At 35.2% G+C, this 144,179-nt stretch overlaps 2 protein-coding genes across 6 annotated transcripts; one reads left to right on the top strand and one right to left on the bottom strand.

Annotated features, from left to right (window-relative positions):
- The first annotated feature begins 34,616 nt into the window (after positions 1-34,616).
- LOC132276762 (protein SABRE) lies at positions 34,617-109,564 on the top strand. 2 transcript variants are annotated; one of them, XM_059778355.1, is made up of 23 exons: positions 34,629-35,091; positions 46,221-46,332; positions 47,476-47,736; positions 48,378-48,643; positions 54,382-54,604; positions 56,198-56,368; positions 56,469-56,546; positions 62,779-63,030; positions 78,390-80,498; positions 81,418-83,272; positions 83,490-83,590; positions 96,559-96,915; positions 97,100-97,218; positions 97,451-97,700; positions 99,073-99,297; positions 99,757-99,896; positions 102,695-102,767; positions 106,433-106,534; positions 106,620-106,787; positions 107,032-107,373; positions 107,467-107,634; positions 108,224-108,605; positions 109,019-109,564. In XM_059778355.1, exons 1-23 carry the CDS (start codon positions 35,021-35,023, stop codon positions 109,120-109,122), a joined length of 7,929 nt encoding a protein of 2,642 aa, XP_059634338.1. In that variant the 5' UTR covers positions 34,629-35,020; the 3' UTR covers positions 109,123-109,564. The 2 variants fall into 2 exon arrangements, with proteins under 2 accessions (XP_059634339.1, XP_059634338.1); XM_059778356.1 differs by lacking the exons at positions 106,433-106,534; positions 106,620-106,787; positions 107,032-107,373; ... (1 more) ...; positions 108,224-108,605; positions 109,019-109,564 and adding an exon at positions 106,114-106,426 and having other exon boundaries at positions 34,617-35,091.
- A 689-nt stretch (positions 109,565-110,253) lies between these two features.
- LOC132276285 (GATA transcription factor 24-like) lies at positions 110,254-120,175 on the bottom strand. Of its 4 annotated transcripts, none has more exons than XM_059777638.1 (11): positions 119,569-120,175; positions 117,949-118,155; positions 117,731-117,864; positions 116,347-116,460; positions 116,098-116,212; positions 114,605-114,664; positions 114,328-114,396; positions 114,171-114,239; positions 110,773-110,897; positions 110,610-110,674; positions 110,254-110,529 (listed from the first exon to the last, which is right to left on the bottom strand). In XM_059777638.1, the coding sequence occupies exons 1-11, from the start codon at positions 119,827-119,829 to the stop codon at positions 110,495-110,497; spliced, it is 1,254 nt and encodes a 417-aa protein (XP_059633621.1). In that variant the 5' UTR covers positions 119,830-120,175; the 3' UTR covers positions 110,254-110,494. The 4 variants fall into 4 exon arrangements, with proteins under 4 accessions (XP_059633621.1, XP_059633623.1, XP_059633622.1 ...); XM_059777640.1 differs by having other exon boundaries at positions 117,949-118,035; positions 119,569-120,173; XM_059777639.1 differs by having other exon boundaries at positions 110,817-110,897; positions 119,569-120,173.
- Between the last annotated feature and the right edge of the window lie 24,004 nt (positions 120,176-144,179).

Below are 144,179 nucleotides of genomic sequence, written 5' to 3' on the forward strand. Positions count from 1 at the left end.
CCACATCATAGAATGTACTTAACCAAATTGGAACATCCAATACCAAATACTCCAAGCTACATTTGCATCAAAGTGTTAACTTGGAAATGAAATACGAAATCATACAAAATTTGTCAAGTTTGGAACATCTAAACCAAAAACCCCAAGCTACAAGAACATAAGATTGTCAACTTGGAAACGAAATATGAAGTCACATAATAGGAATATCTTGGACACAAACATTTGGTTATGAACATCACAACCAAGACAAAATTAGCTATTTTCGAGCTACTAACCCCGTACGGATCAACCCAAGTGGCCACTTATTAGGGAGAACTCATACCTCCCTCACTAGAGCCTAACTCTAGCTATCAAAGTAACAATGCCTAAGTATTTTCCAAAATCAACAATAGTGTCTACAACATAAGTATATGTATACAATACACAAAATTCACCTTCCATGCACACATAAGATGGAAAGATCACACATTCCATGTCCTAAGTCCTCAAAACTAAATATGACATGATATTAACAAGTCATCAATGTGTATATGCTTACAATAGCATAATGATATCAACATAAAATACGCATTAGTCATCAATGTGTATATGCTTACATTAAATCTTGCTAGCATTATAAGCGTTAAACCTTTAAACACACAAATACGCAATTACTATGTAAGCTTTTAGTAATTTAAATGGCAAGAAGAATATAAGGATACAACAATTATATTTCAATGAAATTAATAATAATATAACCTTTTACCAATTAAATAACAAACTTCACAAGATAACAATTGTACACATGTTTTAAATAATATGAAAGCCTAAGGCAAGAAATACAATCTCATATATATATATATATAACTCACATAATATGTATACAACATATGATAAACCCCAAAATACAAGGAAAATCTAAGATTATAAATATACTACACCCCTTACCTCACTAGAGAAAACCTCTATAGAATCCAAGGAAAAGATGTGCAAATGATAAATCCAAATGAAGAGCTTTATAGTCCAAGGTGCAATGAAGCTTTTACCCATCAATGGTGAAGCCAAAAGATTAGTGGAAGGAAGGCTAATCTAAGCTTTAAGGTTTCACAACAATGGAGGGTAGAGAGAGGAAATGAGAGGAAGAAGATGAAGTTACAACAAAATCCACTCACAAGTGCAATACATATCACTTAAACATGACTAGCACTACCTCTTACACACACACATTGATAAGCGCCGAATATTGCATATTCAAGCGCCTTTAATTGCATTATTTAGTCTATTTAGCGTGTTAATAAAGTATGTTTTATACAGTTTTATGTTTAATGGTCATTTTCAGGGCTTATCTCGAAAACGGTGTAAAAAGGGGAAATTAATGACTTTTTATGGATAAAAGAATTGGCGAGCTACGGAACCCGAAAAATTAGACTAAGAGCCTAAAGATTGTACTCACCTCAGAAAGAAGCTAACCCGGGAAACTAAGCAAAAAAGAAAAGTCAAGACTCAGAGAATTTGGCCTTGTATCCAGACGCACCTCATAATTCGAGACATCATTTTTAAAAAGTTGAGAAATTGAAATTCCAATAGCTTCAGAAATTTGCATCCAGACAACATCCTTGCGTCCGAACGCCCAATGCCACAAGCCTACGAAGCCAACGCCCTGCCCGCGTACCAAGGAAGCCTCGGACACTCTACATCTGGACGCACTTTTTTGCGTCCGGACACAAATCCCCATATTTGAATTTCAAAAGAAATTTCAGTTACTTTTTTCTCTCATCCTCACTTGAATGCACGAATTTATGGGGATTTTGAACAGAATTCTGGCAGAAGGGGGGTTACATACCTATCATATCTCTTGTATCATATATCTCATGTACATATCTTGCAATATCATATATCATTTTTAGAGAGAGAATTAGAGGATTCTAGTGAGAGAAAGTGAGAAATTGCTAGGATTTTTTAGTGTTCTTGGTATTGGGCTACTATGGAGTCGAATATGGAGTCTTCCTCTTCAACCATCGGAATCCCTACTACCACCAGGATGATCTAAATCCCCTTCTAGGGGATTGAGAAAGCCTTGATTGAGTAGTTATGTAGACTTGTAAATTTATTTTGGAAAAAACTCTTGCGTGTGATGAATTTCATGAATCGAGATATGATGTATTATTCAATTTGTATTTTATTTACATTTAAATTGATTTACAATCTGGGCATAATATTTCTAGATAAGTATATGTTTCATGTAACTCTTTCTTAGAAGCACAATTATATATTTATACACTTGTCATTTTCATATGTGATAATAAAGATGCATATTCATGAAATTGTTTATAGGCATGTTTTACATGAGTTTAGATAGACTATGCCAAGGGTAGATAGACCATACTACGCCCTAGTTTGGGTAGGTAGATGGTTCATGCCAACCAAAGATAGTTTATACTAGATGAATGATTTCATGTGTTAAAACTTGTGATGTTAAAGGTTTTGATAAGCCATGTCTAGGGAAGATGGCTCATGCTAGAATCTAGTTTAGGTGGATGAGCCATGCCAACCGCAGATGGGTTATGCTTAGTCTTAAACTCACATGATTTTCTGAAAATTGTTATGGTTGTTTTATATACTTCTACACTTTAAATATCACACATAATGGTATCCCCAAGTTAATTACAGGCATGCATGATTACAAGGTCTTGGTGACTCAATTCCCTAGCCTCCCGCTAATTGATATTTCATTATTTAAATTAAATTTAGTTATCTTAATTTTTATGCAAACATCAAATCAAACAAATCAATTATCTCTTATGACAATAACAAACCCGAAATTAATCTTTGGAACTTGATTGCCATAAGTTCAGCAATCCCTGTGGATCGATACCCTACTCAACCGCTTTCTTATGAATTTGTGCTCTTGTGTAGTGGTTTTTTTATTGATAGCTCCCAAGTACACATCAATTTTTCGCGCCGTTGCTGAGGATTGCAATCGGATTTGTGATAAAAAATTTCAAAGATTAAATTCTGTTTGTTCGTAAATACAATTTTGTATATATATATATTTCTGTTTTTAATTTGTTTGCCAAGTGTTTTAAGTGCACATTGACACGAAGGGGCTGCTTTTGAGTCGCTTTTTAAGTGCTGAAAATTTCTGAAAAAATTCTTAAAAATTCGCGAATTCGCAACCCTTTGTAAGCATTTCAAAGTTGTTAATTGCTGCACTTAATTATTTGGTATTTATTTGGTTTTAAATGGATGCATGTTAGTTGATATTGGGTCGTAGATCATTGTCATTATCAATTATTGAACCCCAAGTTGATATTGTTTCATTGGAAAGGACTTTTAGACAAGAAAGAAGGAATCTTAGGGATTCTGAAAATTTAAGAGAACTTGAAAATGATATTGATAACATGGCTAATAATGTGAAAAATGGTGGAAACAATGTTAGAACTAAAATTCCTAGAGTTAACAATGGGAAGTTGCTAATGAAAATGTAACATCTAAGACCCTTAGAGATCATTTTATTCCATCAACATATACATCTCCATCATGCATTGTCACACCCAATGTCGATGCACCTCACTATGAAATCAAATCCAGCACAATTCAAATGCTTGCATCCTATCATGGATTTGATAATGAGGACCCATATAGGCATCTTGATGAGTTCTTAGAAATCTGCTCTACCATCAAGATAAGGGATTTTCCCAAAAATGTTCTTCATATGCGTCTCTTTCCATTCTCTTTAAAAGATAAGGTAAAATATTAGTTAAACTCACTTGTTGCAAATTCCATCACCACATGGGCCCAATTGCAACAATAATTCCTCAAAAAGTACTATCCAGTGGGTAAAACCAATCAAATGCGTCGTTCAATTTTGAGTTTATCTCAAATCAATGGAGAACAATTTTTTGAGACGTGAGAAAGATTCCAAGATCTTTTAAGAAAGTGTCCGCACCACCAAATTCCAAAATGGTAATTGGTGCGAGCCTTCTATGATGGTTTAACCAAACCACATAGACAATTGATTGATTCTTCTTGTGGGGACATATTTATGTCCAAAAATGCAGATGAAGTATGGATTTTGCTTGAGAACATGAGTGACAATTCTATGCAACGTAGTTCTTGTAGAGCTCCTCCTTCTAGTGTTGATAAACCCTCAAATCCATGCCAACCATAGACTTTAAGGGAAGAATCGTCTCAAGTAAATACCATAGCAAATAAAGTTTTTCAGCTAGTGGCACAACATTTATCATCTTCGCAAAACTCTTTATCTAGTGCTATGTGTGCATCTTGCACAAGCACTTTTCATAATAAAGAAGATTGCCCCACACCGGAGCAATTTTCTGGAGGTACGCAAGAGCAAGCCAATGTTATGTTCTCTCGTACTGGCTACAATCCTTACTCCAATACATATAATCCGGGTTAGAGAGATCACCCGAATTTTTCGTGGAAGCAACCAGTTCCACAAAATTTGGCCTTTTAAGGTTATGGGCAATCAAGTCAATCTAATACTCAACCCATGAATCGGCAATTCCAAGCTTCTACAAGCTATCGTCCTCCTTCATTCAATCAAAGCTCTTCAAATCAAAATTCTGCTTATCCTAGTCAATCCCAATGGGATGAGATGTTGAACTCCCATAAGCAAGTCATAGTTACCCTCAATGACATGCAATTAACTGTGCAGTTGGTCAACACTCATTCCAAAGCAATAGCTAACATTGAAACCCAATTGGGACAAATGGCTAATTTTAATGGCCAATTTTCTGAATCAACTTCATCAAAGAGATTTGGGTAAGCTTCCGGCTCAAATAGTGGTAAACCCAAAAGGACAATTTGTGATTGATGAACTCCCTCCTCTGAGTGGATTACATCATGAACAAGTTAATGCAATCACCATACTTCGGAGTGGAAGAGTTGTAGATAACAATGCTGAAGAAGAAACTGAAATTCTTGCTACCAATGATTCAAGTTCCTTTAAAGAACCTCAAATCAGTCCAAAAAATCCAAATAAGCCAATTCCAAGTGTTAAGACATCTTATGAGCCCAAGGCTCTTTATCCTTAACGTCTTAAAGAGTCTACTCACTTTGGAAACAAGGGCAACAAAATTCAGGATATGTTGGAAGTCTTTAGGCAAGTAAAGATCAACATTCCTCTTTTTGATGCCTTAAAGTAAATTCTACCTTATACAAAATTTCTGAAGGATTTGTGCACACAGAAACGCACTTCTTGAAACAACATTCGTAAAAATGTGAGGTTAACTGAACAAGTGAGTGCAATAATTCAGCACAATACACCTCCAAAATTGAAGGATCCGAGTGCTCCAACAATCTTGTGTGTCATTGGAAACAACGAGATTGAAAAGGCCCTCATTGATTTAGGAGCAAATGTAAACTTGATTCCTTATTCAGTTTACTTACAACTTGGTTTGGGCAAGCTTAAACCCACTTCGGTTGTCTTGCAACTTGTAGATAGATCCATCAAGCAACCTCATGGTATCATTGAAGATGTAATCATCAAAGTGGATAAGTTCTACTTCCAAGTAGACTTCTTGGTTTTGGACACCGAACCAGTCCATAATCCTAAGAGACACATTCTTGTGATTCTTGGTCGACCTTTCTTAGCCACGGCTAATGCGTCAATCAATTGTCGAACCGGGGTAATGGATATCTCTTTTGGGAATATGAAGGTCAAACTCAGCATCTTCAATGCTTCTCAACATCCTCAGGATGAAAATGATTGTTTCTCTTTTGACATAACAAATGAAATGGTCGAAGAATCCCTCCCATTCATTCCAAGTCAAAATGTCTTTGAAAATCAAAAAATTCATAATAAGTCTGAAGAGACTGTTATCCATGACCTAAGTTAGAAGGACAATTCATAAATAAAATATACTCCAACTTTTGAGTCTGCTCGGTGGGAACCATTAAAGGAATCTCTATTTTGGAAAAATGAATCCCATCTCATTCCTTAATTTGAGTCTCTAAGTCTTGAACTAAAACCACCGGATATATGTGAACAAGATTCAAACCTTTTTAAGAATATTCAAGGGCTGAATTTTAAGGGAATTTCGTCGACCCCTCAAAAACAATCGGACATTTCAAAGTTGAAAACAGATATTCTAAGGTTGTGGGCTGTGTTTGATTCTCTTAGGACCAAACTTGCTTATCTCATCTCTTCACAGGGCATTGATCCGAGTTTGCAAACCTATGAGGGAAATTAACCATGTAATGGAAATGTGGAGACCGTCCTTTTGACAAATCTGATTTATGAAGATTAATGGGATTCCCATACCGTTGAGTTATCGACGTTAAATTTAGCCATCTGTAGGAGCACCGTGCTACCTAAATTCTTTCACCTTCCTTCCTTCTAAATAAAAAATAAAAAATACGATTTTCGCCTAAGTATGAGCATCAGAATTAGCACTTTTTCAAATGTGTTTCAAATCCAATTTTTTTTGTCATACTAGGTGTCAAGGGTGTTGATTAGGCTCTGTTGAAGAAATCGAATTTTTTTGATATTGTCTTGGGTTCCGAAATCAAAAAAATAAAAAATAGATTCTGGCCTAATTTGCGTCCGGACATACTTCCTGACGTCCAGACGCAAGTCCACCTGGGAGAAAAAATGTTCCAAAAACACAAAAAAAGTTCGGGTTTTTTTAGGAAATGTCCAAAATTCAATTCCGATTGTTCCGTGAGGTGTCCCAGTATTTATACATCACCCCCAAAAAGTTTTGTAAATTATGGATCCCGTTTCAGCCTCCAAAAGGCCAAAAGGAAAAACCAGCAAGCTACTAAAAATGCGTCTGGACGCCAGTTGCCATCATATGAGCAACGGCTTGGTCACGGTGCGCATGCCTTGGATTTTGGCATCGCACGTCCGGACGCACTTCCTTGCGTCCGGACCCACTTGCCCAGAAAGTAGTAGAGGCCCATTCACTTCTTTATATATGCTACTCCACATCATTCCATTCTCTTCCACCCCTGATATTTCGACCCTACCTCCATCTCAAACATATTTTCATTCTCTCTACCCCACTAGTACATCATCCATTCATTCTCGTCTTACTTCCACATCACAAAGAAGGGAATCAAAGGTATTAATCATTCAAGCTCAAAGTCTTCTTCTTCACTAAGGTAATCTTCTCTCTTCTCTTATCTATTCCAATTCTTTCATTCTTTCATTAAGCTTTGAGGAGGAAGGGAAATTAAGAAGTGAATTCTTAGGTTGTGTTAGGATTAGCATTCTCTATTGGATTGTTGTGCTAATTTGTGGATTTCTTAACACAATTACATATTTTTCCTCTAGTTTATTACTTATTGTACACCAAGTGTTTGTCAAAATCCCCCAACCAAATTCTTCACTTCCAATGGCACCTAAGGTTGGCGAAAAGCGTTCCAAATTATCCAAGGCACCATTTGTGTCCAATTAGAATGAATGGCCCATTGGACAAGAGACACAATTTGAAGTTGACTTCGACTTCAAAAAGTACGCACAAACGGCATGGGCGGTTCAGCAATCTTGGGTTTCTCTTTAAACTTTATTACCAGGTGGCATACCCACGATTGGTTAGGCAATTCTATCAAAATTTTGCTTATGATTGTGAGAACCCAGCGTTGTTTACTTCCACCATTGATGGTGAAACTTTAACTTTCACATTGGAGGATATTTCTATTATTAGCGGCTACCCTATTGAATCTCTAGTCGACAACAATGGGCGACCCATCTTTGGTTCTTTCCCGGAACTCATAGACCAAGAGGACATTATCAGGCAAATGTATCATAACATATACACAAACACAGGGAACACTTCTACAAGTAAGTCCTCTATGCCACCTTGAATTTGGTTTATTAAATCCATTCTTGCTAAAAATGTCTTCGCCTTTGGCCATCATGCGGAGAGAAGGGGCAAATTCTTGAAAGCTCTTTATTCAGCTCATACCGGCTCTTAGTTCTATGTTCCTGAGCTCATTTGGGACCAAATAATGAAAGTTCACACAAATCTTATTGTCAAGCATACTACAAAATCTTTGACTTGGCAATTCCCCTTCCTAAACCTTATCTAAAAAATGATAAAAAAAAATTAAAAAATAAATAAATAAATAAAAAAACAGGGTATACCCATCCATCGTAGGGAGATCAAAAAGAAAGGAAAAGGGAAGTATACTATCAAAGAATGGAGGAAGAGCATAGGCCAGCTGAAGAAGGCAAGACAGGTAAAGATGGATTTTGGTGATGTTGAAGGTTTGGAAATTGAAGAGCCAGCAGAAGAAGAGGAGAAGGCACCTTCAGTTGGACCACCTCCACCCGCGATGGGGTGGGACGATTATGATTCTTTGAGTACTTGCTTGGACATACTCCAATTGCGGGTTGATACGCTTGGAGGCACAATTGACACATATCACCAACAAACCATGGAGGAGCAACACATGTTGCGTGCTATGCTTCAATCCCTTATTGATCGTGGTGGTGCAGGTCCGGGACCGTTTTCATCGACTATGATGGAGAATTGAGCACTATGTTGCTCTTTTGCTATTTATTCATGTTTTTTCTTTCTGTTTTAGTGTGTTTTGGATATTTTGTTGCTTTGGGCCATGTTTGGCATAGCACTTGTGGGTGCACCTTCTGATGTGCACAGATTTTGGTTTTCTTCCCAGTTTTATAATAAACATGAATCGTTTTATTTATATAAATATCTATACTTTATTCTTGGTACCCAGTTTATTTTGATAGATTATTAGGTACAAGTTTGGGGGAGAAAACTTATCAGCCTCTATGAGATTGGATGCATGGATTAAATATTTTAGCACTCGGTAATATTCTTCGTTTTACATTTCTATGCATGCTTAGCTTCTATACTTGTCTTCATACATTGAGGACAATGTATCATTTAAGTTTGGGGGAGTTGGGATGTTACCATCTACATGTGTATTGTACATACTTTTATTTGCCAAATGTGTATGCTAATATATATATATATATATATATATATATATATATATATATATATGTATGCTAGGCAGATGATTTCTGTTTTGTTGGAACTAAGTTTAGGGGAGGGAATTATGTAACTAATACAACTTGTATGATTATATATAATATTAAAGAATGATTGAAAGTTGCTAACATGATTGTTTAAATGAAAAAAGGTCCATTATATGATTTAAATGTCTTATTTTGGAGTCTTTCATCTCTATGTAACTTCACAATGCACATTGAACACACCGGATTTTGCATCTCCTTCCTTGTGGTCTTATGAAATTGGCTCCCTGAATTGATAACTCAGATGAAAGAAATTATCTTGGCATTGAAATATATATATATGAATAAAACTACAATATTTCAACTTGTCAACTGATTAAAAAAGAAAACAAGGAAAGAATGTAAGATGTAGGACTAGTTTGAATTCGTAGCCTAGTCATCTCGAGTCATTATGCCTTTAGGAGTGTCTCTACACTTAACACCTCAAGACCATCTGATTTGGGAGTCGTTGGCTCAAAGCTTGTTACATGGGGTGATTAGAAAACTTAAGGAACTTAGACATTGCACACAGTCAGGCATAAGAAAAAAAAATAAAAAAGAAGAAAAAAACCACAAAATGTGTTCAAATAAATTCATACCTTAGATTACTATTTCAAAAGATGAGTTAAGGATGTGGAAGACTTTGTGTGAACCATAAAAGGGTTAAAAGTGCATTATAAAATAAAATAAAAATTCCATTTCACTTTTAATGAACTTGAGATGAAATTTTATTATAAATGAGATATTATGATTGTGTATGTGGACTATTTTATTGATGCATGAATGTTGTGAATTGAATATTGTTTTAAGATATCATTGCATGCATACTTGTTATAGTCTTCATGATAGAGTCTTTTTCCAAGGTCATATGTTTCAACTTAGCAAGAATGAGCCTTGTTGCTTAATGTTTGTGGGTATCATTTCTGGTAAACTCTCACGAGACTTCACTCGTCCTCTAGGGATACCTAGGGGTTTAAAAGGCTTGTTGCATATGTTAAATCCAATCGTCACTCTCATGAAAGAGGGGATGTCTTGTGGTGTATTTGCTGAGGGACTAGCAAATGGTAAGTTTGGGGGTGTGATAAGCGCCGAATATTGCATATTCGAGCACCTTTAATTGCATTATTTAGTCTATTTAGCGTGTTAATAAAGTATGTTTTTATACAGTTTTATGTTTAATGGTCATTTTCAGGGCTTATCTCGAAAACAGTGCAAAAGGGGGAAATTAATAGCTTTTTATGGACAGGGGAATTGGCGAGTTACCGGGAAACTAAGCAAGAAAGAAAAGTCAAGACTCGGATGATTTGGCCTTGCGTCCAAACGCACTTTCCTAGTGTGAATCTCGCGTCCAGATGCACCTCACAATTCGAGACAACAATTTAAAGAAGTTGAGAAATTAAAATTCCAGTAGCTTGAGAAATTTGTGTCCGGACGTACATCCTTGTGTCCGGACGCCCAATAACACAAGCCTGTGAAGCCAACGCCCTGCGGGCGTACCAAGGAAGCCTCAGACACTCTATGTCCGGACACAATTCCTTGCGTCCGGATGCAAATCCCCATATTTGAATTTCAAAAGAAATTTCAGTTACTTTTCTCTCTCATCCTTACTTAAATGCACGAATTTATGAGGATTTTGAACAGAATTATGGCAGAAGGGGGGTTATATACTTATCCTATCTCTTGTATCATATATCTCATGTACATATCTTGGAATATCATATATCATTTTTAGAGAGAGAATTAGAGGATCCTAGAGAGAGAAAGTAAGAAATTGTTGGGATTCTTGAGTGTTCTTGGTATTGGGTTGCTATGGAGTCGAAGATGGAGTCTTCCTCTTCAACCATCAGAGTCCCTACCACCACCAGGATGAGCTAAATCCCCTTTTAGGGGATTGAGGTAGCCTTGATTGAGTGGTTATGTAGACTTGTAAATTTATTTTGGGAAAAACTCTTGCGTGTGATGAATTTCATGAATAAAGATATGATATTGTATTATTCAATTTGTATTTTATTTGCATTTAAATTGATTTACAATTTGGGCATAATATTTATATATAAGTATATGTTTCATGTAACTCTTTCTTAGAAGCACAATTATATATTTATACACTTGTCATTTTCATACGTGATAATGAAGACACATATTTATGAAATGGTTTTATAGGCATATTTTACATGAGTTTAGATAGATTATACCAAGGGAAGATGGACCATACTACGCCCTAGTTTAGGTAGATGGTCCATGCCAACCAAAGATAGTCTATACCAAATGAATGATTTTATGTGCTAAAACTTGTGATGTTAAAAGTTTTGATAAACCATGCCTAGGGAAGATGGCTCATGCCATACCCTAGTTTAGGTGGATGAGCCATGCCAACCGCAGATGGGTTATGCTTAGTCTTAAACTCACATGATTTTCTGGAAATTGTTATGATTGTTTTATATACTTCTACACTTTAAATATCACACATAATGGTATCCCCAAGTTAATTACAAGCATGCATGATTACAAGGTCTTAGTGAACTCAATTCCCTAGCCTCTCTCTAATTGATATTTCATTATTTAAATTAAATATAGTTATCTTAATTTTTATGCAAACGATAAATCAAATAAATCAATCATCTCTTGTGACAATAACAAATCCAAAATTAATCTTTGGAACTTGATTGCCATAAGTTCAGCAATCCGTGTGGATCGATACTCTACTCAGCTGCTTTCTTAAGAATTTGTGCTCTTGTGTAGTGGTTTTATTATTGATAGCTCCCGAGCACACATCACACATCCATCCAAGCCCTCCACTTGTCACAATCACAAGCCCCCACACAAAACACTAAATCAACCCTACACTTAGCGTCATCCAAGCCCTCCACATGTCACCAACCAAGTGCCAACACATGGCCTAATGAAAAAGAGACACTTGTCTCAACTTTTTCCAAATTGCAAAAAGATCCCTCTACTAAATATCTTCCAAAAATATTTGCACAAAGGTTGTAATACCCCCTAGTTTTAAAAAGGATATAATTGGAATCTTATTTTTTTATTTTATTGTTTTAGTTATTTATTTTATTGATTTTAGGTGCTTACGTGGCTATGTGTTTTGATGGTTTCCTGTTTTATGTGTAATTGAAATAAGTGTTGTGTGAAATTATTTGTTAATTGATTTTGATGAGGTGTGTGTTTAATTGTAAGTTTTATTTGCTAGATTAAATATGTATTTTTATTTTAGTTTAAAAGGATGGATTGGAATAGGAGTAATGGACCGACCTAAAAGGGGTCTCATGGACTATCCGAATGAAGTTAATACTAATAATGGTAGTTTAGGTTAGTAAATGATATATACATGTATAATTATAAACTATGTATATATTTATTTATCACGACATCGTAGTATTATGTATTATATTTTTTATATTTCTTTCTGGATTTAGTTTTCAATTAAGACTAGGGTTGGTGTCTGTTTAAACTATAAATGTATAGGATGGTTTGCAATAGGGTTTGAAAAACCCTTATAGGAGCAGTAAGGGACGGGAGGATGCAGAGAGTTTTTAGAGAGAAACTAAGAGAGAAAAAGCTAGGGTTTTGGCCAAGGATTGTAAGCCGGACCAAGGAGGAAGGTTGAGGGTTGTTTGAGGGTTAGAATCGGAGCAGAGGAGTCCTTGATGGCAGTCATGATCGCCGGAAAAACTTAGGAAGACGGCGACGAGGTTTTTATTGAAAAACCACAGAGGCAAGTTCTATTCTGTCTCTCTCCCGTTGGCCTGTGTTCTGTGCATACCTAGATGATCTCTAGGATCTTAATCGGATATTAACTGATTCTTACATGATTAATAAATGTTAATTTAATCGTCTGTATGTGCCTGCAAATGTTTTTGCAAGTTGGAATTTATTGTCTGATATTAAAACATAATTGAATTGGTAATTGTTTTTGTTGTTCTTTTTAATGCAAACTGGTTGCAATGAATAACTGGGATGATACTAGATGCATATTAGACTTTTAAGGTCAATATAAATAAAGAACAGAGGGGTTGGAAACGGCCGGAAACGAAGCAGACAAAGCAAGGAGGAACGGTGCTCTCAGAGAGGGAGAGAGAGCCGGCTCCAGGAGTTTGGGAGCCGGCTCCCCTCTTCACAGAGCTGGCTCCAAGGTCAAGGGAGCCGGCTCTGAGGTGGTTGGAGCCTGCTCCATTGTTTTGTGAGCAGGCTCTGTGGTTTTGAAGTTTATCAGAGGTGTTTTGCGCACTGTTTGGTTCAAATTTGGTTATTCTGAACTGTGTTGGGTTAAGGTGATGATTTTAAGTATTAATTCATGGAGTATTAAAGCTCTAGGATGCAACAATTTATTTATATGCTAATGTTTTTTAAACAGTATGAAAATTTAAAACAAGTCGCATGTTATTCACGGATATAACGAATAGAAATGATTTAATTGCTCAAAATGTGTTTGGCAATTAAATGGATTGTAGCATGGATTCCAAACATTATATTATGCTGTATTAGATCCCACATTGAATAATTAATGTCGTTGTGCTCATGGATTTAACCGTAGGAAAGTTTAACCGATTTTGCATACTGTTAACGAATAGACAGGATTAAATTATTTAGTTTTATTTTAACAATTTAATGGACTGTAGTATGACTTATAAATCATGTTCTGGATGCATAATAGGGTCATTTAATTATCGGACTTGGTTCATGCTTACTTGGATTACAATTGCTGAGATATTAAACTTTAAATTGCAATTACATAGATTATGGTTTTGGAATTTTAATTGCTAGGATATTAAACTTTAATCTGTAATTACATGGATTACGGTTTTGGAATTTTGATTGTTGAAATATTAAAACTCTGTTTTGCAATTACGTGGATTAAGTGCTTTGGATTCTCATTGCTAAACTATTAAATAATGTGCTAGCAATTACAGGGATGTTATTTTGGATTTTGGTTGATGAACTATTTAAATTCTGTTTTATCAGCTATATGGATTATGTGGATTGTATTTGATGTACTGTATGAGGTGTTGCATCATTTACGGATCATTTGCATTATATGCACCGGTATGGGACGGTGGCATATGGAGAGACGGATTAGATCAAAACGCTAACTCCTACCCATTCATACATACGGAATGGATTAACTAAAACAGTTAAATCCTACATGGTTTCATTTTCTAACAACTAAAACAGTTGAACGACATATTGGATGGTTGTTTATATTTCTGAATTAGGAAGGATAGGGATTTAATTAAAACATTTAAATCCTAATTATATGTCGTGTATTGGTAACGAACAGTTGAGTGGCACTTCATTGGTTTTGGATGGGAATTTATATATATAATTTATGGTATCGCAATATGAGTTTGAATTTCAGAGTCGACGGTTAGGGAGCGTATATACAGTAGGATACGTAGCTGGTTATGGTGGTTGAGGTATACCCTGTTAGGCTTAGGTAGTCATGCCCACTCAGGTGCGTTTTGCATGTTGTCTTCTATTCAGGTTGAGACCCTCATCATAATCCAGTGAGAGTCCTGTAGTATGGATATATATATATATATATATATATATATATATATATATATATATTTACGGACTATATAGATATGGTTAAGACATCTAGGATGTATCTACGTATCGGGTCTCTGTTTGGATTGTAGTTAGAATAGAACTTGTTCGTGGGCCTAAACCCACTATTATTTTTCAGGTAACGGACGGTTCCAGGTTTTAGAGCTTGATCGTGTTGAGCAGAGACGGCTACTCATTCTTCCGACTGCGTAGGACTGCTATTTGTATTTAGCTTTGGATTTCCTTTTTAATTTAATTTGTCTTCAGTTAGATTTTCTAGATGTCCACACAGTATGGATTCCAGAGTTGTATTTTGGAGGATCAGTTGTTATCAGAAGAATTTATTAATTAATGGAAATTTATTCTGAGGTTTTCATTATTGGATTATCACTTTAGTTTCCTTTCAGCAATTTTCATTTATTCCTATTTATCTTAATTGTATTCTGTGTTCGTTTATTGCTAATTGATTTGAAATATATCCTCGGGTGATCGGGCGTGGGCCTGGCTAACCCGCATCCGGAAATCCGGGGGTATCACAAAGGTCCCTAAACAAAAATATCTCTAAAAGGTAATCGCACAAATACCCCAAAAAATGAAAATGTCCCTAAAGAATGACTGTACATATACCCCTACGGAAACATAATAAAATAAGCATGTTTTGCTACATAATTAAATTATACATTAAGGATAAAATAAACTAAATTAAAGGCATGAAGTGTTGGAAATCAATCATGGACATTAAACCCTACCTCGGGTCCCCAAAAACCCTCAGGTAATAAGAAACGAAATAAAAATAAAATAAAATAAAAAATATCTCGAAAAAAAAAATGACATGGTCATCACAATATATATTCTATACATGTTATTAAAAGTACAAAGTATTTCAAATCGTTTAAATCTATTATTATTTTTGTTAGACTAAGAAGGGGTGAATTGGTCAAAATAAACTTCTTTCAAGTTCACTACAGGCTCAACAAATACACATAAGGCACAAAACACAAGATGTACAAGGAACCCTTTCAATAGGAAAAAAACATTGATTGTTGGCCTTAACCAATGTAAAGTTCCACTAGCTGTATGCAAGAAGATACATACTTAGTTGTCTCATACTTTGCACACAACCTTGTACAAGTTGGAACACTAGTTTTCACAGCCTCTACGCACACACTAGCTCAACATAGTGCACACTGCATTCCCCCTGTCCTAAGCACCCTTGATTGGACCCTGCAAGCTCTCGCAGCTCACTAAATACATAGAAAAGAATGAACAACAACTATATTCAAGCTTACACAAATGATAAGAGTGGTTATGTAGCTCAAAACATCAATATGTGGCCTCTAGAACCCGTTCTGCAAAAATTAGGGTTTGAGGGGTAAAATGGGAAATTCGTGTCCCAAAAATTCTAAGATCAATACCACAACCTTATATATCACTATTACACATAAGGCCTTGATAACAACTGTTTAATGAGGAACTAAGGTTTTGGTAAGTCAAAACCAAAGCCAACAAAAGTTCTGTCCAAAATCCAACTTCAACAACTTTGATTCATCAATATCAACTTGCTAGTAAATAAATCAAACATGGTATAGCAAGATATAAACAATCTCTACATGAATCACAGGGCTAAACCAGAAAATAGGCCAAATCACAGGTCTGAGAGTAAGAATTCATTTGCAGCTATATGTAGTTCAAAAACGAGTATTCTGCAAATGTAAATAAATCAAATATACCTGAATTTACCTTCACTTGGCACCATAACAACCTCAAGCTCAATATCACCCTTCAAACCATCCCTTGCACCAGCAACTTTGACGGCAACACATTCTCTATTGTAAGTATAGCAACAAAGCTTGATTGAGTGAAGATTTTTGGCTTGGATCATCATAAAAAACCTCAGAAAACTTTGCTCATTTGAAGCTCTCGAGTGTATAGCAATGCAGGTCATTTTTTAGGGTTTTCAATTAAGGCCTAAACCCTAAAACTTCTTGTGAGGACCTGACCCTCTTTTATTTTTCGGTATCGGGTCTGGTTGGACCGAATTGATTCAAGTGCTCAAGAATAGCTCCCGACACTTCTTTTATTTCATACTTGTATGTTTGACCATCGTGTCAAATTAGATTTGTGTTGTATTTGTTTATACTTTACCTTTTGGTGCTTAAGGGTATTTGTGCGATTTCTTTATGTTGACATTTTCATTTTTGGGGGTCTTTCGGCGAATATTTTTTGGAAATATTTTTATTTTAGGGTTTTAATGCAATTATATTTTGTAGATATTTTTATTTTGGAGTTTTAGTGCGATTATCTTTTAGATATATTTTATTCTGGGGCAATAGTACGATTATTTTTTGAGATATTTCAATAAGGGGACCTTTGTGCAATTAATGAAAGTTAAGGCAAAGTGTCTCATTTTGGGTTAGGATTCTTCTACGGGATTCCTTTTAGCAATTCGTCGAGCCATGGGCTCTTAGAAATGTATTTCGGACATTTTCCCCCATTTTAAGGTTTTCGACCCCAAGAGTCGCCATGTGGGTACGGGACGGATTTTTCTGCTCGAGACTTATTTTTCGACGCCGTTCTTTTGTTGTTCATTATTTTTTATATCGGTGTTTTTACATTCACGATTTTATTCCCTTTGAGCCCGTTTCGATGACTTTCACTTTTTGGGATCGCGTGTGGCCCATTCAGGAGATATTTTTAAAAAGTATAAAAGTGAGAGGAGAGAGAGAGAAATCATAGGCAAATAAAGAGAAATTTATAGAGAGAAAAAAAGAGGCCGAGAATTAGAGAGAGAAAGGTGGAGTCACACCAAGGAAGTTGAAGTCCGAACCAAGAATGAAGAGGCTAGGGCTATGCGTGGGGTTAGGACTAGACCTGCAAATGAGGACGACGACAACAGAGGCTGCCGGTGTTGAGGTTTTGGTTAGAGAATAAGTAGTTTCAAGGTTTTCAATCCAAAACCTTAAAGGATTTGGCTTCGTGTTTAGTACATAGCTAGGTCAATTATAGGATAATTATATAGTAAAAACGATCATACTTACATGCTTAATCAGATTTAAAACAGTGTGTATGTTTATATATATATTACTTGATCTTGAAGTTTGATGAATGAAAACTTGTTTTAAATCGTTCTAATGATGCATAAAGACTTTAAATAATTAATTTGGATCGTTTGGGACTTAGTACAGACGTTTAGGACCTTAACGGATGAGGTTAAAAGTGGTCGAAGTCGAAGAAAATCAAGGCAGCAGGTCGAGAGCCGGCTCCCTTTTATTTTTACCGGTTCTCAGGAAGAGAGCCGACTAATTTTTCGAAGGAGTTGGCTCCCTTCCTGGAAAAATTGCAGAATGGGTTATTTTTGTGTTTATTTTATTTTCTGGGGGTTCCAAAGCTACTTAGCTTGTATTTGATGATTTAAATGGACCTAATTAGTTCCCATAATGCATAATATACAATAATATGCAATAACATAGAGGTTTATGTAATTTAATTGAGATATAAGTTAATTACTTATTTTGTAAGTTAATTACTTGCTACTTAGAATTGTTGTATATTGCTTAATTAAATGTAATGGATATTTGTATGATCATTATCATGTTTATTATTGGATTATTTGATGTACATGCATGTTTGCATCATTTATTAAATTGAGAACTATTGCCAATATATGGTTTCGGATTTATGCACCATTGTCAGGATACGGGGGTATACTATGGATGAGCTGGCTAATAAGTCTAGTCTCATACTTCGTGTCAGGTTACAGATTCATATGTGGATGACATGCCATTGAAAGATTATGGCGGATAGTTTATTTTATGTTTTGAATAGGATATGAATTTATATATATGGATATGTGTTACGATATGAGCTTGAGCTCTCAGGATCAGTGGTTAGGGAGCGTATATTGTCTTGAGGATGCATAGCTGGATATAGTAGATTGTTGTGTGCCCTGGTAGATAATGGTACTCATGCCCACCTTATGTGTATTTTGCATGTTGCCTACTAACCAGTTGAGTTCGGTCTATAATCTAGTAAAAGTCCTTTAGTGTGTATCTATATATATATATATATATATATATATATATATATATATATACGGACTACACAGCTATTGTATTAGTTGACTAGGATGTATTCATGCATCGGTCTCTGTTTGGGATGTTATAGAAAAGGCTTGTTCGTGGGCTTAACCCACTATTATTTTTCAGGTGTTAGTATCAGGCTTAGAGATTGTTCGTGCAGAGTAGAGACCAGTCTTCATCACTCTTCCGATTATCTACGCATAATTTTATTTTATGTTTTAGTATTTGGTTCAAACATTTATTCTTGTTACTTATTTTCAGCTAGGATTTATTAGGGGTCCACATGGAATGGATTCCCGAGTTGTATTATAGAGGATTATTGGTATCAGAAATAGTTATCGTTTAATGGATTTTATTATGGGAGGATTTAATTAATTAATTATTATTTTAGTTTTCCTTTTAGTTTTATTTATTTATTCTTTATTATCCATTTGTATTATGTCATTTATTACCTTAATTGTTTTGATATCCCCTTGTTTTAGACATGGACTAGATCAACCCATGGCTCTGAAACTAGGAGGTATCACACGAAAAATGTTGAAATAATCAATACGCCTCTTGTAAGACAGAAAATTGGGGTTTTGAGGTCATAAATGATGGAATTTAGCCAAAAAAAAAATAGTGTATATCATGATAATACAATAATGATTGACCATTTGCCAGTTTTTAATAACATATGGATATTTTAGAGATGAAACCGCCTCAAAAATTGTGTTAACATGCACTTTGGCCCTTTAGGGGTCCAAATGGACCATGTAGGCGTCGCCAATCAATTCTACATCAAAGCAACACACCGTTTTTATCATTACATGTTAAACTCTCAATCCACTACTCAGGGAGATAAATAATGTATTTTATCTAACATATACAACTTGATATTAGCCATAATAACCTAAACACCTCACGTGATTGTTAATATATTTTGGTCCCTCATAGTTTTGTAGTGCAGTAACTAACTTAACTTTTGTTAATGATGCCTAGTAACAAATGATTGATTGCATGTTAATGCTTAGCAAAGGAAAACTATAAAAAGTTTGAATTCGATCTATCCGCCACTAAAAAAGCCTTTAGTAGGCTTCACTTGTCGTATTGAGAGTTCAGGTCTTTGTAAGAGGTTTTAGAGAGCTTGAATTTAGAATCTCTATCATAAATAATAATAAGAAAATTGACAAAGACCTTAGATCTTATATAGCCAAGTTGCAATACTTGGGTTTTGATATACTCTTTCAAGGCACTCTTGATGGAGGTTGCAATTTGACAACAAACTTTGTAATAGAAAAACATAGGCTCAGGCCTTCTGTTACATAGAATAATCTTAACATTGAGTTTTGATATGTTAACTCAACTTTTGGAACACATGTCATTTGAAAACAAATATAAAAATTGGTTTTATAAAGCATTTGAAAAAGAATCCCTAAAGAATCAAATAGTACCTAAGTTCAAATTTCATTTTATGCTAGTGTATTAGATACTCATAAAAATTAAAAAATTACGAAATGAGGTTCTTTTATTTATTTATTTTTTTCCAAATAATTCCCACAATGTTATAAGAAAGAATTGGACACTCTACTTTTCTTTTTGAAAGGAGATGAGAAACCATAAAACCACTTGATGTTAAACATGAATACTAATTTCATTCATAATATCATAGTGTTTTAAACATTCATTTGATTTATTTAGATGCAGAAAATGCTCATAGTAATAAACGTTTTTTGATGAATCTTTACAACTACTTGGAACACAAAGTGAGGTTAATATTATGAGAAGTGATAGGTCTTCCGACCTCAATTGTCGACTCTCCCTCCGAATAGAACATGATTAGGAATGAGTCAAAAAGAAAGAGATGTTTACGGGATTTTTTTTGAAGAGTTCCAACGTGATCCAACCATGTTGTATTCGAAAGAGAAGTCGGCAATTGAGGTCGGAAGACCTATCATTTCTCTAATATTTTATATATATATATATATTTTATTTTTTTCCTTCATAATTAATTATTTTAGATTGTTACATAATTATCCAAATGCACCATGGTCAGTGACCTTATTTAGTTGGAATGTAGCAGAGGAGTTTTATATTTCTTGATTCAAATAGAATGTACAAGTAACTAAAAATATTTTGAAAAAAATTGAGGTACATTTTGATTGAAGATAATGGAAGGAAAGGAAAATAAAATAATGTAAATCCTTATGTTGCGTTTGGTGTAATACCCTAATTTTAAAAGGATAGTTTTGGGATTTATTTATTTATTTTGTTCCATTTTAATTGATTATTTGATTACGTGGCTAATTGTTTATGTGTTTTAACTGAATTATTTGTTTAAATTGATGGTCTACTTAAATGTTTTTAAATTAAATTGTTAATTGACTTACTTGCTTAATTGATGTGTATTTAATTGTTAGGATTAAATGATTTTATTTTTATTTTATTTTAAATGAGTTGGATTTGGATAGTAGTAATGAACCAATCTAATGGGTAACATGGATTACTTGGATAGGAGTCTTGATGGGTATGGATAATTACCCATGAATAATTGTATTTAATATATATATGGGTGTGTGTGTGTGTGTGTGTGTGTGTGTGTGTGTGTGTGTGTATGGATAGTATTATTATTATTATTAAAAGTATTGTTTTATTATTAGTAACAATACAAAGGAATGGTTAGTCACTTATATATATAATTATTAATGTTATAATAATGTGTGTATATATATATACATATTTCTCTTTTATCTTATTTCCTTTTTTCTTTTTCTTTTTTTCCCCTAAGGCAAAGGATTGGAATGGGATTAAGATTAGCAGTAAGGTTTAATATATAGAATAAAGTAGTGCTATTGCGAGCGATAATAATATTATTATTATTAAAAGTATTGTTTTATAATTAGTGATAATACAAAGGAATGGTTAGTCAGTTATATATATAATTATTAATGTTGTAATAATGTGTGTGTGTGTATATATATATATATATATTTCCTTTTTTCTTTTTCTTTTTCTTTTTTTCCCCTAAGGCAGAGGAATGGGATTAAGATTAGGAGTAGGGTTTTATATATAGAATCAAGTAGTGCTATTGTGAGCGCACGCTCGCAATAACACTCACGTGCACCCCAATTTCAGCCATAGGATGAGTTTTTTTTATAGAGATCTAAGACATTACTGACAACTAAGGAAAATAGAAGAACTTTTTTCTCTTTCTTCTAACCAAGTTTTGTCTCTTTAACCCAATTTTCTCTCTCCTAGTTAACTCTCATATCACTTTTCTCTCTTTTTCTTAGTCTCTCTTTGACTCTTCTGTTTTTTTATTTATTTTTTCCCCGAAAATTTTGCCTTTGTTTGTTAGTGGGCTATTTACTTTTTATTCAATATTTTATCTTCCTTATTGCATAGGAAAAAATTGTCTTTATTGTATTCAAAATTAGTGTAACTGCAGTGGTGATTTGTTTATCAGTCTCTTAAGAATCACAATGGTCCTATTTCCTCATTTGTATTTAATTTTCCCCTTTTTTCGGTAAGTAAGTATGTAATGGTAATTGTGAAAAAATAGTATGCAATGCTAATTATTTGTACCTGGAGCAAAAATTACTATATTTTTTTTTCCTTTTTCACATTAATTTTAAAACATTTATAGATCCTTGAAGAAGATGGAAAAAAATAGCTATTAAAGGAACACAACAACTAACTAAAAGTAATACAAAAATAGGAACTCCAGCAACTTAACATAAACATTACTGAATTTGTGATGAAGCAAAAATTACCATGTATTTTTCTCTTTTTCACATTAATTCTAAAAAATTTATAGTAGCTTATCCTTGGAGAATGTGGAGAAAAAAAATAGCTGCTAAAGGAACACAACAGGTAAAAGTAATAAAAAAAAATAAGAACTTTAACAACCTAACACAAACATTACTGGATTTATGCTGAAGCAAAAATTACCATATATTTTCCCCTTTTTTCACATTAATTCGCAAAAATTTATAGTAGTTGATCTTTGAAGAAGATGGGGAAAAAATAACTGCTAAAGGAACAAAAAAACATTGCTTGGAATTTTCTAAAACTGGATTTCAACTCCACCATCACTCCAATGCAAACGAATTCAAAATCCTGCAAGAGATTGGGGGAGAGAGATATTTTAGCATCTTAATAAATTATTTAAACAAATTAAATAAAAACACGACACTCTGAAGTTTAATATGTAGTTACCTCATGTAATTTATTAAGATCAAAACCAACATCACTGGAGTTGAGATTCAATGAACCAAATTGTGTGTTTCCTTATAAGTCATAAAATACGTGGTAAGTAAAATGTAACTAAAACTTTTTTTTAAAAAAAATCAGTACATGGTGATACTAACTATACCAATTAAAATAGAATAAAATAAAAGTATCATGCAGGAAAATAAATTATGTTTACCAACCTGACTCGTGGTAGGTATAAACGAGTCACTTATATGTGCCAGAGTAATTTGTTCACTATTAGTTGTTAACCTTGAACCATGCTTTTTTTTCTCTACATGGAGGATTAAATAAAATAGTAAAATTTGAAATTCATGTAAATGATTGTACATAAAGCAATCTTACTTACTAGTAGCCTTACTGTTGTTCTTTGGCCTTGAATCTAAAAATGATTTCATTCTTCCTGGATGCCTTTTATGCCTCATAATCAAGGGATCAAGTAACTTACTCCGATTCTCAAAATTATTAGAAACTACACAACTATTTACTGTGATCATTTCAGCAGGCTTTATTGCTAGTTCTTTTTTTTGTAGCATCAATTTCATTTAACAACTTCCGCTAACCATTCATAGCCAAGTTGTATACTTCCTCATGCATTGCACTTTTTTTACCAATGCTTGAGGTCTCACGACAAATATTGCTATACCGAAGCGTCTCTTTTTTGACAATCAACCTGCATTTGTTCACCTATCTCATCCATTACCAGGCCAAACTTTGCATCTCTTGTAAACCTTTTTAAAAAGTATTGAGATAGAACATTTCGAATATTTATGACTATAAACACCTTTAGGATATACCGGCATAAGTATCCTGCAAATTCAAAAAGTTGACATGTACATTTTACATCAATAGATGTAGCAAAGCTACAAAAAGTAACAATATGCCCCCCCATCTTTTTGGTTTCCTCTCCACACAATAAAATTTGCTTTTTCCATTTTCCCAGTCATTTCATGATTGTAGTTAAGATCTAATAATAACTCTTCTCGGAACATTTTAAAGATTGCACTTGTATAAATTTCAGAAGCATTTTATTCAATGTCCATTCCAATCTTAAAAAAATGTTTCTTATAAAGCGTCTCAAAATCTTCATCATTGTCCATTTCCCTTTCATGTATGACAGCTTTTTCATATTGCTTTACAAATTCACATAGTGGCATATCTTTCTTCAAGTACCCATCAAAGTAGGCATTTATGCTTTCAATACGTTGTGTTGTGTACATAGATGCACAAAAAACATCACGTGTATAAACAGCTGCCCATTTTTCCCTTTTCCCATATAAGTCCATCAACCATTTATTATCTCTCAAGCTATACTTTTCTAACATTGTTTCCCAACTAAGCTGGAAATCTTCTATGGATTCACATCCGTACAAACAATTATTGAAATAATTTTTAAATCCATTATGTGCATTGTATATACTTCCCAACTTTTTGGTAGCATTTCTTGTGATATGTCAAAGACAAAATCGATGTCGAGTGCCTGGTAATGCATGTGATACTGCCTCAGCAATTGTAGACTCTTGATCAGTAAGAATCACTTTAGGTTGTTTTCCATGCATCGCTTTCATTCATGTTGAAATTACCTAAAAGAAAGACTCCTCCGTTTCATCAAAAAGAAGTGCACCACCAAACAACATTATTTAATAATGATGATTTACCCCTACAATAGGAACAAATGGCATACAATACTTATTCGTCCCATATATTGGATCAAAACAAACAACATCCCCAAAATAGCGATAGTCCTTTCTTGATCTAGAATCTACCCAAAAAAAATTTGTCATCCTACCATCTGAATCAACTTGAATTGAATAATAGAATAACCGATTATTGGTTTGTTGGCTTTTAAGAAAATTAAGAACAGTTTGCACATCTCCATTTTGAATCTCTATTCTTCTTTTAAAACCCAAAAAGTTTCTTGCATCTTCTGAAGTAAAATCAATATTAAAATATCCACTAGCTTCAAGTGCTAAAAAAAACTCATCATCAAAATTGCCTTTACGCCAGATTGACGCATATTTGATAATATTTTACCATGATAACTTATGGTTTTTACTTGGAGTTATAAGAGAATGATTATATTCTTCAACAACTTTAGAGATAGCCCATCTATCTTCTCTCTTAATAACTGATATCTTTGATTTAAAACCTACTCCTGTTTTAGCAAATTGCCTTTTTTCCCATTCATTTACCTTGAATCTTGGTTCTTTAAAACCTTGAAGTGAACAACAAAATTGACGGCCAATTACATCTCCCGTTTTCTTAGATATTTGAGAAGAACTTTTTCGAACACTAAATCCCTTGTTATAAACATATCCATTATAAAATTCAAATACCTCATCTAATGATTTAAATTCCAACCCAACATATGGAACAAAATCCCCTTTTTCATCACAATGAATAATATCATTTGTTTGAACAACCTCCACATCATCCTCAACAAAATTAGAGCAAGTGTAATCTTGATTTCTATGTTGCAAAACATCTTCATCCAATTCTTGAATTACAACATCCATTTTAATCTACGCAAAAGATAATTATGTAAAATAAATTCACTAATTAAGAAAAGGTAACAACAAATTCACTTTAACATGTAAGGAACTCCAAAATAATTATATAAAAAATATTATGACCAACGGAAATCATAATGCATTTATGTTTAGAAAAACCAGACTATTGTAAAGGACATCCAAAATGGTCTTATTCCCAATCATGATTTGATAACTAATTGTGTCCAATACACATATCTGATCAATTGAAATGAATGATTGCCACAATTACATGTAAAAAGACAAATAAGAACATCACACTACAAGGACATGCTATAAATATGTTCACAAATAAGAATATGATGGGATGAGATTTTGATGATGAATTAATCAAAATTTTGTATTTTTGCCTTTCATCAACTTGGCCTAAATTCAGGATATAATTCTAAATAAAAATATTATCAAATTCTCACCTCACATTAAGAAGAAGACCAGTTGAATCGAGATTGGAGACCATAACTACAGGGTTTGTTTATAATCAGGCAAAAATTTCACTCTTGGCCAAACATGAGATAGAGCCCAAGAAGCGATAAAGACAGAAGTTGTAAACTTTGCTGAAGAAAAAAAGACGACTGGCAAAAGAGATAGAGAGAGAAAAGTGATATGAAAGTTAACCAGGAGAGAGAAAGTTAGGTTAAAGTTGGGTTAAAGAGACAAAATGCGGTGAGAATAAAGAGAAAATGAGGCTTCTATTTTCCTTAGTTGTTAGTAGTGTGCCGAATCTCTAGAAGAACTCAACCAAGAGCAACAAAAGGCTGTGAAGGCAACCCAAGGGTTGCCGAAATTTGAGAAGAAAGCAGATAAGGGAATTGAGTTTTCTAATCTAAAAACCTTAAGGCAAGTTATTCTTCTAACTTTTTTCCTTTGATCACGTGTTCTATACATGCTTAGGAAAACTCTAGGAAGATTACAGATAATTTATAAACCTCTGTGCATGTATAATCATATTTACAGTGTAGGATTATATGTTAATGGGTTTGTATAGTTTTTTGCATGATTTGATGATTTGATGCTTGGGTTGTAATTTAAATTGATGTAATGATGTTTAATGACCTTAAAATCCATGTTGGGACACTCTGGGACATAGAATTGATGTTTATGACCTTTATCAATGGAGGTTGGAAGGAGCAGAGTTTGTCGAAGACGAAAAAGATGATCTGCCGCATGAACCAGTTGACCGATTTGGAGTTTCGGTCGACAGAAGTGGCTCAAACGGACGACCGGTTGTTATTTCGGTCGACCGGTTTGGATTTGTGAATGAAGTTTTGGGGTTTTTCATACTAGATGTTGTTTGAGTCTATTTTAAATGTTTTTAAATGGCTAAAATAGATTCATTAATGAATGATATGCATAATATATTTTAATATGCTAAGAATTGGGTTTAATATAGAGTTTTAAATAGCTTCTAAGCTATTTAATGAATGAGTTTATTTATTAAATTGTTTTAACAATTGAAATACTTTTTAAATGATTTTAATCATGTGTATGGATGATTAAATAATTTAATTGAGATGTAGGTTAATTTCCTATGTTATAAATTAACTATATTCTATTTAAATGGATAATATTGCTTATATAAATGCAATAGATATTATATGATTTATATCATAATTAATTCTGGAATATTTGATGCATTTATATACTTGCATCATTATGTGGACTGGAAACCTTTGTTTGGTGATGATATGGATTAATGCACCATTCTTAGGATATGGGGGCATATTTTGGATGGACTAGTTAATAAGCTAAGTCACATCTATTCGTGTTAGGTCACGGAACAATGTAAATGACATGCCATTGAAAGACTATGGCGGATAGTTTATTTTTATGTTTTGGATATAATGAATTTATATATATATATATATATATATATATATATATATATATATATATGTGTGCCATGATACGAGCTTGAGTCTCAAGATCAGTAGTTAGGGAACATATATTGCCTAGGATGCATAGCTGGATATAGTGGATAATTGTGTGCCTTGGTAGATCATGGTACTCGTGCCCACTATATGTGTGTTTTATTTGTTACCTATTATTCAGGTTGAGGCTGCTTTATAGTCCAGTGATAGTCCCTTAGTATGTGTGTGTATATATATATACAGACTATATAGTTATTGTTGAGTTGACTATGATGTATATGTGTATCAAGTCTCTGTCTGTGATGTAGTAGAGTAGAACTTATTTATGGGCCTAACCCATTATTATTTTTTAGATGTTCATCAGTTCCAGATTTAGAGATTATTCGTGCTGAGCAGAGATAGTCTTCATCACTTTTATACATAGGATTCTTCTTCATGTTCAGTCTTTGGTTTTCTTTATTTCAATTATTTCTATTGGGATTTTATTAGGGGTCCACATGATGGATTCCTGAGTTATAATCTAGATGGTTACTGGTATTAGAGGATTCAGATTATTAATGGAGGATTTATATTATTGGATTATTTAATGGAGGATTTATTATTTAGTTTTTTCAGCTTTTTGATTTATTCTTATTTATCTTTTGTATTCCGTGTTCATTTAATACCCAATTGTTTTGATATTTTCCTCGATTTTGTGCACGGACTTGATAGACCTGTGTTCCAAAATCGAGGAGTATCACATTTGGTGTGTAGGAATGGAATGAAATGGAATGCAACTTAAAATGAGAACTTTAACCACTGCCCATTGCCTTCCACCACTTCCACATTTGACCACCGCCACCTCCACTTCCACCTCCATTGCCTTCCACCGCCGTCTTTGTCACCGCCACCATCACCATTATTGTTGCCACTAGCAGCGTCACCATCTGTAATACCCCTAATTTTAAAAGGATAGTCTTGGTCGTTTGTTTTATGGTTTTATTGTAATTTTTGCATTTTTATGTGTTTGTTTGGCTATTTGCTTATTTGTTTTAATTATTATTAATTAATAGAATTAATTGTAGTATTTGTTTTATTTAATAGAATTATTTAATTGAGTATTTGTTTTAATTATTTTTTTTTTCTTTAATATGTGTTTACATCAAAATTTGATTTAATTATTTTATTGGTTTCTTATTCATTATTATTTTAGGGTTTTAATTTCTTCATGGCTAGCCGACTTAGTCTCTTCTTAAGATTGGAATTATGTTTTCCTAAAGCCTGTATAAAGTTATCATTAGACGTCGGCTTAGGGTTTAGAAATAATTTAAAAAAAAAACCCTATTCGCATATACAGATAAACGGAGAGAAACAGAGTACTTTGGTTAGGGTTTAGTTAGGACTAAGGTTGAACTAAGGAGGGATTAAAGGGGTGTTGTTCGAGGGTTGAACCAAGGAGAAGACAGAGAGAGAAAACAGCACGTTCGCCGGAAACCTTAGGAAGACGACGCTGAGATTTTGAACCAAATCTCAAAGGCAAGTTCTATTTCTAACTCTCTCCCATTGACTAGTGTTCTTTACATCTCTATTACAATTCCAGGAGTAAATAAATGTTAAATTAATCTGGTTTGCATGTTTAGGTTCGTCTGTGACTATATGTGTTTACATATTTAGTGTTTGCTTGTTTTAATTCTTCCTTGCATATTTCTTGTTCTAATTGAAGTTGATTAATGATTAATGATTAATGATTTTTAAAATCTTTGGAACACATTGGGACTTAGTATCAACCAGTAAGAACATTAACCATTGAGGACAGAAGGAATGGAAGTCGCCGGAGGTGAAACGGGTGAGGGAAACAAGCAGTAGGGGTTTCTGTGAGTAGAGGCCGCTCCCCACAAGGGTGGAGCCGGCTCCAAGGCAGGTAGAGGCGGCTACACATGGTGTGGAGCCAGCTCCACTCAAGGGGGAGGCGGCTCCCCATGTGGGGGAGGCGGCTCCACCCCATTTTGATGCGTTTTTGGCATATTTTGCTTCTGGGTTTGGTTTTTGATCTTTCTAGAGTATTCAGGGATTGTACATGGGAACCTAGATGAGTTCTGAGGTTGTATTAAAGCTCCAGAGGGCGTAAGAATGAATAATAAACCACTTAGGGTTTATAGGTTGAACAGTAAATAGTTCTTAGCAAGTTATGCAAACTATTAGTGGATGCAAGTGGTTTAAATTGCTTATGTTGTTCTAACAATTTCCTATGAATAATTATCAAATTCTAATCATGTATTAGTGGTATAAAATAAGCATGTTAAAATCTATATATGTTTACTATGCTTGTTAAGAAATAATTGATGTTTAAATTTCAGCATTTATCGTATCAATGGTTGGACTGGTAATATGAGCATGATAATTGGCCAATGTTTATTATGCTTGCTATGAAATTAATTGATGTAGACATTTATTTATGTTCTCTCAATTGTACGAATTTTGGGGATAAATTGATATTTACATATACTGTTGTATTGTCAATTGCTGAATTTTTTGTTGTGTAGTGTAAAATCAGCATATTAAAATACATAACTTTGATATGCTTATTATGGAAAAATTGATGTTTAAATTTAATATTTTTATTCTCAATTGTTGGATTTATGGATTAGTTGATATTTACATACATGGACTGTATTATCAACTGCTGGATGGATGGATTGTATGTACCGGTATGGGATGGTGGCATACTAGGGACGGATTAGTTTAAAAATACTAAATCCTACCTATACGGAATAAGGGAATGAATTATAAAACAAATCCTACTTATATTTAAGTCAAAGAAGCTGCACAAGCTGAATGACTAGCTGGATTGCTTTTGGATTGATAAGATAGGACTTTAAGTATATATTTTTGGTATCGTGATATGAGCTTGAGTCTTAGGATCGACGGTTAGGGAGCGTATATGCAGTAGGATGCGTAGCTAGCTATGTTGGTTGAGGTATACCATGTTTAGGCTTAGGTACTCATGCACACTCAGGTGCGTTTTGCATGTTGCCTCCTGTTCAGGTTGAGACCCTCTTCATAGTCCAATGAGAGTTCCGTAATGTGGATATATATATGTACAGACTACATAGCTATTGTTGAGTTGTTTAGGATATACATGCGTATCGAGTCTCTGTTCGGATTGTAATAGGATAGAACTTATTCGTGAGTCTGACTCACTTCTATTTTTCAGGTATTCGACAGTTCCAGTCGTAGGCTTGATCGTGCTGAGTAGAGACTATCACTCACTCTTCCGACGATATAGGACTTCTCTCCGTGGTTTAGCTTTGGATGTTATTTCAGTTATTTACATTTCAGTTTGGATTTTTATTAGGGGTCCATTAGAGATGGATTCCCGAGTTGTTTAAACTGTTGGAGGTTTTGGAAGGATTTGGATTTTATTAATCTTTAATATTTGAGGATTTTATATTTAGAGATCTTTCAGCTTTTAATATTTATTCTTAATTCATTTTGCAATCTGTGTTCATTTTAAATATTAATTGTTTGATATTCCATCGGGTTTGGGTTTGGGACTGATCAACCCATGTCTCGGATCCAAGGGGTATCACACCACCACTCCCGCTACCACCACCACCTATACCACTGTGATAAGTGTACAAAACTTGTTAATCAAAAATAAATGTGTAATTAATCTTTTTTATTAAATAAATGTTCTTATCCATATTTTTTATGTTTTATAGGGGGCTGATTTCAAAATGAGAAGAAAATAATCAAAAATGGCAAAAATTATGGATGCAAAAGGATAAAAGTTTATTATTATTGAAGAAGAACACCATAAGCCTTGTAGGAGAGATGGTCCAATGCACAACCAACTTTTAAGAGGTCTCAACTTCAACACTTGAGTGAAACACAATTGCTCGATTTTTTATACACGACCAGTCGAATTCAAATTCAAAATTGGTACTCCATCAAATCAACAAATATCAATTCAAATTGGAAAGCAACAAGATTTTAGGAAGATTTTATGTACTTCTTTTGATTTTTTTTTGATTTTTTTATTTCCCCCCTCTATTTTAGTTTTCAAATTATTTTCTTTTTCCTTCCTAAATCCCTCTTTCTAAACTCTATAAATAAGGACATGTGTAGGGAAGTAGCGATGTACAGAGTTAGTGAGAGAAAACAATAAAGTGTTAGGGATTTTTATTGTCTTGCATTTTCTTTTCTTGTAATTTATTTTTCTCATCGATGAAAAATTATTCTATTTCTATGTTTTATTTTCTGATTGACATGCTAGCTTAAACACTCATCTCGAGTGAAAGATAAAACCACCATAGCTGACATGTAATTGAATTTCTTTAATGTCTTTTTTGTTTTTCCTCTTTAGAATATGTCTGTTATTCTTCTATTCTAAGTTTTAGATTGAAATAAAATTAGAGGAATGATTCTTCGTATTTGCCAAATAATAATAATTCGAATAATGCCTACTTCTATATACCAAAGATATACCAGATTAAATAAAATACTAAATGTTATAATGTATATAAGCAAGCGTTGTTTAACGCTACATTTTCCTTCATCTGTTCAAGTTGTAATTGGATTGATGAAGTGATTTGCTTATAGGAGGAAAATTGACAAAAACAAAATAAATTTGTTTATATGGACTGTAGTGGTGGATTCTCCTTCCTTGAGAATTTTCTTATTACTTGGTCAAAAGTTATTTACTTTTATTTGTTTTTTATTTTTAGTTTCATAATTCAAAATAAAAAATTTTTAATTTTTTTTTTTCCATCCCATAAATTCAAGTTTTGACTTAGAGTTCACGAAATCGCATCTTGAATGTGTGGTTCGACCCTACTTCTTTTATACAATTTTTAGTTTAGTTTTTGCAGGTTTTTCTTTATTTTTGTACAAAGTGTAGAGAATCAACGATAAATTCTAGAGATATACAATCGTCACGCTGCCGTTTTTCACCACTGCTACCACCGTCACTATCGTTGCCTTCTAACACCACCACACCGTCGTCGCCTCCACTGCCTTCCACTACAACCGCCACTACCACCGACTTCCATCATCGCCATTGGCTTCCACCACTTGCATCCGCTGCCACCGCCACCACCATCACCGTCACCTCCATTGCCTTCCACCACCATCTTTACACCACTGACACCTTCCACCATTACTACCAACATCACTGCTGCATCCTACAACCACAGCCATCACCGCTACCTTCCACCTCCACCATCTACACTAGTACCACCTTCCACCTCCACTTGTATTGTCACTGCCTTCCACCACTGCAAGCATTTCTTTAAAAAAAATTAATAGAAGAAAGTTATTTTGTTAATTTAATTCATTTGTCATTAAAAAGGGTATTTTAGAAAATTCGATTTAAAATTCATTTCATTCTAAATTTTAAAATTGTATAACAAAACATTATAATGATAATTATCATTTCATTTCTTCGTATTTCATATTTGCAACCAAATAATCGAATGAGAATGTTCATTTCATTCCCATTATAATTCCATTCCCATTTCCATTTCCATTTCATTCAATTCTATCATACCAAAAGCAACATTAGGGTCCGTTTAGTTAGATGTGAATTAATAGCGAAAAGTGAAAGTAAGTATAGTGAATGAAAGAAAATATTTTTTTCCATTACTATGATTGGGAAAAGGAGTGGTAGCTCCTTTTTTTTTTTTTTTTTTTTTTTTTTTTCCTAGTTGGGAAACACACATATACTGCCTTCACTAAGGTTCGAACCCCTAACCTCCTTTTAGGAAGTAGGAGCCTTGTACTGCTAGATCACAGGTCTATTGGTTAGCATAATTTATTAGCATAATTTATTACTCAAGAAAATTGTAGAAAATTACCATAATATTTTAGTTAGGTTTTGATAGAAGATAATGTAATGAAATGAAAAGAAAAGGAAGTAAACTTGTAGGCTGGTTTGGTTAGATGAAAACTAATAGTGAAAAGTGAAAGTAAAAGAAAATGAAGTTAATGAAAGGAAAATTAAATTTCCATCGTGTAGCATATATATTTTTGGGAAAATTCCTAATAAGTCTTACTTCTACAAAGACAAATAAGTCTTATGAAATATTTCTAAAGACAAAGAAGTTATACTTTCAAAAATTATTTACAAATAAGTCCAGATTCTATGAGTAATGAATATTTTTTTAAGATTGCCCTTTATTGCTAAGTTACTATTACTGTTTTTTTTTTTTTTTTTTTAGCAAAATACAAATTTTCTCTCTACTTTCAATAGTTTGTAACTAATAATTTTTATAAAAAGTATTTATTTGTTGCCAAAATAAATAATTCTAAAAAAATTAATAAAGTATGTCAAATACACTTTTCGTAAACACTCATATGTTAAAATATGAAGTAGAAAATTAAAAGATAATGGAAATAATTCGAAATGTATTTAATGAAAAGTTTTTCATTGTATTTTAACATGTCAGTAAAAGTGTATTTGAAATACTTTATTATTTTTTTTAGGATTATTTATTTTGGTAGCAAATAAATTTTTTTATTTTATAAAAGTTATTAGTTACAAAATATTGAAAGTAGAGAGAAAATTTGTGTTTTGGTAAAAAAAAAAAAATAACAATAATAGTGGGCAATTTTGGAAAAATATTCATTATTCATAGAATTTGGACTTATTTAAAAATATTTTTCAAAAGTAGGACTTATTTGTTTTGGAAGATTTCATAGGACTTATTTGTCTTTAGAGCTTAAATGTAAGACTTATTATGAATTTTTCCTATTTTTTATTAAATTATAAAAAATTACCATTTTATAATTTAAATAACATGAAACTTACTATAAAAGAAAATGCATAATTGAAAGTCCATCAACTTTCTTAAGCATATTTTTTTATTTGTAAAATTTTTATACGAGAAAGTTAGGTTCTTATGGCAAGTAATTTTTTCTCAAAATTTTATTTTTCCTACTAATCAAACTTTTAAATTATGCTATATATCTAACCAAAAGGTGAATCACTGTATTTGTTTAAAATTTGAGGATAAAAATAAAAGAAAATGGTGAGAAAAGAAAAAAATAAGCTTAACAGCTCATACAATATATTTTTATATCAGTCATAAAAATAAGAAAAAAAAGAAAAGGAATTTTTTTGCCACGTTTATGATTACCAAGTTTTGTTAAATTTTTGTTGGTGTCGATTATTTTCTTTTCCACAACCGTAACCGACCTTATTCAATTGGAAAGTAATACTTCTGGAAAAAAAAAAAAAAATGGAAATTAACACAAAGATTATGATTCGTTTCACACATATTCGGACCCACGTATATTATGCACGTTCCCCAAAAAGAACCAACCAAAACACACGTATCTTATACTTCCGTACACCCAACCGCACCAGATCCAAAAGACACCCCCATTGATCAAAAAGAGTCGTTTTCGCTGCTCTCTTTCTCTCTCTAGAAAACACGCACTCTCTCTCTACAAAACACACACCCTCTTGATCTCCGAGCATATCCCGGATCGGGTACTCTCACCCCCCACTCTCTCTCCTGTAACCACTCCCTTCGATATACGCGCCTCGAAGACCATTTCATTTTTCGCAATTCGACTCCACAGAAACAACCGATCTTCAAGAACATTGAGAGAATCGAACGAACCAACCAACGAACCAATTCTAGGGCTTTCCTTGACATGAAGTTATGTGCAGCGAATGCATTTCACTTGAATTTCCGCTCTTGAACAACGGTTCTGTTGCAGAACACGAATTCAAAGAGATCGAAGCAATCTCTGCAGGAAATGGCGGCTTCCCCTGCCAAATTCTTGTTTGGGTTCCTGCTCGTCTCAATTATACTCTGGCTAATATTCATGTAAGTTGCCAAGTCAACTTTCTCGTGATTCATACATATATAATTTAGACAGAATATACATATATGCATATATAAAGATGAATAATTGGTCTTTGTATTCATTCATACATATATAATTTAGACAGAATATACATGTATGCATATGTAAAGATGAATAATTGGTCTTGTATTAATTGGTTCAATGACGTTATTAATTTTTTGGTTGTTTAGGTGTTTTAGGGTCACATTGAGCTCACTTGTTCTAAAAAAGTGTTATCTTCTTTCTTATCGGTTTTGTAACTGGTTTGACTGGTGTGGGATGCTTTTGATGTTTGAATCTAGAAAGTGGCAACATTTAACAGCCATGTTAAATTGGGAGTATTCATGCCAGTGCTTGGAAAACTTGCTTGCGAGATAGAACACACTGAGGCTTATGGAAAGACAATTTTTTTAACTGTGTTGTGGGCTTGTAGGTCTTGTAACTGGTTTGATTGGTGTGGGATGCTTTTGATGTTTGAATCTATAAAGGGGCAACATTTAACAGCTATGTTGAATTGGGAGTATTCATGCTAGTGCTTGGAAAAACTTGCATGTGATATAGAACACACTGACTCTTATGGGAAAAGACAATTTTTTTAACTGTGTTGTGGGCTTGTAGGAAAATGTGGGATTAGATATTTGATGTGCTCATGTTGTGAATACTTCAACCTTCAGGTTAGCATCATAACGTGAAGAGTCTTATACTGATTGCTAAGTGCATTAAACATGAAGTGACCCTCTCACCACATCTCCCTTTAATGCAACCCTAACGGCTTTTTTGACATGGGACTCACAGATAAACAGGATGGTAGCAGAAATGTGATTAAGTCTATCTTGAGGGTGCTTATCATGAGCTTGCATCATTTGCCATTAGATGGAGGGGATAAACTCATCATCCTCTTTCACATGGTATAATTTTTGAAAGTTGAGAACTACTAGTTGAAGCATCTGTGCAGATGATCTTTCTAAAATACTTTAATGATTTATGTAAATGCTCTTTTGAAAATTCTGTAATGATTTATAGTTCATTATCTTCATTGGAAATAATATCGAGCATTCTTATTTAGAATTCTCAACTAATTATTTTATTTACAAGAGTCCCCCATTCATCATTTGACCAGCTATCATTGAAGCAAATGGGATCAATAATGGTGATCCACACGTATCTCTCAACTTTAAATTGTACATGATTCCACTTGACAAAAACTCATTCATTCGTCTGGTGCAAGCAATTCCTTTGTTCTGAGTGCACCTAAATGAATGATCAATAGTATAAAAATAGTTTTAGGTACTTATAATTATTCAATCTTAGATCTCATGAAGTAAACAAACAGAGTTATAGGTTTGCACACACATCATGTTTGTGAACAAGCTCAGTGAAGGTTTGTGATCATAGCTCGTTTTTAGAGCTCGCTTGGATTTATAACCAATTTTTCTTTTTTTTTCTTTCTTCTTATCAATATTGATCTCAAGCTCAATTAAAGTTTGAAAAGGAGCTCGAGTCTAAGCTCAAAAATTGCTAAACGAATGAGCCTATTGTGAGCTTGATAAGCATGTTCAAGCCAAACACTCATAACAGGGCTCATTTAGTCTTGAGCTTGAGCAACTATTTGCTTTGTCAAGCTGATCTTGAGCGGTGAGAAGCGTATCTCAGCTTGGCTTCATTCCTAGGCATACCAACCCATATCAAAAGTACCCTTTCAAGTCTCTTAACTATTACAGTGTCTAAGAGAAATTATTTTGAAGATACCTAAAAAAGATTTCTCATGCGGTGATGTGGGGGATGATTTTAAATACCACTTGATTTAGCGTGATGCATCTTGATATGAGAAATTGTTGCTCTGCTGTGTAGGAGGGATTAGGGATTTGAAAATTGGATGGAAGGGAAGAAGGGATGGAAAAGGCATTTGTAAGGAAGATCTTTCCTGTTTTTGGTTCAGTGGAAGGCGAGGAAGGGGATTATATTTTATTTTTCCATTGTACGCTTAAATATATAAATCATATGCACTAAAATGAGGGCAATAATGCCTTTTCAGTTTACCCAACAGATATTATTTTTCGTCTCTTCTCATGCTCCTAAATTTGGATGGAAACAAAATGGTGGGCGGAGTGATGCCTCATCCATCATCCCATCCTTCCCCTCTTCGTCTTCTTTTTACTAAACAATTGAAGTTTGCTCCACCCCTCATCTCTTCCCTCCGTTGTCCATTATTTCCTCCTGCCAAATATATGATGGGTGACTACTTCTCATAGATTGGAGGAAATGACTTGTTGGCCAGATTATAGTCCTTTTTCAAAAGGAAAAGTTAAGCTTAATTTTTATCATTGTGCTTTGAGAAGCTAACGTTGTTTTTGATAAGTGAGAAGCTAAAGTCAATTAGGGATAGGTTCATTATCATAGACCATTATTACAATACAATCCTTTCTTATCCTAAGTAGACAGGAATTGACTTGCTATAAAAGTAGAGATCCTAGCTCTACTCTCCACAGTTTCTTATGGGTAAAGGTTAATTTTCTGTAATTCTCTTTGTTTTTGTGGTGGTTTAGGTATCAAAAATTGAATTTTTAATGAGAGTATAGTGGAAACTGGTTGTGTAGATATGCTTTGGAGTAAGCTTATGGAGGATGATGGTAATGGGAGCCGGGACGTTGTTGTGCTGATATATGTTGGAGAACGTAAGGCTATTGATACAGCTGCGAATAAACTGAGCTATTCATGAATGGTTTTGGTTCAACTCCTTAAAGGCTTAGCTCTTGTTTGTTCATTAAGTAAACTAGCTAAGCTTGATTGTGAAGTAGAAGCTTTTGTACTTTAAAAGAGGGGAGCTTGGACAATGGTAGATTTGGCTTGTGTTGGCTTGCGGACACGTGCTCAAAATTATTATTTCTCCATAAATTTTGAAGTGTTTTTTTTTTTTTTAAAAAAAAAAAAAAATTATAGGGGGAGGGTCCACAACAGTAGCTTGCTACTTGGGCCTTCAAGCGTCGCCTTGGCATTGTACTGTTGCCTTGGCCTAGCGCACCCCCACACGATTTTTTTTTTAAGGTTCATGTCCATTTATTCGTGAATAAAATAATCGAATATAATAAAGTATAACAAAAATTAAAACAACATTTCTCATGAGTTATTGAATCACGTCTGCTTACAAATACAACTGAGCCAAGCTAGGGCTTAGGATTTTAAGCCTGTCAAGGAATTGCGAATGTTGAGATGGATGTGCTGTAAGACTAGAAAGGTTAGAATTAGAAATGATCAAATTCGGGAGATGGTTGGAGTAGCGACAATTGGAGATAAAATAAGAGAAAATAGGTTAAGATGGTTTGGACATGTGCAAAAAAGACGTTTAAGTGCGCTGGTTATGAAAAATTGACATAGTCCACATGGAAGGTAATACCAGGGGAAGAGGAAGACCAAAGCTAACCTGGGTAGAGTTAGTAAAGAAAGATATGATAGTCCTGCTATATGTAGTCCTTCGTGTTATGGTTGCTCCCGATATCTATAGAGTGTTTCTTGAAATTTTGTTTAGTTTCTAAGGTCATATTGTGATGATATAATTTGTATACTAAGTTATGGTCCCTGGGTGCTCCTTGGGTACATGGGTTTTCTTAGCTTTATGCTTCAAGATGAGCCGTGATTTGAATGTCATATGTTTTGTCTTGCAACCTAAAGAACAGTACACATGGTCGTCCCCCCCCTCCTCCTCTTCCTCTCAATAAGTAAGATTTCATAAAAGAGCGCAAAATGGGGAGCATGCCCAAATACAACTGCACAAAAAGCCAACAAAATACTAGACTTTCAAGCTATCCATATATCTACAAAGTCGTCCATAGATTTACAATGCACTCTTTGATCCAACAAATAGAGAACTCGGGATGGAGTATTTTAACTCCGAAGTAGGAGCTTCCTCCCTATCAAAGGATCTATTATTCTTCTTCGTCAACAAACTCCACCAACACCATTGGGTTATGCCTAGTTCCTCTAGGGTTTTTTTTTTGATCAGATAAGTAGGTCCTCTAGGGGTTTGATTGAGGCTTGGAGAGACTATACAGTGGATGCCCAAGCCCGCAACTTTTGGAGGGTAATGCCTTTGTGTGTGTGGTGGTGCTTATGGACAGATTTGGATAGGAGATCCTTTGATGGCAAGGAGACTCCTATTGGAGCGTTTAAGTTCTCTATTCTTTTTTCTCCTTTTTGTTGGGTATTGGGGAGAAATGTAAAATCCATGGGGAGGTGCTTATGGACAGATTTGAATAGGAGATCCTTTGATGCAAGTAGACTCCTATTGGAGCGTTTAAGTTCTCTATTCTTTGTTCTCTTTTTTGTTGGGTATTGGGGAGAAATGTAAAATCCATGGGGAGGTGCTTATGGACAGATTTGAATAGGAGATCCTTTGATGCAAGTAGACTCCTATTGGAGCGTTTAAGTTCTCTATTTTTTGTTCTCTTTTTTGTTGGGTATTGGGGAGAAATGTAAAATCCATGGGGAGGTAGTTGATTGTTTGGACTCTTTGCTAGTTTTGTAGCTTTTTGGGCCTTGTGTTGTTTCATGGGATGTGTTCCCTGTTTGAACGCTTTCTAATACAATCTTACTTGTCCAAAAAAAAAAAAAAAAAAAAAAAAACACTCCACCACAAACAAAGAGGGGTCACCCTCCAAGCATCTTAGACTTGACTGCTATCCATTTTTTTGATAAGTAAGATTGTAGACTTGACTGCCAACATCTACACTACCTCTCCAAGCCTCAAGCATGATCCTCGTGGAATCCAGCAAAACCCAATGAACACCAAAAATACTAGGAATTTCCCCCCCTGATTATTTTATTTTATTTTTTAACATTAAATACTAGGAATTTTTCCATATTACAATTATATACCTATGAAATTCTAGTGTTGCCCCCCCTGAAATTATAAAAAAAATTCACTCCCCCCCAAACCCAAATTCCTGGGTCTGTCCCTGCCTGATGTGCTTTTGGTTTAAAAACTCACTTTTAACTATGTGGTGTCATTAAAAAAAAAAAAACCCTTTTTGTGGTAGAGATTTTTGGTGTAGCAGAGCCTTTTTGGTGCTTATATTTGGTGTTTTTTAGATTACGTTTGCAAGCGAATGTGTTTAGTCCGTTTATCTATAACTAAAGCATAAAACTGGGGCTCTGTACTAATCCCAGGCACATGCTTACATTGATAGAAAACTTACTTTTATCTCACTATAGCAACAACTACATCACATTTGACTTTTATCATGTCATTTATTATTTTTTTTTGACATTTCTATTCTAGCGATTCACCATATTATTTGTATAGGATCTTATTGTTGGCTTTTCTATATCTATATAAATGCATCTTTTCACTAGTCACCTTAAAAAATAGATACATTCTACTATTGATCTGCCGGCATGAATTCAATTTAAATTTACACTTACTAGTTGGTCAGTCAGTCTCTAGCACAGTTTCATAATTTCTTTAGGCAAGACGCACTATCATACACTAAACACTTTCAAGTCTCAATAGAATGTCACGTGGTTCTATACCTTGCAGTTTTAATATTATCTGGTGCACTATGTTCTTCACATGTTGATTGTGCCAAAAGATTTGTTTACTTTTATCTCCTTAAGGTTGTGACATTCTTTGAACGTTATTTTCATATATATTTCATTTTAAAGTAACTAGTTTTAATATATTTTTCTTTTTGTCATTCTTCACTAAGACACTAGACCTTACTATTTATCTAATTAACATGGTTAGTATCTCTTTTTCTTCTATTTTAATGTTAACATGTTTCTATTCATTCGTCTCCCTATCTTGCATCTAATTCAGAATAAAAATTGCACAAATCCTCTTTGGTTATCGTCTTTCATCACTTTTTTTTTTTTTTTTTTTTTTTTTTTTTCTTCTTTTAGATAATTTTTTTTTTTTTTTTTTTTTTTTTCTTCTTTTAGATAAGTAATTGTAATAGAAAGCGTTCAAACCGGGAATGCAGCCCGCAAAAACGAATAAGGACCAAACAGGGCCCCTAGCCTCTCAATAATTTCTTTTGATAAGTGAATATTGTATTAAGACCGTTCAAAAGGGATTGCATCCCTCAAAAGCTACACAAGGCCATATTGGGCCTCTAAACCCTCAATGAACCCAAAAGATCTACAAACCAAAAAAAGAGGGTGCTAGTAATGGAGAACTTCAAACACCCAATAGGATTCTCTTTTCCTTCGAAAGATCTGCTATTTCTCTCAAGCCATACACACCACCAAACACATAGGGATGTAATCCTCCAGAAATTGCGGACTTGAACCCCCCCTATAGAACCTCTCCAAGCCTCAGTCAAGCCACAGGAAGACCTGGGCATAATCCACTGATACCCGAACGAACCCAGCAGCAAAATCCAGCAATCCCGCGCCACTGAGCAATGCAAAAGAAGGTGATCAACCATTTCCTTATCATTCTTGCACATATAGCACCAATTAACCACAATCTGTCTCCTCCTAAGATTAACTCGGGTCAAAATCTTCCCCAAGATGGATTACCATGCAAAAAAGTCACTTTGAGAGGAGCCTTTGAACGCCAAATGGCCCTCCACGGAAAGTGGGGCCCCGGTGTATCCGAAAGACACCTATAAAGCCTCTTAATATGTCCAAAAAATCAACTCTCTCCCCCATGGATTTACAATTTCTCCCACAAACAGAACAAAAAAGAGAACTAATGATATAGAATTTCAGTTCCCCAATAGGAGTCTCTTCCCCATTGAAGGATCTCCTATTTCGTTCCCTCCATGGGCACCACCGAACGCACAAGGGTGGCACCCTCCAAAAGTCTTCGGCTTGGGGACCCACTATACAACCTCCTCAAGCCTCAATCATGGCTATTGAAGACCAGGGCATAACCCACTGAACTCCAAACAAAAGCCAAAAAGCAAGCCCCAGCTGTCCCTAGCCACAGTGCAAGCAACAGGGGATGATCTACTGACTCTTCATTCCTCTTACACATGCAGCACCAATTCACTATAATCTGTCTCCTCCTCCTTAGGCTGTCTAGGGTCAGAATCCTCTCCAGAACAGCCGTCCAAGTAAAGAAAACCACCTTAAGGGGGGGGCCTTTGAGCACCAAACGGATTTCCACGGGAAAGCATGCCTCGGGGCATCCAAGAGGGCTCTATAAAACGAATGCACATCGAACTTCCCCTGAAAAGAGAGCACCCACACTCGGTAGCCAGCTACTCCACCATCCACCTCTTGGCAGTGCAGCATCTCCTACAACCCAGTAACATCTTCCAACTCCTAGTTTTGGAAATGTCTTGAAAAGCACACATCCCAGGTCGTCCTCCCCGCTATCATGTTATTGCTGAAAAGCAAAACCGAATGACTCTATTTGATGTCGATTTATCCACACTTCCATTCCTTGTAGAGGAAGTCTAACTGCTTGCTGACTGGGAGCTGTATGAGTGGTAACATCCACGTACGGCTCCGTGAGAAGGGCGGTGGACAGAAATGGCCTTGTTGTACCTCACTCCCATCTTCAATGGGGTCAAGCCGATACGAGTCGGCGACCAAGGCATGCTTTCTATAGCAATCCGGAAAAGTCTACTACAATAATCTCTTAATTCATATGTTAGAGAACGACTCTTTTCCTTTCAAATCTTCAATAATCTCTTTTCCTATTCTTTAAACAAATTCTATTATCCCATTTTACATTACATTTGCTTATCCTCTTAATTCCATGTTGCTTATTTTAATGTTTCTCGATTCAATCACCTTTTCTTGGATTTCCAATCTCTTTTCTCTTTCTTGATTATTCTTTAATATATAAATCTAAAATTGTTAATGTATCTTGCAAGGTCAAGGTCTCTTCTTTAATAACTTGAAGCAAACAGAAAAGAACACAAGTCTTCTTCCAACAGTAAGAAAGACTTGGGTTACTCCAATCACCGCCGGAGCCTAAATTTCTAAAGGGGAATCTGGGAAAAGCCTGAAGTAACTGTTTATAACTGATAATAACTCAAATTGTATTGATTATGACTTGGTTACAGCAAATATAGAGGTGTTTCCTTTTTATAATACTACTATTAGTGACGCTTAACATTTCCTAGAAAGACTTTTAGAATTCCCTCACAGCATTAATGGTACTTTACCACTTTCCTAAGAAAACAGAAAAAACACTCTCTTTCTCACAGTAGTAAGGAAGACTAGAAATACTCCAATCACCGTTGGAGCCTAGATTCCTAAAGGGAAATCTGGGAAAAGCCTGAAGAGAAGTGTAAAATCTGATAATATATCAAAATTATATTGATTTAAACTTGAATACAACAAATATAGAGGTCTGTCCTTTTTATAATAAGACTATTAATGAGTCTTCAATTCTCTAGACTGACTTTTGGACTATCTAGACTGACTTCTGGACTACCCACAGAACATTTATAACAAGTTCTATTCCCAGGACATATTCAGCTTTCCACACCATAATTACTATTGAATAGACTTTGACTAAACACTCTTCAAGGCACCATTGACTGCCTCAATCTTGACCAAGATACCATTAATGATTTGCATCATAACCTCATGATCTTTAATGCTTCGTTTGGTAGGATGGAAGGCGTTTGGTAGGGTGGAAGGATGAGGGAAGAGAGGAGGGATTGAATGAGTCTCCATTTTTGGTAGGAGGGAGATTTGGATAGAAGGGAGGAGGTAGGGACGAGCCATCCTCCTAGCCCATCATTTCGCTTCGATCCAAAAATGGGAGGAAGAGGAGAGAAAAATACAAATATGTTAGATAAATTCAAAAAGGCAACCTTCCCCTCATTTTAATGAATGAATTTATATATCTGAGGGTATATTAGTGAAACAATAATAGGCTTAATAGCACCTATTTCCTTCTCTTCCATCCAACCAAACAAAAGGAGGGATGAAGATCATCCATTCCTTAGGGATGCCTCCACCATCTCTCCCTCTCTCCCTTCCACTATTTTACCATCCCTCCTTTCAAATGGAGCATAAAGGTTTTTATGTATTCGCCATCATAAAATACACCATTGCAAATTATAAGGCTACTTCCCCAATGTAATTTATGTATGCAAACCCATGTCTGCCATACATCATCTCATATCATCCACACTCTTTTCCTACATGTCAATTCAAGCCTTCTCTTATGAATATTTTTTCACCTCTTATTATACCTTGAATAGTTCCTTCTTGTATTTTCAAAATTGTGCTTTAATGTATTTGTCTTTCCTACTTGAGTGCCAATTATATTAATTATATCTTCTTCCAATACACATTTTATTTATATTACCCTATTTCCTTTTCTCGCAACAGATACAATTATTATTATTATTATTATTTTTGATACGTAAAGATTGTATAAAAATCGTTCAAAAGGGGAACGCATCCCTCAAAACCTACACAAGGCCAAATAGGGCCTTTATATCCTCAAAGAGTCCAAAAAATCAACAAGCTCGTCCAAAGATTTACAATTTCTCCCTAAAACCCAACAAAAAAGAGTACTATAATGGAGAACTTTAACGCCCCAATAGGATTCTCCTTTCCTTCGAAGGATCTCCTATTTCTTTCAAGCCATAAACACCACTAGACGCATAAAGGTGTAACCCTCCAGAAATCACGAACTTAGGCCCCCACTATACAACCTCTCCGAGCCTCTAGAGGACCTGGGCATAACCCACTGAATGCCAAACAAACCCAACATCAAAATCCAACAATCCCAAGCCATAAGACAATGAAAAGGAGGTGATCAACCATTTCCTTGTCATTACACATGCAACACCAATTGACCACAATCTGTTTCCTCCGCTTCAGGTTATCCTGGACGTCCATGCAAAAAAAACCACTTTTAGAGGGTCTTTCGAACGCCAAATAGCCCTCCATGGGAAAGTAATACCCGGAGCATCTGAAAGACATCCCTACTCATTACTACTATCTTTTCCTGTGTAATTGCGTTTATCTCCAATAAATTTCCCCAACTCATTTATTTTTTATTTTTTTTGTTGTGTATTCATCCTATATCTTATATCGTATCAAACTGGTCCCCCTCTTGTACCAGCGAGTTTTCCTATTTTTCAAGTCTCTAATATACATTTATTATCTTAAATGGTTTTCTAATTCATGCTCCTTTTGAATAATGGGAAATTTTTGACTACTTTTCACCACACATGGCCTATTGCAATTTTCTAGAAGTACCCAGGAAATATATGTAACACAGCACTTATGAGAACATCCTAGGATATGCAAGTAGGTGACATTACAATGATATTGTATTAGATTTAACTTCCAAAATTTGTTTGATATTACTTATCAAAAAGAAAAAAAAAAAAATGTTTGATATAAAATAAATTAGCACAGAGTTTATTATCATAAACTAGCTCCATTTTACATGCTTGTTCAAACAGAGCGGTAACTCTTGGTCACTTTTCACCATACATGACCTCTTGCCTATTTTCTAGAAGCATCCATAACTTTACCCAACATGCTGCTTATGGAGATCCTAGGATGTATAAGTAGATGACATACTACAATATATTATTATGATGTGACATAAAATAAATCAGGATACTTGTTATGAGCCCATCAAGAAGTATTCTTGTTTTTATTTCCCAAGGGCGTGGGTTGGTCATGAATTCGTCGTATTCAACTATTTGTTTTTTGAAGTAGATTAGACATTTGTTTTTACCCCTTAAAAATAGAGAGAACATTCTATGGTTGCTTTTTTTCCAAGTTTGTCAATAAAAATTTTTGTCTTGCATTTTGAGACATGAATCCTTATTTGGCACTTCAGTTTCATTTGGAAGCTACATATGGTTAGAAATGTTAATTTTTAAATGGAGATGACTCAGACTGTTACCCTTTTAAGGATTGTTTAAATATTGCGCAATTAATTGATTGTGTCTTATAATCATGCTTCATTGATCTATTGATTTGGATTCTCTAAAAAAGACGCAGTTAATTTATCTTATATTGTTTTGCTGTCATTTTCAATTTTTCTTATCAGCCTTTTGATTGTACCATCATTTATGCATGATTGATGATTATTAGTTTTTGATTCTACCATTAAGAGGTTTGACTTGATTTTCGACCATTTATCATTTTGGATTGCTTATTGTAAGTCTTGTTTCAGATTTGCATCCAGGTTGTTGGCTTGGATTCTAAGCCGGATTTTGGGAGCATCCGTTTCATTTCGGGTTGGTGGTTGGAAATGTTTAAGGGATGTTGTTGTCAAGTTCAAAAAGGTTTGTCTTTTACTTAATTCTTATTCTTTTATTATCATTATTAATTATTATATATATTATTCTAAGTAGGAGTAAGCAGTGGCCCATGTATAATATTTGTTGATTCATTTTAATCAGCAAGGATCATGTGATTATACAGTTTTCTTGATGTTTGAAATTCTTCTAGTCTAAGTTTATATGTACACTTCTATATTGTGGACTGGATTTGCTTGGGAATTGTATGAAGACATGTTTTTTTTTTTTTTGTTTATAAGCAAAGATTTCGTAAAAGGCGCTCAAGAGGGGAGTTCTCCCAGAGGAATACAAAAGAAGACTAAGGCGACAATATAATTTCAAGCTATCCACAAAATCCAAAAGATGCCCCAAAGATTTACAATTTGTCCCATTAACCCAAAAGAATAATGTGGATGTTGTTGCTAATAAGAGAGGAGGCGGTAGGGATGAGGATTGGGTAAGGGATGAGGGTGTGGATGTGGGTGTTCTCATGGGAGTGACTTTTGAGGCAGAGAAGGATGAGGCTGTGGGATTGTCTCTAGCTCATAAATTCAAGCTACAACTACAATGCATTGGCTAAAATGTCAAAAAGCTCACCCTAGGTTGATGTTAGTCCATATATACACCAAAGGAGTCGAAAAACCAATGGTCTTCATCCTTTTACCAAGAATACATATGTGACAGAGATTCTCCTGAAACCAAACTCCAATCTAACATAGGTCTCTCCTATCCCTTCTTTTCTTCCCATTGTATTAGCACCTCATGTACCGAATTGATACATTCTGTATAAAAAGTTTATGATACATTCTGTATACATTCTGATACATTCTGTGGAGAACCATGTACGTAGCCCTATAAAAGGTTTATGATTCCCGATTTTAACTGTTCTTACAAGAATTCTTTTTACACCATTGAGCATTTTATTAATTACTTTTTCATTTATGTGAATTAGTTTGAGATATACATACATATATATATATGATCTCTCCATCTCTCTCTCCTTTCCTCCCTCTTTCTTCTCCTTATTTTTGATTACCATTGACATCCTTAGTCTTTCATAAGAAAGAGTTGGATTTGACTTTTTTAATCTGATAGTAGATTACTGCCTCTTCAGAATCATTCTTTTATGTTCTTGTTGATAATTTACAGGGTGCTATTGAATCTGTATCTGTTGGTGAAATCAGACTCAGCTTACGGCAGTCCTTGGTTAAACTTGGGGTTGGCTTTATTTCTAGGGACCCAAAATTGCAGGTGTTAATATGTGATTTAGAAGTTGTAATGAGGCCTTCAAATAAAAGCACAAAAAAGAGTAGATCTCGCAGATCCCGCACTTCCAGCAGAGGAAAGTGGATGGTTGTGGCTAACATGGCAAGGTTTTTGTCTGTGTCCGTGACAGAGTTGATTGTGAAGGTAATTTTGTTATTGGAAAATAGTACCTCATCATTTTATCTCTTTATATTTTTCTTTTTATTGCTTTCTTTGCTATGATATAGTTTACTCCATCACTTATTCAGCCCTTTGCATGGAAAAGGGTTAGAAAGATTGCTCATGGTTGTTAACTCGTGTCTTGGCTAGTGGTAACTTGGGGGTCACTATGGAGCAGACACCAGATCCAAACGCCATACTGCCTATAAATGTTGGAACCAACATTCTGTACACAGCAGTCAAAATTGTTAGACAGATACATTTACTTTAATAGACAAGGAAGCATGAAAATTAGATGTTTATATTTGGTATAGATAAGTATAATTTATTTTCTAGGTGCTGTTTTCCTTTGTAATGTGGTTTTTGATTGACGATTCAATCAGCAAAGAAGAGTGTTTTGCTAAAATAGTGAACCACAAATAATTACATGTTCTTTATTGACGCATGTTACTTTCAACAACTAACTTGCTAAAGTGAGTGTTGTTTAATTTCTGGGAAGAAGTCCAGGTCTGAAACAGTTTTTCACTGTTGTTGAACACACACTCGTTGGATTTCTTATATTATTCACCGTATCTTTATGCCAGAAGGTTTTTCGAATGTTGTAATTGTCTTACGAAATGTTGCAGACACCCAAAGCTACCGTCGAGGTTAAAGAACTGGGAGTGTATATATCTAAAGATGGTGGATCCAAGCCAGCTTTGTTTGTTAAGCTACACCTTTTGCCTATTGTTGTTCACTTGGGTGAGCCACGGGTTAGTTGTGATCAATCATCCAACTTCAACCACGATGGATGCATTTCAGCTAGCCAGGCATTTTCTGGCATGACAGAAAAGGCATCTGCCCCTTTCATCTGTGAAGAATTCTCCTTTTCGTGTGAATTTGGTCATAATAGGTTGGTTTCTCTTCATTTTCTTTCATCTTCTTCAAATTTCTTTTCTTTTATTTTCTTTGTAAAAGCTGGATCTCATTATTCTTCATCTTTTACTTGCTTTATGGATTTCAATCTAGGTGTTTTTCTGCCTTGGTTGTATACCTGGATGATATTGAATACTGTGTGTTCTATTTTCCTTTATTTGCTGGAAACTTAAAATAGACTTCTGGTCAAGTTCCTATGGTCAATACGATGAAAATGTAGTAGTTCTAGATTTGTTGCTGGAATCTTATGAGAATTTCTCAACATTAAGAGACTTGTTTTCCAGTTTTCTTGTAGCTTTTGACAAGGTTTTGTTTATTTGAAATAGAAGGTTCCTCCTCTCCCCCTTCCTTCCCTCATAGGAAGTTATTGAATTAGAAGTTACACTTTTTTATAACTAAAAAGTGCATGTCTTGAATTTTAAATATTTTTCAAATTAATCCATACAAGAGAGAGAGAAAAAAAACTTATCAATAGAAGTGTGTGTTTGAGCACATTAAATCTTCCTTGTGGAATTAGGAGTATTATCCATAAATTCTATGAGTTGGAGTTGCCAAGTCGGTTTCGACCAAGAAAAATGCTTATAAAATTGAAAAATGTACTTAGCAAGATCAAAAGTTTCAAAAAAAAAAAGAAAAAAAAAAAGAAAAATAAGGAAAGATTCTGTCACGCCCCGGATTTTTAGACTCGAAACCCGAGGTGTGATTAAATGAATTTAGGGATTTAAGAAAAAACTAGGTGAGTTTACTTTCCAAAAATAATCATGTTACTCTCTTCAATCATGTTTCAAATTTCTGAAAAGATAATTTTCCATGAAAAGGTTCATTAATTCCAAATTTCAGCAATATACCCACATAGTTTTTGATACTTTGAAAACAATGGGATATGATATACCAAAACCAACATAACCAAATGCTATATTCAGAAATCTGAAACGAAAAGATATTTCATTCCCAGTTCACAAACACAACTGTCACATGGTTAAGTTCTAATATACATAGCATTTCCAACTTACAAGACTCACATAGAGGAGCCTTTTATTTTACAACACCAACTGTTCCAGACCAAAAGCTAATATATACACAACAAAACACACAAAAGCTCTTCTACTTCTAGGCATGTGAGTCGAGCAAACATGTGAGTAGAAAGCATCAAGTCCCAAGCATGAAATCAACTTCTAGCCTCCACCTTGGACGGAATCTGGGAGGGGAACAAATAAAGGGGTGAGCTAATAAAGCCAAATAGAGAAATAACGCTATTCTAAATTCTAAGACAACCTAATATGCAAAACAAAACTAAATAGAGAACAACATTTAGTGAGTAATAGAATATGTAACAACAACTACAAATATGAAGTGATAAATCAAAGAAATACTCCCCAGATATTAATCAAACCACTAGGACCCTTACCAAGATCCTTTATATGTAACTGTCCATGATTTTCATTTACCTTTAAAACCTTTTAGGGACCCTTTAACCCTGGGACCGTGCCCCTTGCATAAGTCTTCGTTTCCTTTTAGGGACCCTTTAACCCTGGGACAGTGCCCCTCGTATGAAAATAAATGGCACAGTCTGTTCAGATCTGCTAAACAGTTCCCAGCACCACAACTCAGTCTCAGTTTCATTTTTTGTCAACCCAAGACACAAACCTGTCTTTCATTTCAATTACAAATTTAAATCAAATCAATAACCATATAGAACCTGTAGTAATTCCAATAGAACAATAATTTTCACAATTCAGTATTCAAATAACATTTGAATTACTACTACATACTTATAGAACATGTTTAATTTAAAAATATCAGATTGGTTAGCAGTTATATCAAGTACCACTTCAATTCATGAAATTTAACAACTCAATTTTAACATAAATCAGTAAAATAGATAATTTTTAGGCATGAACAGATACTTGGGACCGTAATGTAAAAAATAAACAATGAGTCTCTTTGTAGATTGTAGAACGTAGAATATGAAACTTGCCTACCTGTTATATGATTTGTTAAGTCTCATCTATAGCTCCTGATTTTGTTGTATCTTTTCCCTTTCCTTAAACCTTGGGCTACATCTATACATATATTTGTCTTCTGAGATGGTCCGTTGTGTAAGTTCCAATCCCTCCAAAGGAAGTCTTTGGCATTATATTTAATGAACACAGACACCTATATGTCCAGATGTTGTGTGAGTTATGCTGGCAGTCTATACATATGCAGGAGATGACTCACCCAAATGTTTACAGCTTTCACATGGTAAAGATACATGGCCCCAAAGCTGTAAAGTTAGCAAAGAACCCCTCCAACTCTCTTTTATTCCATAACCCCATCATTAAAGCTGATTTACACACTAAGTATGATTAAAAAAAAACTAATCATGATTAAAAATCAGTTAGTATGATTAAAAGTCACTAAGCATGATTAAAGGTCACTAACGTGATCAAAGATCACTAAGCGTGATTAAAAGTCCCTAATCATGATTAAAGATCAGTAAGCAAGATTAAAATGCATAATAAAATCATCGAATATTACAATAAAAATCTAGGATCTTTTTTTTTTTTTTTGATAAATAAAAGAATATTATTAAAAGATGCTCAAGAGGGGAGCGAAACCCAAGGAAATACAAAAGAGCACAAAGGACTCAAGCCTTCATAGAGGCCAAAAAATCAACAATTTCCCCCAACGATCTATGATCTCTCCCTGAAACCCAACAAAAAAGAGTTGAAAAAATCGAGAATTTAAGCACTGAAATCGACATCGCCTTTCCTTCAAAGTATCTCCTATTCCTTTCAAGCCAAATACACCACCACACACAAAGCGGCGTAGCTCTCCACGCATCTTGACTGAGTGCCCCCACATGGCAACATCTCCACATCTCAATCAACTCTCTAGTAGATCCTGGCATAACCCAATAAAACCCAAATAAGCCAAGCATCAAATCCCAACACTCTCTAGCCAAAGAGCAATGAATAAGAAGGTGATCCACAGATTCCTCATCACGAAGACACATATAACAACGATTGACCACCACCTGGCTTCTCCTTCTCAAATTATCCTGGGTTAAGATCCTACCCAGAACCGAAGTCCACACAAAGAAAGCCACTTTGAGAGGAGCCTTAGAACGCCAAACAGACTTCCAAGGAAAACGAACTCCAGGATCAAAAGAGAGGCACTTGAAGAAAGACCTCACCTCAAAACGCCCCTTGGAGTTTGCGACCCAATACCAACAATCCGAATCCTCCACCACAATCCTCTGGCGATATAACAACTCCAAGAGACGAATTGCCTCATCAATCTCCCAATCCTGAAAGGCAATTCTCACTCTGGGAAGTGATAAAAATATTGAGGGACTGTTACCCAAGGCTCTGATACGTCAGAGTAAGAGCGGTTAATTAATCTTATGGATGTTATTATGGATGTTGATTTGCAACTAACTTACTTTTTAAGTCACCGTTAACCCTCGTTTAAAATTCAGTTAGTAATTTTATTCGTGTCTCAATTGCTATCATATAAACATATAAAGGAATAATAAAATAAAGCAGAAAAATCACTGGACTTAGTCTAGCCAAACTTTGTTTTTGATAAGTAATAATTGTATAAAAGAAGCGATCAAATGGGGACTGCATCCCTCACAAGAAAAAGCCAAATGGGGCCTCTAAACTCTCAAAGAGTCCAAAAAATCAACTATTTCCTCCATGGATGTACAATTTCTCCAAAGAGCCCAACAAAAAAGAGTGCTAATAATGGAGAACTTCAATGCCCCAATAGGACTCTCCTTGCCTTCGAAGGATCTCCTATTTCCTTCAAGCCATAAGCACCACCAGACGCAAAAAGGCGCAACCCGCCAAAAATCCCGAACTTGGGTCCCACTATACAGCTTCTCCAAGCCTCAACCAAATTTCTGTAGGACCTCGACATAACCCACTGAATCCCAAACAAAGCCTCAACCACATTTTTATTTGATGTTTGGTTGATGAGAAAATATTGGAAAAGAAAAGACAATTGAACATTTTGAGTTGTGCTTTGAGTTTTCTTAAGGGAGTAGTTGAAAATGAATTATTGTTAATTAAATGAATACTTCATGTCTCAAGTCCAATAAACATTGACAAAAACACCTCAAGTCTAATGATACTTCATGAGAAAACTGAATTCATAAATACAACACAATAATGTTATAACTTATCAAAAAAAGAAAAAGAAAACTGAATTCATAAATGGAAACTATGAAAGAAAATAAAAAGTATTCTTATATAATTGTTTTTGGTCCTCCGTATTTATGTGCATCACACATGCTCTTTACTATTTTATTAAAGTTGGTGTAATAGAAAATCATTTTTTCTTATAAAAAAACGAAAAATGGTTTTTCCAAATTTGGCTGATATTCTGGAACTGGATAATGTCAAGTTCAGTTTAGACTTCCAAATTGATTGCAATTTCATGTTTTGAAGACCTTGGTTGAATTATAAAAATTTTAATTCGGAAATTTACCAAATTCTGCTTTTGTTTGCTTGTGATAGCCCAATGCTGATAAATTTCCCTCTTTATTCTTTTCTGTTTAATTTGAAATTAATATTTTGAGATAATGTAGACAGGTTTTGGTTGGAAGCTGATAATGAACATTTGTCTTTTCTTTTTCTTCTTCCTCTTCTGTTTTTTTTTTTAAAAAAAAAAATTAAAAATTGGGTGATTGAGGTCAATGTGTGATTACAATGATGTGAACTAACAGAATTGGTATGGTTGTGGTAGAATGAAACTCAATTTGATCAAGAAAGGGCTGGTCAAGCATTGCTATTTAAATGTCATTATTCAGTGTTGCTCCCAGCAACTTGGAGCAAATTTGGATCTAAATGAGATAGTTTTAGTTATCTTTAAGTAAATGAAGTATTCTTTGGATTATTTTTATGAAATATTGGACCATTGGTCCAAAAATGAAGGGTCGGGTCTAAAATAAGGATTTGAAAATCCAGCGAGTTGCCTTGCTCAAGTTAGTGTTGGGAATTACGTTCTTGATTTGATTTAGTTTGTGATAAAGCTAATTTGGCTTGCTAATCTAGTTTTTGTTTTGGTTTCCAACTTAGTTAAATTTCTGATGCACACTCTATGAGAGATTTAGATTCCTGTTTAAGGCCATAGCAGTTAGGTTCTATCTATACTTAAAGTTGTATGGTATCCCAACAGCTCTCTAGCTATTTTATGTTTCTGCTGAAACTATCCAGTTTTTGGTCCAACTGTTTTTCTTTCTCTAAGTTAATTATATTCTGGTTTTTAATTGATTGAAACTAAGAAGCTGATCAGTCAATCTCTATGAGACTGGCTATCTTGATCTTTTAACACTGGTGTTTTACAGTTTTGGTATCTAGATCTGACGTTGTACGGGGTTTAAGTCACACTTTCAGTTCATCTTTTTTTGAAGAAAAAAAAATCTTAAAAAGTCAAAGGAAAGAATTGGTCATCCGTGGTTGTAATAGACAAAAAACTTGTTTGTCTGGGCATCTACCAGGATTTGAAGGTCTCTAATCTTAACCCTAGCTCATAAAAATAAATAACTATGGTAATTTTACTATTATGCTGAAATTGCAAATTTTGTGCTCTTTATCATAATTGTATTTAAACCATTCATCTGTGCACTGCACCCCAGAAGAAACTAAAGAAAAAAGTTATTTTTAGTGTGATCATGACAGTGATTGGTTCAACTCAATCTTTCTCGTTTAATTCTTCTGGCTCCAGGGAAGAAGGTATAATTATAAAGAACATGGATATTACCAGCGGAGAAGTTGCTGTGAACTTAAATGAGGAGCTGTTTCTTAAAAAGAAGACTTCATCTGACTCCTTTTATCATACTGATGAGGTTATAGGGTCTACTGTTGAGTCTGCCTCTGCTGAAAAGCCTCATAAAAAACAGACAGCACTTTTGTCACTTACCAAGTACGCTTCCATGTTCCCAGAAAAGGTCAGTGGGTTTTACACAGTAGTTATGTGGCTAGCTGCATTTCCTTCTTGTTCTTTTTGACCTTTTCTTTGCCTCCCACGGGTATTCCATTTTCAGCTATAGCATTTTCATGATTCAGTGACTGATTGAATTTAGGCATATTTTCGATTAAAGACACATTTAAGGAGCTTCATGATTCATTAGAAAAAAAATGGGTGTTTCTCTCTCTCTCTCTCTCTCTGCCATTGCAACAATTTTGATCTTATAATTTATCAAATGACTGTGGAAGAGGTATACTAGAGTATGGTATGAGCACATACCATACTCTAGTATCCTCCTAATTCTATCTTTATTTTCTCTTTTATTCCTTTTTTCTTCAGATTCCTCTTATACTCTTTTAAAAAATTGTATTCCTCTTCAATCAAATCCTTAATTTTCCACTTCAAAGTGTCTCTCATTTCCTTTTTCTTCAAATTTTCTTAAAATTTCTTCTTGCTCATGTATTATATATGTACTGTAACTTTTTTTTCCCCCTCTTCTTATTCTTTTTCTATCTTCTTCTTCTAATTTATTACTTTAATTTTATAAACTTAATGTCTGTATTTTATATTTTTTAATTTTTCTTCACCCTATTTTTTTGTGAACACTGAGATACTATTTGAGTCTTGATAACTGCACCACACTTTTGTTTTTTGGTTTGCTGACTAATAATTGTCTTGTTAGTTCTAATAATAATAAAAAAAAACCCCTCCCCCCCTTCTCCCCCTGGCTGAACAAAATTCCTGACTTCCTTCCTGGTAGAAGTGGTATAATTTAAATTTTTGTTTATTTGTTTCTATTTTTGTTCAACCTCTCTCTCTCTCTCTCACATGATGGTGCTGGAAACAAGTGGACCACTGTTTTTCTCTTTTTTAGTAGCATTTTTCAACATTTCTTCTGATTGTATATGAGTAAACAATTGATTCATTAATGATTGCATATATCTAACTGGGCTATTGGCTGCACAAATGCATTCTTTTTGCTGATCTAATTTATTGGAGAATGGTACAGTCTTCATATAAGTAAATCCATTGTAGGAACCTATACTTGTGCACTATTAGGGATTGATACCTTGCTGAGCTTTTGGGTTAGTTCTGGATTGCATGCAGTAAAATAGCTCTTCAAGCACCAAAATATTTGTTAATTTTTTATTTATTAATAATTGATTTAAGCAACTGAATTGTGCTATGCATTTGTTTTGGACACTGCCTCTAATTGTGACCTTTTTCTGCCTTATGTTCAAACATTAGTCTTATGTTGTGCCTTATCTTTAACTGTTTTCAACTAGTATTGAGCTTATATAGTACGATGGTGTTAGTTGCATTTTTCTTGGTTGTGGGATGAGCTTGTTTCAAGAGTATATGCATTCGTTCATTGGAATGCTAGAGTAAATTTTAAGTATATATACTCGAGCATCTTTCTTGATTCCTGATTCTACTAGTGATTTCTATGTTTGATTTACATTGCACAAAAGCTGTACAACATATTCCTTTGAAGTATTACAGTTGACAAGTATGGGAAATTTATAAGCTGGTCTAAAAGTAAGTTGACAAGTTTGTTATTTTTGTTTAATAGCTTTCCTTCAATTTGCCCAAATTGGATGTGAGGTTTGTGCATCGGGGACATGATCTTGCTGTCGAGAATAACATCATGGGCATTGAATTGAAAAGCATCAAATCCCGGTCTATTGAAGACGTGGGGGAGAGTACACGCCTCGAAGTTCAAATGGATTTTAGTGAGATTCATGTATGGATGTAACAGTTGATCATTTTTAGCCCCTTTTGATATTATAGTTTACTCTCGGTTTGGTTATTTTTATTCACATGATCTCTCTTTCATATTGTAGCTTCTTAGAGAAGCTGGCATTTCTGTTGTGGAGATACTGAAACTTGATGTTGTTTCTTCAGTTTACGTTCCATTACAGGTACGTGTGTGAAACTGTCATGGCTTACAACTAACAGCATGTTTTTTTTGGCCAATTTGCAATTATTTATTTGCTTCTTCTCTGTACATGTCATATTTTGTTGAAAGATATTTGATGTACGCTACAAGGTGGAAAGTTCTCTCATCAGCATCATTTCTAAAGTACCAAACTGGCAATTGTCTTCATCATTGTTACTTAGACATATCAATGTCCAAGTGGCCTTGGTGAACGACCAGATATATTTTTGTCTATATTGTAAGTCCAATATGTGTAGCTATTAGGATCAAAGATTTGCTTGTGTAGTGAGAATGGGAGCATTGTTTGTTTGTTTGGCATATGTCTGTTGTAACCTTAAGAATATATGAGGTGATTTGGATGGGATGGAGGTGGGAATGGTGATGGACTGCTGGGTTGGGGTGGAATGTGGTGGGATTTAGGATTAAGTTATGTAGCCCTTAGGATTAGAACCCTAGACGGAACCTAGCTCTTTAGGTTCCTAGAGCTCAGGAGCTATGGCATACTGTTTTTATTATTTATATATATATATATATATATATATTGTTTTTTGAAAAAAGCAAATATGTACTTCTTGATGATGCTTGGGTGTTAACCTCAAAATTATGAGAATTGTTAACAATCATTTACTCTACAAGCTTAAGATATTAGAGAGTGTAATTTTAATATTTAAATCCTTCAACATGCTTCCTTACGTGTGGCATTCTTTTGGTCCAACACGTGTTTCAATTTTAATCAGGTGACGGTGAGGTTTGAAGTCAGGACCTTACCTGATACCATGGTAACAACCATCTACTCTACAAGCTTAAGCTATTTGAGGGAGTGTAATTTTAATATTTAAATCCTTCAACAAGAACTATTCAAACCCTTAAAAACTCACTTAAGGTTGGTGATTTCCTTTCTTACTAGATATGTTGTTGGTAATATTATCTCTTAGCTTTACCTGTCTCATGCTTATAAATCTCCAATGGGGAAGTGTTGCCTAGATATTGACCGGAGAGGGGGGTGAATTGGTCAATAACAAACTATGGGTCTTTTTGCGGAATTATCTACAGGATCCTAAAGGCAGTGTTCCAAGGTTGACAGAACCTAAGGCACTGTTTGATTACCTCATTCAGCTTAATACCAAAGACGGTAAGCGATTTTAAAAAATAAGCGCGTTTGAGAAAGATTTAGGATAGCGCAATAAGTACCACTTAAAAGGGGCCAAAATTTTAAGCGACAGGAAGGTTGCTTATCGCTAATTGCAGAAGACAGTAAGTGATTAGGTTTTGAAAATATTTTATTAATGACAATTTTACCTCAAATAATCAGAATGTTGAGAGCCTAAGACGTCACGTTCTCTCTTACAGTAGAAATATAAAAAGAAGAAAAATGAGAGAATTGTGTAAAGGCTTGAATGAGATAAATCACTCATTCATAGCTTTAGTATTTATAGATAAAAGAGCGCATGCTCATATTACAAGAAAGGAAATCTAAATCAAATCTAAATAAAATCGAAGCATATTCTATATCATAATCAAATCTCTGCTAATATGGTAAGTCATTCCATAAATCGTGGCTATCATATCTGCTAACACTTACGAAGTGTGAACCCTTCCATAGACTCTCTCTCTACTGCCTCTCTAGGGCTTCTATGGCATATTCTATAGCATAATCAAATCTTTGCTAATATGGTAAGTCATTCCATAAATCGTGGCTATCATATCTGCTAACACTTACGAAGTGTGAACCCTTCTATAGACTCTCTCTCTACTGCCTCTCTAGGGCTTCTCTATGAGTTCTCTTGCGTGAAAATAGAGGATTACAAGTGAGTTCTTATTTTTGAATTTTTCTTGATGTTTCTTTTGATTTTTGTGTTTTGATATTGGTATTCTTCATGAGATTTTTGTGTTATTTGTATAGCTGATTAAAATGTATGTATCTTTTTTTTTTTTTTTTGGGTTGGTTGTTAGTTTTTAATTCAAATGTTTATGAGAATGAGCTAGAACAAAGTTCTATAAAATATATAATATATATATATATATTCTTCCTTATGCACCATCTTTAACATGACAAATATAGCCTTTTGGTTATATCCCAAATTGATTAAAATGTTAATCATTATAATCTTCCTTACGTACTATATTTAATCTTTTAACACCAGCAAATATAGCATTTCCAATACACAATGAGTTACATTAATATTATCATGCAGAAAAAAAAAGCATTAATATATTTTTTTGAAAGATAAAAAAATAATAATAATAATAATATTAACACATCCATGTTGAGCCCATATATTTTAATTTTTCATTTCTATTTATGTTGCTTGGCAAGAAATAAAAGTACAACACCAAGTTGATTCATTGTATGGAAGTCAAATTGATTAAAATGTTAATCATTATAATCTTCCTTACATACTATATTTAATCTTTTAACACCAGCAAATATAGCCTTTCCAATACACAATGAGTTACATTAATATTATCATGCAGAAAAAAAAAAAAATAATTATATTAACACATCCATGTTGAGCCCATATATTTTAATTTTTCATTTCTATTTATGTTGCTTGGTAAGAAATAAAAGTACAACACCAAGCTGATTCATTGTATGGAAGTCGCTGCTTTGAAGCTTCCCTTCTGTAGTGCCCAAAGTTATCTAATTTTAAACTGTTATGAGTACTCAATAATGAGGGCAAAAATGTAATCTGTACAACTTTCAGACTTCAGCTTTTGTATATGACCAACAGTCTTAATGAATTCAACGCTTAAAATTAAGACATTATCAAACAAGTTTTCAGATTAATACATTAATTTTAGCGCCTCAAATTTAGTACTCGAAATATTTTTGAACACCTTTTGTAATGTTATTTTTACCTATCAAAAAAAAATTTAGTACTCGAAATATTCAGTGCTTAATTTTCAGTTTTATCAAACAGCATCTAAGTGTTCTTCTAAGGATGAGCTCCTACAGTAAGTACTAAGGTTGGGGAGACCTAGATGGTAGTTTAATGAAAGGTTCCTAAGGCTGGTTATTAGACTTGGCTGGCTAGAATGGTTATGGCTATTTGGATTACTTAAGGATGGTAGTCTATGGGAAGTTCCTACAGCCGGTTATTGGTATGCTATTATGTTTGATTGCTTGGCTTGCTAAGGTTGATTTGTCTGGTGATGAACAAGGGATGTTTGAGGCTAAGGTTGGTTCAAGATTGCTCGACTTGTTTAGCGTGCTTATCATGAATTCTACTTCTTATCTTAGTTGATTCAATTCTTTTGATTTGTGGTGATGAAATGCTTTCACACAAAGTATACATGTATGTGTGTGTGTGTGTGTGTGTACATATAATTACACAGAAGGTGCTGTACATAAACTTAGCAAATTAAGTCTTTCAGACATCCAGACTTGTGAAATAAAATCCTAGCATGCATCTAACCTTAACATACATCTAAACAGAGAAAAGATAACATGCATCAAACCTACTCTAAAATTTCACATTCGTACACATGCATTTAAAATACATGAACATCATTGGACAGTAAAGTAAAGGAGTTTATGTAACGACCCGAATTCAAAATACATCAATTTCATTAATAATCCTCAATTACATCAAATGATCTTCATAGAATATACAAGTGTCATACATCAAATGACCGTTGAGCTACTCTGATGCGCTACCTCACAAAACAGCTTACAACCTAAAACACATGGTTAAGGTAAGCTCCAAATATCAAAACAGATCAGCGCACAAACTCCTCCACTTGGACCTTTGTACTTGAAAAATGGTGGGGTGGGACAAAATCCCAGTAGGAAAAATCATAACAAGAATTTCAAAGAGGTTTCATGAATAATAAGCTTCACAAACTATACATATGCCTGCGAATATATCAGCAAAATACGTATATGCAATTTAAGCAAAACAATTATTTTCATAGTCAATAAATAGATTTGAAGCAAAATCACTCCAAGCCATTCAAGCTATAAAGAACCCTACCCAAGAGTGATGAAGATACTATGAAGAAGGAATCCTACAACTTTCTTCCTGTTTCCCTTTCTTCCTTGTTCTCCCTCTTGTTTTTCTCTTTCTTTTCCTTTGGTTTGTGCTGTAACAAAAGGAAGGCAGCAACAGGTGTAAGGTTGTGCAGAGACATGTGTCTCTTGGGTTGGGATATAAGACCAGGTGTTAGGAAGACTCAGGGTTGGGATATAAGACCAGATGTTAGGCCAAGTCAGATCTTGACCAACTAAATAATCACACAAATGCCTCCAAATAAAATCCCATAACTTCAATAAATCATACTTTATACCCAATGCTACTAATCATGATTACAGGTCACTAATCATGATTAAGAGTCACTAAGCACGATTAAGAGCCACTAAGCACAATTAAGAATCACTAAACATGATTAGAAGGCCTAATTAAAATCACAGTTTAAGGGTTAGAGACACTGACACGAGTTTTCTCGGTAAGTCACCTGCATCCTCGCCTCAAGCGAAGCCCTCAAGGATATTCCGCCCAATCAAATGTTGGGACTCTTCTTGCAGGTAAAGAGTAAACCTGAAGCCTCTCAGGGCTGAGAGTAAGTCACATTTCTGTCACATGAAGGCTGAGTGTAAGCCTGAAGCCTTTCACGCAAGGGCTGAGCGTAAGGCACAGTTCTCTCACATGAAGGCTGAGTGTAAGCCTGAAGCCTCTCACACAAGGGCTGGGAGTGAGCCACAGTTTTCTCATATGAAGGTTGAAAGTAGTAAGCCTTGGGTGTACAAAGATTTATCTCTCAATTGATGGATTTGTACAATTTCTGCCCATATACCTAGAGTAAATTCAACAGATACTCGAGTGAAAGCTCATCTCTTGGATTTGAAGAACCAGTATGAAGGATATGAATGATAAAGCTCAATAGTGGTGCTAGCCATGAATATGAATGATAAATCTCAATAGTGGTGCTAGTCATGATGAAAGATATGCAATTTAAAAGCTCATGGTAGCTTCTACCGAAAATAGAAGAAGAAATGTATGCAATGGTATCTCCTCTACCTTCCAAAGTGAATGGTGAGGGTTCAAGACCCCATAGGGGCAAATAGGTTCGTGAGTTTCTTGCCAAAGAAAAAATGTATGCACAGTGGTAGAATTTGAATGAAGACATGTAGAGATATCTTGTTGTATCGCTCTTGTGTGATGTATGTAAGTGGGAGCATGATTTTCCACACTGTTCTCAAGTTGTATCACACTCTTCCATTGGGGCAAATGGGTTCATGAGTTTCTTGCCAAGGAAAAAATGTATGCACAGTGGTAGAATTTGAACAAAAATATGTAGAGATATCTCGTTGTATCACTCTTGTGTGATATATGTAAGTGGGAGCATGATTCTCCACACTGTTCTCAAGTTGTATCACACTCTTCCATTAATCTCTCTCTATATGAATATGTATTTCAAAGAGCTAAGAGAGTTGAGTGTTATCTCTCTCTGTCGTATGGAAGATCGTCACAAGGTGTACTTATAGCCCCATTCAATGATGTAGCCATTAGTTGCAAATGGGTTGCTTTGGGACTGCTGAACTAGCCGTTAGGTTGAGTTCAGTGCTTTAACAGTCTACTTGCACACAGGGCAGTTGACATGTTTGGTCAAGGCAGTTTACCATTCAAGTGGATATGTTGACTTGGGCATGCATCCTTTGAGCTGTTAAACTCTCTGGACATTCCAGGTTGACTGATACAAGGGAATCAATTAGCTGACTTCAAAAGTTAAATTTTGGTCATTTCAGCTTGGGCATGCATCCTTTATATCATTGATATTTGTGCTGTTACAACTTATCAAAAAATATTTGTGCTATTACAACTGGTTCTTTCAGTGCAGTTAGCATAACTGGCATTATTCACAAAAGTCATTTCTATTTTGTCAAGGGGTTGTATCTTCGTCTGTTGAGGTCTTTTTGATTTATCGATATGGAAAATTTTATTTTGGGTGTACTGTGTTGTAACTTGTCACAGTTTCAGCTGATTTGTAAACTTCACGAAGATTAGTAACTTGTAGAAATAAGTATAGTTAGCTAAACGCAGCTATCAAATATATATTTTGACTCAAAAGATAGCTATTTTTGCTGGGGTACAATATGCAATATCTGTACACATGGATTCATGCACACGTGATCTTTGTTAACCTTCAAGTTAGCCTTGTATGTTTAATTTTGTGTTATCATTTGATTTACATATTTAAGATGCTTTGCTTTTCAGCCTATCTCGCCTATCCGATCTGAAATTGATGTTAAGCTTGGCGGTACTCAGTGCAAGATAATAATGAGTAGACTAAAGCCATGGATGCACCTGCAGTCCTCAAAAAAGAAGAAAATGGTGCTTCAGGAACAAAATACTAATCTTGATAGGCCGTCGTCAATTGAATCAAAATCCATCATGTGGACGTGTACTGTTTCAGCCCCAGAGATGGCTATTGTGCTTTATAGTCTGAGAGATTCGCCACTATATCATGTAAGTGATCTAATTTAATGTGTTTTTATGTTTTGTTGAGTACTGAGAAGTTGTCCGCACATCTGAATCATCAGTTTTTGCTCCATAGCTGTAGTATCCATGTTACTGAGAAACAGTCACATGTATCAGAACAAACCAAAACATTGAATCTTTAGTTTGCTCATGTGTGCACACGTCGTGCTCGTGTGTACAAGTAATACATCAATGAGTCAAAGTAAATCAAATGAGAATAAACATATCTCTTTAATGACATTATTACTCCAGGTCATGTTCATCAATTAACGAGTACCAATCACATATGCATAAGAAAAAATAAATAAAACCTAAATGTATTATACAATTACAGTATTATTATAATGGCAGACTCCAATAACATGTACGCCGAAGGGTTGACCATGGTTGACTTTTCTCTCCTCTTTCTATCTTTTTTGACGCCGGAGTCCTTCACTCCGGCGCCTTGCTCTTTTTGTTGGCTGATTTCTGACTTCAAGTAGGGACTCGTGTTATGCAACACTTGTATCTTACAGTGGCGAGTTTACCACGCCTCAGTTTCCATGGAGAAATCAAAAGCTGTTCCATCGGCAATGACATGGTTTTTAGGGTTGATCATCAAAGTATCAAGGATCGAGAATCTGCTCTAAGATCTTGCTTGGTTGGCCGCTTTGATCGAGATGTGGGAAGTATAGAAGGGATCGAGGCGTGGGCGACGAAGTCTTGGAAGGTTTCATGTGGGGTGAAAGTCTCATCCTTACCCGACGGCCTACTCTTGTTCAAGTTTCCATCGGAGGCTGAGGCGCTAAGGGTCTTGGATGAAGGGAGGTAACGGTGGGGCGATGCCATATTAGCCATCGATATATGGTATTTTGCAGTGTGTTGTTCAGCAGTGGAAAATCGAGAAAAGATACGAAGGGTGTTGTTGTTTGGATTGCCCCTCCATCTGTGGTGTAATAAGTTGTTCGAAGCCATTGGAGACTTATGTGGAGGATTTAGAGGCACGGAGGCAGACGTTTTGGCAAGCGGTGAAAGAGTTCTTCTATATGTCTCTGCTGCAGAAATTTTGCCGGAGTTTGTCTTCATTGAAGATCAGCATGTGGCTTTCAAAGTCAATCTGCTAGAGGAAATCTCTCCTACCATCCTCCAAAAGTCCTACTATGGTGTGGATGAGGGCCCCTACTTCACATCCGAAGTAATGACTGGACATCGCCGGAATTTATAGATCCGTCTTGGTCACCAAGGTAAGAGGCGAGTCATTGTTAACGCGCTGGTAGCGAGTGGGGAAGGCAAGCATAAGAATCGTGATTATAACGCCCTTAATCAGCGCCTTTCATATCTTAATGATGATCGCCTTAATGGAGGCTAACCACGTGGACGGGCACGTGGCATCCCAGAGGCCACTCAAGCAAAGGCCGTTGTTGGGCCAAAGTTTGGACGTGATGAGAGGTATGGGCCTGCTACAATTAATGGGCTGTTAAATCATGGGCCACAAGCTACAAATGATTTGAAGAGGGCAGGAATAGGGGGCCCAATAACCAATTATCCATTTCCTTTTTGAATGAAAGCCCACATTCTAAGCCCAAGTCCAGAGTTGGACCACAAGAATGTACTGATTTCAAAAGAAAGGTTTCATGGGGCCCAATAATCTTATCTCTATATCCTTTCTAAATACCAAGCCCAACCCAACCATGGAACCCAGCATCTTTGATCATCCACAGCAAAGTCGTCGTCTCCAAGGTAATTCTGTAACTTCTTGGACCTCACCAGAGGAAAGGAGGTGGATGAAATTCAGTGCTGATGAGGCTGGGGTATGAATTGATGAGAAGATCTTTCGCTATACCAAGTGCTGCGCTGATTTTACAGGAAAATCTGTTACTGACATTGCACTGTCGAAGGGAATATTTCCTCGCTTTTCATCTCGGGATTCCCTCAGTCATCGCAAAGGATATAGGTGGTCCAGAAAAGATAAGTAGAAATGGATTCCTATCAACAATCCAACCATCGAAGCTCTTATGTTGCTTCTCCTTCTTCTTCTACTCCTTGTGGGGTGAGGAGGAGTGATGCTGAGGTGGAAACAGAGAAGAGCCGTGAGTTATCAACGTATAATAGGGAATGGAAGGCTGCCTCTGGGTCTATTTTCATCGGGCATGTTAAATCGGCGGCCTGTGCAGATAAGGATATGCCGGAGGGGGTCACGGTTCGCATGGGGAGAGACCTCCATTTTCAGTTATCTAATGACGAGGCTTCGGTTTTGTTCAAAGAGCTCCGTCTGCGTGTAGCCTTGGAAGGCTTTAATTGTTTGCCACTTGCAGGGGCTGAGGAGAATGAGCCTGTGAGATCTTTGCGTAATGGAGTAGACGACTTTTTTACAGGTTCGGTGTTTGAGAGTGGAGGAGATACTGAAGATGATGATGATCTCGGTTCCATCCAATAGGTTTACTCTTATAAGCTAGACCCTTGGCTGAAAAATGAATGTTCTGATGTGGAACCTTTGGCTGTTATGCGACCTTGCTTTTCTGGTATGGATGCAGATATGGAAAAGGACTGGGTGGTTGATAATACAGGAGTCACTAGCGAGTTGTTGGGTGTCTCATCAGAGGGTAATAACGACCAGACTTTATCTATTCTTCAAGCTATAGTGGAAGGAAGAGAGATTGCAGTGACTAATGAGGTTATGAACACCGGGCCTTTATCGTCATGGAAAGAGGCACAGGAAGTTAAGAATCTTATCTCTTATGTTAACTATGAAGGCAAGAAAGGGGTGGTGAAGGAAAGGGGAAGGACTAGAAGCAGGAGTTTAAAGAAGGGGGGAGGGGAGATAATCTTATCTGGTTTTAATGAAGTTACGAATTATTACTTGGAATGTTTGTGGTCTAAATGACCCGAATAAGAGGAGGATGGTGAAGGTAGCCTTAAGGAAATGGGGCCCAGGTTGTTTGTTTGCAAGAAACCAAGTTGGCATCCATTTCTGACGGGGTGGTTAAGAGTTTGTGGGGATGAAGGTTTGTGGATTGGGAGGTTTTGGATGCTATAGGTACTTCGGGTGGAATTTTAGTTATATGGGACAGCAGATGGTTGTCTAGAATGGATGTGTGGATGGGGAGATTTTCTATCATATGTGAGTTTAAGATGGAAGAGAATAATTTCAGATGGGTTTTTTCTGGGGTCTATGGACCGGTTGTTGATGATGAGAGACCTATTTTCTAGGAGGAGCTTTGCCATGTTCAAGGATTCTTCCTTGATGTTTGGATGGAGATTTCAATTCTGTTAGGTCGCCGTCAGAGAGGTCTACAGGGGGAAGGAGGTCCTCAGAATTGGATCAGTTTTCTGACTTCATTGATGAGCGTCTTCTCATTGATCTACCAATGGAAGGTGCAACCTACACTTGGTCTAATGGCAGGGATCCAATCACTCTCAAGATTGAATAGATTTTTGATCTCTGGGGAGTGGGAAGAGAAATTCCCGGATGTTGTTCAGGCGGTTTTAGCAAGGGTCACCTCTGATCATGTTCCTTTGGTGTTGGATTGTGGGGTTTGTGTTCTCGAAGAACCTCGTTCCGATTTGAGAATATGTGGTTGAGAGCGGAGGACTTCCAAGGGAAAGTTCGTTCTTGGTGGGAGGGAGCAATAGCTATAGGTGCGCCCAGCTTCATGTTAACAAAGAAGTTGAGAGCTCTCAAATTCGATCTTAAGCAATGGAATAAGGAGGTTTTTTTGGGAATCTTGAATGGAGGAAGAATAGAGTCCTTGCTGAATTTTCCGAGATTGATCGTCTTGAGGAGGCGGGCGGGGTTGTGGAATCACTATGTACTAGGAGAGCTTCCTGTCAGGCAGTTCTTGCTGAGATTGCTAGCATGGAGGAGATTTCATGGCGACAAAAATCCCGGGCTCTTTGGTTGAAAGAGGGAGACTGTAACACAAATTTTTTTCACAGACTAGCTAATGCTTATAGAAGGAGTAACCATATAGGATGTATTCGGGTGGAAGGTGTGGAGCTGTGGAGGGAGGAAGAGGTGTATAATGGGATCGTCTCTTTTTATCAAAAGCTTTACACAGAGCCATTAGCTTGGAGACCCAAACTCGATGGTCTCCCTTTTGAGGCCATTTTTGAGTTGAATAGAGATGGGCTTGAGATTCTTTTTACTGAAGAAGAAGTTTTAAAGGCCTTATCAAGTTGTAATGGGGACAAAGTTCCAGGGCCTGACGGGTTTATTATGCGGTTTCTGTTGGAAAGTTGGGCGGTAGTGAGAAATGAGGTGATGGGTACCTTTCAGGAGTTTCATTCTACTGGCGTCTTTGAGAAGTCGCTAAATGCTTCATTCATTGCCCTCATCCCTAAGAAGGGAGGAGCTTCTGACATTAAGGATTTTCGACCAATTAGCTTAGTGGGTTGTATTTACAAACTCATAGCTAAGGTGCTTGCTCTTAGGATGAGGGAAGTTATGGATGGGATTATCTCAGATTCCCAGAATGCTTTTGTTGGAGGACGGCAAATTCTTGATTTAGTTCTTATTACAGGTGAATGTGTGAATTCAAGATTACAAAGTGATGTTCCTGGAGTTTTATGCAAACTTGATATTGAGAAAGCATATGATCATGTGAACTGGAATTTCCTACTCTACTTGTTACAAAGAATGGGGTTTGGAAGTAGATGGAGGAAATGGATTGAGACATGTCTTTCGTCTGTCAAATTCTCAATTCTTGTGAATGGTTCTCCTGCTGGTTTTTTTGGGTGCACTAAGGGTATAAGACAAGGTGATCTTTTGTCATCTTTCCTCTTTCTAATTGTTATGGAAGGCTTAAGTAGACTTATGTGCTGGGCAGAGGATCTTAGTCTCATTAAGGGATTCAGGGTGGGAAGAGATATAGACCATCAGGTGGAGATCTCTCATTTACTTTTTGCAGATGACACCCTGGTTTTCTGTGATGCAGATGTGTCTCAACTCAGATATTTAAGGTGCATTCTGGCTTGTTTTCAGGTTGTTTCCGGGCTAAAGGTAAATGTGGCTAAGAGTGTGCTTGTCCTGGTTGGGAATGTTCAGGATATTTCTTCTTTAGCTGCAGTTTTTGGGTGTAGGGTGAGTTCCTTTCCTATTCCTTATTTGGGTTTGCCCTTAGGGGTCTCTTCCAGGATAGTTAGGAGTTAGGATTCTGTGATCGACAGGTATGCAAAGAGGTTGGTAGGATGGAAGAATCAATACTTGTCTAAGGGGGGTAAAGTAACTCTTATCAAGAGCACTTTATCGAGCCTCCCCGCATATTTTCTATCTATGTTCCAAATTCCATGCTCCGTTGCTGATAGGATTGAAAAAATTCAAATGGATTTCCTTTGGGGCGGAAGGGGAGAAGAGTTCAAGTTTCACCTTGTCAGATGGGAGCAAGTCTGCGAGCCCATGAAGTTAGGTGGTCTTGATATTAGACGATTAATTCCTTTTAATCATGTTCTCCCGGGAAAATGGTTGTGGAGATATGGGAAGGAAAACATGTCCTTGGCGAAGGTTAGTCTCATGTCGGTATGGGGAAGACGTTGGCAGTTGGACTACCCGTCCGGTTTCTCTTGTGGGAGGAGTTGGGGCGTGGAAATCCATTCGGAAGGGATGGGATGCCTTTTCCTCACATATCAGATTCAAAGTTCGTGATGGTAGTTGTGTCCGTTTTTGGGAAGATCTTTGGTGTGGGGATCAACCATTATTTCGTACATTTCTCAGATTATATAGTATTGCAGTTGATAAACATGCCTACGTAGCTGATTGTTATCGGCTTGATAGTAGAGGGATTACGTGGGATGTGCATTTTCGGCGTTCATTTCGGGATTGGGAGTTGGACGAGGTAAGTGTTTTTCTGACCCAATTGTATCGGCAGGAAGGAATTGGCAGGGGTTATGACAATTTGATATGGATTCCCTCTTCTTACGGTCGCTTTGAATTAAGATCTTTGTTCTTATGTCTGTCTAATTTTGTTAACTTTGACTTCCCATGGAAGACCATCTGGCGCTCTATGGCTCCAACTAGGGTGGCATTCTTTGTATGGACCTCTGTTTGGGGCAAGATACTGACGATTGATAATTTGAGGAAGAGTGGAAATTGTATTGTTAATTGGTGTTGCCTATGCAAGCAAGATGGGGAGTCAGTTGATCATCTTTTAATGCATTGCCCCGTGGCGCACGACTGTTGGAATCTTACTCTTGGGTTGTTTGGCATGTGTTGGGGTGATGCCACGTTCTTCTAAGGATTTGATTCATGCTTGGAGAGGATGTTGTATGAGTAGGGGTGTACGCGTTTATTGGAGAACTGTCCCACATTGCTTATGGTGGAGCATCTGGAAGGAGAGAAATTGTAGATTGTTCGAAGGGAAGGAGTCGTCTACGGCGACGCTGAAACTCTTTATTATTCGTTCTCTCTTTAGTTATGTAAAGAGGAGTTCATGCTCCTCTTCTGATGATTTAATTACTTTTTTGGATTCATTGGGGCCTTAGCCCCCGGTTCCACTAATGTCTAAGGGACGCGTTCCTATTTTGAACGCTTTTTTAATTCATTATTACTTATCAAAAAAAAAAAAAAAAAGGAAAAAAATTACAATATTATTAGAGATAATCAAGTTTCAAAAATAGTTACACCAATAGCCTTTCGAAGGTTGTCAAACCTAGTAGGGTTTAATGGTTTTGTCAACGTTTCCATTCTCGGATTTTTGATTGATCATGGCGAATTACAACTAACTCGAGGGCAAGTTCTTTCCAACCCGGGGGGACTGGTGCAATTAACTCTGTGTCTTTTAGAAACTTAATATATTTTGAAAATTTCTTATTTTGTGTAATTTTCTGATTTTCAGTAGCTTTCCTATTTGGGCTTTAATTTATATTTGGTAGTTAGCTAATATAGGGCTAAGATTTACGACGAAGAAACTCTATATAAAGTCTTGTAATTGCTAGGGTTTGGTTGATTAGTTGAAGAGATTAATAATTTTTACAACAAATAAAGTCTGCTTTGCAATTTATCCTTTTCTCTTGCAACGTTCTTTTATTTTATTTCAAAATTGCTGTGAATACAATTTGATCATCTCCTCTTGGTAAGGCGGCATCATTTTTTTTTTAGTTAAAAAGGCGGCATCATTAACTGATGTGGCAGCATTCTGTTTTGCACTTTTCCACTGCGTATGGCACTGAAATCTCTCTCCAGCAGGCTGTGTTACCCAATTTTCACATTGATATGCATCCGTTCGCTGCCTTCATCTCTCCAATGTCCAGATTCAGAGGAGAAATTATTCCATTTTGTTCTAATATAGTGCACAGTCGAGAAATTTGATGATGCAGTTTTTGAATGTCTTCTTTTGTGGCTATCTTGCTTCATTGCCCAGCCATAGATCCGCAATAACCACAAATCTTATAGCAGGGCTCTGATACCACTTTTTATTTTTATTTTTATAAGTATTCTATTAAAAGCGTTCAAATGGGGAACGCATCCCTCAAAAGCTACACAAGGTCAACTAGGGCCTTTAGACCCTCAAGGAGTCCAAGAAATCAACAAGTTCCTCCAAGGATTTATAATTAAGGCTGTTGAAGGGTGACATCAAGACTTGGAACAAAGAAGTGTTTGGCAACCTTGAATGGCGCAAGAGAAGTGTTGGAAATAAAGGAATGGAAAAATATTATATTGTATTGAAGTAATGAAGATTACATAAAGGTCCTATATGTAGGAGAATGTTTGGGGCAGGTGAGTGATGAACAAGTAACCTATAGATATTAATATGGTAGGTGCAATCATATATGGTAATTTGTAGTATGCAAGAAACCTAGGTGGTAGGTAAAGGGGTAACCTTGTAATCTAACAGGGAATTATGGCGCTATTGCTGTGAAATTGCGATGATGTGCCTACTGCGATGATGTATCTTGGAGGCTGATTGGGTGGCCAAATAACGCTTTTGCTGATTATAAACTTGAGATTGAAGGTTGGGATGCGGAAGCGTAAGTTTGAAGGTTGATTGCCGCCGGTGATTGGGCTGATGATGCCATCCCCGGCAGTGACTACAATAAACTAATTAGACTTTTTATCAGTGATCGAAAAGAAAAATATTATATTGTATTGAAGTAATGAAGATTACATAAAGGTCCTATATATAGGAGAATGTTTGGGGTAGGTGAGTGATGAACAAGTAACTTATAGATATTAATAGGGTAGGTGTAATCATATATGATAATTAGTAGTATGCAAGAAACCTAGGTGGTAGGTAAAGGGGTAACCTTGTAATCTAACAAGCAGAATCCTTCTTGAAATTTCAGATTTAGATAGGAAGGAGGGGGAGGGGGGCCTCAGCATCATGGAGTTGAGTAGAGGAAAGGCATGCAAGACTGAGTTTGGAGGGATTGTGGTGATGGAGGAAATCTCTTGGAGGCAAAAGTCTAGAGCTCTTTGGCTTAAGGAAGGGGATCGGAACACATGTTTTTTTCATCGTTTGTCTAATGCTCACAGAAGATGTAATCACATTGGGAGGGTGTGCTTTGGTGGAGTTATGGTTAACAGGGACGATGATATCAGGAATGGGTTTGTGTCCTTTTACGACCACCAGCTGGAGACCTTTGTTTGATGGGTTACAGTTTGAAGCAATTTCAGAAGGCGAGAAGGATTGGATTGAGAGGCCGTTTGGGGAGGAGGAGGTGCTGGAGGCTTTGAGGAGCTGTGATGGGGACAAAGCTACAGGGCCGGATGGATTTACCTTAGTTTTCTTTCAGTACAATTGGGAGGTGGTGAAGGCAGAAGTGATGGGAGCTTTCGAATCATTCTTTGTTAATTGTTCTTTTGAAAAGAGCCATAATGCATCATTTATCACTTAAAAAGGGTGGAGCTCTTGAGACGAAAGACTTTAGACCTATCAGCGTGTACAAGATCATTGCAAAAGTCTTAGCCATTCAGTTGAGGAGAGTGCTTGATGGGGTTATTTCGGATTTGCATAATGCTTTTGTGGGTGGGCATCGGATTTTGGATTCAATGTTGATTGCCAGTGAATGCATTGAGGCTAGGGCTAGAAGTGGTGTTCCGGGAGTTGTGTAAACTGGATATTGAAAAGGCCTATGATCATGTTAGCTGGGAATTCTTGATGTATCTTTTGAAGAGAATGGGATTTGGTCACAAATGGAGGGCATGGATCTGTTTTTGTATTCCTGCTAGATTCTCTGTTCTTGTTCATGGCTCCCCAGCAGGTTTCTTTACTAGCTCTTGGGGCTTACGTCAGGGGACTGCTCTCCCCTTTTCTTGTTTATCATCGTCATGGAGGCTTTGAGTAGATTGATGGGGAGGGTGGAAGAGCTTGGCTTCATTTAGGTTTTCTCAGTGGGTAGAGCTCCAAACCAGTTAATCACCTTGTACGTACTTTTTGTAGATGACACCATTGTAATCTGTGATGCTAGAGTTGAGGAGGCGAGGAACTTTTTTTTTGATAAGTAAAAATAACATTAAAAAAGGCATTCAAGAGGGGAACGCATCCCAATTACAAAAGTGGAACCGGGACTAAGGCCCCAAAGAATCCAAAAAAGTAATTAAATCATATGAAGAAGAACAAAAGCTCCTCTTCACATAATTGAAGAGAGAACGAAGAATGTAAAGTTTGACCGTTTCCGTAGGCAACTCTTTTCCTTCGAACATTCTGCTATTTCTCTCCTTCCAAATGCACCACCATACACAATGTGGTACAATTCTCCAGAAATCGCGAACGTCTCTTCTCACTCGACAACCTCTCCAAACATGAATCAATTCCTAAGTAGATCGTGGCATAACCCAACACATGCCAAACAACCTAACAATAAGATTCCAACAATCAATCGCCACAGGGCAATGCAAAAGGAGATGATTAACGGACTCCTCATCATCCTTGCATAGATAACAACAATTAACTATACAATTGCCCCTTTTTCTCAAATTATCAATTGTCAGAATCTTTCCCCACACAGCAGTCCAAACAAAGAAAGCCACCCTAGTTGGAGCCATAGACCGCCAAATAGTTTTCCACGGGAAGTCTCGATTAACAAAATTTGACAAACATAAGAACAAAGATCTAACTTCGAAACGACCATTGGAAGAGGGAACCCAAATTAAAACATCATTACCTCTGCCAACGCCCTCCTGTCGATACAGAAGATCCAAAAAAACACATATCTCGTCCATCTCCCAATCCTGAAAAGAGCGCCGAAAATGCACATCCCATATAATCCCGCTGCTATCAAGCCGATAGCAGTCGACTATATAGGCGTGTTTATCAACAGCAATACTAAATAATCTTGGAAATGTACGAGAAAGTGGCTGATCCCCACACCAGAGATCTTCCCAAAACCGAATGCAACGTCCTCCTGAGGAACTTGTGATGCATTTTGGCTTGCTTCCAAGTTGTTTCTGGGTTGAGGATTTATATTGGAAAAAGAGAGATTGTCTTGATTGGGGTGGTGGAGGATATCCAGGCCTTAGCAGACATCCTGGGCTATGGGGTTGGGGCCTTTCCGATTTCTTACTTGGGACTCCCATTGGGAACCTTTTCAAGAAGAATTTTTGTTTGGGATCCGATTGTTGAGTGATTTGAGAAGAGACTTGTAGGCTGGAGAAAGCAATATTTGTCAAAAGGGGAGAGAGTCATACTTATGAAGAGAACTCTTTCTAATCTTCCTACCTTCTATATGTCGTTTTTTCCTATGCCTTTGACAGTTTTTCGAAGACTTGTCGAGATTCAGAGGAAGTTTTTGTGGGGTGGTGCGGGAGATAAGTTTAAGTACCACTTGGTTAATTCGGGAGATGGTGTGTGCCCTTGTCAAAAAGGGGGTTTGGGAATCCGAAGGCTGGAAATGTTCAACAAGGCTTTGTTGGGAAAGTGGCTATGGAGATTTGGGAGCGAGTGGTCCAAGCTTTGGGAGGGAGATAGAGGGTGGCAGTCTAGGGAGGTAAGATCCCTAGCAGTTACGGGCTCTTGAAAATTTATCTTAAGGGGTTGGGATGAGTTTTCCAAGTGCATTCGGTTCAAGGTTCGGAGTGGAAGGTATGTCAAGTTTTGGGAGGACAAATGGTGTGGGGACTTGGCCTTGGCTCGTAGATCCACTTATCTTTTCAGGATTGTTGTGAATAGACATGTTTTGGTTGTTGACTATTATCGTCTCGATAATGGGAGGGTGATTTGGGATGTGCAGTTTCGTAGACAATTTAATGATTTGAAGCTTTTTGAGGTTACTGATCGACGGTCGAAATCAATTATAAATCAACCCTCTTCGCAATAGCACGAATCATTGTAAAATAGGGCTATTGGACGGGTAAGTCGAACCACTGGGACTGCGCTAGTCTTAAGGCAACCTAAGTATCTAAAGTCATTTTAGAGTGATGAGGGGTTTATAAAGGGTTTGTGTGTTTGTCACTAAACTAAGAAATAAAAATGCATAAAACAATAGATTTCAATGAAATTGAAGAAGTGGGATACAAGTAGAAAAGACTAGGGAGATGAATCCACACTACACCCTAAGTACATGCTAGATTAGGTCTAAATTTGGGGATAAATAGCATATATGCAATGGTCAAGAAATATGAAGCAACTCCGTTGCTTAATAATCATCAAGAAGTTCACTTAATCAAAACAAGAATGATCCATCAAAAGCTACCATAGTTGAACTACTTAAACTAAGGTGTAGAATCAAATACACTATCTCAAGCAAAAGACCATCAAGCTTTCAATCAAATGGTGGAGCACATGAAGGTAGGAATCAAGTATAAACCATCAAAGGAGGTACCTAAGCAATGGAATATCAAGTTTCAAAATCAACGTGCCTTGAAAAACATTCATAGTCTATATTTTCATTGTCACTATGAAAATAAAAGCAATAAGATTGATCCAAGAATCATCAAAGATATGACAATGAACTTACATCAACCATTTACACATTAAAATTTATTACAAGAAGGAAAATGCTCTTAGACTATGAAACTACCATACATTATACATTATAGTCCCCAAAAGTATAGCCTAATCTAGAACATGATCAAAAGAGGGGGCTTCATCACCTCCCTAGAGAAGATTTAGTTACCCATAGGGGCAATGGAAGAAGGAAGAAGCTTGAAGACCTCCTCCATTTTCGTGCTCCCTTCTTCAAGCTTGAAGAACTCTCTCCCCTTGCTCTCTTCTCTCTCCTCTAATCTTGTAAAATGAATGATAATGAATTTTTGTGTGGCCTTGCTTTCCTTTATTAGATATCCTATCCACTCCAAGAGGCTACCAACCAACATCTCCAACCACTTCATTAAAGAGGAAAACAAAATGAAGAAACCAAGGTGCAAGTGGGCTGAAATGAGCCATTTCCGAAGGGCATTCTGCCCAAAATTCGAGCACTTGAAGCAAGGCCTCGAGCACTCGAATTTAGTGTAAAAAGCTCCATGCTTCACTTGCTCCGCCCAGACCTACTTTGATGAAATGGCCATAACTTTGCGCTCCGAACTCCGAATGACGAACCGTTTGAAGATTTAGAAAGCTAATTCAGAGCTTTAAATACTTCATGTTTTGGTGGAGATCCAATTCTCAAGGATGGTTGGTCGAAAATGAAGATCAAGGTAGAATTTCATTGCTGCCAGGCAGTTCTGCGCACCTCTGGTAACAAGGCCATAACTCTCTGCTCCGAGCTCCGAATGACAAACCGTTTGAAGATTTAGAAAGCTAATTCAGAGCTCTAAATATGCCATTTTATAATGGAAGTCCAGTTCTCGAGTTTGCAAGGTCAAAATGGCGAGCAAAGTCCTGACTCCACTGCTGCCAGAAATTCAGCCTTGTGCCTTTTGATGGTCTAAAATCCATAAAGTCTTATTTGTACTCCTTTTTGGCAAAAGGACCTGAAAATATATACAAACACACAAATAGGGATAATCTACATAAAATAAGCAAACAATGGACTTAAATAATGCAATTAAGGGCGCTTGAATATGCAATATTCGGCGCTTATCAGTTACTGATTTCCTTGCCTTGATTTACCACCAGGTGGTGGCCAGGGTGGGCATGAATGAGATGGTTGGGTGGGCTCCTCGAGGGGGGTGTTTGAGGTTAGGTGTTTCTACAACAGTTTGTTGGAGTCTCCTGGCCCCTCATTCCCTTGGAAAGGTGTGTGGAAGATGAAAGCTCCTTTGAAGGTGGCTTTCTTCTCGTGGACGGCTGCCTTAGGTGGTATTCTTACTATTGACAACCTTAGATGGAGACGCCATATTGTGGTTAATTGGTGCTCTATGTATAAGAAGTCGGGTGAATATGTGAACCATCTCCTCCTTTATTGCTCGGTGGTAGTTTTTGGCGGCTTTTGGTTTGCCTTGGGTTTTTCCAGAATCCATGGTAGACATGTTAGAGACTTGGTAATGGTGTAGTGAAGAGCCGAGTCAGAGATGCTTGGAGGGCTACTCCTCTATGTATTTGGTGGCGTTTGTGGCACGAGAGGAATATGAGGTCCTTTGAGGGAGAGGAAGCTCCTATTTGGTCTCTTAAATACAACATTCTATCTTTATTCTTTTGGGTAAATGGGCGGGATTGTACTTCTATGGATCATCTTTTGGATTTTGTTGATAACTTAAAGTTATATTGTCGGTGTAATCGTCTTTTGTTTCTTTGGGAGAACAGCGAACGCTCCCCTTTTGGGCGTCTTTAATGAAATCTTACTTATAAAAAATAAAATAAAATAAAATAAAATAAAATGGATTTACAATTGCTCCTTAGAACCCAACAAAAAGGGTACTTAGAACAAAGACCATAGGATTCTCCTTTCCTTCGAAGGATCTCCTATTCCTTTCAAGCCAAAGACATCACTAGACGCACAAAGCTTGGGCCCCCACTATACAACCTCTCCAAGCCTCAACCAAGTCTCTGGAAGACCTGAGCATTACCCACTGAACCCTAAACAAACCCAACAACAAAGTCCAGCAATCCCGAGCCATTGAACAATGCAAATTAGATGATCAACCGTTTCCTCGTCATTCTTACACATGCAGCACCGATTGACCACAAATACCACTTGAAGCAAATAGAAAGAAACGTAAATCTTTTTACAGCAATAAGAAAGAAAGAATAGGGTTGCTCCAATCACCTTTGGAGTCTATATTTCTAAAGGGAAATTTGGGAAAGCCTTAGAGAAGTTTAAAATTTGATAATATCTCAAAATATATTTTTATAATAACTTGATTACAGCAAATATAGAGGGTTGTCCATTTTATAATACTATTACTAATGAAAGTCGACTTTTCCTAGAATGACTTTAGAATTCCCACACAGCATTAATAACACCTTACCACTTTCCTAAGTAAATACACGGGGATGGGGTAGATCATCCGCCCCACCCTTTTAATAAACGGTTTTGGGCGGGGATGAAGGTAGCTATGCTAAACGGGGATGGGGACGGGGACGGCGATGGGGTTGGTGTTCCCCACCCCAACCCGCCCCGTTGCCATCCCTAGATGCAGAGTTGGTAGATCATCTCCTGTTGCATTGCCTTGTGCCCCGGGACAGTTGGGATTTACTCTTTAGCTTGTTTGGTTCCAGTTGATCATGCCTCGGTCCTCAAGAGACATGATGGAGGCTTGAGAGGTTGTACAATGGGTTCCCAAGCCCGTGACTTTTGGAGGGTGGCACCCTTATATGTTTGGTGGTGCTTGTGGAAGGAACAAAATAGGAGATCCTTCTTTGGTGTGGAAACTCCTATTGGGGCTCTGATATTTTCTATTATAACTTCTCTTTTTTGTTGGGTCTTTGAGAGTAATTGTAAATCAATGGGGGAGGTAGTTGATTTATTGGTTATATTGTGAGTTTAGGGGCCCTATTTAGCCCTTGCATAGCTTTTTCAGGATGTGTTTCCCGTTTGAATGCTTTCTATTCTAATTTACTTATAAAAAAAATAATAATAATAATAATAATAAAATAAAGGAATTTGATAAACAAGAGTTCTCCACGTACTCCTTTTAATACCCTTGGCTCGCTTACCCTTTTGTGACTGCATGTGCTGTAAACTTTTATATTGCTCTTTTAGGTGATTCTATATCATTATGAAATTTTTTACCCTTGGCTCGCTTATAATACCCTTGGCTTGCTTACCCTCTTGTGACTGCATGTGCTGTAAACTTATATATTGCTCTTTTAGGTGATTCTATATTATTATGAAATTTTTTATTCTAATTTTGAGATATGTAGATTAGCGGATTTTCCCTTGTTTTGCAAACAGTCATCTTATGTTTTGTTTCTGGCCCTGTTTGGTGAAGCATAATCCAAATATTATCCCTTTGTTTTTCCATCTGAGTTTAAATTTAAATAATGATTATTAGAGTATATTATTTTGATTTTAAAATAACTATTACAGGATGTTATTTTGATTTTAAAATGCAGGGTTGCTCTCAATCGTCGCACATCTTTGCCAATAATATATCTAGTACAGGCACTTCAGTACACATGGAACTTGGTGAACTAAATTTGCATTTGGCTGATGAATATCAAGAATGTTTAAAAGAAAGCTTGTTTGGTGTGGAAACAAATACGGGCTCCTTGGTGCATATTGCAAAAATTGGCGTTGATTGGGGTAAAAAAGATCTCCAAGAGGATGATCCCAAGTGTAAATCGGTTCTCTCTGTTGATGTAACTGGCATGGGTGCTTACTTGACATTCAAGCGTGTTGAATCATTAATATCAACTGCTTTCTCCTTTAAAGCTTTATTTAAAAATAAATCTGCTTCTGGTAAAAAACCACCACCGCATAACCAGGGAGGGCGTTCATCCAAACCATCAGGTAAAGGGACTCAACTCCTAAAACTTAATCTTGAAAGGTGTTCTGTAAATTTCTGTGGTGATGTGGGCTTGGAGAACACTGTTGTTGCTGACCCCAAACGCGTGAATTATGGATCGCAAGGTGGTCGAGTTATAATTAATGTCTCTGCTGATGGGACACCACGCAGTGCAAACATAATGTCCACAGTTTCCGATGACTGCAAGAAGTTGAAATATTCTGTATCAATCGACATTTTCCATTTTAGTATGTGTGTGAACAAGGAGAAACAGTCCACGCAGGTGGAGCTTGAAAGAGCCAGATCTACATATCAGGAATACTTGGAAGACAATAGACATGGCACAAAAGTGGTACTGTTTGACATGAAGAATGCAAAGTTTGTTCACCGATCTGGTGGTCTTAAAGAGGTTGCTGTCTGCTCTCTTTTCAGTGCCACTGATATCACTGTCAGGTGGGAGCCTGATGTGCATATAGCATTATTTGAACTTGTGCTGCACTTAAAGTTACTTGTACACAGTCAGAAGCTTCGGGAACTTGATAATGAATATATGGAAGACATATCTAGAGTGAGAGATATTGAGCAGAAGAAAGCAACACCTACAGAATCTCTACCAGTAGAGAAACAACACAAGAAAAGGGAATCTATTTTTGCTATTGATGTGGAAATGCTGAATATATTTGCCGAGGTTGGAGATGGGGTTGATGCAATGGTTCAAGTTCAATCAATTTTTTCTGAAAATGCTCGAATAGGAGTACTTCTCGAAGGACTTTTGCTCAGTTTCAATGGAGCAAGAGTATTTAGAAGTAGTCGGATGCAAATTTCTCGCATTCCTGTTGCCCCTAGTAGTTCAGCTGATGCAAAAGTTGAGGCAGCTACTACATGGGACTGGGTAATTCGAGGCCTTGATGTCCATATTTGCATGCCGTATAGGTTGCAGTTGCGCGCCCTTGATGATTCTATTGAGGAAATGTTGCGAGCTTTGAAGCTTGTCACTGCTGTTAAAACTAAACTTATATTTCCAGTGAGAAAAGAAAGTGCAAAGCCTAAAAAGCCTACTTCAACAAAATTTGGATGTGTAAAATTTTGTATACGGAAACTAACCGCTGACATTGAGGAAGAACCAATACAGGGTTGGCTTGATGAACACTACCATCTGATGAAGAATGAGGCTTGTGAATTAGCTGTCAGGCTGAAATTTCTTGATGAGCTTGTTTCCAGAGGCAGTCAATGTTCAGGATCTGCTGAAACAAAGGATTCTACTTATGAAGGTAAGATTCATTATAATGGGGATGAGATTGATGTGCAAGATGCTTCTTCTATTCACAGAATTCAAGATGAGATTTATCAGCAGTCATTCAGATCATATTACCAGGCATGCCAAAAGCTTAAACCGTCAGAAGAATCAGGTGCTTGTAGGGAGGGGTTTCAGGCTGGTTTCAAGCCTAGCACAGCCCGAACTTCACTTCTCTCTCTTTATGCTACCGAACTTGATGTAAGCTTGACAAAGATTGAAGGTGGCGATGCTGGGATGATAGAGGTTCTACATAAGCTTGATCCTGTCTGTCGAGAATGTAACATACCATTTTCTCGGTTGTATGGGAGTAATATTCTTTTGCATACAGGATCTCTCGTTGCTCAGTTAAGAAATTACACGTATCCACTTCTTTCTGCAACTTCTGGTAGATGTGAAGGTCGTATTATTCTAGCTCAGCAGGTACAAAGCTGCCTTTTTTTTTTTTTTTTCTAACAATTTCACTCTTCACCCTTTTTCTTTCTTTCTTTTAATTTTTATTTCCTGTGTGTGTCTAGAGTCCCTCATACTGTGTTTTTTGTACAAGTACCAGAAAAACACTTGCAATTATTAAGTCAATCAGAAGGTCGTGTAAGCATAAAATACAGACGAAGAAACTTTAGGCAAAATCCTATTACCAACTGCCTACTACCAGCTCTAACTATTCCTATTACATATAAATGGAATGGGGTTTCCAATTTCACATCTTAACTAGTTCACTTAAAGCGTGCCTTTCAATCTTGTCCATTAAATTTCCAAACATCGACAGTGACTGGTGTTGGCAGATTGCTGTAATCAAAGTCTTTCTGTGTGTCAGTTTCTCTGTCTTTTTCTCTCTTTCAAGCACCTAGACCCAAACAGTATTGCCCATGAAATATTTCGTAAAGACAACGTGGACAGCATAATTAGGCGGCCAGCAACTAGGTTCTCACTTTCGATTTCCTCTGTAGAAATTGTTCTATATTTTAGTTTCCATATCTTAGATCCCTGTGTCTGCTGAAATCGCTTTGTTTGAGTCTCCATGGCTAGGTATTTAATGTGGCTTTTCTTTTAATCTTGCTGGTAATCTATTAATTAAAGCTACAGGCATGCTAGGTCCTCCATAATCAATGTGTGTTGTAATGTTAGACTTTGATGTCATGATCAAGAACTTGGAAGATGGGATTATCATATTGTCTTGTTCGTACATCATTTGATGTAATAATCACACACCTCTAGATGAACTAATCTAAAAGAGAGAAGGAAATAAACTACAATAATCGTACGCCTCTTTTTGGTAGTATCAAGTCATGACTATCGACTACTTGATGTAAGTGATTAAATGATCCGCACTTAATTGCAGGCGACATGTTTTCAGCCCCAAATCTCCCAAGATGTCTTCATTGGGAGATGGAGGAAGGTGCGCATGCTTCGGTCAGCCAGTGGCACAACTCCGCCAATCAAAACATACTCAGATTTGCCCTTACATTTTCAGAAAGCAGAAATTTCCTATGGAGTGGGTTTTGAACCAGCTTTTGCTGATATCAGCTATGTTTTTACTGTGGCTCTTCGCAGGGCTAATCTAAGCATTCGGAACCCGAATGCTCCTGTTCAGCCCCCAAAAAAGGAACGGAGTTTACCTTGGTGGGACGAGATGAGAAACTATATTCATGGAAATATAACTTTATTTATGTCTGAAACCAGATGGAATATTCTTGCTACTACTGATCCTTATGAAAAGTCTGATAAACTTCAAGTTGTTTCTGGTCATATGGAAATCCATCAGTCTGATGGTCGTCTTTATGTTTCTGCAAAGGATTTCAAGATATTTTTGAGCAGTTTGGAGAGTTTGCTAAACAATTGCAGCTTAAAACTTCCTAGCGGCGTGTCTGGTGCGTTCCTAGAGGCTCCATCCTTTACTTCTGAAGTTACAATGGAATGGGAATGTGATTCTGGCATTCCAATGAATCATTACTTGTTTGCACTTCCCAATGAAGGTGTACTTCGTGAAAAAGTTTTTGATCCCTTCAGATCTACTTCTCTCTCTCTGCGATTGAACTTCTTACTCAGACCCTCTCTTCCATCGTGTGAGAATCAATCACAATCCTCCACTATGGGAGATAATGCTGTCTTGGATGGATCTGTTTATGGCCCACAATTTAAGCCGGAGAGTGTTTTAATTAATTCACCAACCATGAATGTTGGTGCTCATGATTTAGCATGGTTAGTTAAATTCTGGAACATGAACTACATTCCTCCTCATAAATTGCGCACCTTTTCTCGGTGGCCACGATTTGGAGTTCCAAGAATTCCCAGATCAGGCAATTTGTCTCTAGACAGGGTGATGACAGAATTTATGTTTCGCATTGATGCTACCCCAACCTGTATAAGGCATATGCCTTTAGATGATGATGATCCAGCTAAAGGACTGACATTTAAGATGTCAAAGCTGAAATATGAGCTCTGTAATAGTCGGGGTAAACAAAAATATACATTTGAATCCAAGCGCGATCCTCTTGATCTCGTTTACCAGGGCATTGACCTTCACATGCCCAAGGCATATCTAAATAAGGAAGATTGCACCAGTGTTGCAAAAGTTGTTCAAATGACAAGGAAAAATTCACAATCTGCATCCACGGACAGAGGTAAGAATGAAAAATGCAGCTATATGAGCGGCTGTATGGAGAAGCATCGCGATGATGGATTTCTGTTATCATCTGAGTATTTTACGATCAGAAAGCAAGCCCCAAAGGCTGACCCTGCAAGGTTATTAGCATGGCAAGAAGCTGGAAGAAAAAATCTTGAGATGACATATGTCAGGTCTGAGTTTGAGAATGGAAGTGGGAGTGACGAGCATGCAAGATCAGACCCAAGTGATGATGATGGGTATAATGTGGTAATAGCTGATAATTGTCAGCGGATTTTTGTTTATGGCCTTAAGCTTTTGTGGACTCTTGAGAATAGAGATGCTGTTTGGTCTTGGGTTGGTGGATTATCCAAGGCTTTTGAAGCTCCAAAGCCTTCTCCTTCTCGACAGTACGCACAGAGGAAGTTGCTTGAGGAGAACCAGGTAGTTGATAGAGGTAAAATGCTTCAAGATGATATGTTGAAGGCCCCTTCTTCCAGTTCCCCACCTCAACAACATGTCGAGACTTCCATGCCGCTTTCATCTCCACCAGATTCAAGTAAAATAGAAAACTCAGCACTGGATGCAGTTGGTAAGTTTAAGTCATTGTGAAAATATTCCTCGGATACTTTAAATTTGGAATTTATTTAGTTTTTGATGTGTTGTGTTAAGTGTATTTGTTTTTCGGACCAGTGACTTTGCTGGGGTTTATTTTCATTTTATGCATTAATAGTGATATATTTTCTGCAAGCATAACTTGTATAACCTAAGATCTCAGTTAAGGATCCATTCTTTTGTTTTGTCACCAGAAAAGAGTGAAATCACTGATGATTCTGAAACGGAGGGAACTCGTCATTTCATGGTGAATGTTATTGAGCCGCAGTTCAATCTTCACTCAGAAGAAGCCAATGTAAGTTGTAAAGAAAAATGCAGCGTTGAAACTGAATTTTTTTCTGATTTTTTTAATTGGTCATAATTTAATATAAATCCACGATCCTTTGTTGGTATTTATCTTTTTCTTTTTTGCCTTTTGACTTCAGTTATATTGTGAACTTCCTATTTTGTACTAATGTTAATTGGAATCTGTTAGCATATATGATAGTCACGATTTATGGAATGACTTACCGTATTAACATAGATTTGATTATGCATATGTTAGCATATATGATAGCCATGATTTATGGAATCACTTACCATATTAGCAGAGATTTGATTTTGATTTGATTTAGTTTATTTTCTTGTAATATGAGCACGTGCTCTTATTTTATCTATAAATACTAGAGCTGTGAATGAGTGATTAAAATCATTCAAGCCTTTACATATTATAAATCTCATTCAAACCTTCTACATATTTCTCTTCTCTTTCTTCTATATTGTAATTTTACTTGGTATCAGAGCCAAGGTGGTCCGACTGCAATGAGGGCATTGCGAGTTCGTTACCACCCATTTGGAAATGGTCTAAGGTGACATCGCCCATCCGGGAGTGTCGGGTAGGCAGGGTAGTCCAACCTCAATAAGGGTGTTGCGAGTTTGGCACCACTCATTTGGAAACGGTCTGACGAGACAGTTATTTCTTTTTTATGATCTGAGGAGACATTGTTGATTCTTTCTTTTACATTGTTTAAACATATGTATAAAGGGGAATGGTCTGAGGAGACATTGTTGATTCTTCCATCTACATGTTTTAAACATGTGAAAGGGAATGGTCTGAGGAGACATTGTTGGTTGTTTACGGTCTGAGGAGATATATTGTTGTTTTTTTACGGTCTAAGGAGACATTGTTGGTTGTTTATGGTATGAGGAGACGTGATTAGTTGTTTACGGTTTGAGGAGACATTATTAATTGTTTATGGTCTGAGGAGACATTTTTGGTTTGTTGATCGACATTTTTAATCTAGTTAGATTTGCACTCTGCAACTTGTAGATTCTGAAAAAGGGTGCTAGCAAGACCGTGTTTGAAGATGCATTGTCCAAGTTGGGCGTTTCAGATATCCACGTACCAACTTGAGAGGGAGTGTTAGCATATATGATAGTCACGATTTATGGAATGACTTACCATATTAGCATAGATTTGATTGTGCATATGTTAACATATATGATAGCCATGATTTATGGAAATACTTACCATATTAGCAGAGATTTGATTTAGATTTGATTTAGTTTCTTTTCTTGTAATATGAGCATGTGCTCTTATTTTATCTATAAATACTAGAGCTATGAATGAGTGATTAAAATCATTCAAGCCTTTACATATTATAAATCTCATTCAAATCTTTTACATATTTCTCTTCTCTTTCTTCTATATTGTATTTCTACTGAATCATTATTAGGCTTCAGTATTTATTTCCCTTCAAAAAACTTGGTTGCACAGAATCTGTGAACATTTTCCCTTTCTAGGTTTGTCCATTTCAATGAAACTTAATGTAAAGTAAGATATGCTACAGTAATTTTTTTTTTCTTCGAGTTAGAATTCCATCGTAACCTGCCTTTAAGATGGCCACCATGCTAAATTCAGGTTCCACCAGGTTGTTACCGATAGAATTCTTCAGCATATTCAGCAATTGTTCTACTTCCCTGCAGGACTAATATTTCTGATAAAGAACCTGCTCGTAATCAGGGGGTAAAAATTGGGCTTTCATCAACTTCTTCATCTTGACCCATGTACGTGTGCACGGGTAGTCTGCACTTGATCCCACCATGCTGATTCGCCGCCCTTCAACTTTTAGGCCACTAGTTTGACTTGCTTCTCCTCCTTGATCTTTATATAGTCAAAGAAATGGTTAACTTCCCTAATCGAGTCCAAGAATTCTTCAATACGAAGATGACCTTGAAAAGTGGGTAAGCCGATCTTCATATGAAAATATTTGGAATCATCAATCTCCAAACACCTGTACGACTCGGTTGTTATCGAAACCAACATTTTCCTCATAGGTTGGCTGCCTAATCGGTGGGTTTGGGTTGTGATTACCAGGACGCCCATGATCACCGTCATTAGGCAGCCTGTTCTCGCGGTTACGTTATACTGTTGTCAATGTTACCTATACTTAGACACATAGTTTCATGCATATCAAGTAAGGTTCGATTAACATTGGTCTGGAACTCGGTAAACTCAACCCTCAAAAGAGCTACTCCGTCATGATCATTGTCGCTGGAGGGATTGCTTCCATCTCGTGTACCAGCCATCGAAACAAAGGCGAGTCTTGGATTCAGTACCTTGCTCTGATACCAACTAACATAGCGGAAACGATAAAGAACGGGGTTAAAACCCTTGAATTCACAAAGAATACACTCACAAGGGAGAAAACTTGAAATTATATTTATAAATATCTGCTTGCAAACTTACAACTCTTGCCTTTATATAGGCAAGTCAAAAATAAAAAAATAAAGCAATTAAGAAATAAATGCTAAAGGGGAAATTTAAAGAGGTATCTACTTAGTTTTGATGGAGCAGAATCCTCCTTAAATCTTGCAATGGAGAATAATTCTTCAATCAGGCTATCTATTGTTGGCAACTACACCAATTATGTTGCCTATTGTGAACTCCACCACCAATCTCCTTGTTTATTTTCAACTTTTCCTTTTTCTATTGTTGACTTTTTCTTATTTATTTATTCCTTCTATTCTCCTTACCTTTTCAGTCTCCCTGGTTTGCGGTGATCCTGTATTCTCAAATACTCGTGAGCGAGCTGTTCTACATTAGTACCCGAGGACTGGTCATGAACTGGCTCACAATACTAACTGCATAGGAGATGTCTGGACGAGTGATTGTGAGGTAATTTAGTTTATCTACATGTCTCCGATATATTTCGGGATCATCGAGTGGGTCACAATCATCCACCTTAAGTTTTATATTAGTCTCCATGGCTGTAGCTAAAGGTTTCGAACCAAGATATCCAGTATCCTGAGATCAAGACTATACTTCCGCTGAGAGAGACTAATTCCGAAGTTTGCCCAAATTCTTAGTAAGGAAGTTAGAACTCAAGTGATGAATTAAAACTTGTATTCCATCTCTATCACCGTCGGTGATAACGATATCATCTACGTACACCACAAGAATCACAATACCACGTTTCGTTTTCTTAAAAAAGAGAGTGACTGGCTTGGCTTCTGGTCATACTATGAGTTACCACTGCTTTAGGCCATTAAACCAGGAACGGGGAGACTGTTTGAGGCCATCAAAGACTTCTTCAGATGACACACACACTTCCCCTCGGACTCAAACCCAGGTAAGCTATATAGACTCTCTCAGTAAGGTCACCGTGCAGAAAGACATTTTTAACATCAAGTTGATGAAATGGCCAATGTAGATTAGCTACAAGAGAGATTATCACACGAACATAATTCAGTTTGGCCACAAGAGAGAACGTCTCAGTATAATCAAGGCCATATGGTGTGGTGAGCGTTCGTTGGCTTGTTCTTTTCCCAGGCTCTTCAGCATTGTTGTTGACAGACATGCTTGGTGGCCGTTATCCGCTTGATAGCGGGAGGGTTACTTGGTGTTGTAGTACATGAATGAACAGGCATGAAGATTGCATGAACAGTGCTCGGGAACAAACTTTTCTGTTTCTATTTTCTGTTTTAGGAAAGTTCTCATTGTTTAAAATTCAGTTTCTGTTTTAGAAAAGTTTTTCTTTATTTTAATTTCCTTCATAGCTTTGTGTTTGTTAAGAAAGTTTCCATTGTTTTAATTTCCTAAATACTTTAGGATTTGCTTAGGCCTATAAATACATGTTATTGTACTAGTTTAGGACAATCAATTATCTCTTTTATTAATATCAGAAAACTGAGAGCTTTTATCAATTTCTTCTCATGGATTCGAGTGTTTAAAGAATACGTTGCTATTCTAAATTATTTTGTTTGCTTTCATTGATCCGTTGCGTCACTTGGGATGTGCGTTGTAGGCGACAGTTTCATGATTGGGAGTATAGACAGACGCATAGTGGAGGCCCTGATTCCTTTATTTAGGTGCCCTTTCCCTAGCGGAGATTTGATGTCCGGTCCTTTTTTTGTTGCCTCTCAGGCTTCTTAGGGGCTGATTTTCCTTGGAAGACGGTCGGGCACTCCAAGGCTCCCCTCAAGGTGGCCTTTTTTGTTCGGACTGCAGCTTGGGGCAAGATTATGATAGTTGATACCCTCAGAAGGAGAAGACAAGTTATGGTTAATTGGTGTTGCATTGTAAAAGGGATGGAGAGTTGGTCGATCATTTTCTTGTGCACTGCCCTGTTGTAGCTCACGACTGTTGGAGTCTGATTTTTGGCTTGTTTGTCATGCAGTGGGTCATGCCCAAGTCCTTCAGAGGTTTGATTGACTCTTGTAGAGGGTGTGGTGTGGGTTCTCACACTCGTCTTTTTGGAGAATGACACCCCTTTGCGTTTTGTGGTGTATTTGGAAGGAGATGAATAATAGATCTTTTGATGGGGAGGAATCTCCCATAGGAACTTTAAAATTCTGCATTATTATTTTCTTTTTTATTGGGGGATGGGGAGATATTGTACATCCATAGAGGAGATTGTTGATTTTTTGGGATTGTTGATTTTTTGGGCTTCTTGGGTCCTCAGGATCCGTCTTTTTTTCTTTTTTGGCTTCAGCCTCAGTGTATTCTTGGGATGCATTTCCCTTTTGAATGCTTTCTAATACATTTTTACTTATAATAAAATAAAATAAAATCAAGGTTGTAAGTCTATGTGTAGCCTTTAGCAACAATGCGAGCTTTGAGACTGTCAACAGTACCATCAGGCTTCTATTTAATAGTGAAAACCTAACGACAACCAACTACCTAAGTATCAGCAGGCGTTGGAACAAGGTCCCAAGTATGATTCAATTTTAAAGCATTTATTTCTTCTTTCATAGCTTTCCTCCACCTTGAATGAGAAAGTGTCTCCCTTCAGGACTTGGGAAGAGCAATAAAGGATAACGACAAAGAAAAAACATGAAAGGAGGATAATTTATTATATGATACAAAATTAGAGATAGGGTGATTGATGTAAGACCTTTTATCTTTCCAAACAATAATAGGTTGATCAAGATCAGAGTCTAGATAAATGGAAGAATCTCCGGGCATTGAAGGTACTGGTCACTGGTGGAAGGGGCAAGGCTGGGTTTACTACTTCAGTTGTAGGAACATAATTAACTACTCTTTTTAGTCGACGAGCATAGACTCAAAGAGCTGGTGGAATGTTAGAATAAAAAACTGGAGTTGGAAGAATAGACTTTGAGTCCTCCAAACGACTACCTTCCTGGGAATAATAAGGAACATCCTCAAAGAAAGTTACATTTGCACACACAAATTGTTTACAAAGAGTTGGAAACATTTATATTCTTTTTGAGTGGGAGAATAAGCTAAGAAAATGCATTTGTGGGCACGAGGATCAAGTTTATCTTGTCCCGGGGCTCAAATTATGAACAAAGCAGACGCACCCAATAACCTTTAGAGGGAAAGAAAAAAGGTCGAAGCATCATTTGGAAAGGTGATTTTCCTTGAAGGACCCTAGAAGGCACGCAGTTTAAAAGATAAGCAACAACAAGAACCACATCTACCAAAAAATGTTTTAGAACATGCATTTGAATTGTTAAGGCACGAGCGATAGCTAGGAGTGGTCCATTTTTTCGTTCAACAATTCTATTTTGTTGAGGGGTATCAACACCAGATGTTTGATGGATAATGCCTCTCCACGATTCCACTCGAGAAACTTTTGAAAAATATTAACTTTATAATTAAGGGCATTATCAGGTCTAAGAACAAGTAATTTAGCATCAAACTGTTGGAGCAGTGGAAGCGCACGGATACATAAATCCAATGAAAGCCAACAAAACAATCACACACAAACACAAGATATACATGGTTTAGCCAAAACCGGCATACATCATTGGATGAGAAGAGATTCCACTATGATTCATAGAGATATTACAACAATAGAGTATCAATACTACGTACATGTCTTTTCACCATGTACCACTCCACGAGCCTATCTCTTCGCTACTAGTGTCACTAATGTTTTTTCTACCAACCAGCACACTACCTCTACCTATCAACTCTTTCATGAGACTACATCTCTCTCCATCTCATAAGTCTCATCCCATAACTTAGGTATCTATTTATAGAGTTCTAAACCCAATTCCTTGTTAGACAAGGATTACGATTTCTTACAACCCAAGATTTTCTTAACTAGAAATTTCCTAACAGAATACAACTTTAAAATAAAGACCTAATTAGAATAGGAATTTGAGACACAATTTCCAACAAATTTCAGTGTCTCTTTCACAACTCACTCCAAACCTTAAACACCCTTATATATCGGGCTACAAGAGAGTACTAATTAGGGTTTTCAAGCCATGAGCAAATAACGGGTTGTCGGGTTGAAAGCGGGTCGCGTTACCCAGTGCCAAATTCGAGCCACAACATCACAAATCTCCACCTTGGCTCGAATTACGCCAAGTTTCACAATCTCCAACTAACCCTTTTGCCTCCTCCACGTGCCCCTAAGGGCTTCAGCAACTGCAAGTATCAATCAAGTCCAGACAGTGTCTAAACTAGAGAGTAGGAATGACCTTAGTCATCATATCTGCCGGATTCTCTTCTGTCCCAATCTTCCTCGCATTCAAATTGCACCATGTGCAACCACATCTATGATGAATTAAAATCTGACATCAATGTGATTGGTCCTCTCATGGAACATCTGATTTTTAATCAGATGTATGGCACTTTGGCTGTCGCAAAACACAGTCAAATCATCTTGCTGCAAGCCCAAATCACGAACCAAGCTTCTTAACCATATAGCTTCCTTCAGTGCCTATGTAGCTGCCATGTACTCAGCTTCAATAGTAGACAATGCAACTACGGGCTGCAAAGTCGCTTTCCAACTAATCACACTCCCACATAGAGTGAAGACATGTCAAGGATCTCCTCCTATCAAGATCTCCAGCATAATCCGAATCAATATATCCAACAACACTACCACACGTGTTGCTGCCTCTATCATAGACTAAGCCAACATCTGCGCTGCCTCGCAAGTACCGCAATATCCACTTCACAACTTGTCAATGGACCTTCCCAGCTCTATCCATGTATCTGCCCACTTTAGACTCTAATTTTGAATTTTGGCATCAGATAAACCAATAGTAAGAGATGGTCCCCAAACATCCAAATGTTCTAACTCAAAAGGTTTCATACACTTACTGTCAAAACGACTTAAAAGTAGTCCGACAATGTTTACTGAGTTCACAAGTAGTACAATTAAGCTTAGAAAAATCAACTAAAGAAGGGACCTCAATAAATTTCCCTCCTTTTGTTTGTCCGTACATCTTATATTATACGTTTAAAAAAAAAAGCTCTGATAAATGTGGAAAAAATTGAAACTAAGAATAGGAACCTATGACGAACGGGATCAAGGGATTTGATTCAGCCCTTCGATTAATTGTTTAGTATCTCAAAACACACAATGCCTAAAACCCCCTTCTATTGAAAAAGAAAATGTGGATTTTCAGTCCCAAAAACCAAAAATTTATGACAAATTTGAACCATTAACTATTGACTGATGTTTGCGAATTCATGAACGATTCTTGGATTTGAATCTAAAATTATGTTTTCGAAAATACAAATTGTTTCATAACTAATCAGTATTGATTTTTTTCAATAAATAAAAAAGGAAGCAGTACTAGAGCGTCTCGGTTCGAGTCCGAGTGGCGGCATGCCATCTTCTAAAAAGGATACAATAGATCCTATAATGACTCAATTCCTGATTTCCATTCTGTAACCGAAGGATTCCTCGTTCTTCTTTTTTTTATTTTTTATTTATTTATTTATTTTTTATTTTATGATATTTTCAACTTTAGAGCATATATTAACCCATATATCATTTTCGATTGTTTCAATCGTAATTACAATTAATTTGATAACCTTATTAGACCAAGACTCGAAGACTATTTGAAGAGGGATGTTATAGGAATGACATGTTGAAGATCTCAGGTTCCAAGCTATTCCATTACCAAGCCATAATCTGAGCATCTTCTTTCTCCCAAGCCTCAATAATCTTTTTATCAGTGGTGGATTGGTTGATCCAAGATATGACAGTTTTCCTTGAGCCCGTAAGAATACCTCTATGGCTTGAGACCATTGAAGGTAGTTCGAGCCTCTCAGTTTGGTGCTTGTGATTAACCCTGAGAGTTCTTGGTATCTGATGCAGTGCAAATGGAAGAGGACTTTCTTCAAACAGTTAAAGATCCTCATAAGACTCTCAGAAGACTAGGCTGAGTTTCCATTAATTGGGGCAGCTGATGATGTGATCGCATTGTGTGATTGTTTCTTGGTCTAGAGTCATTTATATAAGCCTTAAGTCTGTCTTTATTTCATGTTTAGGATACTATTGTCATTTTGGTTTTTATTTTATAAGTCATGTGCCTTTTTAAATGAGTCCTGTGACCACTTAAGGACTGTTTCGTCATTTTAGCGTCTTTATTTTGCTCAATAGAATTCTAGCGGTTAGATTATATTTATATGAAGGACTAGGATTAATTCCTTGCTAGGGCATCCCTTGTGTCTTATAAAAGGGTTGTATTCAACAGCTTTTTAAGTATTATCAATAAATTCTAGCCTGCTAATGCAGCTTTTTACCTCTCCCTTTCTTTTGGGATCGAGTGTGGGTATTTAAGCTATTCGTTAGCTTGAATATGGTTTTCCTTCTTCAGATTTCTTTTCTTTCTTTCATAGCTGATTGCATTAGTTTGCATCAGAGCAAGTTCTGGTCCAGTGGTTTTGTGTTGGGATATTAGATATCTCTCTTTGGTTTTGCAACATGCCACCAAGGAGAAGAAATCCACTTCGCAGACCAGCCATTTGGCCTCATCAGGACGCAGCTATTGATCAACGACAAGTGCTTGCCATGATAGAAGATCTAAGAAGCCAGATTGAAGCTTTAACCCTGCGCGTAGCGCAAACCCCAGGCCCTTCTCAAGATGGCGTCGAATCTGAGGAGGAGGACAATCTGGAAGAGGATTTAGTTAATCCTTTTTCCGGCGACGTAGCATAGACCAGCACCTCTTCCATTTGAAGAAAGGCACTGGGATGGTATCTTTAAGGTGAAAATTTCAGAATTTGTCGGTGGAGAAGAAGAGGAACCTATTTATGATAACGATGATGAGTCCAATGAGAACACTTTCGTCAATCATGAGAAGCCACGGTTAGAAAGTTTCTGTCACGATTCCGAGAATGATTCAACAGATGATGAGTCATGGTTGTTCATAACATCGACTACCATAGAACCATTTATTGACTTGATTAAGCCTCCAATTTTTTATGAAGAACCACACATTGAATCTATGGATTGGGATCAATTAGCGATCGAAGAAACTCAAAATGAAGGAAGCTATGATATCGTGGCGCTAACAAGAGCAATGGAGAACAATGAAGTGTTTAACTTTTCACCCGCGGAAGTTTTGCAAGAATACAAATCTGATCATTGTTTGGTGTTTTAGGATTCGAGCACTAAAAAATGGATATCACTTTTATGATATGATTTGGAGTAAATTCTTGGAACTCACTACAATTGTAAAGCGGTTGGTGGAAGAAAAATTTAAGTTATTAAACTTCTAGTTCAGGATACGTGTTCCACTGAGTTTTGCGAATCTAGCAAAATCAATGTAATCTTTTTGTTAGTACAAGAAGATTATTGTATTTGATTCGAGTTCGGAAAAGAAGGAGGAGGGGATGGAACACCATGCTCAGATTTTTGATTGGTTGTGGAAATTTGCTTCTAACTTGTGGACGAGTTTACTCTCACCTAGAGGGACTGATGGAAGATGACTTTCTTCAAACAGTTAAAGATCCTCAGAAGACTAGGCTGAGTTTCCATTAATAGGGGCAGCTGATGATGTGATCAGATTGTGTGATTGTTTATTGGCCTAGAGTCATTTATATAAGTCTTAAGTTTGTCTTTATTTCATGTTTAGGATACTATTGTCATTTTGGCTTTTATTTTATAAGTTTTGTGCCTTTTTAAGTGAGTCATGTGACCACTTAAGGATTGTTTTGTCATTTTAGCGTCTTTATTTTGCTGGATAGAATTCTGGCTGTTAGATTATATTTATATGAAGGGCTAGGATTAATTCCTTGCTAGGGCATCCCTTGTGTCTTATAAAAGGGTTGTTCCAAGTTGAATTTAGGAGCTTTTTGACGTATTATCAATACTTTCGGTCTGCTGTAGCAGCCTTTTACCTCTCCCTTTCTTTGGGATTGAGTTTTGGGTGTTTAAGCTATTTTTTCTAGCTTGAATTAGCTCTCTGTTTTTCCTTCTTCAGATTTATTTCTTTTCTTTCAGAGCTGATTGCATTAGTATCCATAGGGGGGCTGCCGAATGCGAGAGAGAGAGAGGAGTGAGAGGGAGCCGAGATGAGAGAACCAAGATCTAGCCGTGATGAACCGAGAGAGATTGCTGAGGAGAGTTCCAAGAGAGGTTGCCGAGACGAGAATTGAGATCATGGAGGAGAGATCTCTAAGAGAAAGCCGAGATGGAATCGAGAGTCTGAATAAAACTGAAAAAAAAAAAAAAAAATTAAAGAGGGATCCATTTTTGCTCTGATACCATGTTGAAAGAGAGAGCATGTATATGGAAACGTATATTTTATTGAGTGAATAATACAATAATACAATGGGGTTTATATAGGAGAAGCTACAGGAATAGGTGAGTGGAGAATACAGAAAACCCTAGTATACAATGTAATCTAACGGTACACTGTGACAGCTTATACTATACTGTACAACACTTGCAATATAAAAACAGATTTGAAAAATATAAAATTTAGTTAATATTGCAAATCTATATTGGTGGGATTATGGACGGGTTTTAATCATTTGATTTTATTCAAATATAATATTTACTTATTACACAATTTTGGATCATTCATTTTAGAACCAAATATAGAGACCATTATAATTTATAAGAATGAACAAACTGCAATATTCCATGGAAAACACATTATAAAGGAGATGATGGGCACCACTAATTGCTCTGCACTTTCTTTCTTTTTGTGATTTGCCTGAGATGATGTCAAGTTTAGGGTTGATTTCTAAAAGAGAAATTTCAGCATATCCTTCCACTCTCCTCTTCTTATTTTGGGCATTTCTCTTTCTTCTTTCTATAATCTTCTTTTACTGAAATCTCTGTTTTTTTTTTTTTTAAGAATGAACAAACTGCAATATTCCATGGAAAACACATTGTAAAGGAGATGGGCACCACGAATTGCTCTGCACTTCTTCTTCTTTTTTTTGTGCTTTGCCTGGGACAATGTTGAGTATAGGGTTGATTTCTAAAAGAGAAATTTCAGCATAACCTTCCACTCTTCTTATTTGGGAATTTTTCTCTTTTTTCTTTCTATAATCATCTTCTACTGAAATCTCTGTTACTTTATGAGCTTTCTTGCTTTCAATCATTTAGAACTTTTTACTTTTGATAATTTTTTATGTTAAAACAATACATGTTTCAGTTGAAACAAAGTTGTATATCATCTGATGAAAGAAACTATTTTGTTTCAGTGGAAACACACGATTTTTATAGTCCAAACATGCATTGATCTTGATAGGATTAAAAAGGGATACACATTGCCTCTTTCAGCAGAAAATAATGGAAATTTTATTCCCTAGACAAGAATAACGCCATATTTGAGAAGTAGGCTGACCAACCACAGGATAGATATTTCCTGCCGCTTGGCCAGGGATTGTTGGGATTTGATGCTTGGATTATTTGGGGTCCATTGGGTTATGCCTTGTTCCTCTAGAGGGTTGATTGAGGCTTGGAGAGGTGTCTCTGTTGGGGCTCCCATTCAGAGTGCTTGGAGGGTTACGCCTCTTTGTATTTGGTGGTGCATTTGGCTAGAGAGAAATAGCAGATATTTTGATGGAAAGAAGAAACCTATTTCTATGCTAAAGTTCTCTATTATTTCCAGTCTTTTTTGTTGGGTCTCAGGAAGAGATTATAGATCTACAGGGGAGATTATTGTTTTTTTGGCCTCTTTGAAGGTCTAAGGCGCCCTTTGGCCCTTGTGTTTCTTTGGGTTCCGCTCCCCTTTTGAGCGTTTTCAATAAAATCTTACTTATCAAAAAAAAAAAAAAAAAAAAAAGATATTTCCTGCCACTTGTTGAGGTGCAGAATTTCAAGTCCAGTTGGAATGTGGTTGTGTGCGATGTACTTTTTAATTATAATAAACAATAAATAAACAAATAGGTTCCAGGCGGAAGCTGATTTTGCATTTAACCTCTTTTGATATATTAAATTATGTTTAGATATTGTTGGTTATAATATTTAATGCATATCAACTCTTGTTTCCTTACATTCGCTGGAAAATTTTCTAGAATTTGGCTACTAATTTGTTGCTTCTGAAAAATCAATTTATTTCTCTAGAAAAACCACCCCATTTCCCCTTGAAAAGATAAAATGAAATATAGCAAAAGTTAAGAATTAAGGAAGAATAAAACTGAAAGTAAAAAAGACAAACTTGTGCTTGTCATTGCACTAGTTGCTAAAGCATTGGTGTTTTCTACATATTGTGCAAAAGATTAGTTGTAAATGTGTAGTTGTATCTAAAAAAATCTTAGGAATGGCCTAAATGGCTCATCATATTTTATGATGAAAACTGAGAAATATTATTGCCTTCTGGGATTGATATGATTGTCTCGTGACCAATTGTATGAGTAATCCACCAATTATTTTACTCTTCATTTTCAAAGAGTATGAATCTGAAATAATACTTGACAATGTCTAAAGGAATCTTAATTTACAAGCCAAAGTTCAGAAGTTCAAGCCATATGATATGTTTGCATCTCTTATACGGATATGCTGTTTGCTGTTTGCACTCATGCTCTATTGTTGCTGTTTTGTCTGTTGACAGGGTAGATTTCTTCTCGCCGCTGTTAGTGGCCGTGTTTTAGCCCGTTCATTCCATTCAGTTCTTCATGTCGGCCATGAAATGATTGAACAAGCACTTGGTACGGGAAATGTGCATATTCCAGAAAGTCAACCTGAAATGACGTGGAACCGCATGGAAGTTTCTGTCATGTTAGAGCATGTGCAAGCCCATGTTGCACCAACTGATGTTGATCCAGGGGCTGGACTTCAGTGGCTTCCAAAAATTCGTAGGAGCTCTCCAAAAGTAAAACGCACTGGTGCTTTACTTGAAAGAGTGTTTATGCCTTGCGATATGTTTTTCCGCTACACGAGGCACAAAGGTGGAACTGCAGATTTGAAGGTGGATACGGTTTTCTTCAGTTTGTCACTAGATTTTGTTAAATAATCAAAATATATTCCCAGCTATTACTAATTTACTACAGACTAAAGTTTTTGTCTTTATGTTTGTCTATGGTAAGTCAGAATGTTGGTTAGCATGTACTTTTACTTAACAGGATTCTCAGTTGAAGTTTATTCTGATACAGGTGAAGCCCTTGAAAGAGCTCGCTTTCAATTCTCATAATATAACGGCAACAATGACGTCGCGTCAATTTCAAGTTATGCTAGATGTGTTGACCAATCTTCTCTTTGCTCGGCTTCCCAAGTAACTAAATTTTGTGTTGTTATTTCATTTGATCTCCCTTCTTTTGCACTATTACCTATAGTTGTAATTAGTCTTGTATTTCTTGGCGTATCAGTATAATTAGTTTGGTAGCTTATGTTATTCTTTTTTAATATTATTATTTTTTCTAGTCAAGACATTAAATTGCAGAGTATAATTGATGTAAACTTTTTCTTCCACTCTTCAAAGTGATTTGAATAAGTTTTTGATTCAGGCCTCGAAAAAATAGTCTTTCATATCCTGATGAAGATGATGAAGATGTAGAAGAGGAGGCAGATGAGGTGGTTCCTATCGGTGTTGAAGAAGTAGAACTTGCAAGAGTCAATCTTGAACAGAAAGAGCGGGAGCAGAAGTTGATTCTTGATGACATCAGGAAATTATCTCTCAGTGCTGATACTTCTGGAGACCTACATCCAGAAAAGGAAGGCGATCTATGGATTATATCTGGTGGAAGATCTACATTGGTGAGAGATGAACCTTGTGAAGTACTTCAAAATTGGAAGCCATAATTTGTGTTGGTGGTGCTAGTTTGTTGTTAGATTTTACTAGTTCTATGTGGATATAAATATTAATTTTGATCCACAAGCTGGTGGCAGTGTCGCTTTTCGTGAAAAAAATACCAATTGATGTGGAGGGTTTCTTCAAACATCAAGGGGCTGGGTAGTCATTATCTGTTTTCAGCTACTTTTCGTATAGAGAAAAATGGCTAACTGGTTTATTATTTGCATAGAAGCATTTCCTAAAATGTAATGTGGTTCTACTGTCTTTGCTTATTTGCTTAAATCGCGTAATTTGATTGAAATATATATTTCATTTGAAATGTCTGCACAGATTCTCTCTACTTCTTGTAGATTATATACATGCTACCTTATGTGAATTTTTCCCCCTTATGTTGAGCTTAACCTTATTATGTACTGCTGTAGCGTAAGTAGCATGTCATCTGAACTTCTAAATAGATTGGATTGATTTTGATGATGATTTATAGTCTGTGAATATACCCTAGTTCTGTTCTCAATTTGTCTGTAGACTCTTCATCTAATATTCTTACAATTGGCTGCCTTTACTGGTGTGTATCTAGTCCTTGCTGTTTCATGCAACCCTGTCATCTACTCTAATCTTTCTTTTAAACTGGTCCTAAATTCTGTAATTCTGCTTTAGTGATATGTGATGAAACTTCGAGAGGCCAGCACCCTCTGTAAATGTTATCCAAATTTACTTTTTGTTACTTAACACTTTCATGTTCCTCTGCTTTCTCAGTATCGGTTTCCATTAATTTCTGCTGAATTTACATTTTTGTCACACAACTTTCATGTTCCTCCACTCTTACTATTACTTTCCAATATTATCCCTATTCTATGTTTGAGATAAGTTTAGCATTTTCTAGCTCTAATCTTTTTATTGGGCTACATTGCTCCAATGCACTTTACCAAAGATTATTGAAGTAACCTTGGCACTGGAGTATTCATATCGGAGCTCTTCGTTCTCCCCTCCTTTCTCCAGAGGGTGGGTGGGGATGTTATTATGAAACCATTAGTTATGGGTTACTAATCCAAATCTTTTCTTGACAATGCATTATAAGGATTTGCCTCAAAGTTTTGGAATTTTTGTGTGCACTAGTTTCTTAATCTCAAATTTCTCCCTCTTGTTTATTGGTTCTCATCTTATTGAAATGTCATCAAATCTGTAGAATTTGAGGTTAATTGTGATATCAGGTATATTTTATATATTTATGTATATGCAAGTTTACAAGATGTATTTATCCATTCCTGTTTGTGTGTTTATTCTTAGTTCTTCTTATATATTTATATAACAATGTTGCAAACTTCACCTCCTCAGGTGCAAAGACTAAAGAAAGAGCTTGGAAATGCAAAAAAGTTGAGGAAGGTTGCATCTGCTTCATTAAGGATGGCTCTGCAAAATGCTGCACAGCTACGACTAATGGAAAAAGAGAAGAACAAAAGCCCATCCTATGCTATGCGTATTTCATTGAAAATAAACAAAGTGGTATGGGGCATGCTTGTGGATGGTAAATCTTTTGCTGAAGCTGAGATAAATGACATGGTGAGTGTTCGAATTAAGAGTGTCTTTATTTTAACTGCAGTTGCATATGGATATTTGTCAGTTTTATTTCTTACATTATTCAATTTGGTGCTTTTTCGTTTGTTGACGAATCAATTTCATTTCATACTTCTACGTTTTCCTTCCTTTTAATTCACATTCTATAACTGTATCAAACTGCTGATGGTCAGTAGTTATGTGTTCTCTTTCAAATTTTAAGAAGTAAACTTCCTTATAGTTGAATGCAGAAATTGTTTACTTCTGCAGTTCCCTTATTTTGATATTAGAGTGTAGTTTGATTCTTTAATGTCCTTGATTTTATTCAGAAACTTGAACTTGTTGGATGGTTATAGACTATAGTTCTTTCTCTTGATTTTGAATGTTGTGATATTCTTTCCTTTCATTTTGGGAGTTGTTGCTTTCACAGAAGTATTTCTGATACATTTCTTTTCTCCCACACAGATATATGATTTTGATCGGGATTACAAAGATGTTGGTGTTGCTAGGTTCACAACAAAATCTTTTGTTGTCAGAAATTGCCTGCCTAATGCCAAATCTGATATGCTTCTATCAGCATGGAATCCCCCTCCTGAATGGGGAAAGTATGCACTTTTTTCAGTCCACTTTCCGCTTAGCATTACCTGATGGTTGCTTTTGTAGTAGCAAGTCATTGCACCTGTAAATGAGATGTGTCTTCTTTCTAGTTTCTACCTTCTTGATTTTTAGTTTTGATATGTTCTTCGTGGTTCTTTTAATAGTATTTTTCATGCTGCAGCTGATCTCCAGTCATGATTATGCAAAAACTTCTGCTTAACTGTGGTCTTATAGTTTTCTGCTAAACTCCCTCCCCCCCTCTCTCTCTCCCCCTCTCTCCCCCCTAGCTATTAAACTGATACAGACTTACTGATCAATACACCCTGGATGTCTTTTTTTTTTTTTGCATTGTATAATGTCAGTGTGTTGGCTTGTCCTCAAATTCTTTAATGTCTTTACCTTGTTCTTGGTTTAGTTGAACGTGATTCTAGCTTCAGTATCCAGCCACCTGAATCTAATGTGACATAACTAGCATTGAATGCTATGCTACTGTTGTCTAAATTTTTTGCCAATAGTTGTCCCTCACTCCAACAAATTCTGTTTCAGTATGAGAAAGGAGATCAAGGATTTCTGAGTGTTCCCCATGTTTTTTTTTGGTTCAAGACTTTCAATTTTTCTTTTGTGTATTAGTTTTGCTAAAACTCCTGCCTTTTGTAATTACCTGCAAACTCTTATTTATGCATATTTCTCTGGTCATCTGGCTCAATTTGACTTGATAAAATTCTAAACAAAGAACTAAAGAATGTTAAAGTACTAAATTGGCTTACAATTTTTTTCTTTTTTCTGAATATCCCACTTTGTCATCAGATGTTGCTTCATCTTCAACGAAAACCATGTTGAGTTAGAATTTGTCCCTAGTAGTGACTCATTACCTATGAGTTGTTTGTGAAATTGTTTCTACTTTTTGTGACTACTTGTTATCATCTTATTTTCATCAATCTTAACTGGCATATACAAATCCTAGTATGTGCCTTGAATAATGATAGTGATGTGGTATGGATGGATTTTGTCGTTACTATTTATGTTCGGTCAACAGGTGCAAACTATCCCTAACAAAAAATAGCTTGTGGGTCACTCTTGTCATAATTGCAATTTCTTACCATGTTGAATACTAATCTGGAAAGTTAAACTTTTTGAAAGTGTCATCGCCATCATCATCTGTGCCTTTATTCCATATGAATGAGTTCGGGTACATAAATTCTCTTTTTTCATTCTTTTCTATTACAAGCCATGTATCCTATTATATTTAATTTTTTACAAAGTTTTATTTCTTCATCCCATGTTAGTTTTGACTGGTCTCTTTGTCTCTTACCTTCTATGCAGACAAGTCTTCCTCTTCTTATTAGTGCATGTATGTGTCTTTGTTGTATATGTCCATATTAAATAAGTCTGCTTTCTCTCATTATATTACCAGGTAAATCTCCTAGTTTTTCCCTCATGTTAGTTATTAGTCCTATCTCTTCTAGTCACTTTTATAATCGATATCAACATTCTCATTTCAGCTACATGTTTGCGGAGCACCGGCATTCTACTCCATTTATTTTAGATAGCGTAATAACTGTCCTGTAAAAATTTTCTTTTAACTTTACTGATATTTGCTTATTACATAGCATACTATTCTGTCTCCATTTTGTTCAACATGTCGTCGACAAACAACATGCACCATAGAATGTTTGCTTGTATAGCATTTGTTAATTCATCTAAACCTTTTGCAAATAATATCTCCGTATATATAGTTCAGACTCTAGTCTTTGTCTCGCTATATATAACCTGAATAAGATTTATAAGTTTTAAAGGGGCCTTTTTCTTTCTACACTCCATCAAATTACATCCTTGGAATTCTATTATATTTTTTGTGAAAGTATATGGAGGTGTAAACATATTAAAGCTTTTTGTCACGTATAGAATTTCTATGGTTGTTTTTCATTCACTGGATCTAGATACGCATATGTGTGTGTGTGTATTCATGTAAGTAAAATGTGCAGCAGTGTTCCAATCTCTAATTTTTGTGTTTGGTGTTGAACATTCTGTCCCATAGGCATCTGTTTTTGTATCCTCTGATTTCAGATTCCACTTAACTGAATTACTGGAACTTCCTGCATTGGCAAAAAGGAGAAAGAAAATGAGTAATTTTGTCCATCTGAAAAAAAAAAAAAAAAAAAAATACAGCTTTTGTTTTCTTTTTGTGTCTGTATATAGCACTAAGGCTGCCATACTCAAGTAGTAACAGCAGAAAGTGATATACATATATCTTCTGAATTAAACGGATTCAGTAGCTTTGCATACCTGTCACACGTGATGAATCACTTTTCTTTTGACTAGGATTGCTTCTTGTAATGTGTTCCTTATGGTAGTGGAGAGGCTGCAATTTCCCCATTTTGCACGCTTACTAAATAGACATGTACATCTAACATCTTTACATGAATTGTAATGTGCACATGTAGAAGCCTGTAAAATGATATTTATCATTAAATAAGAAAGAAAAGAAAAGAATTGAAGAAGTGTGTAAACTTATAATTTTTATTTTTCCTGCATAAAAAGAAAGACAAAATTCATGTGTTCTTCACTTCTTGAAGTAAATAAAGATGGATTCCTACAATTGTACAAACACGTGTCACACATGTAGACACCTATATGATACAAATATGATACATGTGCCCTGCATAACGTAATTTTTCCGAAATTGTATCCTGTATGCTTATACTTTCTCATGAATGTTGGTTGATGAATTTGAAATTTAGTAATATACAAAAACCTTACGTATTTTTCTTCCTGGAAGTTACAATATTTACTTCTCTGGTTGCAGGAAACTAATGCTTCGTGTAGATGCAAAGCAGGGAGCTCCGAAGGATGGAAACTCTCCTCTTGAACTCTTCCAGGTAATCAATTTTCTTCTTAACGAGTGACACAACTAACCTTTGTAATACAAAATGGAAGGCCAATGATTATAAATTGCCCTTCTCGTAAACAATGGTTATAAGGGTCACAATATGAGGATACATAACAGGAAAATTATCAGGTCATTACCTGTTGGGTTATGCAGTCCTTTCTGCTGAAGAATTCGTCTTATCAAGAGAAAATGAGAACTTCAGATCAAAACTTGATGAGTGAAACCTGCTGATGTAAAAATGGGGGTGGGTGGGGGGAAAGAAGAGGTTTTTTTTTTTTTTTTTTTTTTTTTCTAATCTCTAAACATGTTATGTCCTGATAATTCTCCTATCACCTTAATCCATTATATTGTTGGAGTATGGTATCTATTCCAGACCTCTATTATAAGTAACAAAGAAATGGAATTGCTTTTGCTGCATAAATATTTTTTTTTTGCGTAAATGTGTGTGTGTAATAATATATATATACATTATAAATGCTTTTGCTGCATATATGACACTGGTTCGCCTAAGACCCTGGCATGACACTGTAAATTGCATGTTGGATTGGAGAAGAATACACCACTGGATGAAAAATAATTATTAGTTTCTCAATTTATCTATCCTGGAATCAGGTTGGTTTCATTTAAGTGATTGATTACTGGGAAATATAGTTGGTATCAGTTAGTTGGGGGTTGACTCTGTTTTTGCAGCCTCTTTAACGAACGCTTCTTCTATCGACTTTTTCTAATGTCTAATCTCTTCTAATAGTTCACAAAATCCCAAATTCTTAATAGTTTTTCTAATGTTATATTCACTTCGATGATCCCTTCTAATAGTTTTCCTCTGAGAATATGGATCCTAAGTGTGTTCGAACTAATGATAAGCAATTTAAGACAGTGGAAAAACAAAACTAACCAACCCCAGTATTGGGAGAACTTTGTTGGGTTGAGTTTAAGAACCTTGTTTCATTGTCTTTTTTTTTTTTTTTCCCTTTCAGTACCATTTTGCAGCTCTCTCTTTCTCTCTCTCTCATGACACCGAACAAGCATGCGCAGCCAAACTAGGGTAATGAAAGTCTGGGTTTCCCTATTTATTATTTATTGCTATGAGAAGGGATTTATGATTAATGTAGGAAAATAGGAATGAGTACGGAAGAAAATTAGGGCAAAATATGGAGGCAGTGAACAGATAATGGCGGCTTTGTCCTCACCAAATAAGTTGTCCTTCTTGTTGAGTCCACCAAATAAGGGAATTCCATGAGGCGCACTGGGCACACCATGTGTCTTATATTCTTGGTTAAGAAACAATTACTAGCGTGTTGCTACTGCATAAGGGGGTTGTGGCACTAACTGATTTACTTACCTCAACTGGCCTGATCTAAAGCTTCAATGCCTCAGCAAACCCAAATTCCGATTCGGGATCAAGTCACTACTCCTCATGGTCATAACAAGATCGCAACAGTTGTGACGCTGTGCATACAACATCACAACGCTTGATCCAGGTTATAGTAGAGTAGGTTACCCAATGATTAAATGGCTTTGCGGCATTCCATGGTCAACGTCCCTATTTTTATTCTAGATTAACATCTACCATATTTCTGTAGGCCAAATCGTGCATATGTCGTGACGGGGTTTAGGTTTTGGGGCAGCAGTCATCTCGCAAGAGTCTCACACTACCGTCCAAAGCACTCTAAACCATGATACAGGAAGTATACCGCAATCTAGGGATTAGACTGTGGTCAAGTGTAGTCTTTGACCATAATGCAACCTCAAATTTTTTCTTTAGACTCCCTTGTAGCTAGGAATATGGCTCACTTTACATATTTCACGAAATAATTTCACTGGTAAGACTTGAGCAATCTTAAATGAGACCTAATCATTTTCATTTTTCTTTCATTCTGATAGTTCAAAGGACCCGATTCCGAGGCTCTAATAGAGAGTTGCACAAGGTCCCCTTATTTTAGACCTTGTTGGGGGGTGTAAGGGTTAATAGGTCTTGTAAAACTGATTAACTGTTTTAACTAATTTTTAATTTAAAACAGATAGTAAAAACCATATCAATCCTCAACAGTAGACACCATATCAATCCTCAACAATTTATAGCAATAAACAGTAGACACCATTTTTTGAGGTGGAAAACCTTTGAAAGGGAAAAACCACGGGACCTAGTCTTGTCAAACCAAATTCACTGTCTGGAAAGAAGGTTTAAAACCTTGGTTAACAGACTCTACCCCAAGATCCCTAGTTCCCTCTTTAACACAGAAGACTCAAAACTTTCCCAGAAAAGTCTTCAGTTGGCTCTTCCCATCGTAAACAGCGTCCATTCCTCATGAACATGCTTCTCTAGTGAATTCAGCCCCAGCCACTAGTCATTCAGGCGTCAATTGGATTTTTGATTGTACTAGAGTGTTGAACAGATCTTGAAGTTATGCGTCAACGTATGTCCCCACATATGAACACACAGACTAATGCAGAGACAGAGCAGGTTTTTGTAGACTTTAAAAGCAAGTTCGAAACTACAGTTTTGAACTGCTATCGAATTTGATGTTGATTGATCGACATCACTCCAGAAGGATTTGATTGATACCTCGATCTATTCAAAACTTCTGCAGGTTTGTACTTGGAAAATTTTCGATATAGAAGTTTCCAAAAACTATTTTCGTGGCAGTTTAAAGCAAGTTAGGAAATCAAATCAAATTAAAATCATGTAAACATTGAAAACCTATATATGCAATGCATGAATCCTACTAATTTGGTGAGTGCATTAGTGTGTCAATTTACCTTCATACCCTTGTGGAGGAAGATTACCAAAATATCCTTGAATGTAGCATAAATTCCATCTTTCGACCTTGGGAGGTAACTAACACCAACTCCCTTCTGATCAATTTCTAAATTAAGCTAGAAATTAAGACAAAAGTACTGTCTCAGTTTTTTTTTTTTTCCTAGATGTTGTTGATTTTATTCAAATGATAAGGCAATGAAGTACATGATCAACAATTCCTATTGACTTGCGACATTCCATATTATGCCACCATTTTCACTTGAAGCTAGACCCCTCTCAGACTCCATGCATTTGCCTACCGGCTGAGGGCGTAACATAATTTCGTCAATTGTTTGGAAAAAGTATACCATTATAACTAGTCTCATAACTGATTATTGTTTGGATTACTAAAACAATTTATTATATCTAAGGGAACTCTCCCAAAGCTTCTTGAACACTTGCATGTGTGTGAACTTCAAAATGTGTACCAAACACTGCACAAGTTGATGTTTTTGAAGTTTGAATAAACAAATTGTGGGATATTTTGTTTATGTTCTTTAAGCTGTAAAATTGCATTTAATTTATTATCCCTCAGGTGCAGCAAAAAAAGTAGCTTGGGATAGTGTAGTGTCAGCAATATAACAGGCTGCTCCAGAGTTCCAGCAATGAAGAAAATAGGTCCCCAAGAACAGTTGAAATCAGGAAGTGGATACTTTTATAAAGTCCTTCCAATTTAATGACTGGCATTAGCCCTAGATTTGAAGAGTCTCAGTCTTGAAAAAGACCGTCTCTTTTGCTCTCGATCTTAAGTTAGATATCAAGCAATTTGTTTTCCTCTGGCTTTTAGTTTGATATCTTGGGGGAGTATTGGCAAACCAATTGTAATGCATAACAACTATTCTTCTGTGTTTCAGGTAGAGATCTACCCGCTGAAGATACATTTGACTGAGACAATGTATAGAATGATGTGGGAGTATTTCTTCCCAGAAGAAGAACAAGACTCCCAGCGACGGCAGGTTAGTTGAAAGATTTGGTGCTTCAACTTGTACAAACTTTTGCTGTAGAAGCTAATGAGAGTGCAATTCACATGGTGATATCTAGGAAGTTTGGAAGGTTTCAACTACTGCTGGCTTAAGGCGTGTAAAGAAAGGTTCATCAATGCATGATGCTTCTGCCTCTAGCAGTCACTCAACGAAAGAGCTTGAGGTTTCCTCCAAGTCAAACACCTCTGGTACCAGTCAGTCCTCTGTTCATGCTGATCCCAATCATGTGAGCCGCTGAAACCCTTTCCACATATAATGATTCTGAATGAACTGCTTTGTTCATCCCAATGTAGTAAGGAAGAAAAGTATGCCGGGCATTTTTTTAAGTATTAAATGTCTGTTCTAGGCCTCTGTATAGGCATGAGCCTGCAGATCTTTAGAGATTTCATTTAGAAGGGGAAAATTCTAATAAAAAATTTAACTATTTTGACAGTAATCATATATTTTAACAGGTTACCGTGTCTGTGCAGGCATCAAAGTTGCAGAACTTAAAAGAAAATATTGTTCGTGGTTCAACCCCCGAGCTAAGACGAACATCTTCTTTTGACAGAACGTGGGAAGAAAATGTGGCAGAGTCTGTGGCTAATGAACTTGTATTGCAGGTTCACACTTCAAGCATCTCTTCATCAAAAAGTGAGCCCCTTGGTTCTACCGAGCTGCAAGATGAACCTACTAGAAACAAACCAAAAGACTCCAAATCTGTCAAGTCTGGTCGTTCCTCTCATGAGGAAAAAAAGGTTGGAAAGGTACAAGATGAGAAAAGAACTAGGCCTCGAAGAATGAGAGAGTTTCATAATATCAAGATAAGTCAGGTTGGTTCAGTTTGAAAAAATTATATTCCATTGTTGCCTATTGTTTTCATGTTGCTTTCTAAATTGATATTGTTCAATATTAAAATGGGGCAGGTTGAGCTACTAGTTACTTATGAAGGATCAAGGTTTGCTGTGAGTGATCTGAGGCTGCTAATGGATACATTTCACCGTGTTGACTTCACTGGAACTTGGAGAAGACTTTTCTCACGAGTTAAGAAGCATATTATTTGGGGAGTCCTCAAGTCTGTTACAGGAATGCAGGCAAGTAATCTGCATCAAAATTTGTTTCCTTTTCAATGGATGACTAATTTATCTACCACTACTACATGTTTGAGTTTCCTACAACCTGGGCTCTCTCGATTTAGCAGCACAATTTCAACCCTTTTTTTTTCCAACTGCTGTAGGAATAAAATACCTAGGAAGCTTCCGACTGATTGGTTTACCATACAAAGACTACAAAACCTCTATTTTGTCCTCACCCTATGTCACACTGATATATTGAATCTATTTCATTTGCAAATGATTTTGCAAGGATGAATATTCACTATCAACAGAGAAATGATGTTTAGTCCTCATGGATTAGATTAATCCTAAATTAGAGCATTTAGATGCAAAATATATTGGTTTAGAGTAAATTGTTATCATTGATGTTATTCTCGTTCTTATTGTTATTCATCCTCTAATGCTTCATCATTTTTATTTAATTAGCAAGTGAATTTGCAAGCATGAATGTTCGTCCTCTAAAATAGAAAAATAAAAAAAAGTAAATGCATAAGGATTCTGGATTGTTTAGATACATCTGGCTGCTTGGCAAGTACTACACTCGCATATTGCTTTAATATAAATGCAGGGTAAGAAGTTCAAGGATAAAGCACATACTCAAAGGGATCCTATTGGAGCTGCTCTTCCCAGCAGCGATCTTAATTTTAGTGATAGTGATGGAGGTTCGGCTGGGAAATCTGATCAGTACCCACTATCTTGGCCCAAGCGTCCCAGTGATGGAGCAGGTGATGGATTTGTCACCTCAATAAAGGGGCTTTTCAATTCTCAACGACGCAAGGCCAAGGCATTTGTTCTTCGAACGATGAGGGGTGAAGCAGAGGATGAGTTCGCTGGCGAGTGGAGTGAAAGTGACGTGGAGTTTTCTCCCTTTGCTAGGCAGCTGACCATAACAAAAGCTAAGAGGCTCATCAGACGGCACACTAAGAAGTTCCGCCCAAGAGGGCAGAAAGGTTTGTATAGCTTAAATCCAATTTAGGCATTTGATTCCTAGTCATTGAATGTGCTGAAAGGAATTGTCTTTCAATTTTTATTTATATATATATATATATATATATATATATATATATATATCTAAAACCATAATCGTTGTCCACCACATTTGGCAACATTGGAACAAGTTCAAATCCTTCTGGTACCATTTCCTAGTAATAATTAGAATGCAAAAGGAGTGCTAGTTGATATATATTGTGGGATGTCATTTATACTTGTACTGTTAACCTCCCTTTTGGGTGTATTAGTTATTTTCACCTTAATGTGCCCTATTCTTATTGTGCCTCCATATAGAATTGGTTTCTTCCAAAATTTGTGGAGGGTTCGAACTTGATAGACTTTCTGACTTTGAGACTCATGGTTACTCCTCCAGGTATGTCTTCCCAACGAGGATCACTTCCATCATCACCAAGGGACACCACACCATTTGAAAGTGATTCCGGTGGATCCTCACCATACGAGGATTTCCACGAGTAGAAGAGTCTGGAGCATGGTATTCTTCATAAGCCTTGGGTGGCACGGCACGGGGTTGCTGTTTGTGTATAACAGTCCACATTGAGCTGGGAGTCTGGGAAAATAGATGGATCAATTGTTATTGATTTGATCCAGCGACTACCTTGGATGACCTGAATTATCTTCAAATAAAAGCATGCTGAGGAACTCCATGCATGTAAATAGTGAAATTATTCTTCATGACGACCCCATGGACATTGTAGATTGATGACCTCTCCCAATTTTCCCTGTAAGAGTTGTATCATTAGCGCGACGAAATGTTACTAATATTATGATTCAATGTTATGTTAATTTGTATCAACACTGCCTCTGGCCAGTCAGAATGAACATATGAGCTCTCAAGAGTTCGATAATTTTTGTACGCACTTATATATTGAGAATAAAATAATAAATGAAATTCTCCTCTCCCCTCTGCCTCTGCGTGTGTGGAATACCTTCTGGCGCTAGACAAACTTTGTTTTGTATGTGGTCTTCTCCAGACTTTGTATCTTTTTGGGAATCTCTAATAGCTCTGTGTGTGTGTGTGGAATACCTTCTGGTGCTAGTCAAACTTTGTTTTGAATGTGGCCTTCTGCAGACTTTGTATCTTTTTGGGAATCTCTAATAGCTGCGTGTGCGTGGGGGATAGCTTCTGGTGCTAGTCAAACTTTGTTTTGTATGTGGTCTTCTCCAGAGGCCTTCTCCAGACTATGTATCTTTTTGGGAATCTCTAATAGCTGCGTGTGTGGAATACCTGCTGGGGCTAGACAAACTTTGTTTTGTATGCGGTCTTCTCCCAACTTTGTATTCTTCTTTTAGAATCTCTTCTCAAATAGTGGCAGCAACTCGGCTACTCTGTGACAATTACTCGTACACAAAATATTGGTACCACATGGTCAACACGCTGTGAATTAGGTACTTCTGTTTATATTAATGATGAGGGTTTAAAAATCATTTGAGGCCCACAGTTTATGCTGCTTGCCAGACCTTAAGTCTACCCATATAGATAAACGCAGAGCAGTTGGCAGAATCCTCCCTCAAAAAACCCTCCAATGATCGTTCGATGTAATGGCGCACGCAGTCACTACTATTGCACATTGAAATTAAAACAAGGCAGATTTCAAATAATTTCAATAAGAATAAACCTTGGCAAATGACCACATGTATAGACTAGTTTAGACACTCGATATTATCTGCAACAACTCATACAACAAACAGGATCCTAGTGCTAATATCAACATTAACCACCCCAACATGTTCTTCGGTTGTGACCCTCGGAGTGACTCCCCCGGAGTTGGATATATAACTGCAATCAGCATTCAATGTCATGGCCGACGGACGATTCACAGCTCAGTGGTCACTCTTCTTTACGAGGGAAATCAATAATTTGTCCTGTAAAGAGAGTATGAAAACATTAGAGACGCTAGGGTGTTTTTTTTCATGGTATTGTTGGAGCTAGAAATCTCACTTACTAATCAAAGTTAGCAGGAATGTCCATCTCTGATTCTGAGGCCTCTGCAAGCTCAACCAGAGTTTCCTGCAGATCCCAAAATTAGTAGATTATAAAGCCTCGTTACTACCTATGCTCCCCTTTGAATTATTGGTAATAAAACTTATTTCTCGGTTTTAACTTACTCGGCTGCATTCTGGAAACCAATAATCAAATCATCTAGAAATACCTGCTCATCAAGGTTGTCTGAAGAACCCATCATTCCCACCGGCAAACTGTTTGCTAGTTCTCCGGCAGTTCCACACAAGTCCTGCATCATAGGGAGGAGTTTTTAACCACAAAAACTCGAGATCACTGTTGAGACAATTCAACAATTTTTGTACAACTTGACATTAATGATGATTATGTAACAATTGAAACAACATTAATGATGATTTCTTGATATAAAAACTATATGAATTCTTCTAAACTTGAAAGTCAGGCACAAAATTGGCTTTTTCTTATAACGTACATTATAGCTAATGAGGTGGTGGCGAAAAGTTAATTGTGAGATTTGACAACACCAGTCTGTTCCCGTAGAACTTTCATATAATAAAACTACATCATAACATCTCCAATGTTAGGCTTGGGATGTACAGTCCTGATTAGTGAGCTGGAGATAAGATGCAAACATGAGGATAAACATGCTAAATGTGAGAAGTAAATTTATTTGTATTTTTGTTGTCCGACTATTATGCTGTATTAATACGGTAAACAAAGTGCTTGCAGAATGTATTATGGACTACATACAATGAATAGGCTAAAAACTTATCAGAGAGGTTATACCAATTGATTTATATCTGCAGATGGTGCTTTGAGAGCAGATCCAACACTGAACTGCAGATGGAAGTTATACCATACAGTTTCTTCTAATTTAATTTTTTATTTTTTCTATATATATATATATTCCAGGAACGCTAGTCTACTATATGCATCTAACAAAAGGTTTTTTTTTTTTTTTTTGATGTAAGAGTTAATCTTATATTTTGGCAGTTACTTTAAAGATGCTAGACTTCATTTAATATTTTGAGGTGTGGAATGTCCAAAGGGTGTCGACAGATGAACCAAGAGATTAGGGAGGCCATAAAGATACATGATATTCCATAGAAAAATTGCTCAAGACATGTCCAGTGGGTGTCTTATAGATACCCTAAAGAGGATAAGGATTAACATAAATTGTCTACAAGAAACCAAATCAGAAGGTGAAAAGGCTAGAGAGATCAGAGAGGATATAAACTCTTTTATGTGGATGGCAAGGATAACCATAGGAACAGAGTAGGCATGGTAGTAGACCAATATATGAGAGAAGATTGTAAAAGCTTGAAGAAAAGGAGATAAATTAATGACTATTAACTTATAACAGATACAGGTGTACTGGTTATAATAAGCGCATATGCTCCACGGGGCATTTGATGAGAACATGAAAAAGGCATTTTGGGAGTCACTAAATGAAATAGTGCAAAATATACCGAGTCCTGAAAGTCTATTCATAGGATGCCACTTTAATGGGCATGTAGGGATCCTGTGTTCATGGAGAATATGGATTCGTAGAGAGAAATGAGACAAGTGACACTCTTAAAATTTGCAAAAGCATATAACTTGTCTAGAGCAAATACAGTTTTTTATAGAGAGAGAGAATAAGTGAATTTAATTACATGTAAGAGTGGCATGAATCAAAAACACCAATGGATTGTTGTCCATATAGAAGAAAAGAGTGGACATCGTGAAAGGAAAGGCAAGGTATGGTCATTCCAAGAAAAAGTCTCACTAACCAATACCAATTGCTAATACTGCACTTTGTTGTATCGACAGGAGGCAGTTGGCAGAAATAGTGATGATATGACATGGATTTCCTCTTCCCATGGTCGCTTTGAAGTTCGTTCCTTATTCTTATGTCTTTCTGATTTCGATATTGTTGATTTCCCATGGAAGACTATTTGGCGTTCTATGGCTCCAACTAGAGTGACATTCTTTGTTTGGACCGCTGTTTGGGGTAAGATCCTGACGATTGATAATCTAAGGAAAAGGGGCAATTGTCTTGTTAACTGGTGTTGCTTGTGCAAACAAGATGGTGATTCAGTTGCTCACATTCTCGTGCATTGTCCTTTGGCGAGGGATTGTTGGAATCTTATCTTTTGCCTATTTGGTATGCGTTGGGTTATGCCTCGTTATCCTAAGGATTTGATTTGTACATGTTGTTCGCGATTACTGGAGAGTTGTACCACATTATTTTTGGTGGTGCATTTGGAAGGAGAGGAATAGTAAAATGTTCGAAGGGAAAGAATCGTTTACGGCGATTCTGAAACTTCACATCATACACTCTCTTTTCAGTTATGTGAAGAGGAAGTCCTGTTCTTCTTCTGAAGATTTAATTATTTTTTTGGCTTCTTTGGAATCTTAATCCCTAGTTCCACGTTTGTATAAGGGATGCGTTCCCCTCTTGAACGCCTTTTTTATTTCAATTATTACTTATCAAAAAAGGAAAAATACTGCACTTGGTACTTGGAAGGTTTAAATATCAAAAGTGGAAAGAATTGAAATGTAAAAAAAATAAAAATAAAACATTTAGAGATAAAACATTGCAAGAAATAAAATGGAATTGGAATGACAATGCAAATAAGTTATGGTCGAACACGGTGGACATATTAGGAATATGTCAAAAAAGACTGGAAGAAACCAAAGGTAAGAAATTTATTAAAAAAGAAGCGTGGTGGTGAAATAATGAAATTCAAAAAGTAATACAGTACAAAATAAGAGGAGTTCTAAAGAATGGAAAAATAGTAAGAACCAAGAAGAACCTGAGAAATACAATAAATTAAAATTCGAAGCTAAGGAGATGGTAGCTAAAATCAAACAAAACTTCTTAGAAGATTTATATGAAAAAATTACGCACATAAAAGGTGAAAAATCTATTTACAAATTGGCAAAAGTTAGACATAGGTTAGAGATATGGATCAAGCTATATGTATTAAGGGCAAAGACAAAAATATATATGTATATATATATATAATAAATAAATAGTTGAAGTGTGTGACATATTGGATGGGTGATAAAATCACCTTCAGCAATTCTTGAGCCATGAATATCCTAGGGAGGACATTGAAAATAACGAGCCTAGTCTTGGAATGATATAAAAGATTAGCCAAGATAGCTTCCCTATAAAAGTGTGGAGAACCTTAGAAAAAGTAGGAGTTGAATGACTAACAAATTTATTTAACAAGATCTAATAGAAAGGCACGATGCCCAGTGTATTGAGTAAATGTATGATAGTACCAATTTACAAAAGAAAAAAGGAGATGTACAATAAGTTAATGAGTCATACTATGAAACTATGGGAAAGAATAATAGTATCAAAGGCTAGCTTAACTAATAATCAAGTCTTGCAGAACCCAGTTAAGATTAAGTGGCACAAACCACAACATAAAATTTATTTGAATCATAATTTCAACAATGTTAAAGATTTTTCAATAACCTGAGAAAAATTAACAGAGAACATTATCTAGTGCATGCTTATGTAATGCCGATATTGGAATTGGGAACATACTTCCTCATCTGTGTTGACAGAGGGATTAACAGTTCCTTCAGCTAGAACCTTCGGATCTTCAGGAGTTCCCTGCATACCCCATAAATTGGATCAGAAGATTCAATCAAGCTTATCCATTCACTGGAAATATCCTAATACTCAGTCAAAAGAATCATACAGGATAATCCTGATTGCCAGCGAAATTTTCTCCTTCCATGACCATAGGCTTAATATCAATCGGTGTTTCCTGCACGCCCAATAAAAATTATATGGTAAATCAAATAATAATAATAACTAAAATAATGATAGTATTTTTATTACTCAATACATTTGAATGGAAAATTGATACTTAGCTCTAGATCCAGCTAGTTATCAAAGAAAAAGGCATTAACAAGATTAGTCAGAAAGTAATACGCTTCCAAAACAAGGTGTTCCAGCTTTTCTCATAAACATACCGGTTCAATTTGGTCCAAAGAAAGATTCCTCCCTCCCTTACTGAGGTCTCTCAGTGTTCCCTGGAAATTCAATAAAAATGACAAAGTAAAATGACAAACGGCCTCACCAAAAAATAATAAGGTTGCCATGATTTGCAACAATAGAAACTTAACAACAATAATAGAGCAGAATAAATACAACATTAGAGCAAAATAAAGCATAATCAAAATTCTTGGTGTACTAGATTATCTCACCCACCTTACTTCAAGTGCTATGTGTCAATAGCATTTCTAAAATAAATGGAGAAATGGGTTTTAAAGGTATATTGGTAAAAGGTTAAAGGTATTCTGAAGAAAGCCAGATGTCATCGGCAGTACAAACTCAAAATTCAGCCAGTTCCAACAGCTAGGATGGAACATCCTCAAAATTCATCAAGATGACAAAGTAAAATGACAAACGGCAACACCAGAAAATAATAAGGTTTCCATGATTGGTTAAAAGGTTAAAGGTATTCTGAAGAAAGCCAGATGTCATCAGCAGTACAAACTCAAAATTCAGCCGGTTCCAACAGCTAGGATGGAACCTCCTCAAAATTCATCAAGACAATCAGAGATCTTGATCTGAAAAGGTCAATGGTACGGATCCTCCTTGGTATTTCGTGCCACCAATTTATAAAAACATGTTTATTGTAATAAAATGGAAGCTTCTATAAAAAAATTCATAGCTACTGCTTAAGAAGAGAATGGAGCAACTGCAAGGAACACTTTTATGTCAGCTAGTTCCAGTTATGAATGTGCTCTGAATTCTCATTATGATCATGCAACAAGTTATTAGTTTTAAGGAATCAATACCTCTGAGGAAGAAACAAAATTCTTATTGAGGAGAAGGAAGCATAACTCGCTAAAAAGATAAAGAATCATAAAAAAGGAGGAACTATAGGAGAAATTTCACACACATTAACAAAGAACCTTAATTGAATATCAAGGCCAAATAAATTCAAAAGCGGGTAATAATTTCCTCAGTCTCCCAACTTAAAATATCATTTGTCTCTTTAACCAAAGAGAAGCACTTCTAAGCTGGCCTGATGATGCATCTTGGATAAGCTGCTAATTTGTTGCATGATCATAATGATAACAATAAAGAGGGAGCAACTGTAGGGAGGAGGGGGAGAGAGAGAGAGAATAATCATCCTTAACCAGCCAGAGTTAAGAGTTTTAGACTTTTAGCTACCCTAAAAACCACAGCTTCCCTAGCCTGAACAACGAGGTCAATAAAACAGACTTAACAGTAACAAGAAATACATCCAAACATTCTGTTTCAAATCACATAAAATTCAACTAGATTCATGAACCCATACACATGTAAGGTCCACTGCGCAATGGATTCGGGTTACTACTAAAACCAAGTGTTAATAATTCCAGAAAATAAGCAGTATCAAGTAACCAAGATTACACAAACCTTATTTATCACCAAAAAAGAAAAAAAGGAAGAAAGAATGAAAGACTACACAAACCTTGTTTGCCCACATAAGCCCACAAGCATTGCAGAGTGTCCTTGGTCCAGCCGGTCCACGACGCATTGCAGGAGTAGAATTTTCACTAACACCACAATGATGACATCTTCGAACACTGAAAAATATTGCAGAACCAAACAGCATGGATAAAAGTAAGTAAAATGTTCCATTGAACGTGGGATTAAGACAAAAAAATATATCTTTCCAAAACCCTGAAAGCAGCAACCTCAAAATCAAGATTGAACTCACACAATTTCTTGACAAGGTGTGCCATCTCCTTGAAGGCAACTCTTTGCAGAATCCCAACCAGAAGACCCCGAACCTCCTTTCAATGATGCAAACTGACCATTCTTACGGTGCATCCTAGTAGAATAATGCATACACCGAGGAAAATAATAGCTCAGAAACACCAACACAACCTCTACCGAAATTACCTTTTATCTCAGAGGTTCAAATAAATTCTACAAGAATGACTATAGTCTTTAACTGAGGGCTCATGATGCTTTTTCTTTTTCTTCATTGATGATACCTCTACTTACAGTGTTCTGCTTAAATGTTGGCATTTCACATTGAATAGCATGTCCATATTCTGTTACTTTCAGTTGTTTTGACCAAAATGCCCATCTCAATATGTAGACCATTCTTCATGACCACAAAAAAAATACCTATTGATAGAAGAACTTTATAATGATGAAAAAAAATGATTAATTAAGTTGTTGCGGACTTCGTGTGACTGGAAAAAGGCACTGAAGCTAAAAAAATACAAACACCTGAAACATAATTTCAATAGTGTAGTGTATTTCCGAAGTATCACAATAAAGGAAGCTGCTCTACCCCTAAACTAAATTTGGTACTATCAGAAAACAAGAAATAAGTGAAAAAAAACAAGAGATGTATGCAGAAAATAAATAATAGATATAAATGCAACATACCCAGAAAAGAAAAAAGAAAGAAAGATGTATATTTTTTAATTGACAACTTAATAATCAAACCTCTATCCTAGCCCCTCCCATTTGAATGCCATTCGAGCACTAAACATATGTGTGACACACACACACACACAACTTTTGCAAGAGAACCAATAGCTAGCACCCCCTTCAAATACTGACTACTACAAGGATGGCTTAGTAATCAAATTTTGCACCATCTTTTCTGGCTCAAAGTAAATTATAGCCCTTCCCAGAATAGGTACAAAGACCAGACCTGAGGCCCATATGGAAGTGGTGCCAGTTCAAGAATAAATTTGACAACTTTTACACTGGTGTTCGCACATTAATTAAAGCAATATCTTTAAACAAACAATTCTACCCTTAAAAGATTTAAATACGTACATACTAACTTAAACCGACTGTATGTTCCACTTCTTAACAATGTGAGTCGACAAAAATAGCCAACTTAATTGCCTGACCAATGAACTTCTAAATACTCACTTGGAAGTTGGAATTGAAAAGGATAAAACATTCTGGACTTGCTTATATGATAGAAAAGACCTTATTCGTCCTACAGATCTAATGTGCATTCTTCCAGAGATGTCCAACATAAAATGCTCAAATAATATACTAGACAAATTCATAGAGCCAGATTACAAAAGCATTAATTGCAGACTACAACATATGCTGTAGATTAATCGTACCTTTGAGCAACCTCTTTTCGCACGGTGTACCTAATTTTCTTGTCAAAGCATCTCTCCTTGCGTTTTTGACGGAACCTTACCAGGGAAGCAATTCTTCGTGAAAGATTTGAGCGCTTTGGGGTATCATCCACACCCTACGGGAAGTATTTCAGATAATGTATGAACACAAATACAGAAATGCAAATTAATTGCTATAATATTTTTAACTTCAGAATTACCCTGTTATTAGGCTCAAAAGGAACATCATGGGTAGGCACGCCAGTAGGAATTTCACACCCTCCCAGGAGCAAGAGCACTGCCTGTACCTGTTGAGTACAGTTCCAACAATCCATGCATCGCGTCAAAATAAACTTACTCCAAACCAGATGCAATTGATAAGAGTAGCGAAGTGGTGACCAATAAGATAAAAGTTGAGAAGACACATACTGAGATCAAAAACAAAAAAAAATAATAATAATAATAATCAAATATTGTATCCTTTCAATCTTGACACCAAAGCATAGTGAAATTGAAGTACATAGAGGATGATTCAGATACCTTGAAGCAAAATGACAACATGTTTTACTTCAATTGTATTTTAAAAATTCTACCCCAAAGTGAAGTTAAATATATCACTCTCATCTAGGTAGAAGGGTTGAGGATTACCGTATAGGTAGGAGGGTCAAATGAAAATGGAAAGAAGGGCTTGGAATGAACATTTTATATTAACAGTTCCAAGCAGTTAGCGAAGAATACCCACATCCTTAGGTAATAACGTTCATAAATTGCTGTATAGACATGATGTTTGATAAAGATATTGTGTGTACTGTTTCTTCTGCAGATGAATAATCTGAAGTCTAGTATGAGGGGAGAAATCTCATTTGAACAGTAAAATAACTATTTCAATATTTTTCTTCAATTTTCTTTGAAAGATAAAAGGGTAAAATTCACAAGGACATAAGTGTTCTTGTACAACGCCTGCAACACTCCATGCTTTAAACTTTAAAGGTAAATGAAGTTTAGCATTCTAAAACCAAGAAGAGGTGGCAAAAAGCAGTTCATTAAGTAGTCAAAGTTACTAGCGTGAATGATATCTTGAGCAATTCATATAAGATCATCTGACCAGGCTGCTGCCTGCTTGGCGAGAGATGAGTAGCATAAGATTTCCACGTCATTAGATTGATATCATGAATCATCATTTAGATTAAAGGTGGAGGAATGGGAAAAAATAAGTAATAGACATATTTAGCAAATTGCAGCCTAAAATTCTGTTTAAGATAATAATTAGAGACGGTAACCACACTGTCAAAGAAGAAGTCACTTCATTAATAGGAAAATAAGTTGCCAAACTAAGTAATAGTTTGCTTCAACCCGCTTTCTTTATATTAAAAGGTTTGAAAAAGCAACAACTTTATTCTTAATGGTCTCCTAAACTATAAAACCACTGAGTTGACAGTAGAATCCAGATACAGCAGAGAGTAAAATCATAGATTTGTTATATAAAACCATATATAGTACCAAATGATGTTTAAAGAAACATAAGAATAAACCCAGTATCATCCGCCTTCACATAAATACTAAAAAAAAAGACCTGATAAGAGACGTCAAAGTAAATTGATAACAAAACCACCATAAACACAAGCTTATGAAATTGTAACCCGAATAAACTACCAAAAAACAGTACCAAACCGTCAAAAACAGAGTAAATTATAACAAACCCATAACAATTCATTAACTTCATGATAGAGAACTGAACTCTTTCATCAAACAAAAGCTCCATAAAATTGACTTCTCCGATACTGATACAATTTTATCAAACTACTGAACCGCAAGACAATCAAAACGGAGTAAAACCGCACCTTCTCGGGCGTAACAGCAGGGAACACATAAACCTCTCCTTCGAAAGCAAGAGTGAGCTCACTGGTTCGAGACGCCAACACAACACCTCCTCCGTGGTCCGAAGCGTTAACCGAACTCATATGACCATCATCACCAGCGTCCATAGCATCATCACCACCGCCATCTTCGTACTCGTCGTCGTCATCGCCGTCGATGATCTGTATCGCCACGCGCTCCTCGTACGGACGAGCCTGAAGTGGCTGTGGATTCGCCGCCATCATCGTCGTCAGTCCAAAAACATCAAAACCGAAAACTCCAATTACCGAAACCCTAATTCTCCTAACCCCAAGTCCGACACCACCTGTTCCATTGAAGCCACAGAATTAAACTCTCTAATCGAAGACCCTAACCCTAGATTGAATTGAACTAAATCGAATTGAATTGAATTAAATTGAAGTTCGCGAATTCCAGAACGAAGAGAGAGATAGTAGAGAGAGAAAGTGACGATGAAGTGAGAGAAGGAGAGAGAAAAAATAATCTAAAATGGCAAAGATTTGCAGGGTGTGCTCCGTTTTTCCTTGAAGAGACTCGATTAAGCAATTTTTTAATTTTTTAAAAAAAAATTTCATATTTTTTCCTTTTGTCTATCTTTTTATAAATCAAAATGTGTCGACGTGTCATGGAATTTTTTCTATTTATAGTATGGAATAAGAAAAAGGGGTATGATTCGGAGGAACGTCGGTGTGTTTAGACACGGTGCAGTGTACGAATCAGGACCGTCGGCTTCCGACGATTTGATGTGGGACCCAGAATGGGTTGATGGTTCACGTGAAAAGAGTGGGATGGGTGGCTGATGGATAATGAAAGAGACTCTATGTGGGACCCACATAAACAATGAGTGGGTTAGGAAATCATCTATTCAAGATTAAGTATAATTAAGATTTTAGAAGTGGTGCGGAGATATTGTGTGATTAAGACTATAATGGGATTGTGGTATGCAGTGAAAGTGTGACACTTGTGTTGCATTTTAGGACAAGTTTAGCAATGAAATTAATGACGTATGATTTCAATCTTTGTGTTTCTTCTTTTGGTGGATTTTAATAGGTGACGACAATAGTGTTATAAGAAATTTCATAAATATTATAAACACTTAAAAATAATACATCTAATTTTATTAGGGAGTAATACAACAATTAAATTTACAAAACATTAATAAAAGAATAATACATCATAAATAAAAGTTAAAACATGAATTTGCAATATCAATATAAAAAATACAACATTTGTAATTTAAAACAATATCAATCATATAGAATTGAACAAGACATGAATATAATAATGAGATGTAAAATTTAACTAATATAAATAACCTCAAGAACATAAATTAAAGAAAATAATAATAATATTAAAATAAGTAAGAAAGTGTCATCCTGATAAAGGATGCATCTCTAAGATACAACTCAATCAATTCTTAGCGGCGTCTCATCCATGTGCATGACTACAGAAAGACTAGGTCCAAATTCATATATATCTTGTTGTCCACTAATTCAATATGTAAAAATACTCTTATATATTCTCTAAGAAGATAGTGCAACTCCAAAATTACAATACCCCAAATGAGAGATAGTGGATAATTTATATATATAGTATGATACGTAACGGCTAAGGTATAATAATGATTAAAATTATAATTGAAATAATATCCACCATAAATATAATTTAATTTATATAATAATATTCATTATTATAAATATAATAAATAATTATATTAAATATTATTTATGTTTTAATTAAATAATTAAAAAAAAACCTACAATCATATAAAAAGTCAAAATTATTAAATTACAAACATAAAAAGATAAAAAGAGTTTATTTATACATGAAATTTTTCTATTTTGTTAAATTTAATTATTTTTCTAAGATAAAAAAACAAATTTACATATACACGAAATTTGTTTTTTTTTTAATTTTTTTTTTCTTCTTAATATTACACGAGTTACTACACTTGTATAAATAAGTAGTCTACTAAACTTTTTAAGTGGTCCACATGCTATGGTTTTTCAAAGTAGAGATTACATTCAAGGTTTGTGTGTGAATAAAATGAGTAAAAATCAATTCTTTATACATAATAATAATATATTGTATTAATATTTTATTTTCGTGTTCCTTTCATATTCGTATAATATATATATTTTTTAAAATTAGTTGCATGTAGGTATCATGTCACGCCTGTATTTGTATATATATCCGTCATACAGTGGTTGTTATATTAAAAGCTTGTTTGAATTGGCTTTTCAAACCCCTCTTTGACTTATTAAGCTTAAAAGCCGTTTTAAAGAGTGTTTGAATAATTTTTATAGAAGTGGTTTTCGATATTAGAAGACCATTTTGGAGAAGCTGGACCATCTTTTCCAAAACCATGTTCTTTAAAAACATAAGAAGTTGTTTTAGGGTTTAATAAAACTTTCAAAATGGTAAGTATACCCTTTTCTGAAAAAAATAATGTTGGATTGAATTTATATGCACATAATGCCCGACGTGGTAACACACTGGTTGTGAAGTGTGAAGTATTCAAAATTTTGACCGATTTAATCTGACTGTTTTTCTGAATCCATTTTTTATTTACGCCACAATCACATTAATGTTGCTAAGTAGCATGATAAATTAAACAACCATTTTTGCATGATGATATAAGTAACATGATAAATTAAACAATCAATTTTATATGAATAACCATTTTTGCATAATGTATGGATACATATACATATACATATAAACATATAGACATTCTTACAACAAAAAAAAAAATTATAATCTATATATGCTTTCTTTTTCTTTTTTTTAATTATGTTTGAGATATTGGAGAAAACTTAAATAATCCATGTATATTTTTTATATTATGATTTTTATATTGTGATTTAGTGCTTCGATGGCACTCGATTAAAAAATTTGCAGGCACATCCCGATAAGGAAAATTAGGAATTCATACTACTAAGATGGGAGTTAGATTATGTTCTTTATGAAAAAAAATTGCAAATTGTATATTTCCTCTCCAATACTACTGAAATGGATTCAACAGGATAGACTGAGAATACTACCGAGATGCTACTTACCAAAATAGGAAAAAACAAAACAAAAGAACAAAAATTCGGCAAACAACAAAAACTATTTTAAAATACAGTCTCAAATATTGAGACATAAGTCAAATAAAAATAATAGGGTTAATTTCACCTACACACCCTGAACTATGCTAATATTCCACACACACCCCCTCTACGTTTCATAATTTCACCTACACCCTGTCAGTAACGGCCGTCTAATTTACCAACGGGAATATGTAATTTTACTATTTTACCCTTTAATTATATATTAAAATTTATAACTGAAAAAGACTTTTACACCCTCTTAACACCATTTAATTTCTCTCTCTACCCTCACACACATATATATATATATACCCACACACTATATATATATATTTTTTTTTCTTTCTTTCTTCTTCATTATCGCCGGTGACAAAGCAACTACGCCACCGATGGAATACACAACAACCGATCTCGCCGTTTCTCCACCTCAACCTACCACCACCATGGCCGACCACCAACCACCATCCACAATCACCCTTTGCAAACAACACTACTAGCAGACCTAAGATCCAATTGCGAAAAAAAAAAACGTTGTAGTTGCAGGGTCTGTTTGGGAGGACAGAATGAAGATTGATGAAGTCGAAGGAGGTGTCTAAGTCTTCAACCCAAAATCTGAATCATGTGTTGTATTGGCAACAAGAAGATCGAACCCGATGGCGACGCGTGACTACCGTCACCGTTCAGCAATTTGAGTCATAACATTGCCAGAAAACTCCATCTCCATTGATCTCAAGGTTCATAAATGATCAGTTCACCGCCGACAATTCCTCCCCTGGAACTCACCTGATCTCACCGGAAACCCGACTCAATTCATTGTTATTTTTCTTTTTCGTTTCCAAATCAAATCAGAAAAAAAAAAAAATTAGAGAGAGATTTCCAAAAACAAAATTCCAAAAAAAATACAGAGAAGATTGTTATTTCCAAAAAAAAAAAACGTTATTTCCAAAAACAAAATTCCAACTAGAGAGATTTCCGAAAAAAAAATTCCAACTAGAGAGATTTCCAATTGAGAGAGGGTGGCTAGGATTCTACAACGAGAAGGGGATTTCAGTTCAGAAAGATGCAGAGAAGATTTTTTGGTGCATGGATTAATACTGTGGGCTCAATTCCGGCTACTTACAAAGTTAAAGCAATCGGTGAATGGTGTTCTGGGTTCGATAATATGAGTACACTGGATTAAACTTTTTGAGTTTATAAGTTAAGGGTAATTTTGTAAATTTGCATTGGTCAATGAGGTTAAAAATGTCATTTTTAAGTATTGAAAGGGCAAAATTAACCTTGTACAGAATTGTTCATGCTGACGCCGTTAGTTGCTTAACGGCAGGGGGTAGTTTGCTACATAAATCAAAACTTTAAGGGAGATAAGTGAAATTATGAAACGTAAAGGGGGTGCGTGTGGAATATTAGCATAGTTCAGGGGGTGTAGGTGGAATTAACCCAAAATAATATCTTCTACTTCTCTTTTTCTTTTAGGTAAAGACAAAAACAAAAGTTATGCGAAATGAACCATAATATTAGAACTAAAAATCAAACATCTTCTAATATTGTTTACAATGAGAATAAAGGATTTCATTTAAAAATCAAACATCTTCTAATATTGTTTAAGAATGAGAAAATAAAGGATTTCATCGTATATCTTTCTATATGGTTATCTTAGTTCAATTGAGTAAATTTTTTTTTTTTTTTTCAATTAATCATAGGCACAATATATTTGGAGATTAGACTCTAATGAGTTCCAAGAAATTGAGTACATAATGGTATTTTTGCAAACGACTAATGATATGAAATCTCGGAACTCGTGACTCTTTCATGTCGAAAAGGAATCTGTCAGTAATAATTTGTCCTATATCTATATCTATATATATATATTATTCTAAAAGTGTTTCGAATTTCGTAACATTTAAAAAAAAATTTTTTAATAAAAAGTCGCATTAATTCCTACCTCATTAAAACATACGAACCCATTAACAAAATATAGAATTGTAACATTTTAAAGGCACATAATAATTTAATACATTTTCTCTAATTCAATTCTACCTCATTATTAGACTATTATAAAAGTGTAAGGACTTTATTCTATTTTCAAACATTTTATATATATATTTTTCACTATTTTTACCAATTGTAATTTTTATTTATATTTATTAATATGTATAAATGAATTAACAAAATTTAGATTTGTAACATTTTAAAGCACATAATAATTTAATACATTTTCTCTAATTCAATTATAACTCATTATTAGACTATTATAAAAGTGCAAGGACTTTATTCTATTTTTAAATATTTTTTATATATTTTTTTCACTATTTTTACCAATTGCAATTTTTATTTTTATTTATTAATATGTATAAATGAACCAATTAAACTTCAATTCATTATCTTTTATGATCCAAAACTTTACATCTTTTTCTCTAAACTTTTCTCCCTCCCTCTACGTTTCATCCAAATTGAACAAAGAAAATATTTATTTTTCCAATTTAATAGAGAAGTTGGACAGTGCAGCATATTGAACGATTAGTCTTGCATCTCTTGGATTTTCCATCAGTTATGAAAAATCATATACTTTCATCACCTTGAGATAAATCCTGCTGCAAGAATGATCTTAATTTGGGCAAAAAACAGTTGAATGGATGCATTCGGTTGGAAATTGGAGCAAAACTTTTACGGAACTGAGAGTTAAAAAAATAACTCATTGGGAGGAAGAATTCCAATCTTCACTAAAATCCACGTAAGTTTCAATTTTCATTGAGTTTTTTTAACCGGCAGTAACTTTTTATTGCTTCTGTTATTATTTGCCATATTTATCAAATAGAATAAGATTTGTCATGTTCTTTGATTATTTTTTATTTTTATTTTTTCTATATAGAGATTACAAATTTATATATTTACGATGAATCGTTGTATGGGGGATTAAAAGTTTTTGTTCAGTTTCATTGGGAGGAAGAATTCCAATTTTTACTGGAGTCTATGTAAGTTTTTACTTTTCATTCTGTTTTTTTAACCAACAATAACGTTTACTGGAGATTTTTACTTTTCATTTGAGTTTTTTTAACCAATAATAACTTTTCGTTTTTCCCATTGTTATTTATCACATTTAAGATTTTTTCATATTGATAAATTGTTGTGTTAGTGGTTGAAAAGTTCTTGTTCAGTTTCATTCAGAGGAAGAATTTCAATTTATATACTGGAGTCCTTGTAAGTTTTACCTTTCACTGAGTTCTATTTTAACTTAAAATAACTTTTCATTTAGAGTGCTACTTTACTTCCGTTGTTAATTGTTTGTCATACTTATCAAACACAATTATAGATTTGTCATATTTATCAAATAGAAGAAGATTTATCCTATTCTTTGCTTCTTCTTTTTTCTTTGCCTGTTCTGAGAATACAAATTTATAAATTTCACCATGAATTGTTGAATTGGTGGATTAAAAGTTTTTGTTCATTTTCATGGGTATTTATTTATTTTGTTTGTAATTATTATTTTTTTGGTTGAGTAAGAATCATACAAATCACCTTTGAACTATAGCTATTTTTTTTTAATTTTTTTTTTTTTCTAATTGGTACTCACACACACATGTTTCTTGCAGACTCAAACCCCTGACCTCTCTTTGAGAAATACGAACTTAGTATCGCTAGATCACAGCCCTATTGGTGAACTATATCTATTTAATGTAATGTGAACATTAACAGTAGTTTTGAGGTTTTAGAAGTAATAATTGTTTGAACATTTGTGGAATTTTATTTTTAACTATTAGTTGATTCGAGGATCCATTGAAAATTGTCTTTTTATTAAAAAAGAAGTCTTTGGTGAGGAAAAGAAGCAAGGAAGTTGAACAAAAAGAGATGTAGAAGGGGGAAGAGCCATTAGATGGTGAGGATTTTACGAGACTTTAGTGGTAAGATATTTCGACAATTGCTTCGGTTATGGCTCTCTAATTTGGTTATACATTCTTACAACATATTTTAAACATTTTTTTCACTTCTCTTCGCTTCTTTGTTAGGGAAATAAGCGTATTTATATATTAGGAAATTGTTAACTTTTTTTTTAGCACGTTTTGTTTTCTTTGTTTTCTTTGTTTTATATAAGACCAATAAATGAATTAGATCAATAAATGAATTTCTAATTAGAAAGTTGAAAAAAAATCTAATAAGAGTTAAGTATGCCTCATACTCTCTCCATCCTAATATACATGTCCTGCCACCTAGAATCTAACTTTATATGATAGTGGAGTTTTAATAATTTTTTATTATATTAATAAGAGTGAAGTTTCAAATATGCACTTACTAAAATACAAAATAGTGTTCCGTATTTAGTGCAATTGTTTAGTTAAAAGGATCGTTTGAAAATGTTATAAAAAATAGTACATTTAATTTTGGAATGGGACATTGTTTTTTGGGACATCCCAAAATGGAAAGATGAATAAATATTTTGGGACCGAGGGAGTATTATAAAAAGAAAATGATACTTGCATAAAATACTCAAACCCAAAACTCAGGTGATGGTGGTGTGTCACTATAACTCTATTACACTTGACAAAATTTTAAAGACAAAACTATCTTTAACAGAATCCCAATTAGGAAAGAATCTCAATTACTAGTAATATCTGTATTCATCCATCTTTATCAGATAGTCAAACCATTCTTTATTTTCTTCTCACACCCTTTTCTCCATTACCATAATTGATTCCCAATCAAGATACTTTTTTTTATTTTTGAGTTATGATGAAAATTTTATAATCTTCATTTTTTTTTTTCATTTTTTTTTTTTTTCATGTTTTGTGAAATTTTGCATATTCTTATACATACATACATATATATATATATATATATATATATATATATATATATTCTAATGATTTCTTTTTAGAAATTTATATATTATTATAAATCTATCTAGAGAGAGATAGTGTTCTAATAAAATTTATAAAATGAATTTAAGGGAATCTTAATTATAGTTATTTTTGAAACGATGATCTCAATTAATTGCCTAAAAAAGGGAGCATGAATACAAGAATGCAACATAAGGGTAATTTTGTCTTTGAAAATTCATGTTGTTTTAATGGATATGCTAGTGGGACCATTTGATTGTCAGATTAATTTGTCTTTATATGCCACGTATATTCTGCCTACCAAATCGATCTAATATTTCTGCGTGAGTATCACGACTCATTATATAATAAGTCAATTTTAATCACAAAAAGAGCAATGATACACCACTCACATAACACAATTTTTTTTTTTTTGGTACTCACACACATTTGTCTCTTTTGATATTTGAACCCTTGACATCCCTTTAGGAAGTAAGGCTGATATCGCTAGGCCATTGACCCATTGATCACTAACACAACACTAAACCGACATCCTCCAAGTTTGGAGGTTGTATCATTTTTTTACCCCAAAAAAGTGAGTATATAACAGTATTTTTACAAATAAGTAAAAATATGAAAACTCAGAGTTCAGACTCTTATCATGTCATAAAATGAAAGGATTATGTTCGTAATAGTTTGATCTATATATATAAAACAAAAGATGCAATTTTCTTTCTAAACGTTAACTAGACCAGTCACAAAACACAACAAAAATCAGTAGAAAACCATCGGGCAGAGAGAGCTATAGGCACAAGAGAAGAAACTCGTCAGACTAGGTGTGACTATCTATGCAATTACATAAATCAGGTAGAACTCACTAGCCTAGTTCTGACCAGGAATTTATACGGCTATATACAAAAGCATGAAATCACCAAATATTTTGTTGTATATGAATGTTGGATCGAATCTATATGCATATAATGTCTCACATTGTAACATATTGGTTGAGAAGTATGAAATATCCAAAATTTTGACCGATTTAATCTGACTATTTTTCTGAACCCATTTTTTATTTACGCCATAATTACATGAATGTTGCTAAGTAGCATATTCTTACAAAAAACACAAGAAGTTGTTTGAGGGTTTAATGAAACTTTCAAATTGGCAAGGGTACCATTTTCTGAAAAAATAAAATTACAATCTATACCATTATAAAAGATGCGATTTTCTTTCTAAACCTAATGTTAACTGGTAAACTCCACTACCAAAACACAACTGCGATAGTCTCTTTCATTTCAGACCAGTAATTTATATACTGCTATATATAATTGACGTAAAACATGTAATCGCCAAATAGTTTATGTATATGAATGTTGGATTGAATCTATATGCATATAATGCCCCACATTGTAAGTATGAAGTACCCAAAATTTTAACCGATTTAATTTTTCTGAACCCATTTTTATTTACGCCATAATCACATGAATGTTGCTAAATAGTATGATAAATTAAACAAATATTTTATGTATATGAATGTTGGATTGAATCTATATGCATATAATGCCCCACTAAGTATGAAGTACCCAAAATTTTAACGGATTTATTTTTCTAAACCCATTTTTTATTTACGCCAGAATCACATGAATGTTGCTAAGTAATATGATAAATTAAACAACTATTTTTGCATGATATAAAAGTAGCATGATGAATTAAACAACCATTTTTGTATGATATATGGATACATATACATATAAACATAAATGCATTCTTACAACAAAAAAATAAATAAATAAATAAATAAAATTAAAATCTATATATGCTTTTTTTTTATTATTATTGTGTTTAAGATTTTGGAGAATACTTAAATAATATGTCTTTTAAAATATACTTTTTATATTGTGTTTTAGTGCTTCATGCCACTGGATGAGCAGATTGGCAAATTCCAATGAGGAAAATTACGAGTTCATATTACAAAGATGGAGTTAGATTATGTACTTTATGAAAAAAATTTACAAATTCTATATTTTCTCTCCAATAGTACTGAAATGGAGTTATCAGGATACAGTGAGAATAATGGGACAGAAGATGTTGTTTTCTGGAATCATAGAGCTGATGTTTAAAAACAATGTTTGTGTTTAGAAAAGAGTTAATAAAAACAGGTTAAAATACAGTTTCAAATATTGAAAAATAAGTCAAATAAAAGTGGTAACTTCTATTTTTTTTTTTTGTCTATATAAAAACAGAAGTAAAAGTTCTGTTAAATGAGCCCTAACATTAGAACTAAAAATCAAACATCTTCTAGAATCACACACACTATTTTTTTAATTCATATTAGAAATGTATATATTAATCATCTTCGATAATATTGTTTACGAATGAGAATAAAGGATTTCATTGTACATCTTTCTACGTGATTATCTTAGTTCAATTAAGTAATTTTTTTTTTTTTTTTTTCAATCATAGAGGCACAATATATTTGGAGATTAGACTCTAATGAGTTCCAAGAAAGTTAGTACCGGTATTTTTGCAAACCAGTATTGATATGAAAACTCAGAGTATATAAATACTCACAATGCATTATAAGAATTTAATTTGAAGTAATAAGAAGTTTATATGAGAAAAATGAATTTCTAATTAGAAAGTTGCAAAAAAATCCAAATAAGAGTTAAGTATGCCTCATATTATATAATAAGTCAATTTTAATCACGTGCATCATACATGAAATTAACTAGTATATAAAAAAGAGTAATGATATATCCCCACTCACACAATACTTAAATCAACATTTTCAAGTTCGGAGGTTGTATCATTGCCGTGAAATTAACTAATATATAAAAAAGGGCAACGATACATCCCACTCACACAACACTAAATCAGCATCTTCAAATTTGGAAGTTGTATGATTTTTCTTGCCCCCAAGAAAGTGAGTGCATAACGGTATTTTTGCAAACAAATAATGATATAAAAATTCGGAGCTCGCAATTCTTGTCATGTCATGAAAGAAAAAGAATGTGTTGGTAATAGTTTGATCTATATATATATAAGAGGCATCTCGAAGGGTGTATATATAAATGATATTCTGAAATTAAGAGAATCATACAACAATGTCCCAAATTGCAGCAAATCAAGTCAAAGCTCAAATCCCCAGTCTGGTAAATAATGAACATAGAAGAAAAGCTAATCATTAAGAGATAAGAAAAAGAGTGGAACTGAGAAACCAACAAGAAGAAGAGTCGAGGCAACCGAAAAATCAACAAATAAGTTCAAATCTGAACATCCCAGTTTTGACTGTCAAAATGTTTCTCCAGAGCAATAGTATAAATAAATTAAACAAGTTGACCATATATACTGGTAAGCAGTTACCCAAAACTGTCAAAATGTTTCTCCAGAGCAATAGTATAAATAAATTAAACAAGTTGACCTGGTAAGCAGTTACCCAAGTCATTTCAAAGAATAACTAAGTTGAAACCACTTTATTTCATTCCATTTTTACCTACCAAACTAATCTTAAGTGTGGGGTTTCACAACCTCACAAGTCCTACAACCAACTTCAAGAGCTTGGTAATAAGAGTTATATAACTCCACCAAGGCTCATGAAGTTTGACATCTATAGTACAAGTAAAAAAAGTTTTTGAACATACAAGTAATACTATCGTAAAAGGCGAACAAACACGAATTGATTCAACTAGGTATATGTAATTTAGCGACAAACACGAATTGATTCAACTAGGTAAATGTAATTTAGCGACATCTCAAAACAGCCAGTAGTCCTAGGCCAAGCTGTGTTTTGTTGACTCGTGACCTCATCAGAATAGATCCGGGCTTTTTGATCTGAAGACATATAGGATAAACATAAACCTGAATCAATCCAAATACAATCCAATGTAGCACAACTGTGGATAGATATCAACCCATGTCTGTTTTTCTTAACCCCTTTTTATTTACACCCTACTCAAGTGAATGTTGCCACGTAGCATGACAAATTAAACAACCATTTTTACATGATACATAAATAACACGATAAATTAAACAATCATTTTTGCGTGATATATGAATACAAATACATATAAACATGAATATATTCTTACAAAAAAATATATATTACATTTAAACATAAAGACATTCTTACAAAAAATAAAAAACTTAAATAATCAATGTATGATTTTTATAATATGAGACGTGTACGTCCACAATATAGAATTTTAAAGTTATGGTGAAAAAAAGGATAATGTAGTATAAGAGAAACTGTCAAATCTCGATATTAGAATAGTATTTCAAAGGTATGGTGAAAAAATGATTACGTAGTCGATGAGGAAATTGTCAAATCTCGATAAGGAATTTTATAAATCTTGTATTAACGAGTGGATGGAATTGATAACTTTTCGTAGTTCCCATTGTTATTTATCATATTTAAGATTTTTCATATTCTTTATTTTTCTATTTATAGAATACAAATTTATAAATTTCACCGTGAATTGTTGAATGGGTGGATTAAAAGTTTTTGTTCATTTTCATGGGTTTATTTTGTTATTACTTATTATTATTATTATTATTATTATTTGGTTAAGTAAGAATCACAGGAATCATTAATTATTACTCTATTTCTACTATAAGAGTTACATTTCAACTTATCATATATATATTCAATAAAATGTGTTGACAATATTAGCCTTTGAGTTGCTTGAATGCTTATCTTCCCCAATAATAAATTCATATTAGTATTTTGGTGTTGTTGCCACAAATTTTTTATTAGACTTGTTGAGGGGAGGGAAGAAGATGTATTTATTGTTTTCATTACCAGTTATCTAAATGTTTAGCTTATATCATGGGGTATGTAACATATTGAAGAATGCTTAAACAGCTATTAGAATTGTAATTCTCCATAATTTACATGCTTTTATTGTTCATATCAACTTGTCTTCTCAATTGTGATATCTTAGATCTTGGTAAGGTTATAACTTTTTTATTTTATTATTTTATTTTTAATGTGAACGTTAACAGTAGTTTTGAGGTTTTAGAAGTAGTAATTGTTTGAACAAATTTTTTTTTTTTTTTTTGTTAAAAGGTAAGCTTTAATTGTTTGAACATTTGTTTACTAGAAATGTGGAATTTTATTTTTAACCATTAGTTGATTCTAGGATGTAATTGAAAATTGTCTTTTTTTATAAAAAAGAAGTCTATGCAGAGGAAAAGGGATAATGAAGTTGAACAAAAAGAGATGTAGAACTTTACATATTAGGAAATTGTTAACTTTTTTAGCACGTTTTGTTTTATTTGTTTTGTTATGTAAATAAATACTCACAATGCCAATAAGAATTTAATTTGAAGTAATAAAAAGTTTATATGAGAAAAATGAATTTCTAATAAGAAAGTTGAAAAAAAATCCAATAAGAGTTAAGTAAGCCTCATATTACCGAGTATATATTAAGTCAATTTTAATCACGTGCATCATCGCACGTGAAATTAACTAGTACATAAAAAAAGAGCAACCATACATCTCTAGTCACACAACACTAAATCGCCATCCTCTAAGTTTGGAGGTTGTATCATTTTTCTACCCCTAACAAAGTGAGTATATAATGGTATTTTTGCAAATAAGTAATGATATAAAAGCTGGGAGCTCCCAACTCTTGTCATGTCATGAAAGGAAATGAATCTGTCCATAATAGTTTAATCTATATATATAAAAGAAAAGATGCGATTTTCTTTCTAAACCTAAAATCACTCACAAAACACAACAATGACCGTCTCTTTCATATCAGACCAGTAATTTATACACTGCTATATACAGTTTGACGTAAAACATATAATCACCAAATATTATTTGTATATGAATATTGGATTGAATCTACGTGCATATGCCCACATTGTAACATATTGGTGGTGAAGTATGAAGCATCCAAAATTTTGACCGATTTAATCTGACTATTTTTCTAAACCCATTTTTTATTTACGCCATAATCACATGAATGTAGCTAAGTAGCATGATAAATTAAACTGCCATTTTTGCATGATATATAAGTAGCATTATGAATTAAACAACCATCTTTTTATTGTATGAATAACCATTTTTGCATGATATATGGATACATATACATATAAACATAAATGCATTCTTACAAAAAAAAAATTATAATTTATGTTTTGTTTGTTTTTTTTTTTTTTTTTTTGCTTTTTATATTGTGTTTTAGTGCTACATGCCACTGGATGAGCAATTTGTTAAATTCCAATAAGGAAAATGACGAATTCATGCTACTACGACGTGAGTTAGATTATGTACTATATGCAAAAAAAAATTACAAATTCAATTTTTCGGAGATCTGGAGATGATCTTTATCGGAATCATAGAGCTGATATTTAAACACAATGTTTGTGTTTAGAAAAGTGTGTATAAAAGAAATGTTAATAAAAGATGGTTTAACTAAGTTTTTGTTACCAAAATAGTAAAAAAAAAACCAAAAAAAAACAAACAAAAAAACAACAAAAACCATTTTGCTATTAAAAACTCTTTTAAAATACTGTCTCAAATATTGAGATATAAATCAAATAAAAGTGACTATTTGACATATAAATCAAATAAAAATAAAAGTGATATTTTCTACTTCTCTTTTTCTTCTATGTAAAAACAAAAGTAAAAAGTATGTCAAATGAACCCTAATATTAGAATTAAAAATCAAATCAAACATCTTCTAGAATCACACACACTATTTATAATTCATATCAGAAATGTATATATTAATCATCTTCGATAATATTATTTATGAATGAAAAAAAAGGATTTCATCATATATCTTTCTACGTGGTTATCTTAGTTCAATTAAGTAATTTTTTTTTTTTTTTTCCAATAATAGGCACAATATATTTGGAGATGAGACTCTAATGAGTTCAAGTTAGTACATAACGGTATTTTTGCAAACCAGTAATGATATGAAAACACAGAGTATTTAAATAAATACTCACAATGCCTTATAAGAATTTAATTTGAAGTAATAAAAAGATTATATGAGAAAAATGAATTTCTAATTAGAAAGTTGAAAAAAATCCAATAAGGGTTAAGTATGCCTTATATTATATAATAATTTAATTTTAATCACATGCGTAAAATTAATTAGTATATAAAAAAGAGTAATGATAAATCTCCACTCACACAACACTAAATTGGCATCTTCAAGTTTGGAGATTGTATTATTTTTTTTGTCCCCGAGAAAGTGAGTACATAACGGTATTTTTGCAAACAAGTAATGATATGAAAGTTAGGAGTTTGCGATTCTTGTCATGTCAAGAAATAAAAGAAATATGTCAGTAATAGTTTGATCTATATATATATATATATATATATATATATATAAAAGGCATCTCCTAATATATATCAATTTTTTATATATAAATAATATTCTGAAATTGAGAGAATCATAGAACAATGTCCCAAATTAAACAAATCAACTCAAGCTCAAATGCCCAGTCTAGCAAGTAAAGAACATAGAAGAAAAGCTAATCATTAAGAGAGAAGGGAAAGACTGGAATTGAGAAACCAGCACAAAAGAAGAGTCGAGACAACTGAAAAATCAGCAAGCTGTGTTTTGTTTACTCCTGACCTCATCAGAATAGATCCGGGCTTTTTGATCTGATGACATATAGGATAAACATAAACCTGAATCAATCCAAATACAATGCAACGTAGCACAACTGTGGATAGATTATCAGCCTATGACTGTTTTTCTTAACCCATTTTTTATTTATACTCTATTCACATGAGTCTTGTTAAGTACCATGACAAATTAAACAATCATTTTTACATGATATATAAATAACACGATAAATTAAACAATCATTTTCGCGTAATATATGAATACATATACATATAAACATTCTTACAAAAAAAAAAATTATAATCTTTTTTATATTGTGCCTTGAGATATTGGAGAAAACTTAAATAATCAATGTATGCTTTTTATATTATAAGTGGTCTACACAATTTTATAAGGAAATAGGTTATTGCTAAAAGGATTATGTATTTGATTAGGAAATTGTCAAATCTCGATAAGGAAATTGATAAATTTAATTGATAAATGAGGAGATGGAATTGATATATATATATATTTTTTCATCACAATGTATTACTTTTATATATATCATATTGGATTGAATTTAATTATCTCTGTGTTTAGAAAAGAGTTTATAACCGATTAATTACTTTTATATTACCAAACAGTGCAAAAAAAAAATTATTAAAGTGATAGCTTCTATCTTAAAAACTCTTTTTAAAATACAGTTGCTAAATATTAAGGATAAGTAAAATAAAAGTAATAGTTTCTACTTCTCATTACAAAAATTATGTCAAATGAATTAGAAGTAAAAATCAAACATCTAGAATCACACTCACTATTTATCTTAGGAGAGCGTAGAATTAAGACTTGTTTTCTCGTTTACTAAAATTAAATAGCAGATTATAATTCTTAATTTCATTAAGAAATGTATAAATTAATCATCTTTAATAATATTATCTACGAATGAAAATAAAGGATCTTACCGTACATCTTTTTACATGGCCATCTTCTAGTTCAATTAAGTCATTTTTGTGTCAATTTTTTTTTTTCAATCAAAGACAAGATTAGACTCTAATGAGTTCTAAAGAATCTGTAAAGAAACGTGCCCAATCATTAGTGTGAGTGATATTTTCTCACATTTCAAAATAAAAAATGTGAAGCAAATCAAGCCCCCAAGAGAAGAAAGTGAGTACATAAGTTTTTTTTGCCAAGATGATATGATAATAATAATAATAATAATAAAAAATAAACCATACAATACAAATATGGGCATCACCTAATGCTAACAACTATTAATACCTTGCTTAGATGTCTAAAGCCAAACACTTTCTTTTCTTCTCCTTTTTCTCTCTCTGCTCTTCATCTGTAAATGACCATCCCACCATTTCACTCCCACCTCGTGAAAATATATACCAGTGGACAAGTGTGAAGGGCAGAAAGTCTATCATCCAAGGTCCTGACCACGGTATTTTTGCAAACGAGTAATGATATGGAAACTCAGAGCTCGCGCCTCTTATCATACAATACCATGTTGGCATCCTCCAAATTCGGAAGGTATATTATTTTTCTATATATAAATAATATTCTGAAATTGAGAATCATAGAACAGATGTCCCAAATTACAACAAATCAAGTCAAAGCTCAAATGCCAGAGTCTAGCAAGTAATGAAAATAGAAGAAAAACCAATCACTAAGAGAGAATATAAAGAGTGGAACCGAGAAACCAACACAAAAGAAGGGTCGAGACAACTAAAAAATCCACAAAAGTTCAAATCTGGACATCCCAGATTTGACCGTCAAATGTTTGTCCAGAACAGTCGAAAAGTGAAAACCTAGGCAAACAATTTCATCCAACTACTTCAAAAGATTTCTGTCAAAAATTCATAATAACGTACCATAGAATTCCTACATTTTTATCAATTTTTCGCATAAACCATAAAAAGTGAGTTAATTCTACTTTTATCAATTTTTTGTAACACTAATTGTTGGGTTTCAGAACCACTTCACAAGTCCGACCACCGCCACAACCAACCTCAAGAGCTTGGTAACATTTTAAAGCACATAATAATATAATACATTTTCTCTAATTCAATTCTACCTCATTATTAGACTATTATAAAAGTGTAAGGACTTTATTCTATTTTCAAACATTTTTTATATATATTTTTCACTATTTTTACCAATTATAATTTTTATTTTTATTTATTAACATGTATAAATGCATAAATAAAAAAAATTAGATTTATAACATTTTAAAGCACATAATAATTTAATACATTTTCTCCAATTCAATTTTACCTCATTATTAGACTATTATAAAAGTGTAAGGATTTTATTATTTTTTTTATTTTTAACTTTTTTATTTTGTATTTTTATTTTTAATGTCAACTTTAACAGTAGTTTTGAGGTTGAAGTAGTAACTGTCTTAACATTTGTTTACTAGAAATGTGGAATTTTATTTTTAACCATTAGTTGAATCTGGGATAAGATATTTCAACAATTGTTCGGTTATGAATGTTTTTACATTCATACAACATATTCTAAACATTTTTTTTCACTTCTCTTTGTTTCTTAATTTGTTTTGTTAACTTTTTTTAGCACGTTTTGTTTTCTTTGTTTTGTTATGTAAATAAATACTCACACGCCATGTAAGACCAATAAGAATTTAATTTAAAGTAATAAAAAGTTTATATGAGAAAAATGAATTTCTAATTAGAAAGTTGAAAAAAAATTCAATGAGTTAAGTATACCTAATATTATATAATAAGTCAATTTTAATCACTTGCATCACACGTGAAATTAACTAGTATGTAAAAAAAAAAAAACAATGATACATCCCCACTCATACAACACTAAATCAGCATCCTCTAATTTTAGAGGTTGTATCATTTTTTTCTCCCAAAAAAGTGGGTACATAATGATATTTTTGCAAACAAGTAATGATATGAAAGCTCGGAACTCACTCTTATGTCATATGAAAGGAAAGGAATCTGTCCGTAATAGTTTGATCTATATATATAAAAGAAAAGATGTGCTTTTCTTTCTAAATCAAACGTTAGCTGATCAGGACCGTCTCTTTCCTCTCATACCCATAATTTATACATTGCTATTTATGTAAAACATGTATAGCAATACCCTCATCAGGCACAGTGATATGCAATACCATCACACCTTCCACAAACTTCACCTCACCTTAAACACCTATCCACTCCCCCCTCTGTATAAAAAGACTCAACTTCTCTCACTGCAGCCCCCCAACTTCATCCAATGTTGTTCGTAACAGAAATGACACACCCTCCACATACCCACAAATCACCAAGCAAAAGAAAAAGCAGCCACAACTCAGGTCAGAAAGAAATTATCACACCACTTCTTCTCCAGCCACCAATACAACTGGCCATGATCAACCAGCATTGAGAAGGAAGGACAAGCCAACCACCAGAAGTCTGGGCAAAGCTGCTAGGAAATCTCTCAGCAGTACTGAATTGATGTCTGAAAACCTTTCACAAGGCCAAAGGCATCCTGGAGGTTCTTCTATTCTTCCTTTTTTATGTTATCCTTCCTCACATAGAACATTAGAGGGTTGAATCCCTCTAAACAGTCAGAGATCAAGAGGCTTATCTCTGATAAAAAGCTTGAGTTAGTCTCAATAGTGGAGACCAAGGTCTCCCCAGCCAAGATGGATTCCATTCACAATTTTTTGGCTTCAAAGTGGTCCTTAGTGCATAATTACAGCTACTCACACTTGGGTAGAATCTGGATTTTGTGGAACACTGACCTAATCAATTTATTAGTTATTGATATGAATGGTCAAGCTATCCACTGCAACATCAATATCATAGGACATAATGTTAGTTTCTTTACTACTTTAATTTATGCTTCTAACTGTATTCATGAAAGGAAGTCCCTATGGGATAATATTACTCATTTTGCTGGAATCTTCTCCCCCCCTCCTTGGCTACTCATGGGAGACTTTAATGTTATTCCAAGTGTGGGTGAAACTCATGGTGGCTCATTAAGATGGTGTCCAGCTATAAATGATTTCAAGGATTGTCTATAAGAAGCTGAGCTTGAAGATATAAAGTTCAATGGCATCCTGTAATCCTGGTCTAATAAAAGCATTGGCTCTGCATGTGTGGCCAAAAAGTTAGATAGAGCATTGGTTAATAAAAAATGGACTGTAGCATTCCCATACTCTGAATGTACTTTCCTAACTCCAGGGATCTCGGATCACAGCCCCATCATGGTCTCAATGGACCTTAACCTGCCAAAAAGATGTATTCCTTTCAGGTTTTTCAATGTTTGGAGCTCTCATCCTCAATTTCTTCCATCTGCTCATAGTGTTTGGAGAACTTTCATCAGAGGCACAACAATGTATCAAGTTGTACAGAAGCTCAAACTCCTCAAACATTATCTCAAACTTAATTGCAAGAAAGAATTCTCTGATATTAACTCTAAGCTGTTTGCTGTTAGATTGGAGTTATAGACATGTCAGCTTGATCTTGACAACTCTCCCAATGAATCCTGCCTTAGAATGATGGAAAAGGCATTAACCAATGAATTTTTGCTGCTGGCCAAATCACAGGAGGACATGTTAAGGCAGAAGTCTAGGATGATATGGCTTAAGCTTGGTGATTGTAACTCTTCTTACTTTCATAAGTCATTTTCCTCCAGGAACAACAGAAATAAAATCATATCAGTTACATTGGATGATGGTCAAGTCATTGAGGATAGGAACTTAATCATTCATTCGGTGGTCAACCACTTTAAGAATCTACTTGAAAGCTCCCCACCAACAACTCATCATCCCAATGAACTACAACAATTCTTCACCAAACAAGTTCCTCACCAGCTGCATTCCCTTTTGGATGAAATCCCATCACATTTTGACATCCAAAGCTGTATGGTCAATCTCAACAGAGACAAGGCACCTGGCCCTGATGGGTACAATGCAGCCTTTTTCCATAAGGCTTAGCACATAGTGGGAAGGTTTGTGCTCTCTGTAATCTCAGAATTCTCCAGGAATGGCAAGTTGCTTGCTGAGGCCAACAGCACTTATATCTCTCTAGTCCCAAAATGCCAAAATCCATCTTCCATCCATGATTACAGACTAATCTTCTGCTGCAATACTGTTTATAAATGCATTGCAAAGTTTTTGGCAACAAAATTGTAATCCACTCTACCACTCATAATTGACCAATCACAAGCTGCCTTCATTAAAGGAAGGAAGATCATTGATCTAATCCTTTTGGCTCATGAACTGCTCAGGGGTTATCACAAGGACTCTTCACTAGCTAGATGTGCAATCAAGATTGATCTCAGGAAAGCTTTTGACTCAATAAAATGGGACTTTATCATTACATGTCTCACACTCCTCAACTTTCCATCCAAGTTCATCTCACTTATACAGGCTTGCATATCCTCACCTTCCTTCATTATTGCCATCAATGGTGAATTTTATGGGTTCTTCAAAGGAAAGAGAGGGCTGAGACAAGGAGATCCTATCTCTCCCATTCTATTTGTCATTGTTATGAACACCTTGTCCTCCATAATCAACAATTATGTGGAAAGAGCAACTGCTTTCAAGTATCACTGGAGATGTGAAGCTCACAAGATCACCCACCTATCCTATGCTGATGATCTTCTTCTTCTTTGCCATGGGGACATCACTTCTATTTCAATTCTCAAGTGTGCCATGGATCATTTTTGTGCTATGTCTGGATTAGACATTAACCTCACAAAAAGCACAATTTTCTTCTCTGGCACTGACCAACACACAGAAGCATCCATCTTAAGCCTCATTGGCATTGGGGTTGGTATTCTACCAGTCAAATACTTGGGGTCCCTTTGATTTCTATAAGCCTCAAAGCAGCTCATTGCAGCATCCTATTAGAAAAAATCACTCATAGAGTTTCTCACTGGTCATCAAGGTCATTATCCTATGCTGGGAGACTTTAGCTTGTTAGATCAGTCCTCATTTCTACACAAATCTACTGGTCTGGAATCTTTATCCTTCCAAAGGCTGTCATTGATGAACTCAACAGGATTTTTAGATCATTCTTATGGTCTGGGCCAGAAATGAAAGCTAGTGGGGCTAAGGTAAGATGGAACAAGGTTTGCAGACCTAAACAAGAAGGGGGCCTTGGCATTCCAAATCTTGAGCTCTCTAACAAAGCAGGTATCTTAAGGCATTTATGGGAGCTTCACTTTGATGATTCGGATAGGCTGTGGATTAAATGGAGCATAACTCATTTGATCAAATCAAAAAACTTTTGGACCCTCAAGATCCCATCTCCTTGCTCATAGAGTTGGAGGAAAATTTTGCAGTTAAGACACCATGCAAGAATGCTTATTAAACATAGTATTGGCAATGGCAGTGATACTTACTTTTGGTGGGACAATTGGGCTCCTGGTGGTCCCTTGTGCACTAGATTTCCAATCACTCTTCTCACTGATGTTCGTCTTTATGAGGATATTACAACTGTTTACTTCATCATCAACACTTCTTAGTAATTTCCCCCATCATTCTCAGCTGTAATCCCTGAGCTTCTTTCTCTTGTTCAGCCTTACCCTTCGAGGCTTGATGCAAAAACTTGGGCTGCATCTTCTTCTGGACGATTCAGCTTGAAACACACAACAACATTCATGGCAGGCCCTTCAGTTCTTGTGCCATGGTTTAATCTGGTTTGGTTGTCCCCTACAATCCCTTGCATGAAATTCAACCTTTGGTTGGCAGCTCAAAGCAGACTCCTTACACTGGACAGTAAATCAATGGCAAAGCATCTTAATTTGTGTACCTTATGCCATAGCAATCCTAAGTCACACAGTCATCTCTTCATAAATTTTTGTTTTATCTCCCCAATTTGGAGGTTCATCAAGATCAGATGTAAACTACACACCTCCATCACAGATTGGAAATCCTTAATCTCTTGGATCAGCATCAAATGGAAGAAAAAAAACCCCTTTGAACCTCCTCAGGAAGGTATGCTTCTCAGCTATGGTTTACCACACTTGGGAAGAGCGTAATAAAAGAATTTTCAAAAAGAAGATCTCCTCGCAGAGGGTTATTCTCCAGAAAATTTGCTTCACAGTGTCCTCAATTCTGAAATTGGGTTTCCTCCAAGATTGCCCTGTATCCAAAAGATTGCTTGCTGATTGGGATCTTTCCCCCTCTTGCTGTCGTCCACCTCCTCATCCTCCGAACTAACACTCTCCGGCGGCAATGTTGCGTCATGGGGTTTCACCGAAGTGTGTACTAACACCCTCCATTAACGGTCATTCATAACCGTTAATGAAAGTTATTAGTTTAGTTTGGGCTTCTCCCCTGTGGGCCTGTTGTGGGCTTGTGTTTCAGTCCAATGGACTGCTTGGCCATTTGGCCTTCTTATAAATTCTCTCCTTTTTTTATATATATATTCAGTAGCTTGAAAATTCAAAAAAAAAAAATATATGTAAAACATGTAATTACCAAATATTTTTTGTATATGAATGTTGGATCGAACCTATATGCATATGATGTCGCATATTGTAACAAAAGTACTCAAAATTTTGACCAATTTAATCTATTTTTCTGAACCCATTTTTTATTTACGCCATAATCATATGAATGTTGTTGAGTAGCATGATAAATTAAACAATCATTTTTGCATGATATATAAGTAGTATGATGAATTAAACAACTATTTTTGTATGAATAATCATTTTTGCATGATATATGGATACATATATATATAAATATATATATATATATTTGTGTTTGAGATATTTGAGAAAACTCAAATAATCAATGTATGTTTTTTTTATATTGAGCTTTTTATAATGTGTTTTAGTGCTTCATGCCACTCAATGAGCAAATTGGCAAATTCGGATGAGGAAAATGATGAATTACGTGAGTTAGATTATGTACTTTATGAAAAAAAAAAAAAATTACAAATTTGATATTTCCTCTCCAATAGTAGTACTGAAATAGAGTTATCAGTATAGACACAATGTTTGTCTTAAAAAGAGTGTATAAAAGAAATGTTTGTGTTTGGAAAAGAGTGTATAAAAGACGGGTTAACTAATTTTTGTTACCAAAATAGTTAAAAAAATTAAAAAACAAAAACAAAAACAAAAACAAAATTTCCGCTAACAAAAAAAACACCATTCTGACCATAAAATCTCTTTTAAAATACAGTCTCAAATATTAAGAGATAAATCAAATGAAAGTGATTATTTGAGACATGAATTAAATAAAAGTGATATCTTCTACTTCTCTTTTTCTTCTTTATAAAAACTTTTTTCTTTTATATAAAAATAGAAGTAAAAGCTATGTCAAATGAGCCCTAATATTAAAAATAAAAATCAAACATCTTCTAGAATCACACACTATTTATAATTCATATCAAAAATGTATATATTAATTATCTTCGATAATATTATTTACGAATGAAAATAAAGGATTTTATGTTTATCTTTCGACGTAGTTATCTTAGTTCAATTAAGTACTTTTTTTTTTTTTTTTTTTCAATCATAGGCACAATATATTTGGAGATTAGACTCTAATGAGTTTCAAGAAAGTTAGTACATAATTGTATTTTTGTAAAATAGTAATGATTTGAAAACTGAGAATATGTAAATAAATACTCACAATGCCTTATAAGAATTTAATTTGAAGTAATAAAAATTTAATATGAGAAAAATGAATTTCTAATTAGAAAGTTATTATAAAAAAATAATAATAATAAAAAAATAAAAATAAAAAAAAAATCCAAGAGTTAAGTATGCCTCATATTATAGGGAAAAATGCAAAAAAACCCCTCTAAATTATTAAAGAATCAGCAATTAACCCCTGAATTATTAAAATTGCAACTAACCCTTTAAACTATACATTTTTATTGCAAATAACCCCATCCGTAACTGTTCCGGTTGGATCCGTCACTATTCCGGATCTTACCCACGTGATGGCACATAACATACACTCTAATTTTAATGACTATATTACCCTCCTGGGCATGAAAAGACACTAATGTCCCTTATTGTAACTATTAAACCCAAACACCTTTTAAACACCCCCAAACACACCCTTATGTATGTCTATATATATATATATATATATAGTTACTATTTATTTTCTTCACAAAGCACA

The sequence above is a fragment of the Cornus florida genome, unplaced genomic scaffold (assembly GCF_030987335.1).
Source record: "Cornus florida cultivar Cherokee Brave unplaced genomic scaffold, ASM3098733v1 CherokeeBrave_3.0.0_Hap2_Chr10, whole genome shotgun sequence".
Lineage (NCBI taxonomy): Eukaryota > Viridiplantae > Streptophyta > Magnoliopsida > Cornales > Cornaceae > Cornus > Cornus florida.

Coding starts and splice junctions, on each gene's coding strand:
- LOC132276285 (XM_059777638.1), bottom strand. CDS start 119,829: ATGATGGCGGCGAATCCACAGCCACTTCAGGCTCGTCCGTACGAGGAG. Junction 116,461..117,730: donor CGAAAAGAGGTTGCTCAAAG/GTACGATTAATC, acceptor TTATTCTACTAG/GATGCACCGTAAGAATGGTC. Junction 110,530..110,609: donor ATTCCTGCTAACTTTGATTA/GTAAGTGAGATT, acceptor CTCTCTTTACAG/GACAAATTATTGATTTCCCT.
- LOC132276762 (XM_059778355.1), top strand. CDS start 35,021: ATGGCGGCTTCCCCTGCCAAATTCTTGTTTGGGTTCCTGCTCGTCTCA. Junction 97,701..99,072: donor CTGGTGGAAGATCTACATTG/GTGAGAGATGAA, acceptor TCACCTCCTCAG/GTGCAAAGACTAAAGAAAGA. Junction 107,635..108,223: donor AGTCTGTTACAGGAATGCAG/GCAAGTAATCTG, acceptor ATATAAATGCAG/GGTAAGAAGTTCAAGGATAA.